The 144,179-nt window shown below is 33.7% G+C and overlaps 1 protein-coding gene and 2 long non-coding RNA genes across 4 annotated transcripts in view; 1 reads left to right on the top strand and 2 right to left on the bottom strand.

The window, feature by feature from the left end:
- Nucleotides 1-167, bottom strand: part of LOC123644815 — a 13,390-nt gene extending 13,223 nt beyond the window's left edge. Inside the window, exon 1 of the long non-coding RNA XR_006737290.1 lies at nt 56-167. This is a non-coding gene — a long non-coding RNA (uncharacterized LOC123644815). The remainder of the gene's footprint in view (nt 1-55) is intronic.
- Nucleotides 168-24,550: 24,383 nt separating this feature from the next.
- On the bottom strand, nt 24,551-121,110 carry TRIQK (triple QxxK/R motif containing). Of its 2 annotated transcripts, none has more exons than XM_045560679.1 (5): nt 120,774-121,110; nt 109,612-109,771; nt 72,119-72,200; nt 32,946-33,031; nt 24,551-27,652 (listed from the first exon to the last, which is right to left on the bottom strand). In XM_045560679.1, the coding sequence occupies exons 3-5, from the start codon at nt 72,177-72,179 to the stop codon at nt 27,539-27,541; spliced, it is 261 nt and encodes an 86-aa protein (XP_045416635.1). In that variant the 5' UTR covers nt 72,180-72,200; nt 109,612-109,771; nt 120,774-121,110; the 3' UTR covers nt 24,551-27,538. The 2 variants fall into 2 exon arrangements, with proteins under 2 accessions (XP_045416635.1, XP_045416634.1); XM_045560678.1 differs by having other exon boundaries at nt 120,978-121,110.
- A 94-nt stretch (nt 121,111-121,204) lies between these two features.
- On the top strand, nt 121,205-142,269 carry LOC123645186. Its single transcript, XR_006737430.1, has 3 exons — nt 121,205-121,270; nt 141,592-141,694; nt 142,205-142,269. It is a non-coding gene; the product is annotated as an uncharacterized LOC123645186 (long non-coding RNA).
- Nucleotides 142,270-144,179: the final 1,910 nt, after the last annotated feature.

Below are 144,179 nucleotides of genomic sequence, written 5' to 3'. Positions count from 1 at the left end.
AACAGTGGCATTTCAGCTGATTTAGGTATGATGGATGGGGACTGCCAGGTCTTACCTGTCAGTTCATTGTATCAATAAGATTGAGCTTTCCTTTGGGCTGTCGGAGACAGTGGATGCAGCACAGATCTCCCACCTTTGTCCATGAGGAAGGCACATCACATTCAACATTCCAGATCTCCCTTATTTCATTATCTCGTGGTCCTCAGAGAACTGGGAATTCAAATTTAAGTTTGTTCTGCACATTGAAAGTGAAAAGCCAACATAATATATAAACAGATACTTTCCTAAAAAGCAAAACAAACAACAAAAAACACCCTATACTTTTCAACAAGACAGCGAAAATAAAAATTTTAACAACAGAAAAGTAAATCTATGTATAGGCTAATAATACAGATATAAATCAAAGTCTAAGTTTAATAGAATCTATTTTAAAATAAGCAAAGTGACTAATCGGGAGGCGGTAAACATTTAAAACATCCTAAAGAAGTCAAACTATAACTCCGGCCAGAAGACACACTAGTTTGTCACGCCACTAGAGCTCCACCTCCTTTGTTCAAATAATGCATCCAGCTCCTTCTGCACCCCTGAACCCTGATGGCTGTTTACTGAAAACACCTGCATTTCTTTGCCAAAGGGCTTTCTCTGATCACAAGAGCATTCTTACCTGATGGGCAAGGAGGGCTGGAAGTGCTGGAGAAGAAAACAGGTGAGGAAGAAAATAGGATTAATACTTCAACTTTCTCAACCGTCTTACTCATGGTGAGATCACCCTGAGTACTTATTTATGCAGTTTTCCAGAAGTTCCCCAGTAGGATTGAGTCCTAGTCACTCATGATGGGAACCTGCTCATTAACACCCTATGTGGGCATCAGTCCCTTTCTTATCTCATTTCTCTATTCCCTACCAGTGCTACCAGTGGTTACCTCCCAAATAACCTGCTTGTGCTCAGATCCTTATTTTAGACTCTGCTGCTGGGAAAGCCAAACAATGAGAAATAATATTTTACACTGCTAATTACAAAAATAACCCTTGCTCATTCAAGGTCATTTGGAAAATATAGAGGTACAAGAAGGAAATTAAAACTGCTACAATATAAATGTAGTAGATGTAACTATTATTAAACATTTTATGCATTTCCATCTATATGAATAAATATCAAGTATTTGAAGTGTATTTATCCAGGTTTGTATTCCTATAGTACCACTGAGATGTATAATTGATCAAAAGACATTTTACTTCTCTTGGTCTCAATTTTCTTACTGGTAAAACATACATACACACACACACACACACACACACACACATATCCCCAACAGGATTATTATAAAGATTAAATGCTATAAAATAGGTGAAAAATGTCCAATGCAAAGTAGGTACCTGATATACATCATTATTGTTGTTCTTCATTTCAGGAGTTTCAATGAAATAGATGATTTATCCATGATTCTCCCAGCCTACTTGGTAATCTCTGCTCAGATCCAAATTTTCACACAAAGGATTAATAAATGCTTAGAAATATATAGATCAATATTTCTCAAAGTATCGATGAGAAACCGCTAACATCCAAATCACCTGTGGGACTTACTAAAAGGGAAATTTGTAGGCTCTACTAAATCAGAGTCTTTGAGGAAGAGCCCAGGAATATGCATTCCATGAGAAACAATTATTTAGGTAAAGCTGGTGAAAACAGCCTTGCATGTCTGAGATAGAGGTGTGGGCTTTCACCATGTGTAGAAGTCAAAAACACTGCACAAGAGCCTAAGGATCTGGACTGAGACTTTGCCTATTGTGAAAAATCATAGCTGTTAAGAGTCTGGGCTTTGAAGACAGGAAGACTGAGTTCAAACACTAGCTCTGCCACTTGCTGTTGGATCTTGAGCACGTTATTTAATCATCATGAGCCTAGTTTCCTCATATGTAAAATATAGGTAATAATGGTAATCACCTTGCAGGATCTGAGGATGATTAAAGGAGAAAATAATACAGGTAAAGTATGAAGCACAGGATTTGGCACAGAGCTAATGACCATTAATGTCACCATTAACACAACCATCATCTGCTCTCAAGAAAGCACTGGAAGTATATAACTAATAAAGTATTTCTCGAAAAATTCCAAAAGTTAAACTGTGGAAAGGTTGGTTCCTTAGTGGGGAAATATAGATAGAAGATAAATCTTTGATTTAAAATTGGGGTCCCATAAAATTTACTATCCAACTGGGCCATTTATATTCAGAATAAGTGCAGAAACCAATGGAATGCTTGGACAACAGCTGAAATCTAGGATTTGCCCACGCAAAACAGAATATGTGGTCACCATGTTCACAATCCAACCTCCATACTGCAAAGAGCCTGTCTCTGAATGGAAAATACTAGCATTGCACAGCTAGCATCTAAAAATGTCAGCCTTATATTCTCCCAACCATAGGAACGATCAGGGCGAAAACTATGCTTTCTGAATTTGTATTAAATAAATTATTTTATTATTTATCAGGCTGTATTTGCCAGGAGTTACTATTTAGGTTTGTAGGTTTATCTGTTATGCATAGCAACATAATGGGTAAAATTACAAAAATAGTGTGTTAGCAGGTCATTACTTAATTTCTATGGTTGGAGGGTGAGGTATGATGCAGTGGAGAACCATACATAAAGATTTAGGATAGTTAGATTATTTGGATTCTATACTGGTGCCATCACCAGCTGGCTGTGTGATCACAGGGAAATTACTAACCTCTGCTGTGTCACACACTCCATCATCTGCAAAATGAGAAAAATGCCACCTGCCCTAAGTCCCTCAGAGACTGGCAATAAGATCAAATGAGATGTCAGAGTAAGTGCTTTGAAAAAGTATGACAAAAGAACACTTATTTTTAGTAAAGGAGGGAGCCTCCCTCCTTAAACAGAGAGCACCCATATCTCCTTTTAAGCCACCAAATAGAATTGAAAGAGGCAATGTATAATTATAATAAAGCTCAAAAGATCTGGTCTCCCGGGCCTCATCTTCCTCACCCTCCCATTGTTGTGGCAGATGATTAATCATCAGGCTTCTTGACTTCCCCCTTTGCTAGCTGGCCACCCTAGGGTCATAGCCACTTTTCAAATTCATCTTTGGGCTTTATAGCTATCCAGGGCAGAAAGCATTCCCTGGTGTTAGGGCATGCCAAAGCTGAACCTAGAACCCCCATTAGCCTAATTGACAGCATGACTTTCCCCTGGAGAGAAGAGTGATAATCTAGCTATTTATCTTGTCTGTAGGTTTATCACCACTGTGCTCAGGCAGAGATGTTTAAATATAAAAATGAGGTAAGGCCCATTCTTCCCAGACTATGTGCCATTAAAGCCAGGTTGGGGGTCAGAAGAATGAAAGGGGAGCATCTGGGATTGTGGTCCTCTCTGTTGCTGCTTAATGTCTCAAGTGGCCTTGGAGTAAGGGGCTTCTCACGAGGGCACTAAAGGACATCTCTTTGTAATTGGGAGCAGGCTGGAACTGCATGGCCACTGCTACCCACGGAGTGGCTGCCTACAAGCGGCTAGACTGCTGCTTTTCTGCAAGGCAGGAGAGGCCCATTAGAAACATGAAGGGGCGGTTTAATTCTGCAACAAGATGTGTACAAATGTATGCCTCCTATCGAAACCTATGCAACAGCTTCCAAAGTTAATTAAAAGCTAATTTTCTAATGAGGTGGCAACACTGGCAACAACATGCTATCAGTATGAGAGCTACAGCCAGCAGCCGGTGAGGGAACAGGCAACCTCCCTCTTACAGGATGGAACATCCTACCTGCATCCGTTAATTAGCCTCCAGCTGCATTGTTTTAATGCTAGACACTAGTATAGACTGTCATAAAAATCATGAATTGCTTCGGTATTGCCAAGATATTGTTGATACTTACTTTACAGCAGGAGTATTTCTAGCTGTAACACCACAGGCAATGAAATCCATTCCTGGAAACATTAAATCTAGGGGCAATGCCACGGGCACTCTGTTAGATCAAGTGTCATGGGCATTTGAATCCTTCGGACAATTGTTAATTATAAGCCAGGCTTGCAATTAGCTTTAATAAATAGAGGGAAAGTACCTTAAATTAACTGTACTTATGTTGGTTTTGCCTCTTGTTTTGATTTCAAACACACAGCCAAGCAGAATGACTCTTGGTCATTGTTTAATGATTCGGGTCTCCTGGCCATAGTCTGAACATGCCAGACACCTGTGCCCATTCGTTGGCATTCCTCACAGGGAAAGTATAATGTTGTCATGCAAACAGATGCTGAACATCACTAAACAACAACAACAGCAATGACAACAACAAACATTACTATAGAAACTTCAGGATTCTGGATACTTATGACACAGCTTGTTTGTTAAATCCTATCAATAAATAATTCAAAGACATATTTTGGGTCTCTAAGATAATCTAAGAAATTGAATAAAAGTTTGTTATGTAGTCATTTAATGGTAAGCAGCAGGTAGCAAAGTCCACTTTGAATGTATTGCTTCTGCAGGAAGTTCTTGCTGGCAGCTCAACAGGGGAGTAATTTTTTATTATTTGTTCACTCTCTTGGAAAATCATACAGAGTTGGGTCTTTTCAGTTAACTGATCTTTATGTACACTCTTCTCTTATTCTTCATCCCTTATTTTCTCTTTTTTATAGTCTCTCTTTTAGATTCTGCCTCTCTCATTCTTTCATTTTTATTTTCTCAGTCTCATGTGTGTTCACTGTTCCTTTTTCTCTTACTCTTGCTCTCTTTTACTCTTATATTCTAGTACTCTCTAGAGCTCTGAAGCTTACACTATGGTGGCATGTCTATGTGGTTACCAATTCATGGAAACCTCAGGAAATCCTTTATACATCTCACTGGCCAACACTGAGTCGTGAGCACACACTCAAACCAATTACCAGAAAGGGGAATGAGACCATATGATTGGCTTAGAGGATTCAGGCCCCATCCCCTGGGGCTGGATTTGGCCTGCCCTCTCCTGAAGCAATGGCTGTGGCTGAGGGGTGGGGGCCGTGGACACCTTAATAAAACTTGGGCTCTGTTTGGAAGGATCCAGGGGGAAATGGATGCTGAGTCAGATTACAAGCAGTGTTTGGAGCACAGCAAACAGAGATGGCAGAATAGGATCTGAAGAATGGATGTCAGGGTTGTCCCCAGAAAATGAAATGACTAAAGTCAGACTCTCTAGAATGGAAGGAAGTAGAGCTTCAGGTCCTGTGACACGAACACATACATGTTAGCAGGTGTGGAGAAAACTGTATTCCTAGGAAGAGGAAGTGTTATACAACATTCACTCTTTAACAAATTTTTGTTGAATGCCTACTATGTGCCTGGCCCTACAGATAGAACATTGAGCAAGACAAAGTTTTACTCTTGAAAAACTTACTCTCTAGTGGGAGAAAGAGATGAAGAACAAATTAAACACATGAAGTAATTTCAGATTATGAAGAAACTCAGACTGTGTAATATGGTAGAGCGCTCCTGGCTGAGGACAGGAGCAGGTAACATTAGCTAGGTTTGCCAAGGAAGGCATCTCTGAGGAAGTGATGACAAAAATAAAGTAGTAATGGGAATTTTCCATGAGCTAAATACCTGCAAGTGACATTCAGATAAAAGGCATGTTCCAGATAATTCTTGACTTGCCTCGTGATGAATTCAATCCTGAAGCATTATTGTAATAATTGTGATTAACAATCATTACTGAGGCCATACTATCTGCTAACAATTTTGTGCACATTATTGCTTCATTCAATAAATATTCATTAAGCACTGACTATGTGCCAAGCACTACTCGAGCCAAGTTTTAAGGAACAACATTAAAAAAATCAAGGATATTCCTGCTCCTTGGGAGCTGACATTCCCATCTAATTCCCCCCCCCATTAAAAAACAAACAATGAGGTAGATCCTGATCACATTTAGCAGAGAAAAATACTAGCTTAGAGATATTGAGTACCCTGGTTAACATTATTTTTCAAAGCCCTGGTATTTTTTTTATTATATACACAGCCTTAAATGAACCAACAATACAAAACAACTATGGTAGAAAATGCAGGTGGTAACCAAATCTAATGAAGTCAGTTTTCAAAATATTTAGAGTAAAGACAGGTATGAACCCATGATGTAAAATCCTAAATTATCAAAGTTAAATTATTTATATTAAGAATTAGGCCAGGCGCAGTGGCTCACACCTGTAATCCTAGCACTCTGGGAGGCTGACGTGGGAGGATCGCTTGAGCTCAGGAGTTTGAGACAGCCTGAGCTACAGCAAGACCCCATCTCTACTAAAAATAGGAAAATTAGCTGGGCATGGTGGCACAAACCTGCAGTCCTGCAGTCCCAGCTACTCGGGAGGCTGAGGCAGGAGGATCATTTGAGCCCAGTTTGAGGTTGCAGTGAGCTATGATGATGCCTCTGCACTCTACACTCTAGCCTGGGTGACAAAGTGAGACTCTGTCTCAAAAAGAAAAAAAAAACTATATTGCCTTAATAAATTTTGATAATCCTAATGAAGATGAAAATGGGAAAATCTCTAATAATGGGGATTTTAATCAAGATTTGATCCATAAGGATCCATGGATGAAATTCGTTGGTTTATAAATTTGCTCAACTTATATGAAATTTGAATGTGCAGGTGCATTACTCTGGGGAGAAATGTGCAGAGTTCTCATCAGATTTTCAAAGGGGATTCATTAATTCAAAATGATCCAGAAGCATCAATTTAGAAGTTACATAGATGCCCAAAGGGAGCTTTCTAATAGATTTCAATGTGAAAGAGTATATTAAAGAAGAGCACATACTAAGAAAGTAGCAGCAATTTCTAAAGAATACTATTGGGGAGTCTAAGCCCCCAAATGAATTGAGGTGAATGAAAATTGCTGTAGACAAATATTTCAAAAGCTTCAATTATTTATATTACAAATAAGAGAAAGGGCAGGAGAAGTGCAGTTTTGCTTGTTGCTCGGGTCCAGTTGCATAATCTTGCCAGACACAAGGAGTGAACAGATCTGATAAGGTCTGATGATTTTTCTGCCCTTGTCAAGGTGAATGGTCTTCAGAGAGGAAAGGTAGCACAAATGCTGGTGAGAGGAAACAGAAGCCCCAAATCCATAAGGCTGTAAGAATTTCTATCTGTTTCAACTGCCTCTTAGCTTTCAAATATTACTTATTTGGAACTTTAAGGAAACAATATCAGTTCATCAGTCTACCCTGACATCCTTAAGGAATCACAAAGTATTGTAGTTTTGAAAGAGTCGAGGTGGGCAAATTTATTCCTAATATATTATACAAAAGCAGGTCAGAGAACTTGACTCCAGGCAAGAGTCTAGAATGGATTGTTTAAAATGTATTTTGTGAGCACTTAAAATGGAGCCAACTTTGTACAATAAAAACCTATCTCATTTTCTTTTAAGCTAATGTTTCTCAAATAAAACATTATGGAAATACAGTAAACATACTGTATACTGCAGTGTTTAATGAATTCTCTATTTGGGAACATTTAGGATTTTTTTCTATAGTATAATACAGTATGACCTTAGATGTTAAATATGAAAACTGGCAAACTAAATGGAAATGGTATGATCTACTCAAATATATCCTTGACTGAAAGAGTGATTTAGAAGCTAAATAAGCATAGTTGAAAGACTGACTCTGGAGTCAGACATTTTCATTTTGGAAACCTAGATCCATTACTTCTAGATTATGACCTTGAAAAAATTACTTATCTAAGCCTCAGATTCCTCAGTGTAAAATGGGAATAATAACATTATTTACTTTCCACAGTTGTGTGAGGACCAAAGCAAATGAAACACATAAAGTGCTTACCAGTGGGCCTAGGGTAACACAGTGCTCAATAAATGATAGCTTTTGTCGCTATTAGTCTTCCTAGCTAATTAAACATAGTGGTTTTGGAAGTTGTAAACCCAAGCAATGCTCAAGGAAAAGGGGCCAATATAATGGCATAATAAATTTTAAAACTGTTAAAGAAATTATCATATGAGGAATATTAGTAATAAGCCCTAATCTTCTCACATTTTAATATAATGCTCCATTAAAATGTTATTAATAATCATTAATGTTAATTTTATTTCAGAGTGAGCCCTGCCAAAGGAGTCAGAGAACTGTGAAGTCATGCATAATGAATGTCTAAAATATTATAAAATCATATGAAAAACCAGTACCAATATACACATAAATGGTACATTGAAAGTAATGAAGAAAACACAACCACTACAATTTGAATATTTGTAAATGTGTTTCTATATTTTAGTGACCAGTTATTCAGAACTGTGGAAAAGATATCTGCTTCTCAGTGAATCTGTGCCACACTCATCACTCCCTGAGATGCCTTGTCAAGCACTGTAGACTGAACAGGACAAGAATTAGTGGTCTCGGTCCTTAATTTTGGAGTGTGTTGGGTAATTCTGGATGTTGCTAACTAAATGACTGTTACTGTGCCATCATAATATTAGACATTCCTATTTACTTATTCTTTATTCAGTCCATGTATTGAGTTCCAACTATATACAATGCCATAGTAGGAGAGGATAAATTAGGCATGGAGTCAGCCCATAGGGAGATAACAGGCTACATAAATAATTCTAAAGCTTGATGGGCTGTAGAAAGTCACTTATGAAAGGTACAGTCGAAGTGCTCCAGGGAGGAAGAGAAAATGTCGTTTCAGTTGAAGCACCAGTACCAGAGATCTGTGACAGCTGGTGATGACAAAGGAGAAAGAACTAGGAAGTAAGGACTGAATGATCAGAGCAGAGAGGGAAAGAATAGGTGAGTATTGGGGAAGAGAAGAGGTTAATTAGGTTAGAACAAGAGGTTCATCTAGACTAAAGCCTTTGAGGAGTGAGAATAGGTACTCAGACTAAATGAACCCTAAGGATCATTGACATTTAGAGCCAAAGAGAGAAAAGGGAGGCCACAGAGGAGGCTGTAAAGAATTTGGAAGGTAAGTGAAATAGTGGGAAAACGTGGTATGACAGAAGCCACGAGAAGAAAAGGTATCAAGCCAAAGACAGCTTCCACCAGTATCAAATGCCACAAACAGGCAAAGTAGGAATGGAAAAGCATCCACTGAATTGGATGTTTAGGAGATTAGTAATCTCACCTACAGCAGATGTGGTAGAGATGTGACAATATAAATCAAAGTGCAATAGATGAAGAATGAAAAGGAGGTAAAAAGGAGTTAGTGAATGGAGATGCGCCTTAACAGAGATGGAACACTTAGTTATGAAGAGAAGACAGAAATGGTAGTATTAAAGGGCCAAAATAAGATGCTTATAGTAAGGAAGAGGGCAGGATTCAAAGGGGAGCACAGATGTGAAGTGGACAGGATGTGAGGCCAACGTGGCTTGGCACCTAGCTGGAAGGGAGGGAGCAGACTCATGCAGGACAGCTAGGTTTTTATAGAAAGATGTGCCATTGATAGAAGTAGACAACATTCGCAGAGGACGAGAACAGAGAAAGAAGGTAATGTATTCTTTGTATGATCTCAATCTAAGGTCCTTTTAAATCTTCTAGGTCAATGGTTTGTAAAGTAGAGGTTATGCATCTTAAGGCATTCAAGATATTTTCTGTTCATTTACTGGATTGCATTGCAGTTTATGTGCTACAGTATTGTATTTGGCTAATTTTATAAAAAATTAGAATCTTTATAATACTTTGTAATGAGATTAGAGTTACCATAAAAATTTTGTTTTACAACTCAGAATTACAGAGATTATTTTGTAGTATAGTGCTTAGAAGAGTAGTCAAATTAAGAAATGTTGCATATTTATCTTCTGCAAAAAGAAAAATATTCCACATTTGCTAACCTGTTCTTTATTGAAACACTTGCTTTGCTTGGATTATAAGATCACACTCAGTTGGTTTATTTTACTGCTAGCATTTCTCAGCCTTCTTTCCTGGAGCTTCCCCATCTTGCTGATTTTTTTAACATTAATATGCCGAAAGGCTTTTTCCTAGGACATCTTCTCTTTTCTATTTTACTCATTCCTTAGGGTATCTCTTCTAATTTTGTGGCTCAAAATGTCACCTTATATGACTCCAAAATTTGTATGTCCAGCCTAGACTTCCCCAAAACTAGAGTCTTAGATATTCAACCACTGATTCCACATCTCTAATCATCTAACAAATACTTTCTGAACACGTGAACTGCGCCAGGCACTCATTTTAGCACTTGGCACACATTAGTGACCAGGCAAAAATCTCTGCCCTTATGGATCTTCCATTCTAGTGGAGGGAGACTGAAAATAGAAAATATGCACAATAACTAAAGTAAAATATGTGGAATGTTCCAAAGTGATAAGCACTGAGAAGAACTAATACTACGAAAAGTAGCTTAGGAGTGCTGGGGCAGGACAGGCGGCATCAAGGTTGAAATTTTAAATAGGGTAGTTAGGGTGGTGCCTCACTGAGAATGTGACATTGGGCAAAGATTAAAGAGGTGTGCACTGTCTGGGGATGGGCACGCTTGTAGCTCTGACTCGGTTGGGGCAAAGGCAATATATGTAACCTAAACATTTGTACCCCCATAATATTCTGAAATAAAAAAATAAAAAATATATAAGAAAGAAGTGAAAGTATGTATAATAGAAAAAATAGTGTAAAGGCTTTGAGGTCAAAGCATGTCTGGTGAAATCAAGAAAAGTCTTCATCGTGGCTGTGGCAGAGTAAGTGGGTTAATACAGACCCTCATTGTCCCCTTTCCCTATCTTCTTTTTCTCAATAGCACTTCTCACAACCTGAAATATTCTGTTTGGATATTTGTATGTATTTTTTCATTTGTTTATTTTATATCTCTGTCTACCGACTCCCCCAGAATGTGAACTCTGTATGGACAGACTTCATTAGTTTTAGTTCACTGCCGCATTCCCAGTTGCTAAAAAGTGCCTTGCATACAGCAGAAACACAATAAATATTTGTTGAGTGAATGAATAAATAAGAAAGAATATGGCAATATATTAGGCTGTGTCTGTCTATGTTTATGAACCTTTTGATTTAAGATAGCAAAAATTTGAGTATTATTGTCATCATAGGCAGAGGATGGGGAATAAGTTGTATATTTTTATATGAATATGAATGTTTCATAAAGTCTGGAAGGCTAAATGGCAAAACAAAAAATATATAAATATTACTAGAGGGTATATTTGGGTAATATAATGTGGGTTTACTTTTTTCTTATTAGTTTTTGTATTTTTTTCAATAATGAACATGTAATTGTATATTAAAGAATGATAAAACTTTTATACATACTAGGGCTGTCCAGAAAGTATCCAACCACAGTCCAGCCATTGTATCCACGTATCCATGTGTGTGTGTGTGTGTGTGTGTGTGTGTGTGTGTGTGTGTATAAACATATATATGCCCTAAACCTGTGATATTTGCTGAATTGATTTGAACTTTTGAAATAGAGACAGGAGTGTCAGTGTATATTAGAGCCTCGCTTTGGGATTTTATTATAATTTTTGGTTCAGTAGACTATAATTGTGGTATGCCTCCACAAGCCACAATTTAATGAACCTGAAGCCTCATTTCTAGGACCAAAGAGGATTGGGAACCTGGAGCTCAATAATGCTGTTTTGTTTCATTAAATGTTCTTACTGTCTGTGTGGAAATAAATGTGACTTGTCCCTGACAGATGATAAAAGGCAGCAGACATCATTAGTGTCCATCACATGACTCCTGACACCTACCGGAGAAAGGGCCTCTGCTTGCTCATGATCAGAAGTAAAATCTTTCTACAGATTGATTTGAAATTGCTTCTTAACTTCAATGTTCAGATCTAGCCATGAAGCCAAGAGTGGCTTCCTATTCCAACCTTAAAAACCTTCTGAGGTTTTAAATCATTTCAGCTCTGTATTTCAGGATGTTTCAAGGGACAGCCATGTTCACAAAGAAAGAAGGCTCCGTGGAATGCTTTATTAGAATTTCAAAAAAGTGCCATCTCTCGAACTGCTCATTACTAGGAACAACCTGATGCCAGGCAATTTATGATTATTAAAACATATAATTTGCATTTAAATTAAATGAATTAATAAATAGCAGAGATTAAAATAACGTGTTATATTTTCTTATTGTTTGCTGCTTTAATTTTTACACATGCTAAAATAAAGTGTAAAATTTATGGGTTTTCATTTGTTTTTCTTTTTGTACAGAGAAGGTATTGAGAAAAATATAAATTGGAGAAATTAGTCTCCATTATTTCCAGTTTTCTATGAGCATGTGTTCTTAGATGTGTGTTTTTCTCAAAATATGGCTTTTTAAAAAGAAATTGGGCTATATTTTATTTGTTTTAGAAGATATTTCTCAATATTTATCTATCTAAGAAACTTTTAAAAGACATATAAACATTCCAAATGTTTGGCTTGTAATTTCTTAAATAAAATGGTTTTCTTATATCCATACATAATAGCCTTGATTACTAAGGAATTAATATTTATTGAGAAACTATTATGCATAAGTTATCATACCAGGTACTGTGATGAAAATCAAAACAATAAGATCCCTTCACTGAAAATATTGAGTTCAATTATGGATATACAACTTAAAGCCACAAAATATTTTTAAATGCAAAATATAACAAACCTATAGAAAACAATTCCAATGTGATCTTATTGCATATATTCAACTTAGAAAATGATCAATTCAAAACTCCATTCCCAAATAGATTCTGGGACTGGGGATAATGGTACCCTCTTGAACCTGAATCTCTCTTCAATTCCTCCCCCAAAATGATAATATCAAAAAAGAGTGCAGATAAAATTATAAATGACTTATGACTTTTGCCTTGCTAAGAAATAGAAAATGCCAGAAACATTTTTATCCATAAATAAAGATACAAACAACACATTTCAACAGATGTCCTGACACAACTGGTAGCTTGCAGGTATAGAAAATAGGAAAAGAGAGGCTTAAGAAACACCAGGAAAAAGTAGAGCACAAAGACAAGGCACAGACCCCAGAAAAAGAAAGTACAACCCTAAGTTGTAATCTCTGATCTGGTATTTAGCAGTTTACAACATCGGCTGTAGGGAAGAGGTTTAAAAGTGAGTAGTATTGAAGAAATCAGCAGCGTCAAAAAGCATTGCTTCTTAGAAAGAATCATAAAAGTAGAGAGAATTATGCCATGATGATGTAGCAGAAATGAGAAAAAAGAAGGTAAGAGGAGAAAATTGAGGATCTTTCAGAAATTAAAGAGAAACAAGACATGCCAGTTTTTGTATCTCCCCTGCCACTAATAGCATTCATTAAATAAATTGGCCTCACTATACTGACAGAAGGGAGGGATTTCTGGATTTGGGACTCTACCCAAAAAATGCCTAGGGACAGGGAAAATACAATCAAACCAACTCCATACAAAGCTAATGGAAAAAGGAAACAGAAAATACTAATACTTCAGCAGATGAAATGTTCCTTAACAAAAAGGAAGAATCTCCCCCAGACCCCTGCCCCCAAAGAAGAATAGTCTAACACAATTTTTAGTTTAGCTTAACTTCAAGTTTAATTTAAAAATCCTCAAACAACCATTTGGAGATTAGATATAGATGTACAGAGACATATAGATGTAGATATAGTTAAAAATATTAACTAGAATCAGACTTTTAAAATAAAGAACATTAGTGAGAAAAAAGACAGTAATGCAATAACAGTTGACTGATTTCTGTAAAGAAAGTGAAGAAAAAGACAAGTCCATCTCAGAAACAAAGAATAAATGAAAAGATACCAAAGGCATAATAGATCCTAGTGAAAATTTAATAAGGGACTTTGAAGAAAAGCAGGAAAACAACTAAGAGAATAAAAATGAGATAAAGTCACAAGTAAAAGGGTCAAAGAGAAAATGCCTGAAATGGAAGGCAAGTAAAGAAAGTTCAACACACATTGAAGTCTTTGAAGAAGAAAAATAAAACAATGTAATATAACTGATATGTAAAAATATAATCTTAGAAAACTTTTCAGAAGAAAAAACTTATTCTTACATATTCAATGGCCCCATTGTATGTGTTGAAAACTCAAAAATAATAAATTCTGAGATGCATCCTAGAAAAAAATTAGAATTTAAAGACAAAGAAAAACATTCAAGGTATATAGGCAATAAGATTGAATTACTTACAAGTGTGAAAAAATTAAACTGCAGAGAAAGCAGAGTAAGATCAATGATAGTTTTATAGCTAATAGATGAGAGTAAAAGAATGTCATGTAAGGTTTATAGTCTACATAGTAAAAGATAATTTATAGAAAAGTAATCAGGGGCACTAAAAATGTATACATGGAGGGGTAAGCATTACATTAAAAATACCCACTTTCAAAAATACAAAATAATTTTATAAATAGCAAGGAAGCACCAAATAAAGAAACAGTATACTGAGAATACTCTATAATGCTCAAAGCCACAACTCACAACAAAGATGTAACAGTTATGAATATCAATACAACAAATAACAGAGCCACCATCCACAAAAAGCAGAAACTACAGAAGATGTAAGAAGAAATAAAAACATAATAATAGAAGGATTTAACATATCACTCTGAGTACAAACAGATCAGATCAAAAGGATAGAAAATAAGTAAGCATACAGATCTATACAGCATAATTAATAAGGTAGATTTTGTACATCAATATTTGACATTATTCCTTATAATAGAATATATTCCCTACTTAAGTGTGCATGAATCACTCAATCACAAAAACCGATCCTGTATTAGGTCAAACAGAAAACATCAGCAAGCTAAATAAAATAGAAATATTACAAAAAACTGATTATAATTCAGTAAAACTTCAACTTAAAAATTAAATTTTAAATAAAAGACCCTTCTACCTATAAATAAATAAATATATATATTTTTAAACTTTCCATTAAATAACATTTGAATAAAAGGGAAAATCCAAACAGAAATTACAGAATTTCTCAACAATGAATCTGTGAAATAAACTTAAAGTAGAGATATAAGAGGATATTTATGATTTTAAACATCTATATCAGTAAAAGTGAAATAATAAAATAATTAAATTAAATTTACAACTTAAGAAAATGAAAATTTAGTAACAAAATAAATGAAAATAAAATATAAGCTGTAGGTAAGAAAACATAAAAATAATATATCAAATTAATATATAAAGGGGGGAAATTCCAAAATACAACATAAAATTCACAAGGTGAAATAACCATTGATACATATCCAATTTTTAAAATAATGAGAGTATTCTTCTCTATGTTTATAAGAGACTACTTTTCTATGTGAATAATTTTGAAGACCCAGGTGAAATAAATAATTTCTTAGGAAAATGCAACTTACCAAAATTAACCTCAGTATAAACAGAAATTTAAATAATCCAATTACCATAGACAAAAGATAAAAATATCAAAGATGCTCTTCACAAAACAACAGATTTAGATGGCTTCTCACAGGAGTTCTACCAGACTCTAGGGACTAGGTAGAAATAATGTATCATAAATTGATTCAGAGTGTATAAAGTGAAGAAAAACTCCCAAATTCTTTTATAAACCAAGTGCGGCCAGGTGCAGTGGTGCTAGTTCCAGCTACTTGGGAGCCTGAAGTGGGAGGATCGTGAGTTTGAGCCCAGACCAGGCAAAATAGCTAGGCTTTGTATCAAAAAAAAAAAAAAAAATATATATATATATATATATATATAGCACAAAAAAGAAAATTAAAGACCAATATCACTTATAAATTTGATGCAAAAATAAAAAATAGTTACCAGGCCACAACACCTTATTAAAAAAATAACACATCATGACCAGGTGAGATTTATACCAGTAGTGCAAGGATAGTTCAATATTAAGAAATTTATCACTATAGTGGAATTTTTCCAGAGAAAAATCATATAATTATCTCCATAGATGATGAAAAAATTTAACAACCATTCTAATAAATCTTGAGAGAATAGAAATGGGTGGATACTTACTTAACATGAATATACCCTGATTTTTATATATATTCATATATATATTCATATATACTCATGTATATGTATATGAGTATATATTCATATATATTAATATCTTCATTTTAATATACTCATAAATTACATAAAATAAATTAAATATTTTATGTTATATATTTATATAAAATATATAAATATAAACCTATATATGTAAAATATATACCTAATAAATGATATACTAATATAATTAATTAATCATTATACACACAATTCTATTTATTTATATATTATATAATTCATTGTGCACAATTTTGTAAATTATACACAAATTACATGTCATTTGATAATTTCATAACATTATATAATCCATTATATATTTTATATGTGATTGATAATTAGATACCATTGATTAGTTATGTGTATATATGTAAACATACACACAGACATAATCAGTCCTAAAGTAAAGCCAGACTTTTATTTAATGATGAAACAGAGTAATTTCTACTAAGATCAAGAGTAAGAATGACCACCATCTCTACTATTACTTAATATTATACTCATGATATTACCTAATGTTGTTAGACAAGCACGAACAATTAGCAACATAAGAACTGGAAAACAAGAACTTAAATTGTTTGTATTTACAGATGACAGGATAGTAGTACACTTGGAAATCTTTAGAGAATGAATGGTAAAACTAAGAGAAACAGTAAATAATTTGGCAGCATAGGATATAAATATCTATACTTTTATTCATCCAATCACTTACTCAAAATAACCTGTGTAGAAACCCAGTCCATGCTTCATGGTGGCAGTAAATATTATAGATTAAAAAAAAGCACATAAATAAAATATGACTATTTCATGTGGTAATAACTGCTATGGAGAATAATAAAACTGATAAGAGGGGTAGGAAGTCCCAGAATAGATGGATATTTGCAATTTTAAATAAGGTAGGGCTCACTAAGAAGATGATACTCCTATAAAAGTTTTGCAGGATATGCCAGGATCAATTATAAAAGCACAGTTCTTAAGACAATGTAGTAATATTGCACAGGGATAGACAATGTGATATATGGATCATGAAAAAGAAAAGTTTAAGGAATCAGAATACAGAGTCCAGGTCAGAGCATCTGTACTTAATATTTGACTGAGGTGGCAAAGGAGGTCAGTATGGAAAAGAGGGGGTAATTTCATAAGTGATACTGGGACAACAAATCTAGAACTAACATATGAATATGTTATAAGGAGTGCTTGAGAGAAAGCTGAAGCAGGGTAAGGGGGGATGTCCCAAGGGTGTGTGGGGGAATTATAATTTTATTTTGGGGTAATGAGGGTAGTCCTTACTGAGAAGACGGTATTTGAGCCAATGGGGCAAAAAAAAAAAAAAAAAAAAAGAAAATCCACACCATGTACAAAAATCAATTCCAGATGCGATTAAAGACTTAAATGTAAGAGAAAAAAACTATAAAACATTTGGGAGAAAATATGAGTGTGTGTGTGTGTGTGTGTGTGTGTGTGTGTGTATACATACATATATATACATATAAACACTTCATGACCCAGGGGCAAGAAGGCTTTCTTTAAATCTCAATAATTGTAAAAAAAAAAAAAAAAGATGTGTTTGATCACATTAAAATCAAGAACTTCTGTTTAGCAACAGATACCTAAAAAAGTGAAAATATAAGACACAAACTTTAACAATATATTTGCAACACAAAAACTCACATATAATTGACAAAGATTAGTGTCAGAATATATAAAGACACAGAGAATTCACATTCATTTTTAAAACATATCAAACATTTAAAATGGACAACAAATATGAACAGATCTTTCACAGAAAATATAAATGGATAGTAAAGTATATGTAAAGATGTTCAACTTCAATAATAATCAGGAAAATGAAACTTTTAAAATGAAATATCTTTATATACACTTAAATTGGCAAAAATTAAAATAGGTAATACCAAATGTTGGCAAGCCAGGCACTGAGTACATGCGTATTCTTTCACCAATGTACAGGTATATATATGATATATACATCTTTTATATATGAATCATTTCAGATTAAAAAATAAAGAGAAAATGGAAATCAGATGTAATCAGTACATCCACGAAAAAGAGTTACATGGTAAAGTTTCAGAAAGCCCTTTAAGAATTACATATCTCTTTATAAGATATTATTTAGCTACCTATGTATAAAATTTCTCCAGCTGCATTGAATAATGCTTTGTTAATAAGACATGTAAAATGTAGGAAGGCCATATGACTTTTTAAAAATCCTTTTCTGCTTTGTGAGTTTTGTCTTAGAGTGTGTCTAAAATTTCTTGCAAAAAATACTAGCTTATTTATTTGATAAAAGCAACATCTTAGTCTTTCTTCCCTTCTTTTGAGAACAATACAAAACAAAAGTTGCAGTTGCAGTACCACTAGGGACTCAGCAGCCAGGTGGGTCAAGTGCAGACATCTCTCTTCTTTACATGTGATGCCTCCCAACTCTCATAAACACTACTGTTAGTATAGGATTAGGAGCTCTTGGACTTAAAATGCAATTTCTCCAATGAAAGACTGGAAGTAACTGAAAAGAAAGTCCCATTCTACCCTTCCCAATTTCCACACCATACTCCATAGAATTATTCATGATTTTCATAGAATTTCATAGTTTTAAGGCAGTGATTCTCAACGGTAGAAATGGGAGCAAATCCGATCCCAGGGACGTTTGGAAATGTCTGGAGGCATTTTTGGCTGTCATGTGGATCAGGGGAGGTGCTATTGGCATCTAGCAGCATACTAGCATAGTGGGATGTGGCTAAACTTTCTACAATGTACAGGACAGACACCCACAATAAGTAATTATCTGACCCCAAATATCAATAATGCCAACATTGAGAAACCATTTTTAGGGAAAGAGGTGTAGTACTTAGTTATTCAAAAATATTTGCTGTGTACACACTACAGGTCTGGAACAGTGCTTGGCACTGGAGATCAACCACTGATCATTGGAGATCAATGAAACCCAGCGCTCCTTCGTTAAGGAACTTGGAGTCCAATAGGAGAATCAGACACATAAATGGTTAATTATTGTGGCATAAATTCTATGAAAGACATAGAGAAGAGTCACCTAATTTAGCTTTGCATAGGAGGGATTGGGTGCTTGAGTGGCAAAGTCAGGGGAAATCTGGGAACAGATGAGTCTTATTATAAAAGATAGAGAATTTTCCAGATCAAGCAAGAGAAAATGGTTTTAGACAGAGAAAGGAAAGAAGGTATCAGTGAGCACAAAAGGACATTAACAACCTTCCCCTTCCACTACACCACACACTCTGTATTCTCTATACCAGCTGGAATAGGTTGTGCACTAGTATGTCTCTTTTATTAGCTTTCCCTCACTTGGAATACCTTCTCACCCTTTTATGGTTTTTATTTTTTTCTGTTTGATGAAACAGAAAATCTCTCAAGATCACATGTCATAAGAACAGGAGTGGTTTTTTTTTTAATGTTTACTGATTTATTGCAAGCACAAAGAACAGTGACTGGCATTTAGCAAATGCTCAATAAATATTTTTTTGAATGAACAACGAATAAACTCAAATATCAGTTCCTTGCTGAAGTGTTCTTCAAATTCTCACTGTAAAAAAAAAAATACAGAACGGTCTTTTTCCATAGTGCTTTTGTTGTGGAGTTGTGAAAGATGACATATTAGCACCTAATAAGCCCTTAATGGTAATTGAATGAATATAACATAGAAGAACAAAATGCAAAAAACAGACAGATCTACTAGATGTATGGACTCATGGTGCAGCTTAGCAAAATATTTCCCTTTTAGTCCTCCTTGAAGTAGAAACTGAAGGATTCACTCAACATAAAAAAGCAAAAATCACTTATAATTCAATACTCAGAGAAAAATAATCTTTACTTCTTGCTAAATATTCTCCCAACATTTCAAACAGACACACACACATACACATACAGAGACATGTATATTTAAACAAAATAACATTGTATCACATTTAATCTTTTATAACTACTTTTTCACCTTTCTTCATGTCATTAAGCATAAGTATATATCATTTTAATGAACCCTTCACATTTATTTTATGGATGTAACACAATTAATTTAAACAGACTCCTATGTTGGACATTCACACTGCCTTCATTTTTTTGATGTTATAAACAATGCTGTAGTTAACACATTTTTGCACACTACTATCTTTGCCATCTATAGATAAATAGCTAAAGTATATATGAAATTTAAGACTTTTGAAGCATACTTCAAAAGTACCTTCCAGAAAGTGCGTGAGATCATCATTATCCCAAGCAGTATATAAAAGACATTGTTTCCTCACATCCTTAATTAACACGGAGTACCAGGCTGCATGTTAGATTTTAATTTAATGTGTTATAATCCAACAATATTTCTTTATGATTTCTGACTCATGAACCAATGCCTAGAAATAATTTCCCTACCAAAAGATTCTAAAAATGTCTACCTATAATTTCTTCTAATACTTTTTATGATTTCATTTTTTATATAGGAATCACAAATTCTGTCAGAAATTAATCTTGTTTTAAGTCATAGTATAGGCATCTTTTAATTTCCAAAAGGATACTCAATTGTTCCAACACATTTAATAAATATATCTTTCCATCTGCATGACATATATGATACACTAAATAAATATTTATATTTAGATCTATTTCTGGAAACTGCATATTTTCCTATTCTACTTTTCCTTGAGTATGACATTATTCTAATTAGAACTTTGTAATATACTTTAATATATTGCAGATTAAGCTTCTCTTTTCTATTTCCAAATTAGAGGAAAATTTATATTTATACAATATTGAATCTTCCCATCCGGGGAGACAGTTGGTCTCTTTTTCATTAAAGTTTCATTATGTTATCTTGTAGAGCTTTTTTCAATGAATACTCATTACATTTCCTGCTATTTTTTTCTACACAGTCCATAATTTTAACTGCAATTGTGAAAGATATTTTCCTATTATGATATTCAAGTAAATATGGTATTATTTTATGTATATAGAGAGATATAAATCTATTGATTGCCACAGTTATTTTCTAAATGAGCATGTTATATAAATCTTACTCAATATTTGGTTAGTTTTTCTAATCAATTATATAATCTGCAAATGTTAGTTTTTCCTCTTTTTTTTTTTTTTACCATATTTACTACTTATTCCTGTCATTTGTAAAATCTGATTGCACTGGCTATTACTTTCTGAAAAATGTAGAATAATGTAAAAGCATTAAACTTTCATGATTTTAATGAGAATACTTCTAATATTAAGCATAATAATAAAATTCTCATTTCAGTACTGAAAAGAAAGATGATGGGCAATGGGCTGAAACACATCAAATATATAAAATCTGTTATTTTATAATGATAATTAAAGCAGCAACAGCAATAGCAGTGACAAATCTTCATTGGTTACCATTACAGAGTGCTAACCCATTGCTCTGAAATTTGATAAAGGGAAAGATCCAAGTCTTTATCTTTCCTTTCCTGTATGAGTTGTGTTTTAGGGCAACCAAATAGTTGATAAAGAAAATTCTTTTTAGAATACTAATTCCACTTAATAAATGCTGAAAGAATGACAGAAAACCACCACTTTGCAATGCCTAATGAGATGACAGAACTAGGAAACAATTATGAGTAGATGCTAAAAGCTATATATAAAATGTTGATGGAAAACCTTGTTTTGCAGGTAATCATGTTACTAGCACATGAACTCACCTCACCGATAAATCTCAGCAAGTGAAATGACCAGATATTATGTGCCTCATTAAGTACTATGAAATACTCTTGGCTTAAAAACAAACAATAAAGAATTGTCTGGATCTAACCTAGCCTAAGATCTAACCACCAATTTACAGAAAATAGGAAAAAAATAGAGGAATAAAATGAATAGCATAATGTAAAAGACCAAATCTAGAATACTGGACATCTGAAAGGACAAATAACCTGGTTTCTTCAGCAAATCAATGGCATGAGAGATAAAGAGGCTTATTACAGAACAGAAGAAACTTAAGAGACATGCAACCAAATGCACTATGGACCTTGATTTTAAATCTGTTGTAAATAGACATCTTGGAAACAATTAGGGACATTTGAATATTGATTTTAGATGATATAAAGAAATAAGTATTTAATTCTATTAGCTATAATAATGGCTTCCTAAACCAACATTCTTGTCAGAGATGCATACTGAGATATTTACAGATAAAATGACACCATATCTGGGGTTTACTTTAAGATACTCAGGTTATTAAAAATGAGGAAAATACATAAAAGAGAGGAGATATATTTATAATTATTGAAACTAGATGATGGGTAGATTGGGTTTATTATATTATTCTCTCTACTTTTGTGTAATATATGTGGTTAGTGATAAAAAAGAAAGCAGGTAAGAAGAAAGAGACAGGAAAAAATAGGTGAGGAACAATGATGAGGTTAAGTAAAAGAATAGAGGCAGGCAATATAGTAAGTACATATTTAAGTATGATTGCGTGCTAACCCATTAAAGTAGAGTGAGGTTCAAAAAAACCAAGAGGGAATGTTAAAGATTGCCTGGAATTTAGAATTCAGGCAGATAGGGTAGAAAGTGAAGAGTTGGAGAAGGGAACAAAAGCACTCAAATAAGATGCCTAGAAAATAAAACGCCTAGCAGGGCACTTGCTATCTAAATCACAAAAGTTTGAGAACTAACATAATAAATAATTTTTCATGTATGAGTTATTTCTCTTTAGTCTATCAACTTCTCCCACACTGTTGTTTCACATAAAACATCCTGATAGGGCCTAAGATTATGAACTCCACGTCCTGGCTGCTACAGCAAGAGTTATATCCACCACTGTTTATTTATAAAACCCTCCTTTAAAAAACAAAATGCTGCAATTTAAGAGACCTTTAAAATGTCTTTAGTCTCACTTTATAAATATGAAAAAAAAATAAAAATAAAACCTCCGAATTTTGCGTTATGCTAGGACATACACAGAAGGCAATCCAATGAAGACCTGCCTTGTCACATTCAATAGAGCAACTACAGAAGCAATTTGTTACAAGCAGATGGATAGTTGAACACTAAAAAGGATGATAAACTAGAAAGAAATTAGATATTGAAATCAATTTCTTTTAGGCTTACCATGAAACTTCAGTTTCACACAAACAATTGTATTTGAAGAAGTCTGAAAAAAATGCCATACTAAGATGGGTGCCCGTGAAAACAGAACTTTACACATGCTATAGCCTTTATAGTCACCATTTACTTGATTGGTCCAAATATTTATAGTTCATTGTTATGACTGCCAAAACTGGCAACCACAAGGATTGTTGTCTCAATTAGGACAGTAAACAGATTGTCTCTTTTTTTAATGAAAAAATCTAAAATGTAATACTTCACAGTTTAACATGTTTATTCATCTAAACGAGCTAAAAAATAATGGTGCGACATCTGTTCGAGAGGCATTGGTACCTCAAATTTTGGCTGCCTCCCCACCAATTTGGTTGTTGTTTTAAAAAATGAAGAATAGGAGGGAGTACTGTCATCAAAAATCTTCTGGCATGTAAAGTATCTTATTTTTCTTGAAATAAGGATCTCATATCTGTTGCTAGGGATAAAAAAAAATTGTATAACGAGGTACTATGCTGAATATGGCTGCAGTTTAATTGTTTTAAATGAGTTACTGACCCACTATTCATATTTCCTTACTGGTATAGCTCTTCACACGACTCTCCCAGTTCCCTCTATGCTTACCTGTATAGATAAAACCTGAACAAAATTGCTAAGAATGTTTCTGTACATATTGAATTCATCTGCTGGGTTTTTTTTTCCTTTTTCTTTCTTTTTGTTTTTTCTTTTCTTTTCTTTTCTTTTTTTTTTTTTTTTACTGTGGGTTGCATTGATTCTAGATATGGTGCCAGGGGAACAAAATCTAGCAAACATCATTCTATTCAGGCTGCATTGGAGCAATTCTAATAAAAGAAGGCAGTGCTGCTAAGGGAGAAGTGATAGGAATCTCCCCAGAGAAACCCCAGGTAAGTGTAAAGAAGTCTAATTGTTGGTAAGGAGAGAATATAAAATTATCTTAGGTAGCCTCTGGCTCAATGACATTATGTGATGGATGAAATACATTAAAATTGAATAAGTTTAATTTCTAGAAGTTTGTTTCTGAAGCTCATGTATAGCACAATTCACTCTACTGAATTATCATTGATTATATAATTTAGAGCTTGGAAAATATACTGCTTTAGTATTCACATAAACATAATGAAAATTTAGTTCTATTTTCATTTGGAGTGAAGTCTCATGCTAAGTTCAATTCAAGCATTGAGTATGGTTTTTAATAAATACTAAGATTATAAGATAGCGTATTGTATTTTCTAGAAAATAGCAATGTTTCTATTCTACAGCAACCCTGAAGTTATTTTTCGTGACCTTAAAGAGAATCAAGATGAACATATATATCCCAATATGACTCAAATGCTAAATGCTAAGAGGTGATCAATATTGTGATTTTTAAGTTTTATTTACAAAATTCAAACAATTTTTGGTCATCTACTCTACACAAAGAATTGTTCCAGACTCTGACAGTGCTAAAGACATTAACTTAAGCTTTAACATGCATTTATTAGATTTGTGTGCTGTTACTACAATGTTGGAATTACAGAAATGAACAAGAACATACTCTCAGGATTTTGTAATCATTAGTTAGAGTGAGAATATTTCTTTTGTCTTTATGAAAAATTAAGATAGAAAATCTTGAAATATTTTGCCACCTTAAAACAACGACCCACCCTATAGTTCTACTAAAACAGTCTTGTTTGTTTTAAAAGAAATTCTAGACGAGGTTATATTTTTGTAATACTGTATCTCATCTCAAATGAATTTATATATTCTTTACCCTGTAGAAACTTGCATGCAAAATAAGAACCAGCAACTCTTCAAACTTCAATCACAGTATGCCACAGGCTATATTTTAAGTCTGCTGCATTAGTGAAAATTTATTTTGCAGGGTAGGTTAACAAACAGAATCTAACATTTTGAAAAGTCATTATAATTTTTTTCTGTTTTTGTCTTCTGAATTACTGAGTGGTGAATTATTGGAGGGAAAATACCCATGCCTAAAATTTGTGTCTGATGCCAGTCTCAGATTTATGCCAAACACCACTCACTATTCAAAAGTGTGGTCCCTTGAAACAGCAGGCTGGATATCACCTTTCTGTCTTCAAAGATTCAAACCAGACTTTCAATCTGGGATTTCTCTACAGAGGATTGGCTGCTTCCCAGTTAATGTGAGTTTGCAAAATTTGAATTTCACGAAAACAGTGTTGTGTAAATATATATTGTGTCACTTTACCTGCTATTTCCTGAAATCAAAGAGTTTAGCCTTTGGGATTTATGGCTCTCTGGGGCCAGCATAAAACAATCAGTCATACAAATAGACCAGCTGGCTGTAGACTCAGGATATCCATAAGACCAGGCCATGAAATTTGCCTATAATTATACTATATTGAAGTTAATATTTATTACTATCGGAAACATATTTTCCACCAAAATAACACCTCAAGACTAGAACAGAATAGGAAAGTTTTATTCAGGATGATGTATTTTCAAACATTTCCAAGAACATAATCATATATTTTAAATGCTGTAAACTCTTTTATATGTCACTTGGATAGGTATCTAATAAGCAATTATTACATATCCTATCATTTAAATTACCATAGCAAACTAGAAATAATCTTTATTTAATATGACTGTTTTTGACACCATATGGGAGGGGAAATAACTAACTGAAAATTGTTCACGTAAATGTGATGGGAATGGGGGGAGAAGCAGTATTTCTTGACATGTGGCATGTCACTCAGGAAAGCAAAAGGCCCATCATATCCAAAATGCCAGCTTGGATATTCCCTTGCCTCCTACTTCACGAACAGACATACCACATGGCATTAAATGCTGCAACCTTTCCTAAAAATGCCACTTGGATTGGTCCACTGTGGTGAGTATATAAGAACTTTTAGTCTTTCTCTTGAATTTGTGAGTTCGAGGGGAAGAATCTAGTAAATAACACTGGCTAAATTTTGCCCTCAGATGTTTGGCATAAATGATCTGTGAGGATATTGGAACCTTTGGCTGTTTTCACACTGATGAAATAAATTATGCTACTTGAAAAAAATTCTACAGAACATAATGCTAACCAGTCATATTCAACTTTTTGCAAAAGTACCAAAGAATATCTGTCTTTTTAGAAACTGTGCTTATAAAACCCTATATACTCCTATGATATTTACCAAAGATTTTTTCTCTTGGCCAGTATGAAAACAATCTTAATATTTTCTTCATTCTTCATAAATATAATGTATATAAAACATTTTGTGTACATGTTTCAAACTATTCATTTTCTATGTATCTTTATATAAGGTAGTAGCTAACAACTCTTCTATGGACAGATATTTTCCAATTTTCTAAGCTTTATGTGTTTATGTGTTTGTAAAATATATTTAAAAATCTGATTATCAGTAAAAATATTGAATATACTGGTCATTATGCTCCAACAAATGCAAAATGCGTTGAAAAATTATATAAACAATTACATATGAAAGTAATATGAAGCATATATTTTCTTCTGTTATTTATTTTTCACTAAAGAATTCTAACTGATTAGCTCTCAAAAGACAAAATATAATTTTGTAAAACAGCTTTGTATTGTTCAGATTTACGAGACAACCCAAGAAAATGATTCTGAGTAAGTAGGACGTTTGTTATTACCATTATGTGAAAAAGACTGCACAATTAAATAACAGTTTTTTACATGCCTCCCTAACAAGAGGGGCAAACTGATACTGCAAGCAGCCAGAACAAAATAATTAAAATAGAATTCCAAGTTTATATTAATAGAGTAATAAGTTAATTAAAATCAAGATCAACTGAACTTTCTATTTACACCAGCTCAGACAGCCCAAGAGGAAAGGAACTCTATTTTAGAGACATATGTGACTCTTTGAGCTTCTGTCATCCAGGTGCCATTTCTGATGGAGCACATGTGCACTGAACAGTTGGCAAAGAAGGAAAAAGATTACTGTAGATGTATGTGCAGATAGTCTAATGATATAAAATATGTCTGGAAAGAGAGAAGGGCTTTTCTGTAAAATATAAAATTTCCCATGACTTTTTGTGCCTTCTTAGCCTCCAAATGTGATTTGAGTGTTTCCATAAATGAGAATATATACTTTTACTAATGATGTACATAGAACAAAAATAGATTTAGTAATTCATAAGTGATGGAATTATATACATAAATCGGCTAAGACATCTGAAAAATTTAGAATCTGTTTTCCATTTTATCTAAATGCATCATGTATAGGGTGCCTTTCAAAGCAGAAAGGTTTATAAAAGTATCTGGTAGCATACATTATACTACATTGCTAGGTAAGATTCTTTTCTTGATAGCCTATGCAACTATTTAAAAAGATATTTCTGCAAACAAAAAATACCAGCAGAAAGAATTCAAGATGTTACAGTTTCAGTATTGGAAGTAATGTTCCCAAAAGGTGCTTTTGTAAAATCATTTCTCTTTAATACAATAATTGCTGCTTAGCTAATCTTCATCTGGGTCCAGATCAGGGTCAATATCCGTGGACAGTCTGAGATAAAAGAAAGCATAGAAAGCCAGTAGTAGTGCCAATATAGCTGCAAGTACAAGGCCAACTTCCTGGGGAAGAAAAAAAAAGTAGACTTGAAATTGATGAAAAGAGATTGGTTAATGTTATCAGTTTCATCAGATAAAATAAACATATTATTACACAGCCTAGAATGAATAATTTAAAACTAATAATCACATTATTTTTGTTTAATACTTCTTGCAATTAAGTAAAGAACTTATGTTGTACTTGACAATTCCCAATGCAATGACAAGTACATCAGTAGGTGAGTCATTGGTATTATTTCCAGTTCATTTAGTGTTTTCCTAAGAGTAAAATAAAAATTTACCATTTTAATATATTGAAATGTTGAATACAAGCAATGTAGTTTTTATCTACACAGTTTTTCTATTCTCTATTTGATTATGTTTAACTTTATTTGTTGCTTAAATACATTTATTACTAGTAATAGTATTTGGATACAGAGTTTTTAAAAATTTATAATTCCTTTTTATTGGGAAGAAACAGTTATTATAACTGGTTTCCAGATTATGTCTCTGTATACATCCTCATTAAATATTGCTTTGTTGAAACTCTAATTCTTAAATTCTAAATTCTGTAGTTTATATTGTGGGGAAACAAAACTGAATACTCTCAGCTCATGAAGCATGATATAGTACAATTTATCACAACTGTGAATGATGGTCCTGAATATTTCATTTGGTGATTTGATATGGATTATATTAATCAACTATAATAAAATAATGGTCAAAAATTTATGATGTATATTATGATAAAAATCATGTTATCTCCCAAAAACCACATATACACACAAACACATATACACATGCACACACATATATTCACATATACACACATACACATATATATACACACACCGTCAAGAAACTTTCTCAAAATTAACATATCATTTGGCTAAATAGAAAAAAAAGCAAATAGAGTGCCAGTTCAGTATCCTAAGGGGCCTAATATTTCCTTCTAATTTCCACTGTGTATCACACTCCTTACCTGGCATTGTTTTATAGAGAAGCAATTCATTTGCATTTGCATGAATATATTTTACATTTCATAAGAATGTAAAATCAGTAATTCAACATATACATCTAATAAACTTTAAAAACATTAAAATGAAGCTGGTTTATAATCAATATGGAGTATTTACCTGAATGTTGAAATTCTAGATATTTTATACAGATTTTTAGTTTCATAATTACATTTATTTAGATTTTCAAAATATGAAAATAAATATCAATAAACACCAGGGGGTTGGAAAACTCAGTGTCAACCATTTTTGTGAGATTTCATTTTTTAAATCTAATATATCAATATAGTGTCAAATGAAAGTGAATTTTTCTTTGTTGCAGTTGGAACACTTTGGCATCTCAAAAGGGCATGGCAGCATCAGACAGGTTTCATTTATTTTCTTATATCCACAGCTGTGCTCCCAGACCCATCTGGTTACACAGCTACTAATTTTAAGAGGATGTAATAAACAAGTGACACACAACTGCAAACTCCATCTGTTCTGTATAGTGGACAACAAAACTGTTCAACAGCAGTCACCCAAGCTTAATGCAAGAATAAAGTTTTTACTCTTGATTGGAGACCATGATTCACATCTTATTAATAGTCAACTCTAATTGCTGCTTTTCAACTCCTTGTGCTTAGAACAACTCTGTGTCATTTTCACTGTATACTTGCAGAATATCCGGAGGCATGAGAAAGAGTTTTAAGGGTAGGAAGCAGAGTGTATTCCTAAAATACAACTTCAGAGGACACACTAATTCAATTATGTCTGTTTAATATGTGGTGTGGGAGTGGCTTATAAAGTATTGGTGGGGAGGTGTAGCAAATAATTTTCTTCAAAATGTCCCTATTTTGTTGAGGGAACAAGCATAGCAAAGGATGAATGTTCACAGGATTAAAACAATGGTAAAACTTGAAAATAATCCTTGCAGGATGTTGGTGACACTAACCATAATTTTAGAGACCTGTAGGCATTTATGACTTCCCTGCCCCTTGGCCATTTTTAGTTTTAAATCTGAAATAACAAAAAAGAACAAACAAAACGTTTCAAGCTGGCTCATCCCAAGGGGTTGTTGGCTTGCTCTGGTTGACATGTAAATATTTCATTTATGTAACAAAAGTAAATTTTTGGTCCTTATTCTTTTATTATAATTATGCCTATCAAATAAACCATTTAATTAAATAAATCAATTAATTAATAAACATAAATCCTTTTCCTTCTAAATACTAGGAAGCATGGGTATTTATATTCTAAAAAACTTTTTAGTAATGCTGTAATTCTTGAAAAATAATCTTGTAATTGGGCAGCAACCAAACAGCAAACTTAGTTGTGTAAATATTTTTTAGGTGGTACTCATTGAATTTTTAGGCTATAAATGATAAAATTTTATTTGCATTTTTAAGACACAAAAAAAGAAAAATAGCTTCTCAGTAGAAATTAATTCTAGATTTTAACATACTCTATTCATATCTTATGCTGAAATCATTAACTGCTCCCCCAAAACATTTTCTGTTACTAAACATACATTTACAAAAAGCTCTAGAAACCTTTAAGGGTAAAGGCCCTATTGCATAATTCTTCATATCTCAACCCATGATTTCACAATCAGTACTGCTGATTTGATATAGTAATTAAATCTGGAAGTGATTTCTTGTATAAGTTCTTTCAAGACAATCCTGTCTTATTCATCTTTCTTTCCACAGGTGCTACTATATTGTAATACTTGTAATTTCTAAGTAAATAATGAATGACTGAGTAATATTTATACGATCTTTATACAAGGTATATTAAAATTATGTAATGCTTTTAAAACTTTACAACACTAATGTACATAATACTATCTCCACAGCCAAACTGGGAACATTTTGTTATATATAATTACAGCCACACAGTGCAAACTTAGTTGAAGTAGGGCATCTTAAGGCCAATGACAAACATTCAAGGGAAGTCTTATTTATACTAGAAACGGTTAATTCAAACAAATATTTTCTCAATCAACTAATGATTCATAAATGACTTCTATGCACTATGTTCAATGTTTGCACTGTACTATTTAGCTCTCCTGACAACATTATGAGGTCACTAGCAAAATCTCCATTTTATAAATGTGCCAGCTTAGGTTGAACTAGATCATGGCAACAGTAAGGGGCAGAAGGATATGATCCTAGGCCTCCTTATCTTGTGTTCAGTGTTGTTGTCATTGCTGCTACTTTTCTATCCATGCACCTGTTCATATTTTCTGTAGATTTAAAGTATTTGAAGAGCATCATTATGATTCATTCAAAAGAATATGTAGTAAAGTGATAAAATATTACAATATTATGGTCATTCTGTATCAAGTAGATGAGTCAAACATGTTTGATGTTCATTAGTCCTTAGTTGCTTCTCTGACATTATCAATATGGATAAAATCACTCACTGGGGAAATTAAAAAGCATTAAATGGCAATTCCTGAAAGAAACTTCGTTATTTAAAATCCTATGCCAAAATGACAAGGCAATCAAAGTTTGACAGGGCAAACTAATTAGTATGCCAGATTTGAAATGTAAAACACCTCCATGGTTCTGATTCTAAAAAGTTTCATACCATCTTAATAGGCTCCTCACATAAATTTTCAAGCAAAATAAACAATATTTGAGGTTAAAGTCTTTGTTTGCCACAGGTTTACAAATCAAAATGATATGCTAGCTTATTAAAGAAGAGCTATGCTCTGATGTTAGTTTGAAACTCTTCTGTAGATACTTTAAATAAGAAATAAAATCTAAGAAAAAATTTTCTCATAAAAAGATTAAGCAAATTCTACATTGTTTTTAAAAAGACAATAATTCCACATTATAAGGTAGACTTTATCTCACACTGGGAACATAGTTATATCTTTAAATTAAAACATAAAAATTATGAACAAATATTAAAAAGTGTGTAGAAAGTGGTTTATAAATAAATGAATGGCTGCATTATTTCTCAAATTCTAATAAATAACTGCTCATTATATTGTGCCACAAGTGGATTTTTGTTACCGTAATATTTTTCTTAAAAAAAAAAAATCAAACAAAAAATAGAAAAAAAAACCCCACTGCATTATAAAAAAGTAAGTGCTATATTTCCTTGGGGGACAATGACAAACAATACTCTCACTTCAAGAGATAGTCACCAAGTGACCAAATGGAAAATAAAAAAACTATACATTGCTTTTAGAAAAGTCATGTCATCACAGTAGTTTTTAAAGATGAGTAACATTTCATACGAATTTAGAAAAATACTTCAAAAGATGAATCTTCTCTCTTTTAAACAGAAAGGCAATTTACTTTTTTTCATTAAAAACTGACACACAGCACTAACTGAGGAGATTGTGTTGTGAAAACATACTGCATCACACAGCAATGCTTGATCAAAATCAGCAATCAGGAGCAAAAAGAAGGCAGTGTTTCGTGATCATAATAGCAAATTCTGGAAGACAACCAAATATATCATCTGGCAGTTCAACAGCTGTTACAGCTTGGTAGTAATACCTTGGCATTTGTGCTATAAGCTATAACTTAGAAAAATTGATTTTTCATCTGCCAGATAAAAACCAAAATCTCCTTTTAACATCTTAATATTTAAATAAAATATATGTACTGGCCATTTTTATTTTACCCATTTTATAGTAGGGTTGCCAAATTAATTTTTCTATTAATAGTTTAATTCAACTCTAAATACCTGGCAAAAGATTGACATGGGAAATAACGTAAATGTAATTTTGTTCAGCTCAATTGTGCTGACACATTGAATTCACTGTCTACTAACATCATTATCAGTTGCATTTATCCTTCCTAAGCAGATATAACACTGGTATTTCAAAAGAACAAGTTTGGGAGCATCATTAGAGTTTCTTCATAGAGAGTACTGACAACAATAAGATATACAGAATAAAATTACATGTATTAACGATCTAAGTATATATAATTACAACTACAATTTAAGCAACTATAAAGGGAAATTTATTGAAAACAATAGAAATTTTTGACTAAGGCCACATATATCACTAAAATGTTTGAACAATATACACAGTAGCTAGAGAGAATATAAATTGCAACTTTAAGTATAACTGCTTCTCTTAAGTGACACTATGTTTTATTTTAAGACCCTTCAAAATCTCAAGATAGGAAGGATGTTTTCCATTAAGTAAATTCTTTACAAAAACCTTCGAGTCTGGCATTCTATTTAGATTTTGAAATGTCATAAAACATTTAGAATTCAACATTTATGCAATCCAGTTTTAGAAAATGAAATGGCATGCACATATCAAATTTTAAAGTTATCAAATAGAGGTCTACCTTTATGCCTATTGCTGTTTTCTTTGCTTCTGCTTTTAATTTGGTTGCTCGTAAAATAGGTTTGGTTTTTTTATAATCCTGTTTACCTAGAAAGAAATAGTTTCAGACAATGAGTAATGCTTATATATAATTCAAGTTTAACAGTCATCTGAAATGTCAAGGAATGTTTAAACAGAGTAAAACAGGGACACAGAGTTGCAAAGTACTTCCCAGTTGTAGTAACCATAAACTTTCACATAAATAGTCATCCAATGGTCAACTTTTCTTCCTCTCATACTTTTTCAAGAAGATAGTGACAGACATTTTTGATTTCATGTGCAGTGAATATCAAAATAGATAAAAACTTATTTTAGAGAATAAGAAGTTTAAAGTAAAGAAAATAAATCTTTTGGAAGCATTTGGAAACAAATGCATAAATAAATGAGTATATGTAAGATCTCTTTAATAGGTAAAGTTAACTTTGTCTTCATAAGTGAAGAGTAACAGCTCATTATAAATTTATTTTATTATGGATACATTAGTCAAAAAATCAATGAGAAATATCCCCTAGTTTTCTCTAAGTAAGAGACTAAAGAAGAAATATATAGACAATTAACTTTTAGTCACCTGAATTCATTAGAAAAATATGTATTTAACTTTTTTCCACTTAATAAAGGACAGAATAAATATGGCTAGGTAAAAGATATAGGATAGCTACATTTAGATATTAGTTTCAGTCATCACTACCACATTTCACAGCCAAAAATGAGCAAAACTGAGCTTAAAATTCCTTCTTTTGTGTACCATCTGGTGACCCCACCAATGAGTAACAAAAGAAGTATTACACAGCCTGGAGAGAAAATAGACTTAACAACAGCAACAAAAGCATTTACTACAATAATATACAATTTTGTTAACCAAACTCTTAACTAAGAACTGAGTCAAATGAGCCTCAAAAATAATAGTATACGTTATTCTGAGTAGGAGTTAATATATGACTGCATAATCTCTCTGGCTATTTTATATTCTTATTTTGCCTTGTTTTTTATCTTAACAATGGCCAGTTCCTTTCCCAAACTTACCCTACATTTCCATTATCTAAATCATACAAGTTCTAATTTTAATTTCCACATCTTCCTCACATTGAAATAAATTGGAAAGCAGTTCATCTAAAGTATACCATAAAAATTTAATGTGTAATGTATCTCTTAATGTGTTTACTAATGATTCAAAAGTGTCTTTAAAATTTAGATTTTTAGAATTAGAAATGGCAGAGAGAGGTGAGTCAAATGGATGGGAGTAATGAGAAAATGCTGTATTTGTGTTCATTAGATCCATAGAAGTATTTGTTTGGTTGAAGAGTTTTGTATTTTCTTTTTAAAGAAGTGTATGCTCTTTCCTTAACTGATATTGTATAGCAGTAATTCTAGATCTATGAGCATGCTGAAGCTTAATAAATATTATTTGATGATGGGGTTTAATGATCCAGAAATGAGCCAATTGTAAAAATGTATATCAAATGATCTAAATTTAAATCATTTAAATACAGAAAAATATTACTCTGACCCATTTTAAATTAGCAACATTTAATTTTGATGAAAAAATCTTGACAAGTGTTCACTCTGATTTCACATCTCAACAGTCAAACTATTCATGTCATTATTCCTGCTGGGATATAAACAGTTCAGAACAATGAAAATGGTGACACATCAAATGTCTTCACTCAGGGTTATAGATCAAGTTTTTGATGAGAATCTAAAAAAGAAATTTGAAGACTGTGGATTTAAAGCCAAGATGTAATTTCTTGTTTTTTACTGTATATGCCCTATAATAATCTCTGGGTGATATGGGGAAACAATAAACACATTAAAAAGGATTATCTTAACCCTATGTTTTTCATATAAGTATGCAATATTTTAGATAATGTGTCTGTCATTAAACAGACTCAGATATACCTCAAAGAGTCAAGGTTAAAGTGAGAATTTGTCACACTACTTCAAGTGCCATATAACCATGGGTTAAATGATGTATTCTATCTAAATTCAACTCATATTCTCATAGAGAATAATATTCTAGATTTATATTACAAGTTGATATGAACATTTGAAACTGTATTTATAATAAAAAGATAGTATTAAAAGTTATTGTACATCTGGTACTTCTCCAAACAGTACATCTGTCATTAATTTAGTATTCTCCTTGCTGACTATGATATCCAAAAGTATATATTGCAAAATGTGGTTTTAGTCTACTAAGTAAAAACATTTACAGGGGTATCTGCTAAGTTTTTTATAATTAAAACCAGATCTTTCCATTGCACCCAAAGAGGTTTTCAACATTTGAATTTTAATAGGTTCAAGAAAGATATCTATGCCCATAGGATTGTAAAAAATATAAAATACAGAAGTCCCTGACTTCTGAGTACTTACTGACACCTACAAAAAAAACACACTTAGATCAGCGGTCCCCAAACTTTTTGGCACCAGGGACTGGTTTCATGGAAGATAATTTTTTCACGGACCGGGGGTCAGTGCGTGGGGTGTTATGGGGGAGGCATTGTGTGGAACTCAGGTGGTGATGGACAGCCCATTTCCTATCAGGCCACGGACCGGTACTGGGCCACAGCCCGGGGTTGGGGACCACAGACTTAGATAACCTAGATTTTGTAGATGTTTTCTTGAAAACAACTGGGTATGATTTTGGTTATATCAATAATGTAATAACCAAGGTAGCCATTTGACAGTTACCCATTAAATTTTATGTGGAGAGAAAAACTTCATAATTGAAGCCCATGAAGCCAATCTAGGGCTGCAATCACCTAGTTTCTCTATTCACGGCACCATTCATCAAATAATTTCTGTACTTTCATTTTCTCTGATATATTACACCTTAGTAAGCAGCTTTTTCTCTTCATCTCCGTGTTCTTGATAGATAGATTTATGCTTTCTCCTTCCAATATAATTCTATAATATTGTATTATTTAAAAATTATTATACAGTAAATTTGGCTTTTCTTTGGTATATATTTCTATAAATTTTAATATGCATGTATAGATTCATGTAACTACCTTATATAATTAGAATATAGAATAGTTCCATCACCCCATTAAACTCCCATATGCTATACCTTTATAGTTATCCCTCCTTCCACTCATAATTCCTGGCAGCCACTGATCTATTCTCCATTCTTATAGCTTTCCCTTTCAAGAATGTGGCAATAAAGTAACAATGGCTTCTTTGATTCATTGTAAGACTTTTAAGATTTACCCAAATTGTATGTATCAACAGTTCATTAGTAGTATTCCATCATAGAAAACAGTACCAGAGTTTGTTTATTAATTCATCCACTGAAGTATACTTGAGTTATTTCCAGTGTCAGGCAAGTATAACCAGAGCTGTTATAAGCACAGCTGTAATGATTTTTGTGTGAACTTAAGTTTCCATTTATCTAGGGTGAGACTGCTGGGTCATATGACAAATATATGTTTAATTTTATAAAAAACTGCCAAATAATTTTCCAGAGTAGCTATATTATTTTACATTCCCACCAGAAATATATGAGAGTTCTGGTAACTTTACATCATCACTAGCACTTGGTACTGTTTTATCTAGCTTATCTAATTTTTCAGCATACAACTCTTTATCATATTCCCTTATATTTTATTTCTGTAAGGTCGATAGTGGTATACCCTCTTTAATTCCTAGTGTTAGTAATTTGAATGTTTTATTTGTTTTTCCATAGTTAGTCTAACTAAAGTTTTTTTCAATATTGTTGATCTTTCCAAATTAACAAACTTCTGGTTTTGTTGATTTTTTTTCTTCTGTTTTTCTAGTCTCTGTTTTGTTTATTTCCACTCCAATCTTTATTATTTCCTTTTTTTTTTACTTACTTGCTTTTGGTTTAGTTTGCTCTTCATTTTCTAGTTGGTTTAGGTGGAAAGTTAGGTTATTAATTTGAAATCTTTATTCTTTAATAATGGAGTCATTAACAGGTATGAATTTCCATCTAAGTATTGCTTTAGCTGCATCTCATAAGTTTTGAAATGTTATGTTTTGTTTTTACTCATCACAAAGTATTTACCTTGTGATTTCATCTCTGATCTATTGTTTATTTAGAAGTATACTATTAAATTTGTTTAATCACACAAATTTCCTTCTGTTAGCAATTTCTAATTTTATTTCATTGTGTTAGAGAACAAACTCGGACTAGATAATCTCAATTAACTTCTATTTATGTTCTCTTATTCTTTATTTTGCCAGTTGAAATTGGTTGTGGAGCCTCTCTCAAATGTTTATATCAGTTATTATACTTTTCAACTCCAGAATTTCTACTTTATACAGAAATATACACATATATCTATAGGTAGATATATGTGTATATATGTAAATATATGTATATAGACATATGTGTGTCTATACATATATATATATATAATTTGTAACTGTCCAATACTATTCTCTATTTAGTGAGATATAATTCTCATAAATTAATTCTTCACACTTAGTTTTCTTAAGTTTTTATCTATATTTTAAATGGCTGATTTAAAGTCTTTGTCCAGTAAGTCAAATGTCTGAGCTTAAGAACAGTTTCTATTGTTTTTGTATGTATATATGGACTATACTTTACTAATTGTTTGCACATTTCACAATTTCCCATTGAAAATTGAACATATTTAATGATGTAATGTGGCAACTTTGCAAATCAGATATCCCCTAGGTTCTGTTGCTCCTGTTTGTTCTTTGGTTATTGGAGTCTTTCTGTTTAGAGACTTTTCTGGACTAATTCTGTAAAGCCTGTATTCTTTATCATCTGTGGTCACTGAAGTTTCTGCTATGGTTTAAATGTGTCACCCAAAATTCATGTGGTGGAAATTTAATTCCCATGATAACAGTGTTGAGAAGTGGGACCTTTAAAAAGAGACTAAATGATGGATTGATTAATGGCATTATTGCAGGAGTGGGTTAGTTATCATAGGAATGAGCTCATGAGAAAAGGATGAATTTGACCCCCCTCCTTGCTCTCTCTTGTGCGTGCTCTTTTGCCCTTCCACTTTCCACCATGGGATGATGCATTAACAAGGCCCCTACCAGATGTAGGCCCCTCACCCTTAGACTTATCAGCCTTCAGAACTATAAGGAATAAATCTCTATTCTTTATAAATTACCCAGTCTCAGATATCCATTATAGCAGCACAAAATGGACTAAGACAAAAATTGGTGCCAACACGTGGGTCTGTTGCTAGAACAAATAACTGAAATGTAGAAACAGCTTTGGAAATGGGTAATGGCTAGAGGCTGGAAGAATTTGGAGAAGTGGGTTAGAAAAGCCTGAATGAAGCATTAAAGGCAATTCTAGTGAGGGCTTAAAAGAGGAGATATAGGAAAAGTCTGAATCTTCTTAGAGATTACTTAAGTGATTTTAATCAAAATATTGGTAAAAGTATGGGCAGTAAAGGCCATACTCATGAGGCTTCAATTGAAACTGGGGAATATCTTTTTGGGAATTGGAGTAAAGGCCATCCTTGTTATAAATTGGCAAAGAACTAGGCTGAATTGTATCCATGTTCAAGGACTTTATGGAAGACAGAATTTAAGATCAATGTGCTATGATTATCTACCAGAAAAAATTTCTAAGCAAAATACTGCAAGGAACTGCATGGCTACTTTTAACTGCATGTAGTAAGATGCAAGAAGAGAGAAATGACTTAAAGATGGAATGGAATTTATAATTAAAAGGGAAGCAGAATGGAAAGATTTAGAAAATCAGCTTGGCCATGTAAAGAATAAAAATGCATTTTTTCAGGAGAGAATACTGAAGGAGTGGCAAAGCGACCATTTGCTAAAGAGATCACCACAGAAAGAATGGAGCCAGGTGGATATTCATCAGGTCAACAAGAGAAATACCCCAAAGGCATGTCAGAGATCTTCAAGGATGTCCCTCCAATAACAGGCTCAGAAAAGGACTTCGATGGCAAGGTTTTCCGAGAGCTGTCCACAGGACCTCAGCATTCACTGTCCTGCATTGCCTTGGGACTTTGCTTCTCACATTCTAGCACAGCACCCCTAAGCTGCCCCAGCTGTGGCTTGAGCAGGCCCAGCTGCAGCTTGTGCCACAGCTCCAGAGGGTGCAAGGGGTAAATCTTAACAGGCTCCATGGAGGGCTGACTCAGAAGACCTGCTGACTTGCACAAGATGAGTTGGGGAATAATGGTGGCCTCCACTAATATTACAAAAGATGTATTAAACTGCCTGCAGGCCTAGGCAGAAACTTGTTGTAGGAGTGGAGGCACTGCAGAGAGCCTCCACTAGGGCAAGGCCACCTCAGAAACTCAAGAACTATAGAGCTACCAGTGTGAAACTGCAGCCTGGGAAAGCTACAGGCAAGAGATTCCAACCCATAGGAGCTTCTAGGTAGACTAAGCCCAGCAAAGCCACAGGGGTGGGGCTGCCTGAGGCTAGGAGACCCAACCCCTGCCCCAGTGTGCCAAGGTTCTGGAATATGAAGTAAAAGGACATTATTCTTCATCTTTAAGACTTAATATAATTTTCTCTTTTGGGTTTTGGACTTGCTCAGGTCTTACTACTTCTTTTTTGTTGCCTATTTCTCCCTTTCTGAATGGGAATATCTATCCTATGCTTGTCCCAATATTGTACTTTGGAAGTAGACAACTTGATTAATTTTGCAGGCTCACAGATGCACAAAAATTTGACTCAGGAGGAATTGTACCTTGAGTCTCACCCATATCTGATTTAGATGAGACTTTGGAATTTGAAATTTTGAGCTGATGCTGGGACAGGTTAAGATTTTGGGTTTTGGGAACTATTGGGGAAAAAATGTATTTTGCATTGTGCAAAGGACACGAATTTTGGAGGCCAGGAGTGGAATGCTATGGCTTGAATGTGTCACCTAAATTTCAAGTATTGGAAACTTAATTCCCAATTTAACAGTGTTGGAAGGTGGAACCTTTAAGAGGCGAGTAAGTCATAAGGGCTCAGCCCTTGTGAATAGATTAATGCCATTGTTGTGGGAGTGGGTTCATGATAATTGGATGAGTTAGGCCTCCTTCCTTGAGCTCTCCTGTGTGTGTTTGCCCTTCTGCCTTCAACCATGGGATGCTACATCAAGAAGGCCCTTGCCAGATGTGGGCCCCTTGATCTTGGACTCCTCAGCCTTTAGAAATTTAAGAAATAAATCTCTCTTCTTTATAAATTACCCCATTTAATTTATTCTGCTATAGGTTATAGCAGCACAAAATGAAGTAAGACATGTAGTGATTAGACAGATATTTCCTTCAATTCCTGAACTACTGAGTCTTCCAGTTTTGCTGAGGAGATACGTGAATGTGTGTATGTGTATGTTTGTGTTGGGGTACATCTCCATGATCTAACAGGAATTTAGAGTTATGTCTTAGTCCTCACTTATGCTTGTATAGAGGCTGGAGATTGGCAAGAGGTGAGAGATTTCAACCTTCTCACACCTCTACTGGGCATAGCAAGCTCTGCTCATGCTACAGGGTGTACCAAAAGTCACCATACATAGGAAAAATGGGAAATTGTAGCTAAATGTACCTTTATTTACAAAATATTCATTACAAAATTTTTCTTCAAAGGAAAAATTCAGCTGTTTTTCTTCAATAAACACCCCTTGGACTATTGTAAGGTTTTAGTTAATTTCTAGATTTCTGAAAAAAGTTGATTTTGATAATTTCTGCCAATCTCCTTGTTGGCTTTATATAGAAGCAGATTTTTCAGAGGTCCTTACTTCACATCCATGAAGTATTTCTCCTCCATCCCTTTACTTTTAATATCATTATATTTGAAGTGAATTTCTTATATACAGCCTATAGTTGGGTCATTTTATAAAATTTCACCTGAAAATCTGTCTTTTTATTAGTGTACTTAGATATTTATGGTCAATGAAATTATTGATGTGTTTTTATTAAAATCTGACATTATATAATTTCTTTTTGTTCCCTTTGATTTTGTTCCTATTTCACCTTTCCTGCCTTTTTTGGATTATTTGAACACTTTTTAGTATTCCATTTAAATTATGTATTGTGACTTTATATCTCTTAAAATAATATTTTAATGGTTGCCCTAGAAATTATAAAACACATACTTAACTTTTCAGAGTCTAATTCAAATCAATTTTATTCAATATTCTATTTTTAAACATGTTCTAAATTATGTTTAAAATTTTAACATATTTTTAAAATTTTAACAATTCAATGCATTTCACATTTTAATATAATAGAAATAGGCAATGCACTGCTTTGTAGTACAAATTGTGTTAATTTTTACTTATGCATTTTGACTTTGCTATGCTTATTTTTGAACATCTTGGACATGTATCATTGGTTAAGGAATTCTTATTTAGATGGTAGATTTTTAATAATTCAGGCCTTTAAATGTCTGCACACAAAGAATTATACAAGGGAATATACTGCTTTAGCACAGGTGTGTTTTGCCTAATTAAATGCCCGGCAAGACACTGGTGTGCCTCCTTGATGCATGTTCTTATTGTGTCCTAATAGTTTTGTAATAAAATGTGAAGGGTACATGCATAGTTAGGAGGATTATTATACTTTGGTTGTTGAAATTTTATTAATATATTCATAATAAAAACTGCAGGCTGTCCTTATAAATGCCTGTGATTCAGTTCTGGAATAAAATTTCCTACTACTCTTTTCTCACATTTTGTGATCAGTTTAATTAAAGAGTATCCTGAAATTGCTAGATCTGCACTATTAAAAAGGTAATTATCATTTTAACTATTTATTTGTATCAATACAATTTTCGTGATACTGTGCAACCAAAACCTAGTATAGAAATAAACACACATTCAGGTTGATAAATGACGTGTGAATGAAACAGAACAAGTGTCTGTTACCCTAAACCTCGTAAAAAAGACAGATCATAAACACACAAAAATTGTGAAATTTGTCAGGTAATTAAAAGCACTAAAAAGAAAAATACAGTTGGCAAGCGGCAAACAATAAAAGGGAAAGATGTATAGTTTTAGATAGGGTGGTTAGAGAATTTCTCCTTAATTATTCTTTCACTTTACCAGATTATTCAATGAAGTTAGGAAAAAAGCCATGTGGATATCTGGTGGAAGCAATTTCAAATACTGAAAATATCAAAGTGCAAAGATTCAAAAGACACTAACTCCAAGAAGGCAATAAAACTTAACAGGCCAGCTGATTAAAAAAATTAATTTCTAATAGCAGACTCAGTGGTCCAGAACAGATCGTATGTTCATTTCCCCATAGGCTGAGTCCATAGGCTCAGATGATAACCTTGGAAATAGATAGGATCTCCAGCTTGGTTCCCCAGTATATGATATAAGAGCTTTTGTCAGTAAGAATTAAGTACCAATATTATTCTGCTTCCTTACCAATGGTGAATTAAAGGCCATGAATAATCCTGGAGAAATTTCAGAGTTTGACTATGTCATAAAAAACTTTAAATATGCAGTCACACTGATTATTTTCATAGACCTGTTTATTTTCTCACTGTGTGTGACTAGTTGGCCGTGGTAATCAACTAAGTCCTACTGAAAATTTAAACTTACAGTAGAATTTTCTAACTGTAGCAGAATAATAAAGTCCTTAGCACACAGTCACAACTAGCTAATTGATCAAGTCTATGCATTTTTCTAAGTTCTGATCACAGATACTATAAGAGGCTATTTTTACTGGAAGAAACAGCAGTATACTTACAGTCCTACTGTAGAACTAGTGTCTCTGTTTTTGTGCCAGTACCATGCTGTTTTAGTTACTATAGCCTTGTAATATAGCTTAAAGTCTGGTAAACTAATGCCTCCCAATTTGTTCTTTTTGCTTAAGATTGTTTTTGCTATACAGGGTCTTCTCTGATTCCATACGAAGCATAGAATTATTTTTTCTAGATCTGTGAAAAATGATGTTGGTATTTTACTAGGGATTGCATTGAATCTGTAGATCACTTTGGATAGTATAAACATTTTAACAATGTTGATTCTGCTGACCGATGAGCATGGTATGGTTTTCCACCTATTTACATCCTCTATTTCTTTCCTCAGTGTTTCGTAGTTCTTGTTGTAGAGGTCTTTTACCTCCTTAGTTAAATATATTCCTAGATATTTTACTTTCTTTGTTGCTATTGTGAAGGGTATTGAGTCTTTGATTTGGTTCTCAGTTTGACTGCTGTTGGAGTATAGGAATGCTATTGATTTCTGTACATTGACTTTATAACCTCAGACTTTACTGAATTTGTTTATCAATTCCAGTAGTCTCATGGCAGAATCTTTGGGGTTTTCTAGATATAAGATCATATCGTCAGCAAAGAGCAATAGTTTGACCTCTTCTGCCCCCATTTGGATACCCTTGATTTCTTTCTCCTGTCTGATTGCTCTGGCTAGGACTTCCAGCACTATGTTGAATAGAAGCAGTGATAAAGGGCAACCTTGTCTGGTTCCAGTTCTAAGTGGGAGTGCTTTCAATTTTCCCCATTCAGTATGATGTTGGCTGTGGGTTTGTCATACATGGCTTGTATTATTTTTAGGTAAGTCCTGTCTATACCTATTTTGTTAGGCATTCTTATCATAAAAGAGTGTTGAATTTTGTCGAATGCTTTTTCTGCGTCTATTAAGAGGATCATATGATCTTTGTTTTTGCTTCTATTTATGTAGTGAATTACATTTATAGATTTGGGTATGCTGAACCTTCCCTGCATCTTTGGGATGAAGCCCACTTGGTTGTGATGGATTATTTTTTTGATAAGCACCTGAATTCGGTTTGGTAGAATTTTGTTGAGAATTTTTGCATCTATATTCATAAGGGATATTGGTCTGTAGTTTTCTTTTTTTGTTGCATCCTTTCCTGGTTTTAGCATCACGGTGATGTTGGCTTCATAAAATGTGTTGGGTAGGAAGATATAGACCAATGGAACAAAACTGAGAACCTGGATACAAAATCATCCTCATACATCCATCTGATCTTCGACAAAACTGACAAAAACATACACCAGAGAAAAGAATCCTTATTCAATAAATGGTGCTGGGAAAACTGGATAGCCACACGTAGAAGACTGAAACAGGATCCCCACGTTTCACAAAAATCACAAAATCAACTCTCAAAAAAGTCAACTCATGGTGGATAACAGACTTAAACCTAAGGTGTGAAACTGTAAGAATTCTAGAAGAAAATGTTGGAAAAACTCTTATAGACATTGGCCTAGGCAAAGAATTTATGAAGAAGACCACAAAGGAAATCACAGCAACAAGAAAAATAAATAAATGGGACATGATCAAATTAAAAAGTTTCTATACAGCCAAGGAAACTATCATGAGAGCAAACACACAACCTACTGAATGAGAGAAAATATTCACATGTTACACATCTGATAAAGGGCTGATAACTAGAATCTATTTAGAACTCAGGAAAACCAGCAAGAAAAAAATCAAACAACCCTATGAAAAAGTGGGCAAAGGACATGAACAGACACTTTTGAAAAGAAGATAGATTAAAAACTAATAAACATATGAAAAACTGCTCAATTATCTCTAATCATGGGAAATGCAAATCAAAACCACAATGAGAGTATCACTTATCCCCAGTGAGAATGGCTTTTATCAGAAAGTCCCAAAACAATAAATGCTGGCGTGGTTGTGGAGAGATAGGAACACTCATACACTACTAGTGGGACTGAAAACTAGCACAACCTCTGTGGAAAGCAATATGGAGATACCTCAAAGAGATACAAGTAGAACTACCATTTGATCCAGCAATTCTATTACTAGGCATCTACCCAAAAGAACAAAAGACATTCTATAAAAAAGACATCTGCTCTAGAATGTTTATAGCAGCACAATTCACAATTGCAAAGATGTGGAAACAACCAAAGTGCCCATCAATATATGAGTAGATTAAATTAAATGTGGTATATGTGTACCATGGAGTTCTACTCAGCCACAAAAAACAATGGTTAGATAGCACCTCTTGTATTATCCTGGACAGAGCTGGAACCCATTTTACTAAGTGAAATATCACAAGAATGGAAAAACAAGCACCACATGTACTCACCAGCAAATTGGTATTCACTGATCAACACTTAAGTGCATATATAGTAATAACATTCACTGGGTGTCAGGCAGATTGGAGGGGGAAGGAGGGGATGAGTACATACACATGTAATGGGTGCAGTGTGCACCATCTGGGGGGGAAGGACACGTTTGAAGCTCTGACTCAGGTGGGGCAAGGGCAATATATATAACCTAAATATTTGTACCCCTGTAATATGCTGAAATAAAAAAAGTTAAGAAAAAGAACTAGATCAATTCTGTATCTCAGTTTTACAATCTAACTGTCAGAAATTTTAACTGCTTCACCACCCCCAAATATATCACAATGACAATGACACAATATAAGGCTTGGAAAAGACACAGAAAGCTCCTGAGATGCCTCACCTAGATATATGCATAAAAGAGAGAAGAATGAACATTTCTATTGAAAGAGACTTGCTACCTGAATCTAATTCATAGAGATTCACTGATTTAGAGCATGTCAGGATTGTCTCCCAGAAATAAAGGTCAACTTGCCACATTCTCTTTACCATGAAGAAAGGGGCATAGGTTCAATCTCTTAAAAAATGAAAATGACACTGACATTACTTGATAATGCCATGCACACCCATCTATGATACAAAATTCTTTTACTAGGTATATATTGCAGAGAAACTCTTCTACGTATAACCTGATGAACAGACATATCTAAAAATATTCACAGAAGCATTGCTTATAATAGTATTCATAGAAAAAAAGAAACTGAGAATGTCCAAATCTGAATCTAATTGTCCTAAAAAAAAAAAGATAGAAAAATACCAGGATATAGAAATAATGGAAAGCTATAAAGCACAGAAAATGAATGAACTCTATCAACATTCATAAACAAGAATAAAACAAACAAGAATAAAACTCTAAAACATGATGTTCACTAGAAAAAAAGCAAATTTTATAACATATACACCATTATTTCATTTATATAAACTTCATTTATATAAAATGACAAAACTAAATAATATATTGTTTGACACAAATATAAAAGGGAAATACATAAAGATAATTAATACAAAATTAAGAACATGGTTATTTCTCAGAAGCATGGATGGTGTTGCAATCAGGAAGAGGTACACTATCTACTGGTATATGTTCAATTTTTAACCTGGATGATGGATACATGGTTGTTTATACCATTATTGTTTTTAAATCTATAATACATGTTTTATATATGTAGTGGACGTGAAAAATTGCAAGTGTTGAATAGGGCATGAGACAACAAAAGGTTCTCCAGTAGATTGCTGTGCAAACTACTTTACCTCTTGTAGCTTATGACATGGCAGAGCCAATGGAGCCTGAAGTGCTTTTAGCTAACTGAGACATAGAAACAAGCCTTTAGAGGTCCCAATAAAAAAGAAGTGGCAGTCTCTAAGGTTTTGGAACAGTGCCATACCTCCTTCAGCAAGTAACAGCTGCTAAGAAACAACTCCTGGATTGCTACCAAACTTTGATGGAGACTGACTACCTGACTACCTGGTCACGGGACTCAAAAAACCATCTGGCCTGAGGCACCAGTCAAGAACTGGAGGCCATCTATTAATAGTTCAACAAACCATAAAATTAGGTGTACCCTTTTAACATTTTTAAAAAGTCTATAAATTGTTCTTTATTATATTCTGACACCAGCTAGAAGTAGATTGTTATGTTATATTAATAGCTATCCTTGGCGATGAACCTAAAGGACAATGACAAAGGGAAATCTTCCAAGTGACCAAAGTTTGAGTAATATATTGTATTGTGCAGTTTACCTGGAAAGAGAGGCAACCTAAGAAAAGGCATAATACTAGTCCTCCCGAATCAGAAGCTGAACCAGCCATCTAGGCAGTTCAGATTCTTTATACCTATGGAGAAACTGGTAAAATGGGAAATCACAGTTTTGGCTGGGGTAATTTATGCTGGTTTTCAAGGTCTATTGAAATGGTTTGTTAAAACAGTGAATGCCAAAAGGAATATGGGAAGATGTAAGGGTTAACTCATGTACTACCATGAGCAGTCATAAAATTTAATAATATTGCCATATAACTTTATAACTAGGAGAATCACTAAGGGCTTAGAGTTTTCAGAAATGAAGATTTGGGTTACCCTCTAAAGGCAGAGACCCTCAGCAAACTAAGATGCTTTCTAGGGACAAGAATATCTAGAGCAAATATTGGAGGAGGGAGTTCATAAATTACAACTATTATGACCAACTAGAGAACTGATAAATGGTATCTGAACTTATATTTGTTTGCTTGCTCCTTGATTGTAATACTTATTCTTTCTATTCAACCAATTTCCCTATAAAATCACCATTATCAAAATTTTAAACATATTTCTTCCTCTTCCTTTAGGCTGGATCACAATAGAACAAAAGGAAGACTAAATGTGACTTAAGATCCTGGACTTAAAGAACAGCAGTCTCGCATGGTTGGGACGTATACCTGGGAAGCTGTTAAGGATGCTGGGTATTATCCTTAGATTCTGTTCAGAATTATTTTCATTATAAATGACAAATCCACCTTGAAATAACATGAAAATGGGGAGGAACAGAGAGAGATAGATAGATATTGATTGAGATGAATCAATTGATTTCAGGAGATTAAGGAAGAGCAAGAATTTTCCTGGGATTGACATGAACTGGAGTCTTGACTCTAAAGGAGTTTTTCTTTCTACCACCACTTTCTATTTCTTATTTTTTCTCTGGAACCATGGCTATTTACCGTCTATGGCTCATATCTTATAAAACTAAGACCAAAGTGGAATGAATACTTTTTCCTGGGATCATTTTAATCATCTTTATCATCCCCTAAAAGATTACCTTTGTAATTGATTTCTTCCAAGTACAGAAGACTAAGAATTGCCTAATAATGTGTATAGCTCCCAATTCAAGCCACTGTAACAAACTAAACTAGTTTATCACTGCTTGCTCCTGTTAAATATAGATTTAAAATACATACTTCCAAACTCATGGTACATAATCAACAGAATTTCCTGCTTCATATCTTAAATAGGAATTATGAGTATCAACTAAAAGCCAAATCATAATTAAAATGTAAACATTAATGCAAAAGAACATTCAAGTTATGCCTGGAATTTTTAATAGGAAAGATGGAAGCATACAAATTCACAATTTTTATTTGCATATACAATACAGACAATCTGTACTACCTACTTTTTAAATAAAATACTTTACAAAGCCATTTTAAGTTACAATTTCTAAACAGTAGATATCATCTGTATTAAAAGTTCCTTTTTTTATACATTCAGTATGATTAAAAGATTTTCGGCATGAGCACTGTCCCTATAAAGAACCATATATCTAAGCAGATACAAAATGTATCTACTAAAACATATAATAATGTTTATAGATACAAAAATACATTTATCATTCTTCATATCACATCATTTTAGGAAAGGATACAGTAATTTATATTCTCTATTTAATACAAAAAGTTATTTATATCAGTAATTGTTTCATATTTAAAGCAATAGTTTTAACTGTGACATGGGTTTATTTTTTAATTTTTTTGTTTTGTTTTTTTGAAGCAGTAACATTATTTTTATTAAATCTCTACCCTTGAGTACACACATTCTTTAGCAATTCTTTTTCTTTTTTTCAAAAATAATGGGGATACACATATTTTAGGTTACATGGATTGTTTTTGTAATGCTTGAGTCATGGCTACAGGTGTTCCCATCACTCAAATAGTGTTCATAATACCCATTAAGTTGGTTTATTCCCCTCCCATCTCCCCTCCCCCCCAGTGGCTTTCCGCTGAGTTTTACTTGCTTCTGTACACATCTGTGCTCATCAGTTAGTTCCAATTTAATAGTGAGTACATGTGGTGTTTGTTTTTCCATTGTTATGATACTTCACTTAAGAGAATGGTCTCCAGTTCCATCCAGATTGTCTCATCTTTTTGATGACTGAGCAGTACTCCATGGTATACATATACCACATTTTATTAATCCACTCATGAATTCATGGGCACTTGGGTTGATTCCACATCTTTGCAATTGGGAACTGTGTTGCAATAAACATTCCAGTGCAAGTGCCTTTTTCATAAAATGACGTCTTTTCCTTTGTGTAAATACCTAGTAGTGGGATTGCTGGATGGAATGGTAGTTCTATTTCTAGTTCTTTGAGGAATCTCCATACTGTTCTCCATAGAAATTGTGCTGATTTGCAGTCCCACCAACAGTATATAAGTGTTCCTTTCTCTCTGCATGAATGCCAGCATCTATTGTTTTTGTACTTTTTAGTAAATGCCATTCTAACTAGGGTAAGGTGATATCTCATTGTGGTTTTAATTTGCATTTCCCTGATGATTAGTGACGTTGAGCATTTTTTCATACGTTTATTGGCCCTTTGTCTATCTTGTTTTGAGAGGCTTCTGTTCTTGTCTTTTGCCCAGTTTTTAATAGGGCTGTTTGTTTTTTCCTTGCTGATTTGCTTGAGTTCTTTGTAAATTCTAGTTATTAGCCCTTTATCAGATGTCTAGCTTGTGAATATTTTCTCCTATTCTGTAGGTTGTCTATTTTCTCTGTTGATTGTTTCCTTAGCTGTCCAGAAGCTTTTTAGTTTAAACAAATCCCATTTATTAATTTTTGTTGTTACCATGATTGTCACTGGGGTCTTTTTCATAAATTCTTTGCCTATGCCAATATCTAGAAGAGTTTTTCCTACATTTTCATCTAGAATTCTTATGGTTTCATGTCTTAGATCTAAATCTTTTATCAATATTGAATTAATTTTTGTGAGTGGTGAGAGGTAGGGGTCCTTTTTCATTCTTCTGCATGTGGTTATCCAGTTTTCCCAGCACCATTTATTGAATGGGGCTTCTTTTCCTCAGTGTACATTGTTGTCTGCTTTGTATGACACGGTTTTATATGGGAGTTTTCTTAGTTTAATAAAAGAATAAATTACTTAACTGCTTTTGGCTCTTTACTGTTCAATTCCTTACCCTTGCACGGAAACAAGACTGCATATTGCCCTTTGTTGATATTGCTGCCCAAGCTCATTATCATGTGAATATCTGGTTATTGTTTTATAAATGTTCATTTTCCAGAAGCACACAGTTTTTTTCTTTCTCAACAGTCGACTTTACACTAGCCACACTCATTATCATCATGTGGCAGTACTGCTCTTCCTCTGCCTTTGCTGCTTTAAAAATTAATGCACTGTTATTTTCTGAATACTGCATAAGCTGCTTATGAGTACATTATGCTATCAAGCAAGCACATGCAGAAAAGCTTCCTAAACTGTTATTCTTTCAATGAAAATACAGCTGGTTCTGCTTCAAAGGCACATCTTTTCACCTGCAAATGGACTTGCTCCTACACTTACTCCTCAATTCATTGTCTTTTATTTGTGTCTGGAAATCTTTAATTGCCTTTAATTAGAAAAAAGTAAATTTAGTGCTTTAATCTTGCAAATACATTCAATCATAATTCTGTCTGGGATAAATACCAAGTTCTATTCACTGTCTGATCTCTATAACAAAGATATATAATTTATTGTCCATTTATATAGACCACACCAATTAAGATACAATAGAAAAGCAGAGAGATAAGAGTCAAAATATTTGAAAAGAAAAATTTGCAATCTAAATTTAATTACTCAAATGAATTATTGGAAGATGAGTTATTTACAGCATGCCAAAAATACCAACAAATAATATTTGCTAATCAACAATAAAGACTTTTATATTTCCTCCAACATTTTTTAGAATAATTTATCATCAACTGCTTCAAATCCCTCCTCCCTTCCTCAAATGGCAAAAACACTACTTGGAATTTTACTTTTCCTATATTACTAAAATTACATATAAAAGAGTAATACAATTTGTCATATAATTTCCCAACTGCCCTATCAACACAGTTTTTAGTTACTAAATAACAAATTATAAATAACTGTAGAAGTCTCATTATAAAACTAGGGGTCAATAGTGTTGCTTAGGGAATCTTATGGCAAATTAAGTAGCTATGCCTTTAAACAAATGGTCTATACTTTGATACCTTCAAGCTCAACAAAATTACAAATGTTTATAGGAAAATAACTAAGTAAAACATTACTCAATCAAATTGATAAAATGAAAATTATTATAGAACCAGAAACACAATAAAAAATGGATCCAGTGGATTACCACCAGCATAGAGTATGTTTATATTTTACCAATCATGCAAAATGGTACCATATATGTCCTTAAAGAAAAAAAAATTACTATCTATAAAAGTAAAATACACAAAAAGTACTTTTCTCAAAACTATATAGAGATATCTGAACTACAGAAAGCAAGCTGGTAAATTAATCCTTAAAAGTGAAAATCTCATGCAAACTTTTTAATTATGTCACAAAGAAAACTCAAACCAATAATTTTTCAATGCTTGGACAGAACAGCTTGACTCTAACCATATATTACAAAGGACACGTCACCATTTAACACTACAGTAAGAACTAACAAACAAGCACTAAGCTTTGGGTTGCTACAAAGATAAGCCAAAAAGTTATTCATTAGATATAAATTAATTTGCAAGAAAATCATATTAAAAATGCTAACCAAGCAATAAGTTATACATGGAGAGGAAATGTAGTTAAATAAAATATATCATCTAACAAATTAAAACAAATGTCAGTTTGCACCTAGCAAAAAAAAAAATCAACAAACATTTCAGAAATTGCTATGTACAAGGTACTCTTGGGGATGTAGAAAAGTAAAATAAAAGAAAAACAATAAAAAGGATAACAGGGAAGATAAATGACAAACTTAAGCAATACATTTCAGTAAGTTTTGAAGTTACTTAAAGATACTACTTATTATTTCAAGACAAATGATAGAATACTTAAGATTAATATAAACATATTAGGCTAAACAAATGGTATGTAAAATTTTATTTACCTGAGAATTAGGGAAGTTGTTTCATTGATTATTTAAGTAAATATTTATTAAGTACCTTCTATGAACATCATCAGAGATGCCAAAAAAAAAAAAAAATGAGAGCTTCAGTCTTCAAGAATATTTACATCTCAGCAGGTAAAATTTAAAGCAATTACACATGAAAGATAGAAAACAGTAATCACATATTAGAGTTAAAATCTTTTATATTGTTTAGGATAAATAAAGATATTGATAGACTTTACATTTCATTAAGTGAAATATGCCACAAAAAATTGAGAGAATCCTCCCTCCCCTCACCCTGAAAAAAAAGAAAGAAAGAAATGAATGGAAAACATTGATGATTATGTGAAGAATGAAAAAAACGACAGTCCAAATTTTTCAGGAAAAAAAGGTTAGAGTGGAGATTATCAAGGAAAAGTCAAATAAAAAAAAACAAATGAAATTGTAAAAGAAAAACCCATATTCTTCATGCACAGTAAATGAAAAATGATACAGGATTAAATTTGCTTGCTTTAAAACAAAGATCCTTAACTATATTGAAAATAAAATGTTTAATTATAGATGAAAATAGAGGAACAGGAAAAAATCAGAATACTAAACAAAAGACCAATATTTTATTAATATTAATATATTAATAAAACAAAAAATGCAAAGAAAAGATTTCATAAGAACTTTATAAATATAAAGGTCATTATATAATAGAAAAGGGGGAATTATCATAAATATATACCAATTTACAAATGGTAAGCAACAAAAACATAGCCTCAAAATATATAAAGCAAAAACTGATAGAACAGAATTACAAGAACTGAAAACTCCATAATCTTAGGAGATTTCTATTCTCCTGTCTCACAAAATGATAGCTAAAACATACAAAGCACAGAACAGATTTGAAAACTATAATTACCCTAAGTGGTACTGCATCCAAATATAAAAGAATAACTATTCCTTTCAAACACAGAGCAAATTATAACAAAATTGATAACGTACTAGGCCATAGAAGAAAGTTTCATATCAAAAACTGATATTATATAAAAAATATTCTCTGAACTAAAAACAAGGTTAAAAATCAATTTGAGGAGCAACAAAAGTGTAGAGATTTTGTATGTGATTAAAGTTAAGTTGTTACCAACTTAAACTGAACTGTGATGTTTTATGCAAGTCTCATGGTATAACCACAAAGAAAAAACTAATAGTAGATACAAAAAAAATAATCAAAATATATTACTACAAAAAATCATCAAATTGCAAAGAAAGATAGAAAGAGAGAAAGGAACAAAAGAACTACAAAACGGACAGAAAACAATTAACAAAATTACAATAATAAATCCTTACCTATGTAAATGAATATGTAAATATAAAGGAATTAAACACATCAACAAAGTATATACAGTCGCTACATGGATTTTTAAAAGGATTCAATTATATGCTGTCTATAAGACTTAATGTTAGACTTAATGACACACATAGGCTGAAAGTAAAGAGATGGAAAAAGATATTTATTCCATGCAAACAGCAACCTAAAACTAGCAGTTGTGACTTATATCTCACAAAATAGACTTTAAGCCAAAAAACTGTCACTAGAGAAAAAGAAGATCATTTCATAATACCTAATGATAAATGAATAAACTTAACAGGAAGATATAATAATTATAAATATATCTACATGAACTGAACATCAAAGCGCCCAAATATATAAAGAAAACATTCATGGAAGGGGGAAATAGAAAGCAGTATAATAATAGTAGGACACTTCAATAATGGATAAATCATCCAGACAGAAAGTCAACAAAACAGCAGACTTTAAGCAATACTATAGAACAAATGAACTTAACAAATGTATACAGAACATACCACCCGATAGCAACAGAATACACATTCTTCTCAAATGCAGACAATATTTTCAAATGCACACTAATACTCTAACACAGATCACATTCTAGGTCACAAAATAAGCTTTAACAGATTTAGGAAGACTGAAATCATTCCAAGTATCTTTTCTGACCACAATGAAATGGAACTAGAAATCAATAACAAAAGAAAAATTGGAAAATTCACAAATATATGGAACTCAGCTCATTCTTAAACAATAATTCAAAGAAGAAATAAAAATGGAAACTAGAAACATTTTGAGACAAATGAAAATGAAAACACAATATGTCAAAATTTATGGGATGTACCAAAAGTAGTACTGAGAGAAAAGTCTATAGCAATAAAAACCTACATTTAAAAAGAAATATTTCAAACAAAGTAACTTTACACCTCAAGGAATTAGAAAAAGAACAAACTAAGCACAAAATTAGCAGAAGGAAAGAAGTTATAAAGAGTCTACCAGACATAAATAAAACAGAGAATGGGGAAAATTCAGTAAAACTAAGAATGGGTTTTTTGAAAGATAAACAAAATTGGCAAGCCTAACTAATTGGCTAAGACTACGAAAAAAGAGAGAAGACTCCAATCAATAAAATCACAAATCAAAGAGCAGACATTACAAATCATGCCACAGAAATGAAAAAGATCACAATGAATAATTATGAACAATTATATACCAAAAAAATTGAATAACCTAAAAGAAATGGATAAATTCCTAGAAATATACAACCAAACAAGAATGAATCAAGAAGAAATAGAAAGCCTGAACAGACCAATAACAAATAAGGAGCCTGAATAACTAATGAGAAACTTCCCAACAAAGAAAAGCCTGGTACCAGATGGCTTCACAGGTGAATTCTACCAAACATTAAAAAAAGAATAATACCAATCCTTCTTAAACTTTTCCAAAAAATAGAAAAAGAGGGAATATTTCTAAACTAATTTTACAAGGTCAGCATCACCTTGATTCCAAAACCAGACAAAGACACCACAAGGAAAGAAAACTACTAGCCAATATATTTGATGAAAATGGATACAAAAATTCTCAATCAAAATATTAGCAAACAGAATTCATCAGCACATTATAAAAGTCATACACAATGACCAAGTGATATTTATCCCTGGGATGCAAGGATGGTTCAGCATATGAAAATCAATCAATGTTATACAATACATTAACAGAAAGAAGGATAAAAATTGCATGATAATCTCAAAAAATGCAGAGAAAGCATGGAACAAAAAAAAAATCAATACCCTTTCATGATAAAAACTTTTGGTAAATTAGGTATAGAATGAATAAAGGCCATATATGAAAAAGCCACAACTAACATCATACTCGATGATGAAAAAACTGGAAGATATTCGTCTAACATCTGGAACAATGCAAGGATTCCCACTCTCACCACTTATATTCAACATAGTGCTAGAAATCCTAGCCAGAAAAATGAGGCAAAAGAAAAGAAAAGAAAAGAAATAAAAGATATCCAAATTGGAAAGGGAGAAGTAAAATTGTCCCTGTTTGCAAATGATATGATCTGATCTTATATATAGAAAACTCTGGAAACTCCACCAGAAAAACTGTTAAAGTAAATTAATTTAGTAAAGTGGCAGTATAGAAAATCAACATAAAAAAATCAGTTGCAGTTGTGTTTCCATACACTAACAATGAACTATCTGAGAAAGAAATTAATAAAACAATCCCATTTACAAATGTAAAAGACTTGTACAGTGAAAACTACAAAACACTGATGAAACAAATTAGAGCAGACAAAATAAATGAAAAGATACTCCATGTTCATGGATTGGAAGACTTAGTATTGTTAAAATGTCCATACTACCCAAAGCACCCACAGATTCAGTGCAATCCCTATCAAATCCCAATGGCATTTTTTACAGAAATAGAAAAAAAAAATCCTAAAATTTATACAGAACCACAAAGACCCTGAATAGCCAAAGCAATTCTGAGCAGGAAGAACAAAGCTGGAGGCATCACATTTCCCAATTTCAAAACATATTACAAAGCTATAGTAATCAAAACAGTATGTCATTAGCATTAAATCAGAAATATAGACCAATGAAACAAAATAGAAAGCTCAGAAATAAACCCACACATATATGCTCAAGAGAGCTTCAACATGGTTGCCAAGACTACATGATGGAGAAAGGATAGTCTCCTCAAAATATGGTGCGGGGAAAACTGAATATCCATGTGCAAAAGAATGAAATTAGTCCCTTATCTCACACCACACACAAAATCAGCTAAAAATGGATTAAAGACTTAAATATAATGGGTGAAACAAAAAAACTACTAGAAGAAAACATAAGGAATAACCTTCTTGACATTGTTCTTAGCAATGATTTCTTGGATATGACACTAAAAGTACAGGCAACAAAAGCAAAATTAGACAAGTGGGACTCCATTAAACTAAAAACCTTCTACACAGCATAGGAGACAATGAACAAAATGAAAAGGCAACCTATATTATGGCAGTAAATATTTGCCAACCATATATTTCAGAGTCAGTCCAAAATATATAAGGAACTCTGACTTTACAATAGCAAAAATACAAATGTCCTGACAAAAATTGGTCAAAATACCTGAACAGACATTTCTCCGAAGAAAATGGAGAAAAATGGCCAAGAGGTACATGAAAAGGTGTTCAACATCCCTAATTATCAGGCAAATGCCAATCAAACCACAATGAGATATCCTCACACCTGTTAGGATGGCTATTTCTGAAAAAACAAAAGACAACAAATGTTGGTGAGGATGTGAAAAAGAGGGAATCCTTGTATACAGTTGGTAGGAATGTAAATAGGTGAGGCCACTATGGAAAACAGTATGGAGGTTCCTCAAAAAATTAAAACTAGAACTGCTATATGCAAAACCCCAGTAACACCTATTCTGGTTATATAACCAAAACAAATGAAATTAAGATTTCAAAGGGATATATGTACTTCCAAGTTCACTGCAGCACTATTCACAATAGCCAAGATTTGTGAGCAACTTAAATATCCATCAGTGGATAAATGGATAAAGAAAATGTGGATATCCCTACAATGAAATATTACTAAACCTTAAAAACAAAAAAGAAATCCTTCTATTTGCAAAAATTTGATAAATGTGGAGGACATTATAATAACTGAAATAAAGCAGACACAGAAGGACAAACAGTGGGTGATAGTACTTATATGAGGAATCTAAAATAGACAAGTTCACAGAAGCAGAGAGTGGAATGGTGGTTCTCAGGGGCTGGGAGAAGGGGGAAACCAGGAAGTAAAAATCAAAGGGTACAATATTTTCATTAGGTAAGATCAATATATCCCAGAGATCTGCATACTGCATAGTACCTATAGTTAAAAATAATGTATTATATATTTTATATTTTGCTAAGAGTATAGTATAATGTAGTTATGTTAGTGTTCTTATCTCATGCACACACACACGGAGAAATAAATAAAGAGGTTGGGAGGAAACTTTTGGAGGTGACTGATATGTCGATGATACAGACTGTGGTGAAAATTTCACAAGTGTATACTTATCTCCAAACTCATCAAGCTGTATATATAAAATATGTACAGTTTTTTGTATGTCAATCATACAATACAGTGTTTAAAAAATAAAATATCTCTCAATCTTGAAGAAAAACATTTCAAATACAAATATATAGAGATGTATATGAAAAGTCAAGAAATGCTAAATAATGATGTCAATAATGTAATGAAGTAAATTGATCTATTAAATGACTATATTAGAAAATAAAGTCTGAAAACTAGGAAAACATTAACCCCAAGTAATTACCAAACAAAAGAGAAAAGCCAAAGAATTACAATATAGGATACCATAAAGATAAGAACAAAATTACGGAATAGGAAAGAATAGAATTTACAGTAAGAGAAGCTAATTCTTTAAAACACCTAATAAATTAGATAAGGCTCAGTTAATATTGATCAAGTAAAATGAGAGATGGTAAAATTAAGTAATATTATCAATAAAAGAAAAATTACAGTAGTCATTTCAAAAATATTATGAGAATTTTGGCCGAACACAGTGGCTCACACCTGTAATCCTAGCTCTCTAGGAGGCCAAGGTGGGAGGATCACTTGAGCTCAGGAGTTCAAGACCAGCCTGAGTAAGAGCAAGACCCTACAAAAAATAGAAAAATTAACTGGGTGTGGTGGCACGTGCCTATAGTCTCAGCTACTCAGGAGTATGCCCAAGTGTTTGTGAATACATTTGAAATTTTTTCATTCAACTTTACCATATTCATATCATATTCAACTGAATATGCTACTCAAATTGGCTCAAGAAAATATGGATCTATTAACTGAGGGAAGAAGGAAAATATAGTATGTAAAAATCTCACACACGCAAAAAAGAAAGACAAAACAATTGAATGGGTAGCAGTAAATTCACAAAAGAGGGAGACCAAAAGATCAATAAATATATTACATGATTAACTTCAGTAGGCAAAGAAACTAAAACTAAAACAAGAATGAGTAAAATTTCACATGCATGAGTTTAGCAAAAACTTAAAATCTAAGAATAACAAAAAAGTATGGAGAAATAGAAACCTTTATCACTGATAGCAGGACTGTAAAATAGTACAGTTGAGCAATTTAGCAACATCTAGCAAAGCTGAAAATGCACATATCCTGTTACACAATATAATTTTTGGTATTTGTGCTAAAGAAGAGAAAAAAAATGAAACTAAGGTATTTTTTTTTTTTTTTTTTGAGGCAGAGCCTCACTCTGTTGCCCAGGCTAGAGTGCCGTGGCATCAGCCTAGCTCACAGCAACCTTAAACTCCTGGGCTTAAGCGATCCTCCTGCCTCAGCCTCCTGAGTAGCTGGGACTACAGACATGCGCCACCACGCCCAGCTAATTTTTTCTATATATATATATATATATATATGTTTTTTTTAGCTGTCCATATAATTTCTTTGCTATTTTTAGTAGAGACTAGGTCTCGCTCTTGCTCAGGCTGGTCTCGAACTCCTGAGCTCAAACAATCTGCCCGCCTCGGCCTCCCAGAGTGCTAGGATTACAGGTGTGAGCCACCGCGCCCAGCCGAAATTAAGATAATATTTTAAAGAAACAGTGGCCAAGAATTTTCTTAGATTATATTAAGGAAATGAATCCATAATAGGAAGGCTAGCAAATCCCAAGGAGGATAAATGAAGTCAAATCTATACCTAGCCTCACTATAGTGAAACTGCAGAAATCCAAAGATACAGAAAACCTTAAAAGAGGCAGAAAACAAAATATTGATTACCTTCAAGAAGCGACATTTAGATTGATTTACCAGCAGCAAAAATAATAGCTAAAATGTAGTGGAGTCATTATGTGTTGAAAGAACACAGGATGAAAACAAAACCTGCCAAATGAGAATCCTATAACCAGAGAAAGCATATTTCAATAATAAAGGTAAAGTAAATTCAAAGATGTAAAAGAAAAAAAGAAAACTAAGAATTTGCCAAAAGTGAGCCTGAATTCTAGGAAATTCTAAAAAATTCTCATCAGGCACACTCAAAAAAAATTCAGACAGAAAGTCGTCAGTGTAAAAGGGAATTAGGAGAAGAAGAGAAAGTGGTAAATATATGTACAATTGTAAATGAATTTTGACTGAATATAATAGTATCTTAGGGGGGTAAAAAATAGAATTAAGAAATATAAGAATCCTACTCTACCTTTTGTATTCCTAAATGTAAAGCAGAGGTATCTGAGATGCTCATGACAGCCACAGTGTTATTATACTGTCAACTCCATGAACTCAGATCTTAAGACTTTACCATTGCATCTGTCAATACCTAATATAATCTTGGGCCCCAAAGAAGCAGTATAGTTGGCATAGATGCGGAGAGACAGGAATACTCATACACTGCTGGTGGGACTGAAAACTAGTGCAACCTCTGTGGAAAGCAATATGGAGATACCTTAAACAGATGCAAGTAGACCTACCATTTGATCCAAATCTCATTATTGGGCATCTACCTAAAAGAACAAAAGACATTCTAAACAAAGATACCTGCACCCGAATGTTTATAGCAGCACAATTCACAATTGTGAAGATGTGGAAACAACCCAAGTGCCCATCAATACATGAGTGGATTAATAAAATGTGGTATATGTATACCATGGAGTACTACTCAGCTATAAGAAACAATGGTGATATAGCACCTCCTATATTTTCCTGGAAAGAGTTGGAACCCATTCTACTAAGGGAAGTATCCCAAGAATGGAAAAATAAGCACCACATGTACTCACCATCAAATTGGCTTCACTGATCATCACCTAAGAGCACATTTAGGAATAACATTGATCAGGTGTTGGGCAGATGTTGGGTGGTGAGGGGATGGGTGTATACATACATAATGAGTGTGATGTGCATTGTCTAGGGGATGGACACGTTTGAAGCTCTGACTCGGGCAGGTGGGGGGGCAAGGGTAATATACGTAACCTAAACTTTTGTACTCCCACAATATGCTGAAATAAGAATAAAAAAATAAAAATAAATAAAAAATAAAGCAGTATAGTGAAATGAATCCAGTCCTGGCTCTACCTCTTACCAATTGTAGAACCTTGGAAAAGTTCTTTAACCCATCTATGTTAAGGTTTCCTGATCTGTCATAATGAAAATACTAATAGTTCCTATACCATAGGACTACGGCGAGGATTAAATAATACGTGCCTGGCACAAGATGCTTAATAATTGTCACCTACTTCTATTGTATAAAAATAGAGATTTAGAAATTCAGAGGGGGCTGAAAGATGTCGGAGTGGTGGTGACCTCCTGGATTCGTGCTCCCGGAGAGGAAGGCATGGATCTCAGCCCGCCACAATGCTAGAGGATCGCTCCCCCACCAGAACAGTGGTGTGAATCCACGGAGAATCAGCATGGGACACAGAGAGCAAGAAAAGACTGAGGTGAACGAGAAATCAGATCATGAAAATCTGGAGAGTGTGGGATGGACAATAGAGAGGGGAGTGTGGGATGGCTGTACCCGCCTCACCAGCGAGTGAGGGGGGTTCAGCCCCACAGGAAAGCGGCCTGTTTCCCCACTGACCTCCACACCCACTCAATTAGGGATCTGCCTGAAGCTGGTGCGGAATCACCGCGGGAGACGTGGGGCTCTGTGGAGAGGAGACAATAGCAGGAGGCATTTTGGACCCCGGAGCTCTGTGGGCAGACTGCAACTGGCGGGAGAGGGTTCGTGCTGGGCTGCAGTGAAAGACACCTGGGGGACACTGAACTGTCTCCTTTACGTGGGTGGCTGGCCTCCCTCAATCCCCGGCTCCTCTGGCCCCTGCCGGACCCTGAACATTCGCCCCTAGTGCCAGCGACCAGAGGGCTGGCACCCACCATTGTCGGGGTCCCCAGCCTAGCTGCTGCAGAGCGATTGGGAACCGGGCAGCTACATCCCCTAGTCCGTGGTCCCCCACTAGGAGTTCCGCCTTTGTGTGAACACTGAGGGCTTCCCTGGTCGCGAGGAAGCGGAGTGTGGACCTTGCAGACACTGGGGTGGGCAGACCATCGCCCCCTGGGAGCTGCAGCAGCCCGGGCGCTGGGTGAACGCGGGCACCCCCCTCCCCCTAGCCGCTGTCTTTCACGCAGAGAGAGGAAGAAACCACCTCGGGAGAGGAAGAGGCAAGGAAAAAGTTGCTTTCTGCCTGCAATCAAATCAGCCCAGTGACGGGACTCTCAAACCGGTTTTGGGCCAAATTAATTCTCTGGGGCTGGACCCAACAGGAACAGCCCCCCAGCTGAGGTAGCAAAATCCTGAACAACACGCAAAGGGCTCCCCCTAGTGACAGAGGAGGCAGCTTACCGGGGCTACTGCACAGCCCAAGATCAGCGCGCACGGCGTGCCTCTGTCCAGCCTAAAGCTAGCTGAAAGAAAGGACCTAAGGATTGATCCAGATGGGAAGGCCTCAGCGAAAGAACTCTGGGAGTATAAAGAATCAAGCTGAAACCTTGCCTTCGAAGAGGATTACTAGTTCTCCACCAATTGACACAAACCAAACTCAAAATAGCAATATGTCACAGGAAGAATTTCAAACATGGATCATAAACAAGCTGAATATTATGCAAGAAAAAATGGATAACCAACACAAAGATACCACAAAAAAGATCCAGGACTTGGAAGAAAAATTCACTAAAGAAATAGAAATATTGAAGAAAAATCAAACTGAACTCCTAGAAATGAAGAATTTATTCAGGGAGCTACAAAACACAGTGGAAAGTCTCAAGAGCAGGGTAGATCAAACAGAAGAAAGAATCTCAGAGATCGAAGATAACACTTTCCAATTAAATAAGTCAGTCACAGAGATGGAGCAAAGAAATAAGAGAAAAGACCAGAGTCTACAAGAAATGTAGGATTACGTGAAGAAGCCTAACGTGAGAGTTATCGGCATTCCTGAGGGTGAAGAAGACAATAAGCAAGGATTGGATAAGCTATTTGAAGACATAATTGAGGAAAATTTCCCAGCCCTTGCCAAAACTCTAGATATACAGGTTCAAGAAGCTCAAAGAACCCCTGGAAGATTCATACCAAATAGGAAGACACCACGTCATGCAGTTATCAGACTGACCAAAATATCCACTAAAGAGGCCATTCTACAAGCTGTCAGGAGGAAGAAACACATTACATACAAAGGAAAATCCATCCGAATTACGCCAGATTTCTCAACTGAAACCTTACAAGCAAGAAGAGACTGGGACCCCATTCTCACTCTTCTGAAACAAAATAATGCCCAGCCTAGAATCTTATGCCCAGCTAAGCTCAGCTTTATATATGAAGGTGAAATTAAGACATTTTCAGATAAACAAAAACTCAGAGAATTCACCAAGACAAGACCAGCTCTCCAAGAAGTACTCAAAACAGGGTACACACGGACTAGCAAAAGAAAGACCCACGAATATAAAACTACTCAAGTTTTGTGATAACCCAGTTATCACAATGGCTCAAGTGAGAAAACAGAATAATGAAATTCAAGCCAACATGAGGAACAGAAATCAGTCTCACTTATCAATTCTCTCATTAAATGTGAATGGATTGAATTCCCCACTCAAGAGACATAGACTGGCCCAATGGTTAAAAAAATACAAGCCAAGTATCTGCTGTCTTCAGGAAACTCATCTAACCTGCAAGGATGCATTTAGACTGAAAATAAAAGGGTGGAAATTGATATTTCAAGCAAATGGAAGCCAAAAGAAAGCTGGCGTGGCAGTTTTAATCTCCAATAACTTAGTTTTTAAATCAATAAAAGTAATGAAAGACAAAGATGGTTACTATATACTGGTGAAGGGTACAATTCAACAAGAAGACAGTTAACTGTACTTAATATATATGCACCCAACTTAGGTGCACCCAGATTCATAAAGCAAACCCTACTTGATTTGAACAAAATGATAGATAACAGCACTTTGATACTCGGAGACTTTAACACGCCGCTGACAGTACAGGACAGATCCTCCAAACAAAAAATAAACAAAGAAACAAAGGACTTAAATGGAATGCTAGAACAAATGGGCCTGACTGACATCTACAGGACATTCTACCCAAAATCCACTGAATATACTTTCTTCTCATCAGCCCATGGGACATTCTCTAAGATTGACCATATCCTAGGACATAAAGCATGTCTTAAAAAATTTAAAAAAATAGAAATTATACCATGCATCTTCTCAGATCACAGCGGAATAAAAGTAATAATGAACCCTAACAGAAATTCTCATTCGTACTCAAAGTCATGGAAGCTAAATAACCTTCTCCTGAACGATTATTTTATAAATGAAGAAATCAAGATGGAAATCAAAAGATTCTTTGAATTAAACGACAATAGAGACACAACTTATCAAAATCTGTGGGACACAGCTAAAGTAGTCCTGAGAGGAAAATTTATTTCCATAAATGCCTATATCAAAAAGACAGAAAACTTACAGATAGACAATCTAATGAATAGAGTCAAAGAGCTGGAGAAGGAAGAACAGACCAACCCCAAACCAAGCAGAAGGAGAGAAATTATTAAGATCAAATCAGAACTGAATGAAAAGGAAAACAAACAAACCATAAGGGAGATTAATAAATCAAAAAGTTAGTTCTTTGAAAACATAAACAAGATTCACACACCTCTGGCTAGGCTAACCAAGAGCAGAAAAGAAAAAACTCTAATAACCTCCATCAGGAACATGAAAGGAGAAATCATGACTGATGCCACAGAGATACATGACATCATCTATGAATTTTACAAAAATCTTTATGCACACAAATTGGAAAATGAGGAGGAAATGGACAAAGTTTTAGAAACACACAGCCTTCCCAGGCTCAACCAGGAAGAAACAGAATTCCTGAATAGACCAATATCTAGATGTGAAATCGAAACAGCCATAAAAAACCTTCCCAAAAAGAAAAGCCCTGGACCAGATGGGTTCACACCTGAATTTTACCATACCTACAAAGAAGAACTGGTGCCCATCCTACATAAACTATTCTCCAATATCGAGAAGGATAGAATTCTCCCCAACACATTTTACCAAGCCAACAAAATTTTAATACCAAAACCAAGAAAGGATGCAACAAAAAAAGAAAACTACAGACCAATATCCCTTATGAATATAGATGCAAAAATTCTCAATAAAATCCTAGCAAATTGAATCCAAGTGCTTATCAAAAAAATAATCCATCACGACCAAGTGGGCTTCATCCCAGAGATGCAGGGATGGTTTAACATACACAAATCTATAAATGTAATTCACCACATAAATAGAAGCAAAAATAAAGATCATATGATGCTCTCAATAGATGCAGAAAAAGAATTTGACAAAATTCAACACCCTTTTATGATAAGAACACTTAACAAAATAGGCATAGACGGGGCCTATCTAAAAATGATACAAGCCATATATGACAAACCCACAGCCACCATCATACTGAATGGGGAAAAACTGAAAGCATTCCCACTTTGAACTGGAACCAGACAAGACTGCCCACTGCCCCCTTACTTTTCAACATAGTATTGGAAGTCCTTGCGAGAGCTATCAGGCAAGAGAGCAGAATCAAGGGAGTCCAAATAGGGAAAGAAGAGATCAAACTCTCACTCTTTGCTGATGATATGATGTTATATCTAGAAAACCCTAAGGATTCAACCAAGAGACTGCTGAAATTGATCAATGAATTCAGTAAAGTCTCGGGATACAAAATCAATACACACAAATCAGAGGCATTCATATATGCCAATAACAGTCAAACAGAGAACCAAATTAAGGACTCAATACCCTTCAAAATAGCAACAAAGAAAATAAAATACCTAGGAATATATTTAACTAAGGAGGTAAAGGACCTCTATAGGGAGAACTACGAAACACTGAGGAAGGAAATTGCAGAACATGTAAATAGGTGGAAAACCATACCATGCTTATGGATCAGAAGAATCAATATTGTTAAAATGACTATACTGCCCAAAGTTATCTACAGATTCAATGCAATCCCTATTAAATTACCAACATCATTTTTCACAGATATAGAAAGAATAAGTTTACGCTTTGTGTGGAACCAGAGAAGACCCCGTTTAGCAAAAGCAATTTTAAGCAACAAAAACAAAATGGGAGGTATTAATTTGCCAGACTTCAAACTATACTACAAAGCTGTGATTATTAAAACTGCTTGGTATTGGCACAAGTGCAGGGACACAGACCAGTGGAACAGAACAGAAAATCCAAATATAAAACCATCCTCATATAGCCATCTAATCTTTGACAAAGCAGACAAAAACATACTCTGGGGAAAAGATTCCTTATTTAATAAATGGTGCTGGGAAAACTGGATAGCCACATGTAGAAGACTAAAACAGGACCCACAGCTTTCACCTCTCACAAAAATCAAATCACGGTGGATAAAAGTCTTAAATCTTAGGTGGGAAACTATTAGAATTCTAGAATAAAATGTAGGAAAGACTCTTACAGACATTGGCCTAGGCAAAGAATTTATGAAGAAGACCCCTAAGGCAATCACAGCAACAACAAAAATAAATAAATGTGACCTGATCAAATTCAAAAGCTTCTGCACAGCCAGAGAAACAGTCACAAGAGTAAACTGACAACCTACAGAATGGGAAAAAATTTTTGCATACTAAACATCACATAAAGGACTGATAATAAGAATATATTTAGAACTCTGGAAAATCAATAAGAGAAAATCAAACAACCCTATCAAAAAGTGGGCAAAGGACATGAATAGAAATTTTTCAAAAGAAGATATAAAAATGGCTAACAAACATATGAAAAATGTTCAACATCTCTAATCATCAGAGAAATGCAAATCAAAACCACAATGAAATACCACTTAACTCCAGCGAGAATGGCCTTTATCAAAAAGTCCCAAAACAATACATGTTGGCATGGATGCGGAGAGACAAGAACACTCATACACTGCTGGTGGGACTGTAAACTAGTGCAACCCCTATGGAAAACAATATGGAGATACCTTACACAGATTCAAGTAGACCTACCATTCGATCCAGCAATCCATAATAAGCTGAAATAAAAAAAAAATAGAGATTTACAAAAAAATTAGTTGTATTTTTGAATGATTTACCTGGCACATGTAAATATTAGGCTTGACGTGCTTAATAATATCTATTTATAAAATATTTCAATTATGTTAAAAGTATTTTTTAATTCTTTTTGCTCCCCATTTTGAAAAAAATTATGTCTAGGATAAAATATGCAATATTAGTTAATCTCATACTATTTTTAAAATATTATTTCTGGAGAAAGGTGATGTCCAAACTAATTGATTTTCCTTTGTAGTCAGTAATATTTCAGAATCATCAGTTTTCCTTAGTTCACTGCCTTGAAGATGAAAAAGTATTTTATCTCTGTTTGCTACACATTTCAAGACTGTGCTACAATAATACAACAGTGTCAGTTTAATATGAAAATTCTGTATCACAAGGTGTTTCCAGTCACAGCATAAGCCCATTTGATTCTCACCTGGGCAAAGAATATTTATAAAGAAAGACTTTTGTGAAAGCTATTAATCACTGTCATTTATTGATAGCACACAGTTGAAAAGGTAAAACTTTTAGTGGAAGATAAATATTACAAGAAATGTTAAAATCATCATTCAAAGATGGCTTTGTTTTTGCCAAATATAGCTACTGACTGACCATACAAAATTTATATAAATGAGATTTAGTAGCAGGGGGACATTGTACACATATAATGCTACTATCCTTTTTGAAAGTTTGTTAGAAAACTAAATTAGCTTACTAATAACTTTAATATTAAAAAACACCATGATATTCAGTTAATTGGCTATTTATGGGTTTGTGTTTTTTTATTTATTTTATTTTATTTTTTTTATTTCAGCGCATCATGGGGGTACATAAGTTCAGGTTATATACAATGCCCATGTCCTGCCCATCCCCCTGAGTCAGAGCCTCAAGCGTGTCCATTGTCCAGACAGTGCGCCTGGCACTCACCATGTAGTCATACCTCCATCCCCTTCCCCCACCCCCCACCTTCCCAGTCAGCACCCTCAAGCATGACCATTCCTCAGACGGTGCGCAACACACTCATCATGTTGGCATACACCCATCCCCTCCCCCCCACCCCCATCTCAGTCTGATATCTAATTGGTACCCTTCCCCGATGTGCATTTAGGTGATGATCAGGGAAACCAATTTTCTGGTGAGTACATGTGATGCTTGTTTTTCCATTCTTTGGATACATCACTTAATATAATGGGTTCCAACTGTCTCCAGGAGAACCAAAGAGATGTCGTATCACCGTTATTTCTTATAGCTGAGTAATACTCCATGGTATACCTATACCACAGTTTACTAATCCATTCATGGATTGATGGGCATTTGGGTTGTTTCCACATCTTTGCGATTGTGAATTGTGCTGCTATAAACATTTGGGTACAGGTGTCTTTGTTATAGAATGACTCTTGTTCTTCTGGGTAGATGCCCAATAATGGGATTGCTGGATTGAATGGTAGGTCTACCTGAATCTGTTTAAGGTATCTCCATAATGCTTTCCACAGGGGTTGCACTAGTTTGCAGTCCCACCAGCAGTGTATGAGTGTTCCTGTCTCTCCACATCCATGCCAACATGTGTTGTTTTGGGACTTTTTGATAAAGGCCATTCTCACTGGAGTTAAGTGATATCTCATTGTGGTTCTGATTTGCATTTCCCTGATAATTAGGGACGTTGAGCATTTTTTCATATGTTTGTTGGCCATTCTTATATCTTCTTTTGAAAAATTTGGGGGTTCGTGTTTTTTTAACCACCAATATAGTAGTATCTCCACAAAATAATTCTCCACAAAATAATTCTCCACAAAATAATTCAAGGATATACATTTTCTGTCATATCCGGGAAACATCTGTATAAGACTCCACTTAAGTCAGAGTGTTAGCAATAAAAGATCTATTATCATCAGTCTGCGTTCAGGCTAGTGATACTTTTTAACTTTAACACAGAAAATCCTTCTTTGAAAAACAAAATCCTTAAATTAGATAATGTCTTATTTAAATATCTTTTCTATTTCATTTATTTCTCAACCTTTACAAAAAAACCTTATATATAACGTTCTATATCACATGCATGAGAATCTTAAGAAGGCAGTGCATTATGCTTAAAAAGAGTAAACAAAAGTATACCCTCACAAGTTTACACTTCATACATTTTGTTTGATTATAGTTACTATATTTGCAAAGTGCACACAGGATAACTCATATCCATGCAGCAATCTAGTTTATAAATGGCTCTAACACTTATGGAAATCACAAGAACCCTGTGAGACAGGTACATCTTGTGCCTGCTTATATTTTCAAGAGAAAGTCAAACAGAAAATAGAAATTTGAACATATGCACATCACAGCACTCTTAGAACTCATAGAACAATTTAAGATAAAAAGAGAGCTCAGGCTTCACAATTAATTATTTTTTCTGCCTTATTCTTCTTTGACTCTAATAAATATGAAAAGAACTAAATAAATGGAAAGATATAGAACAGAAGATTTATAGAACAGAAGATTTTGGATGTTTAATATCTATTCTCCAAAATTGACTATTAGATAAAATTAAATAAAAACTTTAACAGGTTTTTTTTGTAGAAACAAATTTAACTATGGTAAGAGAAATCAGAACAGTGGTTGCAAATGGGGGTTGGGCAGGAACTGACTAGAAGCAGATATGAGAAACTATCTAGGAAGATGGAAATATTCTATATTTTTGTTGGCATATATTGTTACATGGGTATACATGCACTTGTCAAATTTCTAAGAATTGTCTATTTAAGAGTTGGATGTGGAATGCTCCACAATATGACTATTCTTTATTTATCTGGTTAGCACCTCCCATTTGATCAGAGACTTCAATATATTAGTAGTAAGTCAGTCCTTCTGTTTAGACAAATACATAAGTAACCTAACTTAAATAACATAAACCCACACCACTCATAATTCATTCTATAATCATGGAAGGATATACAAAAGAAATAAATATCATAAACCCTGCTTTGAAAAAATGAATCCAGTTATAAATATTATTTTTTAATTTGTATTTATCTGACTATGAGTTAGATCTTTTCATAAAGTTTTTATTTCATTTTTTATTTTAGTAGTTGTTTTGTTTTTATTTATTTGGCTATTTATATTTCCTCTTTTTGAATTGTTTCCTCTTACTACTTGTCCATTTTGCTGTTGGGTTTCTAGACTATTTTATTTATTTATAATAGGACTTAATTTTTCTGCATATAAATTCTTAGTTGGTTTCAATAAGGGCACCAAGAAGACACATGGGGAAAAAATAGTCTCTTCAATAAATAGTGTTGGAAAAACTGGATATCCACAAACAAAAAAATCAAACTGGACCTCCTTTATCCATGGGGGATAAAGTTCTAAGACCCTCCGTTTGGATGCCTGAAATCATGGATAGTACCGAACCCTAGGTATAATTTGTTCTTTTATCTGATAACCAAGATAGCTATTAAGTGGCTAATGGTCAGGTAGTATATATGGCCTGGGTGGGACAGAGTGGTACTGTGCTAGATTTCATTGTGCTACTCAGGACAGCACAAAATTTAAAACCTATGAATTGCTTTTTTTCTGGAATTGCCCATTTAATATCTTCAGATCACAGTTAACCACAGGTAACTGAAACCACCAAAAGCCAAATTGTGGAAAAGAGAGGAGTATTGTATCTGATAAGGGTTAAGACACAAAATATATAAGAAAGTCACATAAATCAATAGCAAGAAAACAGCCTGCCTGAAAAAAAAAGGGTAAAGGACCTGAATAGACATTTCTCCAAAGCTGACATAAAAATAATCAACAATTATATGAAAAGGTGGTCAACATTGCTAATTATCAAGGAAATACAAATCAAAATGCAATGAGATACCATCTCAAACCTTTAGGATGGCTATTATCAAAAAGGCAGATAATAAATGTTGCTTACGGTGTGGAGGAGAGGAAACTCTCGTATACTGTTGGTAGGAATGAAAAGATGTGCATACATTATGGAAAACACTACGGAGGTTCCTCAAAAAATCACAGATAGAACTACTATATGACCAGCGATCTCTCTCTTCTGGGTATATACTCAAAGGAAATGAAATTAGCACTTTGTAGCAGTATCTCCACTTCCATGTTCAATGCAGCATTACTCACTATAGCCAAGATACTGGAACAACCTAAGTGTCCATTAATGGACCACGGAATCAAGAAATTGTGTGAATATTTTTCAGCCTTAAAAAAGAAGGAGATCCTGCCATTTCAGAGAACATGGATGAACCCTGAGGACATTATGCTAAGTGAAATAAGCCAGCCACAGAAAGAAAAATACTGCACGGTTTCTCTTATATTTGAATCTTAAAAAGCCAGTCAAATACATAGAAAAAGAAAGTAGAATGATAGTAACCAAAGGTGGAGAGGAGGAGGGAATGGGTAGATACAGGTCAAAGGGGACAAAGATAAATAAATCTATAGATCTAATGTACAACATGAGGACTATAGTTAATATTCCATTGAACAGTGGATGTTTACTGAGAGATTTTATGTGCCCTTACCACATACACAAAAAGGTGCTATGTGAGATGATGGATAGTTCAATTTGTTTGACTGCTGTTATCATTTCATTATGAGTATGTATATATTTATATATATATATCTCAAAACATCATCATTCCCTACACCTTAAATATATAGAATAAAAAGTCTTAATTGGCTATATGCATTCCAAATATTTTTTCACATTGTTTGAATGACTATTGTTTTGCAAAAATGTCTTTTTCTTCGTAGAATATACTCTTTGTGTCATATTTATAAACTAGATATACTCTTTTAATATCAATTGTTTCTAATTATTTTCTGACTTCTATTGTAACTTCTTTATCCATCAGTTATTTAGAAGTTATTTTTTATTAATTTATTATTTTTCATTTCCAAAGGAATGGTAGGGATGAGAGGGAGGACACAAAAGGAGAGGGTGGGGATAAGGAAGGAGAAGTTACCTTTTTGCTTCTAATTTCTGATTTACTACATTTTGATCAAAAATGTGGTTGTAGAATATTGATTTTGTATAATTTGAGGGAATTTCTTGGTGACCTAGTATATAGGTAATTTTTACATATACTCCATGTATGATTAAAAAGAAAACCCTGCACCTAGAGGATAAGCTAAAACAGATAAGCTTCCTATTATGTTTCTGCACTGATGAGTGTACTTTCCTCTAGCCCACCATTTTACTAAGGTAGTATTTCTTTAAGGGTCCAAGTACAATTGGGAGTCTCAATTTCATTTCCAAAGCCTTGTCTCCAGTCTCCCATAAACCTTCACTTATGACCCCTGGAGAGGTCTCTTACTATTTTCTGAGCTTAGTTTTCATTTAAAAGGACATTTGTTATATTTTATTCAGCATACTTACTTTAAAAGAGAATTTTAAGGTTATCAAATTATTGCCATCAAGAGTCAACAGAATTAAAAGTTTTTACATGGATAAAAAGAAATGATTTAATAGATGATAATATCCCAAAATACTGACTGTATAAAAGTACCTAGCCTTAAGAGTAATAATGAAGATTATTTTTGCTTTTAAAAATTAATAAAATTATAAAAGCATTGAAAAGTCACAAGTACATGCAGTATATCTCTTCATTGGTAAGCAGGGCTACATTTACTTTTGCTCCTATAAAACTCTATAAAGTGCTTCTTTACTCATATAGTTCTGTGTATCCTACGTATCAGAGAAAATTTGTTTTCTTAATATCATGCATAATTGCTTTCTCCTTTATCTTCAATTCATAGGAATATATCGAAGAGAATTCATTGCTTACCAATTTGCTTTCTATACTGATCAACAGGAAGTTTGACAGTGGCAGCATCTTTTCTACCCATCTTTGATCTCCAAAATGCCTGCTGAAAAGTGAGAAAACAAATATGATGAAATCCTTAATAAAAAAAGGACTATCTATAAACTTCAGGAATAATTTATTCCATAAAATTCATTTTTAAAGCAATGGGTAAAAATGTCTTTGACTTATTCTCATTAGATATCCATAAAGAAGACAAAATTTTTTCAACTAAATTATCAAGGATACAATTGCTGGTAATTAAATTTTCCAATCATTTGTTCTTGGTAACATTCATTTTATCAAGTACCATCAATGCTCAATTAAACCACACTATTAGAGAACATTATCTGTAAATTTGAAAATCAGGTACTATTCAGCTGGAGTGGGGCTGTAAGCATGCTATTGGCAGCACGTTTCTTTCCAATTACCTACTATGTTATACAAAAAGTTAAGCTAAAGTTTGAACCTCAAGTATTTTGCATTTTGTTTTAAAAAGCATGACATATGTAACCAATGTCAATGGATTTCAGAAGAAGATCATGTCTGCAAACAAAGATAATTTGACTTCCTTCTTTCCAGTTTGGATGCCTTTTGTTTCTTTCTCTTGCCAGATTCTCTGGCTAGAACTCCCAGTACTATATTGAATGGAAGTGGTAAAAGTGGACATCCTCGTTCCATATCTTAGTGGAAAAGCATTTTCGCTGTTGATATTAGCTGTAGATTTGTCATATATGGCCTTTATTGTGTTGAGCTATGTTCCTTCTATACCAAATTTGTTCAGAGCTTTTATCATGAAAGGTTATTGAATTTTGTCAAATGCTTTTTCTGTGTCTATTGAAGTGATCATACTGTTTTTTGTCCTTCATTCTGTTAATGTGATGTATCATGCTTATTGATTTGCATATGTTGCACTGTCCGTGTATCCCTGGCTGAATTCCTCTTGATCGTCATGAATGATCATTATAATGTGCTATTGAATTCAATTTGCTATTATTTTGTTGGGGACTTTTAACATCTATGTTCATTAGGCATATTGACAGGTAGTTTTCTTCTTGTGTCCTTGTCTGGTTTTGATATCAAGGTAATGCTGGCCTAGTAGAATTGGTCTTAGTTCTTTAAATATATGGTAGAATTCAGCAGTGAATCCATCAGGTCCTGGGCTTTCCTTTGATGAAAGACTTTTTATTACTGCTTTGATCTCATTACTCATTATTGGTCTGTCCAGGTTTTTTATTTCTTCATAGTTCAATCTTGGTAGGTTGTATATGCCCAAGAATTTATCCATTTCTTCTAGGTTTTCTAATTTATGGGTGTATAATTGTTCATAATAGTCTCTAAAGATTTTTTGTATTTCTGTGGTTTCAGCTGTAATGTTTCCTATTTGTCTCTGGTTCTATCTATTTGGGTTTTCTCTCTTTTTTCTTAGTCAACCTAAAGGTTTGTTAATTGTGTTTATCTTACCAAAAAATAAACTTTTTGTTTCATTGATTTTTTTGTATTTTTGTCTCAATTTATTTCTGCTCTGCAAATCCTATTACTTTGATTGAATGAATTCAAATTATATGGCAGAGACTACAACCTGCTCACCAAATCTATATTCTCCTTTTTTCCTGGTGAGTTAGACTCTATTTCCTAATGTTAATTCAAATATATAATTTATTGTCAATGGAATATGAATGAAAGTGATGTGCATCATTTCAAACATGAGCATAAATAACTCCCATGCATAATTTTATGTTCTCTTTCCCCCCTCCCAATTGGCTAGAATGGAAATGATTCCCAGAAGAACCTTGAAGGTACATTTGTAGGAACCTCAGTCAGCTTAGGGTGGAAAAGGCTACTCTAACTTATTTACCATCCTAGTACTCTGAGAAAGGAATGAAATTCTATTGTGGTTGAGCTGTTTTAAATTGGTGGGGTCTATTTATTAAAGATATTTGTGCCTGAAAATTATTCCTCGCTGCTTCTAGTAAGGTACTACAAGATGAAGATGAAGTCAGGCAAGAATTGGTCAGTTCACAAACAAAAATATAGAAAATAGGGAGTGCAGTGATTTGGGGATGAAAGAGGTTGGAAAAGCCGTCTTCTTCTAAAAACCAAATAGCAGGAAATAAAAGCGAAAAAGCCTTGAAGAACAAAGGCCCATTATGACTTCTCAGCTAGAGACAGTGAGAGAGAGAAAGAGAGAGAAATAAAAACCAGATGAAGGGTGCTACAGTGTCACCTAAGCCTACTACTTCAGGTTACTCCAATGTAGACATTATTGGGTAGAAATAGAAAGGAAAGGAGTTCTGAAGCATAGAAAGAAAGCAGACGTGAGAATTATGTCTACAAAAGAAATTGCGATGTTAACCACATGCACACGCAACTTAGTAGAAATGGTAAGAAGGTTACTAAAATTTGAAGGAACTATATTTACAAAGAAACCAGAAATTTTGTCTAAAAAAGTCTTTCAAGGAAAACCAACTCTTGGGCATCTACATTTAAACCAGTAGATTGCAGCTCTCAAGGAAGGCAAACTCTGTAGAGTTTGTAACATCCAATTCATATGTGACCAGGAAGAGAGAACCATCCACAGGGGAGAGCCATGGAGAACAATGCACAAAAAGACCACACTTAGGTTCTAAGCAAGAAACTTCTACGGTAGTACAGTGGACATTCTCAGTGGACTCAGGAGTAGTAGCTTTCATCATTGTGATGGACCAATGACTCTTGTGGGTGTTTCCTATTCTTCCCTTTACAAATGGGAATGATTATTGAAGATATGAAGCAGATATCTTCTGCTTCATCATTATTTCTTAGGGGTTTGGTGAGGCTGAGAGAGAATAGGTAAATTATATAGCTGTAAACTTCAAGGGACGACATCCCAGCTTGAGAGAGAGGATTGTACATTTGCTTGAGATTCTTGGCTTGGAGCTGGATGCTATAAATGGAAAACTTCAGGTTCTCTCTACTGGGGAGGCAGGAAAAATTACATGTATGGCTATTTCTGGACCAGAAGGGTTGATTATAACAAAAATTTCTGGCTGTTTACTAAAATACGTGTTCTCCTTTTTTTCCTGGGCATACTTGACTATACTTCCCATCCTCCTTTGATACTAGTTGTGGGCACATCACTGATTTTTAACCAACAGAATGTGAGTAAGTTAATGCTTGCTACTTCTAGAACTGACCTATAAGAACTTTCCACATGTACTCATTCATCTGGCTGAAATGGAGATGACCTCCAGGGTAACTTTGGAAATAATGTGATGAAGATATCAGGCCCTATGACAGCCTGGATCCTGAATGACTGCACAGAGGAGAGCTATCCAACCAACTTGTTTTTCTCTTTCATACTGCTGTGAGAACAAAAAATAAACTTGTAGCATTTGTGGTACTATGCATTTTTTTGCATCTATTTGTTACAGTAGTTTGTTATCACTGCAACTAAAACAAATATGTATAAATGCAATTATCAGACTGATTTTTCTAATGAGCCTTATTAAGGTTCTCAAATATCAAATGCATTTGAAATCTGTCCAGCTTAAATTGTATTGATTATCTCTATATGTCCTCACACAGATAGCTAACAATGATCCCACTCAATACAATAAAAGGCATCCCCAACTTAATTTTTACTTGTGTGTAATAAAATTACAAGTTCAGCTCAAAACCTATTTTTCTAATCATAATATTCTTCAAAGTTATAGTATTATGGCAATACATAGCAATGTACAACTTAAGACAGAAAGTCAAATAAATTAAGTATTTCTCTCTAATACACCACATAGTCATTACTACAGGGATAGTAATAAGTAGGATAACACATATTTAAAATTTTAGAAATAAAACTAAGGCATCACCTAATTCTATAGTCTTACTGTAATTCAAAACATTAAAAATAATTCTGTCAAGACAAGTACCATAAAAAGTCAATGATACATTATAATATATTTGTATAGAAATTCCATTCATATAGTGTTTTGCATTTATTAATTGTAAAGAGGAGTCAAGTTATTTTAATGTCACTTGTATGCAGCTAGGAAAGATATGACTTCATATTAGGAGAGAAGTTAGTTTAAATGGATAAACACATAAGATATTCCCTCTTCAATTTAGTTTTGTTCTTTGCCTTTATGGAATATACTTAAAGATGTAAAAAAGCAAATCCTAAGGCTATCTGCCAAAATGGTTACTATACTTCCCCCAATTCCTTCTTGGTCATTTAAACCAAAATCCCAACAGAGGTAACACTTTAGAGGCCAATATTTTATTCATTCACTATCTCTAGTAAATAAAAAAGTAAGGGATCCATGAAAAATATCTTTGTACCAAAGTAAAATGAATTTTAATTATTTGTAGATGTAGTTTACATACCAAAATTATACCAAGAAAAGCTAAACAATCTAAATTTTTATAAGGGCCTAACTCTATGAATAAACACATTTTATATGTATTAATATAATAATATCTGAATATAAAAACCTTAAAAGAATGTCAGCCACAGAAATATATTAAAGAGAAAATGGTTTTAAATTTTTTTTCTTAATTATTTTAGTGGTTTAGTAATAGTTAATCAAAATTTCAAATATTTAAACTTTATTCTTATCTTTGAAATTATTATATTCTATTCTTTAGGCAAAGTAACATTTTACCAAATGATGAAACAAAAAAATGCCTATAGGACGCACACTTGCACAAATTACTTACATTTTATTAATATTAGCTGCAACAAACACAAAAAGGTGAAAGATGTTTTACCTTACTGAACAACACATTGAACCTATTTCAAATAATCTAAAGAGATACACATTCATCTGTATAGTGCAAATTGTCAAGGCCTCAGACATCTAGAACCTTTAAAATGTTCTGACTTTTCTTTGTTCTTCAAAGCCTTGCACTAATCATCATTCATTTCTATTGCTTTGATGGTTAGATAGCAAACTCCCAAGAAATCCAGGGAGACATTAGCACATACAGCCGCAATTTCTAATAAGACAGCTATTTGCATACAAGATCAGCCACAATTTAAAATGTGTTGTGATAGATGCGGGAAGGGAATAACAGATTTATATTAGCATGTACAATACCAAGATTGTTTTCACAATTTAATTCCTTGGAGATTATGTCTCATCACCTTCTTTTATAAAGAACACTGCATTCCCTGAGGAACTAACTTGCTCTGAGACCCAGCTAAACTAAAATATGGATTAATAAGATAATATTTATTATTTATGAATTTTGCTGCAGGAATGATTTCCGATTAAATCATCAGAGAAGTTTTCAACATTCTGGAAACTTGATAACACATATTTAAGGAAGAAAAAATGCTAATTTTATTTAATACCTAAATTGCATATTAAAATAATTCATAGTTAATTTTTTATCTAATTAAAACTTTACACTCTTTAGGACTTTTAAGATTAAAGATAGGATTTTTTAATATGCATTCTTAACCTGAATTTTGCACAGTAATTTTGCAACCTGTATTTTTTTAAGCATAATATGTGACCTTTAAAAACAAACAAAGGTAGTATTATATTCTATTACATTCTGACCAAGTTATTTTATTGCTCATTTATACCTTTTTTATGAAATCCAGAAAGAACACGTAAAGAAATAAGAAACTTGAAGCCTTCACATATGTCTCTGCTTCCAGAAAAAGCATTAAATCCAGACTGTGACATTTAAATACATATCAAAACACAGGTTATTAAAAAATTCAACCCATGACCACAAAAAAAATTTATTTCAGTTTGAAGGCTAAAAGAAAGAGCTTTACCTAAGAAAAGTCTTAATTAAGCATGAAGTTATAATTAGGCAGAAAAGAGATTTATGTATGGCTGGATCAAAATTGAGAAACAATCATGAAAATACTATCTCATGCTAGATGCTGGGGATATAATAGTAAACACAGAAGATATTTGTTCCTGATCTTATGGCATATTCACTGTTTCCACAGTACTAAAGATTCAAAGTTGTTCATGAAATTAACATACTTAAATCATCCAGACGATGACACGTTTCCTAGATAAAGCCAAATCCTTAGTATAAAGAACCATTAATAATCTGAGTTTATCAAATTCAGCTTTTAGTTCCATGATTTTGACAAGCTCATTCACATTTTCGTGCATTTAGTCATGTTCTGCAATTCGCTTTAAATGTCCTTTCAATACACCCCCACTTGTCGAACCTATATTTTAATATTGCACACTGAGTAATCGTTCAGAGCATGCCTAACAGGCATCATTCATACTTCAGATCTCCAGAAATAATTCTCCACACTTAAGGAAATGAAAAACAAAATAGGTAATTTGAAAGACAATCAAAATGTGAAGTAGACAATGTACAAAAAATTAATATTATAAAAAATAATATGAATTACTTCAAATACTTATATTTATTGTTATTGATATTTATTAGTAATATTATAATAAATAAATATAATATTAAGACAAGCAATTTCAATGAGGAACAATTCTTACTGTATAAAACTGGAGAGCCAAACAGTGGTCCTAAAGTTTCAGAGCTCAGAGAGACCAGTTCACCTTAACTTTGCCAAATTAATTTCCTTCATAGCTGCATAGAAAGTATCTAAAAACTTAAATATGTGAAAAACTGATTTCTAAAATCTTGATCATTTTCCAACACTGATACAAAAATTTATGAGAAAATTAACTGCAAGACAGTTATCTGTGTACACCCAAGAAGTTATGCTCCAGGAAACAAACCTTAGTTGTTGGGACTCACCTTTCAGCCAAACTATGAAACTAAGACAAATACAGTATCAATAAATAATGCTAGACAAACTGTATATCCTCATGAAAGACAAAACATAACAAACAATCAAAAATACTTGACCTCATCTCACACCATATACAGAGATCAACTGAAGATAGATCACAGACCTAAACAAAAGAGCTAACACAATAAAGCTACTGGGGGAAAAAGAGATTATATTCATAACCTTGGAGAGACAAATATTTCTTGGAGAGAACACAGCACAGACCATAAAAGAAGAAAAATGATGAACTGGACTACATCAAAATTAAATTTTGCTCATCAAAAGACACCAGTAAGAAAATAAATAGGTAAATTATAGAAAGGAAGTATTCATAATACATGTATCTGACAAAAGAATTCACATCCAGAATGTATAAAGAACTACTCAATAATATAAGGCATATAACCCCATTTACAAAAGGGTATCACTTTAACAGAAACATGGAAACTTCAGCAAAGATCTACAAATTACAAATAAGTACATAAAAAGTTCTTTACACCATTAGTAATCACCATTAGTAATTAGTAAAATGCAAATTAAAATCATAACTGAGATACCATTACATATCCTCTAGAATGGTTCAAATAAAAATATTTCATACATGAATAACTGGACAGAATGTGGAACAACTAAAACTACCGGTAGGAGTGTAAAACCATACAACCACTTTGGAAAATTATTTGGCAGTTCCTTACAAAGTTAACTACTAGCAATTCTACTCCTAGATATTTATTTAAGAGATATAAATACATATGGCCACAAAAAATTGCTTTGTACAATGGTCATAGCAGCTTTATTCGTAATAGTCAAAAATCGAAAACAGCCTCAATGTTGATCAACAGAAGAACTGATAAACCGTGGCTTATTATACAGTGTAATACTACTCAGCAACAAAATCTACTGAGAATAGGTAACAGTGGAGATAAATCTCAAAAATACTTTGCTGAGTAAAAGAAGCAATGGCCTTTGGACTTAAATGGGCATTCATCAGTTTTATTTGTTCTTGTAGCATCATTTGACAATGGTGATCTCTGGTCCATTGAAAATATTTCAAATATTTTCTATGGGCTACAGAATAAGTAGGAGGTGAGAAAGCAGAGATAGAAAATATAGACCAAACTATTACCAAATAAAGGCAAGAGAAGAGAAAGAGGATAATAAATAGAGAGAAACTGAGGTTAAAGGAACTTTTTTATGCTTTGTTTTTACTCTTGAAAACTCATTTCTGAATAAACAAGGAAATTTGAATCAGTCTAAATAGTAACTGTAAGGAACGAGTAGAATGGGAGGGTGTGAAGATACAGGAAATAAGTAACAACTATTAAGGATTCCAAGTAGGGAGGAAGGGATAGAATCCAGTGTACATTTGAAGAAATAATCATAGCAGACTACCTCTTTCACTTTAACAGGAAAAATGGAAAATCAATGGGCAAAAATACACATAAGCTTTGAGGTTTAGTAATCAAAAAGTAGAGAGAGTTCTATCTGGTAGCTCTGCTTTCACTATGAAGTAGGAGGCGAGAATAAGGGTGAAAGGGAATGTGGAAAGTTTGAAGATTTGAGAATGCAGAGACTGGAATTAATGCTGTAGAGTAGAAAGAGTTGTCTAAAGAAAATGGGATTGATGGGCAACACTAAGAGACCAGATAAATTTGGCAACCATGAATCTTTCATAGCAAGGGGCTTCATGATGCAAATAATATATTTTTTTCTACTCAGTGCTGGCCTACAGAAGGGCAGTCAGCTAGATTAAGGAAAATTTAAGTGTTCCCAGACAGGCAACACAGAAAAGGAGTAAGGCAAAAAAGTTTAGGATACTAAAAAAGTTGGTGATGTGATGTACCATGGTGTCTAACGCTAGAAAAGGAAGTGAAAATAGTGGGGCTTTAGAGTTGAGCAGAAAGTAGATCAGCTTTTGGACTTAAAGGTTTGGATGTGGTCAAATAACCAAGTTTGGAAGTAAAAAATATCCAAATAATCAAATATTGGGAGAAAAAAAGTAGAGGTTCTTTTATTAGGGAAGAAAAGTTTTTTTAAAGGCTATTAATAAAGAGTGTGGGGTGAGAGATAATAAAGAGTGTGGGGTGAGAGATGTTATCATTGAGATGGAGCATGTTTTGGTCCAGGATAACTAAAGTGGTAGAAAAACATTATGGCAGTTATGTATTAAGGAACTGAGAGATCAGGAAAATGCATACATCAGATATGTGAATAACGAAGGCACCCGGCATGGTAGCAGGATTTAGGTGAGTGTGCAAAGAAAGACTCTGGGTTAGGAAGACTGAGGAGGGACCTACATGTTCACAGATAACCAGAAAAGAGAGAAGTGGAGGGCACTATGCTCAAATGAAATGAACCATAAAGGAGCTGGGCTTTTAGTTCGATTTGTCTTGTTTGTTTTTGTATGCATGAAAATGTAAATGATCTGGAAGTTGCAACGAAGAAATAAAAAAATAACAACCAACCTCTTGATCCACAGGTATGTGGTGAGTCGAAGAACAGTCTCCATTTAAGAAGGTTGCATAGAAGTAGTGTCTGTAAGAATCAGGTTTCGATAAATGTCAAGGGGTAAAATTAGTAATCGATGAAGTGTTTGAGGATGGATGGGATTCAAGGGGGATATAAAGAAAAACATAGGCAAGGAAGGAATAGCAAGACATTGGTCCATGAAAAAAACAACCAACTACAGAATAATATGGGCATAGGTATCAGTAGAGGACATATGACCAAATGGGTCATTTTGGACAGAGAGTAAAATTAACAGGAATGTGTATTATCTATTTTTTTTTAATTTATATGAATTTAAGGGGTACAAGTGCAGTTTTGTTATGTGTATATATTGTGTAGTGGTAAAGTCTGGGCTTTCAGTGTAAACGTCACCTCAACAATGTACTTTATACCCATTAAGGATTTTTCTCATCCCTCACCCTCCTCCCACTGTCCCAACCTCTAAGTCTCCAATGTCTGTTATTTCACATTCTATGTCCATGTGTAGGAATGCGTAGTATCTCGAACTAGCTTTATAACAATAGTGCGTTGAGTGGTCAGCAGCGGTCAGCAGGAGTCAGCACTGGCCTAGGTAAAAATAGGGAAATCCCAGTCCCTCCAGGAAGAATTAGCTGGTTAGAATTCAGCACCTCAGAAGAAATCTCAGCTCTCAAGACTATATTCAGCACACCTACTCCCTGGGAGCAACTTGCGGCTCTAGGTCAGTATTTGTCCAACGTGTTCCATTCATCCCCAGTATTAGAGTTATCTGAGATGTTCATTAAAATACAGATTCTTGGGCCCCATCAGAGTCCTACCAAATCAGAATCTCAGGGACTAAGGCCATGGATCTCCAGGTTTGTTTTGTTCTGTTTTGTTTTGTTTTTAGATTTCCCAGGTGATGGCTGTGACCATGAAAGTTTGAGAACCACTACTTGTCTTTTTAGCAAGCTCACAGGCAATTCTTCTCTCTATATTATTAATAGCATTTGAGGACATGAGGTTTGAGCCGAGACTGTGAGAACCTTCAGTCTCTTTGGTGGACAGCAAGGTCTGATTGGGGCAGCATGACTAAATTATGGAAGCTTTTAGTGATCAGCTAAAAATTTAAACTTTTTCTGAATTCAAGAGGAAGCCGTTAAAGAGTTTTGTGCAGTGAAGTAACCAAATCAGATATATTTTAAGAAAATTAGAAACACTGGGAAGTTTAAAGATAATTAATAGGCTAGAAAGAAAAATCTAGCTAAGTTTCGAAAGCATCCACTAAGAGAGAAATGCAATAATTAGAAAGGAAATGATATTTTGTGTTTGACTTTTTAGAATGTGGGAACAGCCTGGATAGGAGGCACAAGGCAGAGAAAAATTAAACATAACAGTGCTTTTCAACTTGAGAGACAGTTAATTAAAATACAAAGTCCCAGGCCTCACCCTTCATAAATACTCAATCATTAAGGTTGGGGAGGGGCCAAGGAAGCAGAATTTTTACCAAGCACCAACTCCCTGACAGAGTTTTCAAACTCAGGTGGTTCATGGACCACACTTGGCAAAATATTGAGTTGAACAGATGGTGATATCATTAACAAAAATAGGTAATATAGAAGTAAGTATGGGGTGGGTGATGAGGGTGGCAGAGTGTTAGAAATCTACATTATAAAATGTTTAAAAGTGCTATAAGAAAACAATGCACTTGTTTTTCCTAAAACCTAGTAGAATTAATTAATTCAAACATAATTGTATCACAGATACCCCGGCCCCCACTAAAAAATACCCACAAATATTTTATTTACTTTTATTTTAATGCCTTTTTAATGCACAGATTGTTGTGGCATCTGGACACATGACATACTTGAAAACAACACATTAAATTTATACTGCCCAGAATAGACAAAAAGCTGCCTTGCAAGTATCATCAACAACACTCATCATTGGTGGTGGTGGGGGGGGGTGTTGCATGGAATTAGCTGGGTCTCATGGAATTATTTTTTAAAATTCTTAACTTTGCACAAATATAAAAGGGATAGGCACTTCAAATCTGAAAGGCCACATAAGGGGGAGAATTTCTATTGCATACGTGACCATTTTCCCAAACAGGAAAATGATTGTTATGATTCACCAGGTTTTAACTTCACCAAAATGGGAAATACGCTGCAATTAATTTCCTGTATTATATTTGCAAAAGGAGTTAGGTTAGTAAAGCTAGAATTGTTTTATGATGTAACTTTTAGTAGTCAAATTCAAAAGTCATTAGTCACACATTTACATAAAGTTTTTTTTTAATGTAAACTCTTCCTTCTAAAAGTTTCTAAAGGTTACAATAATAAGGTTACCAAACAAATAGAACTACAGACCCTATTTTTACTATTACAAAATGTTGACACAAGAAGAGACACATATCCAAACATGTAAAAGGAGCAGATATCTACAATTCTGGCATAAAGCCAATAAGACAGGCAGCTGGCATCACTGTACACCAAGAGCTTAATCAGACAAGAGAAATGAGAAGAAGCAAGGGTACAACTGGCTTCAGGGACTCTGAGGTTTACAAAGGGCAGTTTCATATCCACTTGGACTCTGTTACCCAACACATCTTCAGACTGCTTTTCTTGATGGGACAAAGAGTAATTAGAAATAGGGTTATAGATATAAAGGTCATGAACCTTGAATTGCAAATGCTTATAATTCCTTTAAACTGGGTTATTTTAAGGGAATTATATGAAACCCAAGATTGTTTCAATTACCATATTGATAATAAAAAAATTTATTTCATCCATCTGGTACCAAAAACTGGTGGCTAAAAGATGAAGGAAAACAATAAGCTCTAGATGTAAATAACTGAGATGACATCTACTCTTATCTCTATAATTCCTGAGTAAACAGACATATATTCATTTTATCATAATTCCTCTAGATAAACTCCGTTTTCTTGATTCTAATGGAATATTAGCAAATTTTTGTCATTCAGAATTTTTAATAAATTTCTCTGAAATAAAGGTTTACTAGCAAAAAATACATTTTTTTAATGTTTAGTCCAAATGTTAAACGCATTTGACTGGGAATTTCTAAATAATATATCTGTGTTCAGTGTAGATGAAATATTCTGATATACTCTAAATCTATCAAAATCACTATTTATAACCAAATTTAGTTTTTCAAAGTTAAAATTTTTGTTTTTCTTTATTTACATACATTTTACATTGAAATAAACATGGACCCAGTTCCCAAGATGTGGTAGTTTTAAGAAAATATATTAATAAGTTTGGGAAGTCTACTCAAAAGCTTTTTTGAGTGTCTACATGTCAGTCTCTAGGAGGTCACCCTCACCCTGACAATGAAGCACACAAGGACAATTCACAACACACCATAGCTCAACTAGTTTTATCATTCATAAGGTATTGCAGTAAAAGGTAAGAATGACAATTCTTTTTTTGGAATACTTACATTTCAGGAGAACAGATTAGTATTTTAGATAATATCTGCACCAGATATGAGAATACCACAAGAGTAGGTTGTACTGTGAGACAAACTGTCCTTACTTACAAAATCACTTTGATATGTGGCGATACTGAGTACTCCACCATCAAACTTTAAGTCCTTGGTTTTCAAGGCAGCACTCTCCTGATTCTCCTATTACATCTCTATTTCTTCTTCATCTCCATCATAAGCACTCTTCTTCTATCTTCCTGTGAAACTCTTGTGTTTGGTGCTCTCCATAGTTGATCCACTGAATATATTATGCCCTCCTTTGGGTACCTCATTTCTTCAAACATATGCCAAGGGCCTATATCCCTAGCCCTGACATCTTCAATCATAGATCCAACATCATTCTAACCAAGCATGATCAATCTGATTTTCTCATTTCTCCTTTTCATTAGCTTGTTTTTCCTGTTTTCTACTTCATTTTTTTTAACTAAACTCACAGATATAGTGTTCTTCTCATTGCATATTGTCCTCATCTGATGGTATTAACTTTCATCACTGATTAAGGTGGTACCCGCTTAATATCTCCAGTGCGAATTTAGTCTTTTCTCTTTTGTAATTAATAAGTATTTGGTGTGGAGGTGAACTGTGAAAACTATGTAAATAATCTGTTTTTCATCAAATTTGCAACTACTAGTTTAGCATCTATTGATGTTTCTTGTTTGAATTAATTATACTCTGACAGTTGCCAAATGATGATTTTCTAATTTCACCATTTCTTCTACATTTATTAGTTGGTATTCTACTGTATGAAAAAGCATTTTCTTCTCCCCATTTATTCATTTGTGTTTATAGCAATATGTACACATAAATTACTGTTTTATTCAATGAGCTAGAATTCGCTTATATCATTTGTTTATTTTGATGTTCAAATTGTATTGAATTTGGCTGGTAGAAGTTCTTTCAAGGTGGTTTGTGTCCTTTTGACATATCACCATCCTTTTTTAAGCATCTCCTCATTTTCTGACACATATTCAAAGTTCATCATGTGCTTTCTCTGCTCCTTCTTTGGTGTCTGCCATTTCTCTAGGGACCCCAGCTCCCTTTTAGTGGGGAATGGTTTTTAAACAGCAAGATCTGGGAACAAGATATACTCATTGCTGCTGGAATGATATTGTTCTCAGGCCTTCTAAGTGGGCAGAGCTAGGGAATATATGTACTAGTGTGAACTAATCCTTCCAATTTCCAATCCAACATCACAGAGTTCATTCTAGTTTTACCTTTTCCACATTTATATTTGTAGCTTTCTTCTCTTACATTAGGAAACCTGTCAGACATTTTTATCAATGTAAAGTCTTCCTATTTAATTTTTATGTATAATATTTAGTAAAAAATAAAATACCTAAGATTTTTTTAACTTGTGGATCACCTATGGAACAAAGGATAAGATCCCATTTGAACTAAATCTACCAAACAACTAACCTGTGCTGATGGAGACCAACTTGGGGATAATGGTAATATCAAATATTAAATACACCATAGAGGTCTATCACATTATTTTACACTGTACAGATATATGCCCCTCTCTATGGCAAGGAAAATGAGATGGTCCTTAAACAAATTACACCTACTAATGAAGCTGACCATGGAGGAGAGGGGCTGTTTCCCCTAACTAAGTATATAGTCGTCTGCAGGAGGGGTAGATAACAGAATAAAATCAGGGTTCTTTGAAGATACAGTATAAAAGTCCTCAATAAGAAACTAAAAGTGTCATTGCAATGTGTAACTAGCCATATACTATGTATACATAAGTATCCATGCACTATAAAAATATTGCATATATCAGAATGCTAACATTCAAGATATATATTATAAAATTATGTGTATGTATGTTGATTCATCACATAATCTAAGGTTTAAACACAATGATTCTCACACTTCTTACTGTAAAATATATAGATTACACATCAGTCACCAAGCTTCCTTGATCTATTTTAATGGTATCACTTATGCTAATTGTTAGTCATATCATATGTATTATCTATTTCAAGTAATTAGGTTTCCAAGTTCAACAAAAATATGCTAGGAAAAGGCATATAAGTCCAAACAAAAAGAATTAAAAAATAACATAGATTTGTCTGTCGCTTGCTTGCTTTCTTTCTTTCTTTCTTTCTTTCTTTCTTTCTTTCTTTCTTTCTTTCTTTTTCTTTTTCTTTCTTTCACTATCTCTCTATGGCTAACTACTTCAAAAATAGTGAACAGAAAAAGAAACTTCTAGTTTGGTACATGAATAGTTTCCATAAGACAGTCAATGCTTGTCACCTAACAAAATAAAGAGTAGTAGAGAAACATACTAGACAAGAAGGCATAAAACCTTAGTTTTGCCATGTCTGTTCTTAATTAAAAGCTGAATGACCTTGACAAACTCATGCAGTTTCCCTTCTTACACAATTCCTAAATTCTGTTCAAATTTAAAAACATAGTACACATCAGCATATGTTTCAGACTAAGGATAATTATTCTCAATATTCCCTAGAAATATATCCTTGCATATTAGGATAGGCCTAACAATAAGTACAACATAGAAAGATATGTTCACTGAAGTAAACTTAGTCTAAGTTTTAATATATAAGGAGAAACAGAGCTCAAGGCAACCATCTGAATGCCCTTTATGGTTATTTTGCTTCTAGTAGTTTCATAATTCTGTATGACTTATTTAAAATAGCTTTATTAGTATTTAGATCTCAAAAGTATAAAAACAACTAGTATATATCCAATTTCATAGAAGCTGCATTAAATGGATTCATTATATTGATGTCTCATGTGATTATATTATTACCACTTTACTAATATAAGAATTCTGCAGACTGGTAGTTTTCAAACAGATTGCAGTATTAAAACTTATATTTACCAACTATGATGCAAATTACACATTTATAAAACCACAAAATTATTCTACCAGAGAAATATAATAAAGAGTATTGATTTTAAAAAATTAAGAAAACAATGTGGAAAAGGTTAATGGGGGGAAGCACTGGGTTATTAACTAATATAACTCTATAATGTAGAAATAAATAAACAAAATAGAGGGGGAAAGTACAATGCTAAAAAGCATAATTAAATATTTCCATTACAATGGACTGATAGAGAAAAGAAATTCCCAGATATAAACCAAAATGTAAATGAGAAAGAAATTCTACTTTGTACCAGGTTTTATATAATATATTTCATCTCCTGTTCCTTAATTCCTACTCTATCAAATGTATAATGCCTTTCATAAGGCAATTCATTTAAAAAGATGTCAAAGTGCTGCGATAGCTTATTGCTGACCTTTTTAAGAGTATTCACTTTTATAAAAAAAAAAATTAAATAAAGAAAGAAAAGCCAAACAAATGAAAATAATGAAAAATACAGATTTGAAATAAACTGTCCAAAAGGAGTAAAAGGCCACAACTTCATCAATGTTGTGGACTACACATATTAAAACATTTCAACTGCAAATGTCTATAAATTATGGATAAAATAAAATTATTAGGGTTTCCGTTAAATGAGTGCGCATTTTGTGAAAATTTAGCAACTACACTATTGTATTATGTGCATATTGCTGTATGTATAGTATTATGCATCAATGAAAAGTTAAAAAAATTGTATGCAGCTAATGTGGGGTTTAGGGTAAACAGATTAGAAAAGACAAAACATTGAAAAATAATGAATTAAAAAGAAAACACTAGAAAAAGAAGAGTAAAATCCCTCAAATTATAGGAGTGATACAATAAACTAAAAGCAATAAATAATGAAATAGAAAACAAAGATTCAAAAGGGATGATCACCATAGACAAAAGCTGATCCTCTGAAAAATAATAACATGGAACAAACTCTTGTCAACATAGGACAAGAAAAAATATACAAACATTATTAGAAATGAAAAGGGGAATATGGATAAATATTCAGCAAAGAGCAATATTATATCTGTAACGAGAATTTCATTAAAAACTTTGTCAATAAATTTGAAAATTAAGATAAAATATACATTTTTTTAGAAAATGGACTTACCAACAGCAGTTCAAGAAGGTAAAAGTCTAATAAAATTTCAAAGAGCTATATTCATTTAAAAAGTCAATCAATGTTTAAAAATCTACCCTAAAAAAATAAAAGACACAAACACATCAAACAAAATAGGCCAGATTAGATGTTTTTTCAGTTCTATTAACCATTTGAAGAACAGATAATCTCTGTAACAAGCTATATCAGATATATAAAATAATAAGCTATTTTGAAGCCTATACATAGGCACAACCTTTCTCAATGCTTTAATGAGGCTAACACAATCTTGAAATGAAAACAAAGGAAGGACATTATGACAGTGGTCCCCAACCTTTTTGGCACCAGGACAGTTTCAAGGAAGACACTTTTTCCATGGACTTGGGGTGCAGAACATGGTTTTGGGATTATTCAAGCACATTACATTTATTGTGTACTTTATTTCTATTAGTATTACATTGTAATATATAGTGAAATAATTATACAACTTACCATAATGCAGAATCAGTGGCAGCCCTGAGCTTATTTTCCCACAACTAGACAGTCCCATCTGGGGGTGATGGGAGACAGTGACTGATCTGACAGGAGGTGGAGCTCAGGCAGTGATGCGACCAACGGGGAGCAGCTGTAAATACAGATGAAGCTTTGCTTGCTCACCTGCCATTCGCGCCCTGCTGTGCAGTCTGGTTCCTAACGGACCAGTACCGGTCTGCAGCCCAGGGACTGGGGACTGCATCATATGAGAAGGAAAAATCATAAGCCAATCTTACTTACGAACAAAGATATAAAAATCCTAAATATAATATTAGAAAACCAAATCCAGTATGTATAATATTAACAATAAAATTTTTCATGATGGTGCTGAACTAATCACAAAAATGTAAGGGTATAAGGATGATTTAACATTAGATAATATATTAATAATATTCTCCATGTTAATTGATTAAAGCAGGCAAAAAATCGAAAGACTTCAAAAAATACAGAAAAAATAAGTTATGTTCAATACTCATTCATTATTAAAGGAAGAAAGAAAGAAGAGAGAAAGGGAAGAAGAGAGGGAAGGAGGAGGAAGAGAAGAAAGTTAATAAATAGAAATAGAAAAGATCATTCTTATTCTGTTGATAGGCAAACAAATAAATAAAAGATTATTCTAAATAGAGAAAAATCAAAGCCCTTATTTTAAAATCATAAACAAGACAAAGACATTGTAGTGAGAAATTCAAGTGGCATAGTGAAACAAAAGGGGAAAGAACATAGGGATTAGAAAGGAAAAAACAAAACATTATTATTCACAAATAATATGTCTAGGGTTGGGGTGGAAAGAAACTACAGGAAAGTTATTTGAATTGGTATGAAATTATTTATAAGAGTTCAGTAAGTTTACTATATATACAGCCCATCTACAAAAGTCCTGATTTACTATAGCAACAAAATCTATAAAGACTAACTATAAATACTATGAATACTTCTAAAAAATATATGTGTAACCACTTATGGACCTTTTTAAGGAGCTTAGGTTATTGCAGTAAGGTAAGAAAAGTAATTAACAAAGTATTGAGGGAACAATGTATCAATATCTAGTAAAATTGAAGATTATGCATATACCAGAACCATCAATTCAGCTGCTTGTTACGTGAATTATAGGAACAATGCCGTATCGGCAAAAAAGCACTGGCAAGAATGTTCACTGCAAGTGTTTTTAAAAACAACCAAAAAGTTCACTCAATGACCTCACTCAAGCAAGGTGACTCCTATTTCTGTGTATTTTGAAGAAATGTAGAGGCTAGTCATGCTTGATCCAGGCTGTCAAACAGCCCTCAACTCAGCCAAATATCCACCCTAGGCCTGGACACAGAAAGGCAATCCTCAACTGTGCATTTCTCAGGAGGATAGCCTCAGGTCCTGCCAATATAGAGAAGCAACTCCATCTAACATTGAAGTCCAACCTACAGCCCTGGGGAATTGCAAATACCAAATAGTAGAGCTGCCAACTAGGAAATACATCTTATATCAGCCTGACCAGAAGCCATCACAGTACCCAGCCAGCAGCTCTGCCTGACAGCAGACTCCAGCCAGTGGTCTTATTGGTCAGCAGAGCCCAGCTAGTAGCCCCATCTGACATCAGAACAAAAGCAGCAGCCCAGCCAACTAGAGGACACACAAGTTCTGCCTCCTCAAGGCCGGACACAAGGACTACAAAGAATCAGGGAATCATGACACCTCCAGAAGAAACTAATGAAATTAAAAGATACAGAATTGCCAAATGAATTAAAAACAAACAAACAAGACCAACTATATGCTATGTGCAATAAAATCTCTTCATTGGTAAGGAAACACACAGACTGAGAGCGAAGGGATGAAAAAAGATATTCCATGAAAATGGGAATGAAAAGAGAGAGGAGTAGGTACATTTATATCAGGTAAAATAGACTTTAAATTAAAAACCATGAAAAAGATAAAGAAGGTCATTACATCATGATAAAGAGATAAATCCCACAAGAAGATACAACAAACATAATTACATATACACTCAACATTGGAGCACCTAATATATAAAGTAAACATTAATAGATATAAAGGGAGAAATTGACTGCAATACAATAATAGAGGATTTCAACACACCACTTACACCAATGGAAAGATCATCCAGATGGAAAAAAGAAATATTGGATTTAAGCTGCCCTCTAGACCAAAAGACTCTAACAGGTGTTTACAGAACACCTAACAGACAAGTACAGAATATTCCATTGAACAACAAAAGAATATACATTCTTTTCAATTACACATGGGGCATTCTTCAGGATAGATCACATGTTAGGCTACAAAGCAAATCTTAACAAACTTAAGAAGAATGAAATCATATTAACTATTCTTCTGGTCATATGGTATAAAACTATAATTTAATCAGAAGAGGAACTTCAGAAACTTTACAAACACATGGAAATTAAACAACATGCTCCTGAACAACTAATGGGTCAATGAAGAAATTAAAAGAGAAATTTAGAAATTTCTTGAGACAAATAAAAATGGAAATATACCAAAACCTATGGGACCCAGGATCAGTTCTAAGAGAGAAGTTTATAGCAATACATGCCTACATCAAAAATGAAGATATAAAATAAGCAACCTAAAATTGCACCTCAAGAAACTAGAAAAGCCTGGGCATGGTGGCTCACTCCTATAATCCTAACACTCTGGGAGGCTGAGGCAGGAGGATCCCTGGAGCTCAGGAGTTCCCGACCAGCCTGAGAAATAGTGAGACCCTGTCTCTACTAAAAATACAAAAACTTAGCCAGTGTGATGACCTGTGCCTGTAGTCCCAGCTAATCAGGAGGCTGTAGCAGGAGGATTGTTTGAGTCTAGGAGTTTGATGTTGCTGTGAACTTGGCTAATGCCACGGCACTCTAGCCTGGGCAACAGAGACTCTGTCTCAAAAAAAAGAAAGAAAGAAAGAAATAAAAAGAAACTAGAAAAACAAGAACAAACTAAACCCATTAATTAATGGAAGGAAATAATAAAGATCAGAGCAGAAATAAATGAAATAGACACTAAAAACTAAATACAAAAGATCAAGAAAATAAAGAGCTATTATTAGAGAAGATAAGTAAAATTGACAAACTCTTAGCCAGACTAAGATAAAAAGAGAAAATACTTAAATAAAATTAGTGATGAAAAAGGAGACATTACAACTGAAAACAGAGAAATACAAAGTATCATAAGAGACCATTATGAACAATTATACAACAACAAATTGGATAACCAAGAAGAAATGGATAAATTCCTGGAAAGATACAATTTATCAAGATTAAATCTTGAAGAAATAGAAAGTTTGAGAAGACCAATAATAAGTAACCAGATTAAATTAGTAATAAAAAGTCATCAAAGAAGAGCTCAGGATTTTACGGCTTCACTGCTAAATTCTATCAAGCATTTAAAGAAGAACCAATACCAATTCTACTCAAAGTATTCCAAGAAATTCAAAAGGAGGGAATACTTCCAAACTCATTCTACAAAGCCAGTAGTACCCTGACACCGAAACCAGACAAGGACACAACAAAAAAAAGAAAACTACAGGCCAATAAGCCTAACAAACATTGATGTTAAAAATCCTCAACAAAATAACAGCAAACTGAATTCAACAGAACATTATAAACAGTCATTCACAATGATCAAGTGGAATTCACCCAGGGATGCAAGGAAGGTTCAACATATACAAATCAATAAACATGATACATCACATTAACAGAATGAAGGACTAAAACAATACAATCACTTCAACAGACACAGAAAAAGCATTTGACAAAATTCAACATCCTTCATGATAACAACTTTCAACAAATTAGGTATAAAAAGTATATACCTCAACACAATAAAAGTCATATATGACAAACTCACAGCTAACGTCATACTGAATGGGGAAAAATCGAAAGCTTTCCCTCTAAGATATGGAAAAAGACAAGGATGCCCACTTTCACCACTTCTATTCAACATAGACTAGAATTCCTAGCCAAATTAATTACGCAAAAGAAAAATTAAAAGGCTTCCAAATTGGAAAGGAAGAAGTTAAATTGTCCCTATTTGCAAATGATATGATCTTATATATAGAAACCACTAAAGATGTCCCAAAATACTTTAGACCTAATAAACAAATTCAGTAAGTTGCAGGATATAAAATCAACACACAAAAATCAGTAGTGTTTCTATATACTAATAGCAAATTATCTAAAACAGTAATCAAGAAAACAATCCTATTTATAATAGCTTGGCAATAAAATTAAGCATGGAGGCAAAAAATCTCCATATAAAAAACTATAAAACACTAATGAAAGATATTGAAGAAGATACAAATAAATGGAAAGATAGTCCGTGTTTACGGATTGGAATATTTATTATTAAAATATCTATATAACCCACAATGATCTCTAGATTCAATGAAATCTCTATCAAAATACCAATGACATTCTTCATAGAAATAAAAAAAATCCTGAAATTTCTATGGAACCAGAAAAGACCCTAATAGCCAAAGCAATTCTTAAGCAAAAAGAAAAAAGTCAAGGCATTATATTACCTGACTTCAAAATACACTACAAAGCTATAGTAACCAAAACAACATACTACTGGCATTAAAAAAAAGATATATGGACCAATGGAACAGAAAAAGAACACAGAAATAAATCTACACACTTAGAGCCAACTGATTTTCAACAAAGGTGCCAGGATCACAAAATGGAAAAAGGACAATCTCTTCAATAAATCGTACTGGGAAACTTGACATTCACATGCAGAAGAATAAAGCTACTAGATTCTATCTCTCACCGTACATAAAAATCAATTCAAAATGGATTAAAGACTTAAATGTAAAACCTAAAATGATAAAATAATAGAAGAAAACACTACATGACATTGGATAGAGCAAGAATTTTTCATGTAAGATTCTAAAAGCCCAGGCAACAAAAGCAAAAAATAGACAAATGGAATTACATCAAAATAAAATGCTTCCTCATAGCAAAGGAAACAATCAATAGAATGAAGAGACAACCTATAGAATGGGATAAAATATTTGCAAACTATGCATTTGACAAGGCATTAATATTCAGAATATATAAGGAAGTCGTACAACTCAATAGCAAGTAAATATATAAATAATAAACTGATTTAAAATGGGCAAAAGACCTGACTAGACATTTCTCAAAGGAAGCCATATACATACATGGCCAATAGGTATGTAAAAAATGTTCAACATCACTAATCATTAGGGAAATACAAATCAAAACCACAATATCACCTCACATCTGTTAAAATGGCTATTATCAAAGAGATAATTAAACAAATGCTGGAATAGATGTGGAGAAAGGGGTACTATTATACACTGTTTGTGGAAATGTGAATTAGTACAGCCATTATGGAAAACAGCATGGAGGTTTTTCAAAAAATTAAAAATAGAACTACTATATGATGCAGCAATCCCACTACTGGGTATGTGTATCCAAAGGAAATGAAATCAATATGTCAAAGGGATATCTGCATTCCCATGTTAATTGTAGCACTGCTTAAAAAAGCCAAGAGATGGAATCAATGTAGGAGCCCATAAACAGATGAATGGATAAAGAATATGTGGCATATGTACACAAGAGAATACTATTCAGTCATAAAAAATGAATTCCTGTCATTCATGGCAACACAGAACAGATGAAGGACATTCTGGAGGACATTGTGTTAAGTGAAATAAGCCAAGAACACAAAGACAAACACAACATGATCTCACTCGTGTGGAATCCAAGGAAGTTAGTTTCATAGAAGTAGAGTGTAGAACAGTGGTCATCAGAGGCTGGAGAAGGTTAATGTTAAGGTTAGGGTTAGGGTTACAAGTTAGGGCATAGGGAGTGTTTTGCCAGTGGTAAAAAGTTACACTTAAATAGAAGGAATAAGTTCTGGTGTTCTATTGAACAGGAGGATGACTAAGGTTAACAATATTGTATTATAAATTTCAAAATAGCTAGAAGAGAAGATTTTGAATGCTGTCACCACAAAGAAATTATAAATGTATGAGGTGATGAATATGCTAAATAACCTGATTTGATTTTTATACAATGTATACATGTATTGAAACACTGCTGTGTACCCCCATAAATATGTACAATTACTATATGTCAATGAAAACAAACTTAAAACTGGAGATGCCCCACATGACTAAGCAAGAGTCTTTTCTCGTGCAACTGTGGCCAGCTTAGTAACCAACTTACATTTGTTTTTCCTCCTTATCTACTATTTTCCTTTCTTCTATTTCTCCTTCATTCTTGTCTCCCTAGGTATTGCACCCAAGCTTAAGCTGTGCTTCAGACTCTGTTGTCTTGGGAATATATGATAAGATAATCCATTACTCTATTTCTGTTCCATCAATTCCAAAATATATCACTGTTTTTTGTTTTTGTTTTTGCAATTAACTGAAATACTTTGTGCTTTCTCAAATCAGTTTTGAATGTCCAATGTGGACCCAAATAACTCTCCCAGGAATTCATAAACCACTATTAAGAAGAGAAACCTCAACATGTGGGCTCCCAATGTCTATCCTGTTCTAAACCCACATGAAAATAAAAGTATGATAACAGCAGTAGAAATAAAGGGAGTGGAATGTCAATGCAAATACAAAAATGTTGAGTGAGTAAAGCAAGAAAGACCTGGAATTAACTACAAAAATAACAAAGTGATCCTGTAGCACATATTCAATTAAAAGTTATCCATACATTCATATTGATAGGTATTCACTCTATCAAATATGGTAGGCAGAATTCTAAGATGACCCCCAGTGACTCTCACCCTTGTATAACCTCCCCTCCTGGAGCATGGGTGGAACTTGTGAATATGATGAGATATCATTTTTGTGATTATTACATTAAATGGCAAAAGGGACTTCACACATATAATTAAGGTTCAGTATCAGTTGACTTTAAAATAGTTATATTATTCAAGTGGGAATGAGCCAAAGACATGAGTACTTCAAATCCTAGTCTAGAGGTCAAAGTCAGAGAAGTCAGAGAGATTCAAAGCAAAAGAGATTTGACCCTTGAAAAATTCTCCATTGCTAGATAGGAACAGTATTGATCAAATCCTCCTGCAGATAAGCTAACATTTTGCCTCTGAACTGGACACTAGAGAAGAATATTTCCAAAGACAGTGATTATCAGCAGTTTGCTATTTACCACAATGAACTAACAGAATAATGATCACTGATGTTTATAATGAAAAGCTGCAAGTGCAGGAAATACATAAATGCTTTCTGAGCCAAAAATCCAATTATTTTAATATAGTTTATAAATATATTTTATTTCAGTCTTTTAACACACTGTTACTTCTATATTTATATGACTAAATATAGCATCTTCTTCAGCCATATCATATAATAAAAGAATAAATTTTATTTCTGTTCTAGCTTTCTATCTGAACTCATATGCCATCCAGATATACAAGATATTGATTGAAAGAACACCCTTTCATCTTTATTATTTTCTTTTTTTTTTTTTTATTTCAGTTCATCATGGGCGTACATAAGTTTAGGTCATATACATTGTCCATGTCCCGCCCATCCCCCCAAGTCAGAGTCCCAAGCGCGTCCGTTATCATTCTCCAGACAGTGCGCCTGGCACTCATCATGTAGTCATACCTCCATCCCCTCCCCCCCCCACCTCCCCGGGTCTGCACCTTCAAGCATGACCATTCCCCAGAGGGTGTGCAACGCACTCGTCATGTAGGCATACACCCATCCCCGCGCCCCACCCCCCATCCCAGTCTGATATCCAATTGGTATCCTTCCCCGATGTACATTTAGGTGATGATCAGGGAAACCAGTTTTCTGGTGAGTACATGTGATGCTTGTTTTCCCATTCTTTGGATACTTCACTTAGCATAATGGGTTCTAGCTCTCTCCAGGAGAACCAAAGAGATGTCGTATCATCGTTATTTCTTATAGCTGAGTAGTACTCCATGGTATACATATACCACAGTTTACTAATCCATTCGTGGATTGATGGACACTTGGGTTGTTTCCACATCTTTGCGATTGTGAATTGTGCTGCTATAAACATTCGGGTACAGGTGTCTTTGTTAAAGAATGACTTTTGTTCTTCTGGGTATATGCCCAATAATGGGATTGCTGGATCAAATGGTAGGTCTACTTGAATCTGTTTAAGGTATCTCCATATTGCTTTCCATAGGGGTTGCACTAGTTTGCATTCCCACCAGCAGTGTATGAGTGTTCCTGTCTCTCCGCATCCACGCCAGCATGTGTTGTTTTGGGATTTTTTGATAAAGGCCATTCTCACCGGAGTTAAGTGGTATCTCATTGTGGTTTTGATTTGCATTTCCCTGATGATTAGGGATGTTGAGCATTTTTTCATATGTTTTTTGGCCATTCTTATGTCTTCTTTTGAAAAATTTCTATTCATGTCCTTTGCCCATTTTTTGATAGGGTTGTTTGATTTTTTCTTGCTGATTTTCCTGAGTTCTAAATAGATTCTTGTTATCAGTCTTTTATCTGATGTGTAGTATGCGAAAATTTTTTCCCATTCTGTAGGCTGTCTGTTTATTTTCATGACTGTTTCTTTGGCTGTGCAGAAGCTTTTTAATTTAATCAATTTGAGAAATATAATATATACTTTGGATCCCCTAGATAAAGAAGTAGAAAAATGAATATAAACCACCCCAGGTCACATGGTCTTTTAATGCTCACTCATATATCCATTACAAAAAATAAACATGCAGCAATAACAAAATCAGGAATGGGGATGTGAGACATTTTTATTTGCATGGTTTCATACGTTATTGCAGAATCACCTGCTTTGTTATATGGTGAGTGTACAGAGTAATAGAATGCTAGACGCTTTCGCTAATTGTTTCATGTCAATTTGTTTCTGAATTTTGAGAATCCCATTTAGATTTTTTTAAACTCACAGAGGTAAACACTCATGCAAGGCAAGAATGGCATTTGTGTAATGAAGTATTATACTAGAGTGAAAAGCATTATTTATAAAAAGAAAGAGAGAGGTGATACACCAACAAAGAGTTCCCATACTCTTCAATTAACGCATCTAACTGTGAATATAATTTTAAAGAATAAAGAAAGGAAAAAAGATGTAGAATAGACTGAACTAATAAAATGCACTAAAAGTATTCATGTTCTGTGTAATTAAAGAAAAAAAGAAAGATCCTTTATTTTGTGAGCTGAAGATTGACGTTTAAGGTTTATTCAGAAAACAGCAAGAAATTTCTCTGGAGATAATTAAATTGTTTGCTACTAATAATGGTTGTTTTCATAGATTTAAGCAATATGCTGGTCTTCATGATGTCATAGTAAATGGTGAAACTGTGAATATTGATAGAAAGGTATAGAAAGGCAACAGAAACTTTTAAATAAATGTTTTGGCTTCAATATTAAAAAAAATATACAAGTATGACATAATCACAATTTGCATAATGTTTTATATTCAAGAAAATAATCCCTACATAAATAGTGGGCATTGCTTTAATTTGACAAGTATATTTAATAAATTACCTCCACAATAATCAATACATTTATTCACAATAAATCAATAAATTTATTACAAAAACATTCTTCTTTATGGAATATTATATATGTATGGGGCCATATACAGATACACATTTGTTCAAAGATTACATACATGTACAGGCATGGATATTCACTCTAGTATTAATATGTACCCAAAGAGATAGCTCTATATTAAGTTGAGGATATAAAATAGTTAATTCTTAAATAAATTACAAAAGAAAGTGTATAAAATATGTTCAGAAAAAAAGCAGCATTTACAATTAAAAATAGAAGCAAAGAATAGAAAATAAAAGGAATAAATATATCTTATAATAAATAATACAAGAATTAAAAAAAAGTTAATTTCCCAATGATAAAAATGCTTTGGGAAGAAAGAAAACAAACTAAAATATCAAAATGGAAAATTGGAAAGCAGCTTACTTAATAACATAGGCTAACTCTTAATGCAAATCTACTACATTTCCTAGAATACTTTGATGAGATATAGAAAATGATAAGTAAATTATTTTTCAAGTGTGATGTGTCTAGGAAATAGATCAGTGAAACAAAAAGAGTAATATCACAGCATACAAACAGAAAATTCACATATAGACGAAAAAAATCACAGTTTACATTGCATTCATGTATAAAATCAAATATCACTTTTTCACATTTTGAAGATTTCCCCCCCTAAATATGGAAAGAAAAACAAGCCAGAGCTTTAATATAATATTTTTTTCCAACCTGGAACAGCTGCAAAAAACAAATCTTGCTGGAGATAAGCTTGGTTATAAATATCAACATTCCCTTTAAATAAGGGAGTCCAGTTTTCATACCATCTGCCTCTTTCTAAAAGGGAAAAAATATGAAAATCATAAACCAGGACATTCCCTTTCAAATAAGGCATTTAAAAATGAATGTAGTAAAAAGGCTATGAACTATTCTGAGCCCCTATCTTTGAACTTGCCTGTTTAGTTCAGATCAGAAAATGGGATTTTGTGAAAGTAAACAAATTTTATTCCATGCCTAAAGCAATTAATTTTAAAAAATTATCATTTTCCAACTTTTTCACATTATTGGCCATAATAATCTCTGATTGGACCATGCTTCTCCTTAATGAGCCAGACTCCCTACTGTTTACTTTTTAACTATGTGTGTCACTTTTGTTACCTCTACTTTTCCTAAAATATTTTTAGAGCCTGTTCTAAAGACCTCCATGTTATCTATTCCAGTACAAAAATCTAGTTACCAACAGTACTAGACTTTTCCTTTAATACAGATCCTATCCTCTGCAAAAATCCTTCCTATGCCTCTGTCAATACAGTGCTCTTTTTATACTTGAGTTGAGTTTGGATTTTATCTTAAAGCCTTCTTTCTTCTTTGCCCTTAATTATTTTTCACTCTTTGTTAATGACCTTGTGATTGAACATTTTAATTTTTCACTGTAGCACATCATTACTACTTCAATAATGAAGTCCATAAACCATATCCATTATTTAACTCTTTAAAGAATTCACAAGAAAGAATTAATGCAAGACAGCCTACCAAATAGAGCGGTTCACAGTGATATACTGGATATACCTACATAAAGGAATATTCAGTAGAGTAATACTGAGATTGCTCGAGGGACAGTAGAAGAAACACAAGACAGAGAAAAATGGTATCTTCTATTTTAACAATATATGTAAACATGTAGTCAGTTCCCTGAATTACACTGGTAGGATTCTGAAAAGCTACTGAAACAAAGGCACACAGGGAACCCTGACATAATTCATTCTCATTTTCATATTCACTCTGTCTCTTCTTCTTTTTCTCATGTACACATAAAAATATACCTATATATTGCAAACAAAAAAAATTGAATCTTTAATCATGAGCATTTTTAATTAAGGTACAAAGACTGCTTAAATGTGTCCTTCACAGGAAAAATATATCCTAAAAACTTTTTTTTTAATTCACTTTCATTCTATTTTAGCTACAGACCACCTTGGCCCATGATTATAGAAAACAAAATTCCTTTACAACTGGTAAATAACATTTAATTGCTTCTTTGGAATGCTGTATCTTCAGTATGTAAGGAGAGAGGAGGAGAGATTCTCCACAGTAATGGTCAACAATATTTAATCTCAAATTAATTATTTAAAATAAATAACCATTTTACAGCAATCAATATTTCATCATTTTCATGATTTGATGTAGACACTACCAAATGATATGAACAATTAGAATATTGGTGTTGCAACCGAAAAGTTATTTTACCTTGTAACTATCAATTATTAGTTTAAAAATATTAGAAAGCTTTTTTCATATTAAATTTAGCCTACTGTTTATTTTGTGACTTCCCTCGACTAGAATACAGCACCACCAAAATGGGAATCTTTGTTTTGTAAACTGAAGAATCTCAAACAATAAGGGCAATGTCTGACACATAGTATAATACATACTTAATATAGATATTTGAGTAAATATTCTCAGACAATTATGTTAACTTAAAACATTCACATTTGATGTTCAATTATTGTAAACTTAATTAAAAATGATTTGAGCTTTAAAATATTATTATAAGCTATCTCTCTTTTATGAGACTATTAGCCTGAAAAAGTAGAGATTAAATCTTCCCTACTTAGTTTCCTTTCTGTTTGTCCCTTTTTAGCTGTTAACCAAGGTGAGCTCATTTTCTATTCTTATAATGGGCACAGTAAGAATACCTATCTCATATAGCTGTGTTGCAATGGTTAAATTAAATAAATAATTCATAACAGTGCTTCTCACATAGTAGGTACTCAATAAATGTTATTAATATCATCACATCATGCTGGTTTAATCAGTCACTGTTGAGGCACCGCACAACCCAAAGAGTGTTTTAGACCAAAATACAACCTGAACTTGATGATCTCACATTCATTAAAAATCAATGAGTTCCATTATATTTAAGGTTCTTAGAATGTAGTAATGGTTTCAGAATGTACTAAACCTGTAGCAACTTAATTATATATAAATTGTACAGTTTCTGTTATTATTTGATCTCCTAACTACCTTCTATCATCAGCTAAGTATTAATAACTTCCATAAAAGTATATATGGATAACTTTAAAGATGTTACATTATGCATGTTGTCTTATTGCTAATAAGTGTTGGAAATTCTGCATTAATAGAATGTCACTTACATACTTACAGTATATGTACATGATGAGTACTCAAAAATATTTATTGTCTAAAATGGAAAGCTTCTGAACAAAAAAAGGTTTACACATTAGTCCTCATTTTTAAAGCTGTCAACGTAATCTCTAATTGTTGTGTAAAGTCCCAAATCCTCCTCCGATTTGAGAAAAGAAATTTCTCAGGTAAACACTTCCACCAATTCTTCCTTATTCTCTCTTTAGGAGAAGTAAACTCCTAATGTTATTTCTACTAAGTCTGTAAGTCACAATTTCTCATAATTTACCACATGAATTGTGCAGGTCAATAGTGTTCCTATTAGAGCAGTAGCCTGACTTTAGATAAAACTGGTCCTGAGGACTCAAACCTTTAACTTCCAATGATAAATTTAGCATCTCAAATGTTTAAAATAACCCTGGGTCTAATACATACTGACAAGAAAAACAATTTTAGAAACCCCTTAAATTATAATACATTCCAAACAGCATCTTTGAAAACACTTTAAGAAAAATATCATAAATATTCCAAATACTTTTTTATTTTCTTTTTGAAAATTAAACTTTATTGTAACATTATTCAGTCCTCCCTTGGTATCCATGGGGGACTGATTACATTACCTCCTTGGATACCACAATCCACAGATGCTCAAGTCCCTTAAATAAAATGGCATAGTATTTGTATATAACCTATGCACATTCTCCTGTATATTTTATATCATCTCCAGATTAGTTATAATATTAATATCTAATACAATGTAAAAGCTATGTAAATAATTGTATTGGTATTTTTTATTGTTGTATTCTTATTTTTATTGTTTTTTTCCCAAATATTTTCGATCTGCAGTGGTTTGAATTCAGTGATGCAGAACCCTTCGATATGGAGGACCAACTGCATTACTTCACTGAAAAGTCTATCATAGACTTCTGGTTTCCATTTCTGTATGCGAAGAGCTTGGAAGTCACCACTCCATCCTTACAGCAAGTAAAAAGTTGAACAGACTGAAAAATCAACACCTCTTCTTAGATTAAGAAAGGTGAGGACATAGGGCAAAATGCTGTCCCCAAGACTGGAGAGACAGAGTGGCAAATACAGGAAGTCACAGCTTACCAGAGTATGAGTAGAAAGCACTGCAGGAACCAGTTCTGGGGTAGGAAAACCCAAACTGTAATTGGCAAATTGCTGGAGGCTCAGTATGGGAAAGTATAACAATTAAAAACTCCAAGGGAACCCAGTCAGAGAGGTACCCCCGACACTTTTGTTTATCCTCCAGGAGCTCAACCAGGTTCTCAGAGTAGTTACCTGAGAAAAAATCCCCTCTTGCTTCCACCAGAGGGAGGGAAAAGGAAAACATTTTGAAATACACTAGAGCACTCTTAACAAGGCCTGCCCTAAGAGAAACTAGTTAATCAGAGCCTAATCTGCTGGGTACTATCAGAGCATACCCAATCTGGGGGAAGAGAAATATCCAACTGCAGTCAGCTCTAGCCTTCCACATAAAAGAAGGAAATGCCCAACTCCAGCCCACCGTTGCCATCCTGTCCCACTTAAGGGCAAAAGGAAAAAAAAAACTGAGAAACACTTGTGAAACTCATACTCCAAAACGAAATGCTCAATAAAAAACCTAATAATAGGACTGTGGAACATTCTACCCTCCGCTCCACACCTTATGATCATTACTAAAGGCCCATTGACAGCAGTTCATTTACCTAGTACATCATATCTGGCTAACAAGAAAAAATTACAAGGCATACTAAAAGGCAAAAAACAGAAAAACACAATTTGAAGAGACAAGCAAGCATCAGAACCAGATATAGCAGGGATGCTGGAATTATCAGACTTGGAAATTAAAACAAGTATGATTAAGAGGCTAAGGACTCTAATGCATAAAGTAGACAGCATGCAAGAACAGATAGATGATATATAAGCAGAGAGATAAAAATCCAGAAAGAGACTCAAAAAGAAATGTTAGAGATCAAAAACATGGTTATCAGCAATGTAGATGCCTTGGATGAACTTGTTAGTAAATTGAACACTGGCCAAGCAAAGAATCTCTGAGCTTCAGGATAAATCAATAGAAGCTTCCAAAACTAAAAAACAAAGAGAAAAAAGACTTGAAAAAAAAAAAACAGAATATCCAAGGATTGGGGGACAATTACAAAAAGTGTAACAAAAGTGTAATATGAATATCAGAAGAATCAGAGAGAAAGGAACAGAAATATTTATTAAGAAAACAATAATGACTAAGAATTTCCCTATATTAATGGCAGACACCAAACCAGAGATCCAAGAAGCTCAGAGAACACCAAACAGGATAAATGCCAAAAAAAAAACTATACCTGGCATATCATTTTCATACTACAGAAAATCAAAGATAAAGTCCTGAAATAGAGGAACCAATAGAGGAACATAGATAAGAATTACATCTGACTTCTCCTCAGAAACCATGTAAGCAAGAAGAGAGTGAAGTGAAATATTCAAAGTATTGAGAGAAAAAAACCTACCAACCTAGAATTCTGTACCTTGCAAAATTATCCTTCAAAAGTGAATAAAAAATACTTTCTCAGAAAAACAAAAATTGAAAGAATTTGTTACCAATAGTCATAACTTGCAAGAAATATTAAAAGAAGTTCTTTAGAGAAAAGGAAAATACTGTAAGTCAGAAACTTGGATATACATAAAGAAAGGAGGAACATCAAAGAAAAAATAAGTGAAGATAAAATAAAAACGTTTATTTTTCTTATTTGTAATTGATCTAACAGATTCACGGTTTGTTCAAAATAATGGTAGCAACAATGTGTTTAATTCTATAAGCTTATTTATGGATATTATGTTAGTATATAAGCTTATATATAATTATGTAGACGTGAAATAAGTGACAGCAATGATACAAGGGACAAAAGGGAGGAATGAGGGTTATTGTGTTACTCTAAGAGACCTCACACTACCAGTGTTATCAAATAGTGTTATTTGAATGTGGACTTGGATTAGTTGCAAACGTACAATGCAAATTCTAGGGCAATCACTAAAAAAGTAAAAAAAGAAGTACAATTGATATTCTAAGAAAGGTGAGAAAATGAAATCGTATAAATGACTGATTAAAATTTTAAAAGGCAGAAAAAGAATGGAAGACAAAAATAGGAACAAAGACAAGGGTGACAAATAGAAAGCATGGTAGATATTAAGACATACCTATGGAAAATAGCATATGAAAAAATGCCACATATCATACATCATCAGAGAAATGAAATTACCACTGAGATAGCACTACACCTATTATTAATAGAATGGCCAAAATCCAGAACGCTGACAACATCAAATGCTGGTGAGGATGTGGAACAACAGGAGCTCTCATTCACTGCTGGTGGGAATGCAAAATTATACAGCCACTATGAAAGACAGTTTGGCAGTTTCTTACAAAATGAACCATATTTTTACCATATGACCCAGTAATTGCACTATTTGGTAGTTACCCAAAGGTGCTAAAAACTTATGTGTACAAAAAAACCTGCACATGGGTGTTTATGGAAGCTTTATTCATAATTTTCAAAAAACAGAAGTAACCAAAATATCCATCAGTAGCTGAATGGATAAACTGTGGTACCTCCAAATAACAGAATATAATTCAGTGCTAAAAAGAAATGAGCTATCAAGCTGTGAAAAGATATGGTAGAAACTTAAATGCACATTACTAAGTGAAAAAAACCAGTCTGAAAAGGCTGTGTACTATATGATTTCAACTATATGACACTTTGAAAAAGGCAAAACTGTGGAGACAATAAAAAGATCAGTGGTTGCCGGGATTTGAGAGGCAGAGGAACAATGAATAGATAGAACACAAAAGATTTTTAGGGCAGTGAAAATACTCTATATGAAACTATAATGGTGGATACATGTCATTATACATTTGCCCAAACCCATAGAATGCACAACACCAAGAGTGAATTCTAATGTAATGTAAACTATGGGCTTTGGGTGTTAATGATGGCAATGTAGCTTCATCAATTGTAATAAAAGTACTACTCTGGCAGGGCATGTTAATAGTGGGGGAGGCTATGCACGTGTCAGAGTAGGAAGTATATGGGAAATATCTGTACCTTCCTCTAAATTTTACTGTGAACCTAAAACTGTTCTTAAAAAAGTCTTTTTAAAAAGTCTATTATAAAAAATGATTTTATAAAAGTACTAGATAATTACTAGTTTTAGAAAATTTTCCTCTGTAATGATATGATAGGGATTTTATTATCACATTAACCAAGATTCTTGGCCAGGGGCTAGATTGTATCTCATGAGCCCTTCTAATGGAAACGGCATATAAAAATTCTTATAAGGTATGTATTTCCAGATTACTACTGAATTCTAAACAATTTAAGAAAAAAGCAACTGAGTTTCCCAAAGCAATTTTTGCAGTATTATGTATAATCTGGTTTTTTATAAGCATATACCACTCCCCAATAATCCCTCTCTCCCAAATCTGCTATATCTCCCATTTGACTTAGTAGATATTCCAATTTACAAAGTGCCCCTCAAGTTCTGCATCCACTTTTATTTTAGTCTGTGCTCAGGAGCTTATTTTCCAAATCACAAAGAAAATACAGGCCATCAGGTAAGAATCACTCCCTTTACAAGCTTGCTCTAACTCACTCTGTTACACATACCAACATACACACCATACACACAAATCCACGCACACATCCACAGACATGAACACTGTCTGCATCAGTACCTCTACTTTGATCTCAGTATAATAAGTGGCCTGTCTCCTGCAAAGGATTTCTCTGTACTCAGAAGACTAGACCCATGTGCAATTTCCCTGTCTTTTTACGTGTTGCTCCCCTCCTTTCCATTTCCTCTGGCATTGCCTCCATCTGGGGCCTCACCTGCATTACTGCATTAGTATCAAAATAGAGCTCGTTATTTCCAGTCTTTCTCCGCTCAAATCCATTCCCATAATGCTTCCAGAATAATCTCTCACAATTTAAATTTAATCAATAAATAATCAAGAAATTCCCCTGAATTATATTATATCATTCAATGTTTCCCTATTTCCTTTAGGATCTGGTTCTAACCCCATAGCTTGGTATAATCTAACCCCTGTTTTCTCTCCAATCTTTTTACCTGTCTTTATCCCACATGCACACACTGTGCTCCAACTATTTTCTTTTTAGCTCTCTATATTTTTTTTTTATTTCAGCATATTACGGGGGTACAAATGTTTAGGTTAAGTATATTGCCTTTGCCCTACCTGAGTCAGAGCTTCAAGTATGTCCATCCCCCAGACAGTGCACACCACACCCATTAGGTGTGTTTACACCCATCCCCTCTTCCCCCTTCCCATCTGACTGACACCCGATGAATGCTATTACTATATATGCACTTAAGTGTTGATCAGTTAATACAAAGTTGATGGTGAGTACATATGGTACTTGTTTTTCCATTCTTGTGATACTTCACTAGTACAAACTCTGTGGAAAGTAATATGGAGATACCTCAAAGAGCTACAAGTAGAATTACCATTTGATCCAGAAATCCCATTACTGGGCATCTACCCAAAAGAATAAAAGACATCTGCACTCAAATGTTTATTCACAATTGCAAAGATGTGGAAACAAGCCAAGTACCCATCAATACGTGAGTGGATTTATAAAACGTGTTATATGTATCCCATGGAGTTCTATTCAGCCACAAAAACAATGGTGATATAGCACCTCTTGTATTATTCCTGGATAGAGCTGGAACCCAACTATTTTGAATTACACACAATTCCCTGAAAGTATCATACTATATAACAGATATAACAGCTTATTGTCTTTGCCCATGCTCTTCCTTTCTCTGAAAATGCTTTTAAATACTTCTTTACCTGAATACCTTATACTCCACCTTTAAATCAGTAGAGACATATGGAAGTCATTAATTCAACTCATTAGTCTTATAATTCCTCTTTCTCTCTGGGTAGAAGGCAGTATTGCACTTCATAGTCCCCCATTTGAAATTAAGCAATTTGCTTTGACCAATGAAGCTCTCAATCCCAGTAGATCATGGAAATACATCCAGTAAAAGTCTTCTATGTCTTGGCTGCATAAGCTTTCCTACCAACCCATTTTGGGCATGCAGTTTGTGTGACAAATAAACACTGGTTAACATCAAGATTTGGGCTTGTTTGTTTCTAGAACATAACCGAGGCTAGTCTGACTGATACAGAGGGTTACTTTTTCAGGAAACATTTCATGAGATCAGTATAGTCTGATTAAATGCTGCTTCTCCCAGTGATGACAACATTCTATTCATGATCTTATTATAACACAACACTGTAGTAAAATGGCTGCTGTAATTATCCATTTCCCTTATTAAATTGGTCTCCTGAAAGCAGGAACTGTGTACTTTCACCCTATATTTTCACCGCCTAGCAAACTGCCCAGCTCATAGTAAGTGCTTAAAAAATGTTTACTGAATTAACCATTCATTCATATATTCATTCATCAAGGGCCAGGGGCTACTCTAGTTTTAGAGATAGGGTAAAAACAGAGCAAATAAAAATCCCTGACCCCATATGCCTTACATTCTTGTGAGAGAAAATGACAAAAAGCCAGACAAATAAGTAGAAAATATATAGCTTATCAGATGGTGATAAATGCTATCTAGTAGGGAAAGAATGTAAAGTGTGGGATAATGGTCAGGTAAGACCCCATTTAGAAGGTGACCTTTTAATAAAGACCCAAAGCAATGTAAGGAAATTGGCAGGGCAGATACTGGAGGAAAGAGCAATTCAGTAGAAAGAATAGCAAGTACAAAAATCCTGAGATGGGAAAATGTCTGGCATGTTCAAAGAACAAGGGAGCCAGTATACCTAGAGCAAACGAATGAGGATGAGAGGAGTTGAAGATAAAATTAGAGAGATAACAAAGGGCTAAATCTTGTAGAGACGTTTAGGCCAATTTAAGAGCTTTATTCAGCTTTTATCTTGAGTAAAATGAAGAGCTATTGAAGGGCTCTGAGTAGAATAAGGAGCGGGAAGGGACAGTAAAAGATGAGGTCAGAGATAATGAGGGTCCATATTCTCTCATTTTATGCCTTATTTCCTCTCTCCAAAATACATGAGAAACATGGATATATCAATTAACCAAAATTATTAAAAATAATGTTGAAAAACTGATATTTTAAGATGATCTTAATCTGTTCATTACTTACTAGGCAGAGAGAATGATTAAAAGCAATATATAATTACCAAAATATTGCAAAGTGCCAAAGTAATGTACCAAACATGAAGAGACACTAAGCATTTTATATAACTACAAATATTAGTAGACAATTAATACTAAACAATTTAACAAATAAATCAGATATATATGTATAACTCTATAAATCTTGCTTCATTTACTTGGATTTGCCTAAATACCACAAAATAGATACAAGTAAAAACATTTCCTCCTTCCATATGAAAAAACTGTGTTCAGAACCCAGGTTCATTGTCAGAAGCAAACAACCCAAAACAAGAAAAACAAAGCAAAAGAAAACAAACCACAAATCAAAACACCTTTTGCCAAATGTTAAATCAAATAAACACACCTTGCGCTGTGTCCTTGATGCTGCCAAGTCTGAACTCTGGAGAGCTGCCAAGGGGCAGAATGGTTCCAAAGGTAGAGTCTTTACTGAGGAAACTGTGCTTGCATTCCTGGTAAATTCAATTCCAGATACCAAAAATAATATTCTTGGTTGATTTTTCTTACTAGAATTCAAAATAGAGTATAAAGACATAGTAAATGAATGATCTCAAGTTCCCTAATTGTCCACAAAATAAAATCACGGTGAAACCATTGCCAAAAAGCTGTTTCTCAGTTTGCTAACTCTATTAACTATCTAGTGCAAGTAAGTTTCTATGGCCAAATATATTTGGGAAATACTGAACATGATGCCCCATTTTAACAAGGCACATTTTTATAATATTGGCTCTGAGAAGTCCTATCACAGAAAAGCCTATTTAAATTTACTTGACCCAATATGTCCCAAACAATTACCTGAAACGTAACAGGCCATGCATGTTTCCACTGTTTTGTAAAGTCAAGTATGAGTGTAAAGAGATGGATTTGAAATTATTTTCTATTATTTTAATTTATATACAGTTGACTTATAAAAACAATTATATTTATTCAATAATAAATTTTAAGCATATGTTACCTTCTAAATGCTCGTTAAAAAAGCAACAAGGAACAATAATCAAGTATTGCATGATTTATTCATTTTTGTTCAATGAATATTTATTGAATACCTATTATATGCCAGGCACTGAATTTATCTGTAGTTTTCCATTGCAATTGCTCTCATATGGATAAGATTATCAAATTTAAGTGGTTCCAAACCAACATCTAGTCATAATACTAATTCAAAAATTAACCCCAAATATTTGAGAACACAAACTTTACTAATTCTAATAAGATCATCAAAAATAACTTGCTATTTTAGTCCATTTTTAAATAGTGATAATAATCCAAGTCAAGAGTCATAATGTGAAAGAAGTCTTTTTTTTTTAACAAATGGTGTACAAAAGAATAAAGTTGTGCCCTTACCTCATTCCATAGACAAAAAATTAACTCAAAATGAATCACATAACTAAATGCAAAGGCTAAAACCATAAAACACTTAGAGGAAAACATAAGAGTAAAACTTTGTGACTTTGAGTTAGACAATAGTTTCTCAGATACAACACCAAAAGCAAAAGCAACAAAATAAAAATATATAAACTAGACTTCATCAAAATAAAAACTTCTGTGCTTTAAAGAACATGATCAAAAAACTGAAAAGACAATCCACAGAATGGGAAAAAATATTTGCAAAATATATATATGATAATTGTCATGTACCCAGAATATATGAAGAACTCTCACAGTTCAACAATAAAAAGTTATATAATCCAAATGGGCAAAGTATTTGAACAGACATTTTACCTAAGAAAATATACAAATTGCCAACAAGCACATGAAAAGCACTCAACATCATCAATGATTAGGGAAAATCAAATCAAACCACAATGAGATACCACACTTCCTTCTACCAGGACGGCTACACCAAAGGACAGACAATACCAAGTAAAGAGGAAAATGTGGAGAAACTGTAACCTTCACACATTGCTGGTGAGAACGTAAAATGGTGCAGCCACACTTTGGAAAACAGCTTGGTATTCCTTGTAAACATCCAAACACAGCATTACCATATAACCAGCAATTCCATTCTTAGGTATACCCAAGAGAAATGAAAACTGATCTCCACACAAAACTTGTATATGGACATTCATAGCAGTATTATTCTAATAGCCAAAAAGTGGGAAGAACTCATGATGAATAGATAAACAAAATGTGGTATATCCATATAATGGATATGTAAAATATTAATAAGAATGACATGAGATCATTTTTATGAGACTAATGTGTCAAATATAAATGTTTATATAAATATGAGGCAATGCTATCTGAAAAACTATTTTCATTATATATAGAAATCAAGGTTCAAAATGGGATATAGTTTCAGACAGATTCTATACAAATTCAAAACAAACGTGAATTTTTAAAAGAAATGCTAAGCATTAATTTAAAAATTGTCTTATAAATATCTAAGAAAAGAAAATCCAAATATGTTCAAGTAAGCCATAACTAAACTTGTCTCATCTTGAACTTTATCATAAAGTTTTTATAAACCATATATAAAAGTGGTGCAGTGTGTAAACATATACTTTGTTTTCTCTTTAAGCAGTTCTATTTACCCAGGAGAAGCCAGAACAGATTACCTTTCTTACCTTACAAGTAACTTCTTAATATTCTCAAAATGTAAAATGATTTCAGCTTATTTAACAGCCTACTCACATAAATTTGCATACTACATAAGTTCCTAGGGCAACTAGGAGATTATTTGTATAACCTCCTTCAAGGAAAAGTTTGTTATAAATAAGACATATGCAGGTATACCCCCAAATAACTTTTATTCCATTAAAGTACAGTCATAGAATTAAAGACTTTGAGGATGTGTTGTACAGTTTTTGAAAACGTTTGAGAACCACTACTCTAAAATACAAATTTGATCATGTTGCTTTACCATCCATATATCTAAAATGGATTCTCAATTGTCTACAAAATCAAAATAGTTTTGCATGACATATAAGAGCCTTCTCTAACTGGGCCAGCAAATTCATATTGCCTCAACTCTAGCCACTCTTCTCCAAATTACATTTCAACCACTGAACTTCCCATTTCCCAACCATGAGATCCCATTGATAGCTTAATAGGTTTACAAATCTTGTTCTCCTTACTTCAACATTATCTCAGCCCACGCCATATCTACCTTGAATTCACAGGCATCCTTCAAGACCCTGTTTCAATTATGTACTTTCTCCATATAATTCACCTATACCTAAAAAGCAAATCTGTGGTTATCTGATTGACATATAACTCATTTATTAAATATTACACATACTTATCTCCATAATCACTTAGAATTTTGACATACAATAGTATTTATTATATTGAGATATTAATGAAATGATTTGTCTTCAGAAATAAATTTCTAAAATCTTTACATGAATTGTGTTTCATTTAAGGCATAGACATATAAATAGGTGGATTATTAAATGCAAATAATAGACTCTTGATGGTAACCCCAACTCACATATCCAAAGAGATGGTAGGGTAAGTAGAACATTCAAGGGCAATAATTGAGAAAATTTGGGTCACTTGAATTGAAAAGGGAAGTTTCACCTTATACACTAAAGTTTATAGTTCAGGTCAGGAATTGGAAAACTTTTTCTATCTTCCATGTACAAATATTTTAGGCTTTGAGTGTCCAGAGACAAAATCAAATTATAATAGTATCATTATGATTTGTAGTGTGATGAGAAGCAGTGCAAAGCAATGAAAGCACCACACATGCATCTCTGTGGCAATTAGTCAACTCTGCTGTTATAATGCAGAAGCCATAAATAATGTGTAAACAAATGAGCATGGTTGTGTTCCAATAAAACTTCATTTATAAACAATAAAATTTGAATTTCAGACAATTTTCACATGTCACAAAACACTATTATACTTTTAATTTTTTCAACCATTTAAAAATGTAAACACCATTCTAAGCTCACAGATCATATGATATACACAATGAGCCAGATTTGGCCCATTGGTCATAGTTTGCTGATCAACAGTTTCGATATATTTTAACACCTATTCATACTCTTGGATTACCAAATTTCATCTCTGGAATAAATAAATAATAAAATCACAAAATTTTATTTAAATCTAGGTTGTTATTGATTAAATTTTATAATATATATCTTCTCATGCAAAAATATTTTACATTAACAGTAAATCGTTAACTAGATTTAACATAACTATTTAGAGCTACTTCTATATTCTAGCAACCTAGGGTATACCATCAATTTTATATACACATATATGCCCACACATACATCATGGTTTTTGTGTTCATATTGCATTATCTTATAGTAAGCTCGTATCCTAGGGTTTTTTCCCCAAAAGCAAACATAAAGTAGTTGAGAGTCCCTTATCCTGATGCTCCTTAACTTTCAATAGGGCTGTGTGCCAATACACCCATCATAAGTCAAAAATATAGTAAGAAAAAAATATCATAAGTCAAAAATGCATTTAATACACTGATAAGCCCAGAGTAAAGTTGAAAGATCATAAATCAAACCATCATAAGTCCAGATGCTCCTCAACTAATGATGGGGTTCTATACCAATAAACTCATCATAAAGTTGAAAAATCATAAGTCAAACCATCATAAATTGGGGACTGTGTATCCATGAGTGGCTTTCTATTGCTGTCAAATCAGAAATACAAATTGCATGGGAATTTTTTTCTTTTTAACTCTAAAACATTGCTCTGTTGGCTTCTGGCATTTAATACTACAAAAAAGTAGTACAAGAAGTAGAAATACTACAGAAAAGAAGTCTCAGGCCAGCCACATTTTCATTTCCTGATAGTAACATGCTTTTTTTCTTTTCTTCCTAGATATGTGAGACACTTTTTCTTTATCATTATAATTAGAAAATTTTTTAATATTGTCTCTTTCAGTTATCATGTCTTATATTAAGAAAAGTCCCCTTCCCTCTTCATATGTCTATTTCAGCTCAGGAAATTTTTATTTCCTGTTACACATTTTTATTACTGTTCTTGGAAATGCTCATTTCTCTTCTTTAGGAACAATTATCTATATATTCTTGTCTCTTTTCCAGAAACTCCAAATATCCATACAGTGGACTTCATTCTTTATCTTCTTTTTATGATTTTCAACTTTTTAGCTTGGAGAAATTTTCAAGTCTATTCTCCATACTGACTATACTTTCTATAACAGTATCAATTCTGCTTATTACTGCCTCAAATATGGATTTTTAATATGATTTTTTGGTAGACCAGAATAATACTCCCTCAACCCATAGATGACCAAGTGCTAATTCCCAGAACGTACAAGAAAGTTATCTTACATGGCAGAAGAGACTTTGCAGACATGATTAAATGACAAACCTTAAAAGGGAGAGATTATCCTGGATTATCTGAATGGATCTTTAAAAGTGAATAACTTCTCCAAGGTGTTGTCAGAAGGAGATGTGACTACAGAAAAACAGAGAGATGCAATATTCCTGGCTTTGAATACAGAAGATGGAGGCTATAAACCCAGAAACATGGGCAGCCTCAAGAAACCGGAAAAGACAAGGAAATTAAGATTCTCTCCTAGAGCCTCCAGAAAGGAATGTAGCCCTGTTCCTACCTTGATTTTAGCCCAATGTGACCTATATTGAACTTCTAAACTACAGATAATAAAGATAATAAATTTGTGTAAGTGTAAGATAATAAATTTGTGTTGTTTTAAGCCACTAAATTTGAAGTAATGTGTTACAACAGTAATAGAAAATCAATGTATGACATAATCAAGTATGAAATGTCTGGTTTCCTTAAGTACTAAGTTTGACAGTTGATATTTCTGACATTTCATTTTGGCACATCTTGTTTTATTTTTATTGTGAAGGTACATCCTCAGTTTTTCAAATGCACATTTCGGCTTATGATTATCTGTCAAATTTTTCGGGGGGGGGACAATTGTTGTGAAACCATGGATATATCAAAAATTGATGTTATTTTCAAATAAGTTCTGTCGTGGAACCAATGCAACATAGACAGCTCAAAATATCAATGAAGTATTGGGGAAGGATGTGGCTAATGAATGCACAGTACATCAACAGTTTTAGAAGATCCATTCTGGTGATTTTAATCTTGAAAATGAGTCACGTGAGCTACCTGAGACCAAGGTGGATGATGATAAACTGAAAGCTGTAGAGAAAGCGAATCCATCTCAACCTACGTGTGAATTAGCAGCAAGATTTGATGTTACTATTCCAACAATACTGGACAATTTGAAACAAATCGGCAAGGTAAAGAAGCTGGTTAGATGGGTACTGCATGACTTAGAGTGTCAGAAGAGAAAGCCTCTCAAAGCTTGCCTTTCTTTGCTGTCACGACATAAAGTTGAACCATTTCTACACTGTATTGTTACATGTGATGAATGGATACTTTTTGACAATCACAAGTGTTCAGCACAATGGCTGGATAAAGATGAAGTGCCCAAACATAGTCCAAAACCAAATATTCATCAAAAAAAGCTAATGGTGTCTGTTTGGTCATCCGGCGGGGGTATGCTGCACTGCAGCTTCATGAACCCTGGTCAATCCATTACAGCAGATGTCTACTACAACCAATTGGATGAAATCATGAGGATGCTTGAGATTAAGCAGCCAAGATTGGTCAATAGAGACAGGCCAATCCTCTTGCAAGACAACACTAAACCACGTCACACAAACAACACCGCTCAAACTACAGAGGCTAGACCTGGAAACTCTGTCAACCACCATATTCACCAGACCTTGTACCAACTGACTACCACTTCTTCCAGGATTTGGATCACTTCTTACAAGGAAAAATATTCAATTATCAACACGCTGTGGAAAATGCCTTTAGTGATTGCATCGACCCTAGCTCTCCAGGGTCTTCACTGCTGGCATAAACAAGCTACCATTAAGACAGCAAAACTGTGTCAACAGTTTAGGTGCATACTTTGATTAATTGTACTGCTTCTTGTTTGAGATATAATAAACCAAACTTTGGATTTGAAACTGGACATTTCATATTTAATGACCTTAATAGATCTTATACGTTTAGTTTCTTTGTCATCTTTTTGTTTCCCTTTACTATCTTCCTTTTGTCACTTTACCATTGTTCTTTTTATATGGAGTTCTCCTATCCATAGAGGCCATGCATTCTTGAATGTTTTAGATATCAAAGAATTCCCTGAAGTGTTCTTCCTTAGCTTAAAATTCTTTTTAGAGTTTTATACGTATGCCTCTTAGTCTTCTGCTTGCTTTCTTTGCCTTGATTTTGTGGCGTGTTTTGTTCCACTTGATTTATTTTCAAATGCTAAATTAATCCAGAATATTTTGGCACTGAGAGAAACTGTATAAACCATTTCTACACAGTCCAGTGTTTTCCAAATATGAGCAGGGGGGACAGGTGTTGAGGGTAGGAGAGGAGACAGAGAATGGACTCCCTAGAAACACAGATAAAGCAGAATCAGAAACTAGGAGTTTCTTTTTAAAATTACACCTTCTCATCCTGAAAAAAAAATTTGATATGCCTCTGCCTAGAGAGAGTCAGTGCTATACTGAGTCACTGTGAATAATGGCAATGTATTATAATATTCAAGCATATTCCTCATGAAACTGGTAGAGAATCACAAATCTTCAACCATTTCTATATAGATAATGAACTTGATAACTGGAAATGTTATAAAACTCAACAAAGGATATGTCTACTGCTGATGCCAAGTCTAAAGCTTTCAGTGCAGTACACCTTCCACCTGTATAGGTTATAAACTATTATCTACAATTAGGACTTTATCACAGGTACCCATATAATTTATTCTGTGCCCTGCAATATTTGAATATTTTTAACATTCTAAGTATGTAAAACTTGTGTTCTTTGGATTAAACTCTTTCTTTTGTCTTTGTGAAATTTTAACTTGTTCAGTATGATCGGTCTTCTATTTTTGCAACTATGTCACTATGTAATACATGTCTAGAAGAGCTAAGCTGCTTTATCCTGCTATCAGTCTCCATGTTCAGTGGCTTAAAAGCCAAACAATTGACAAGAGTTGCTCATTTATGAAACTATCTTCACCTTCTGATTCAATTAAACAGTTTGTTAAACCACTGAATATACATTTTTTATCTTTTTAGCACTTATAATTTTATTGTTGTTGTTTAATATTTCAAAAGTATGAGGTAAGTAAGAAATCATTTCTTTTTCACGGAAATATATACCTATCTCACTTGATTGTTGCATGGATACTTAACATTCTGCCATACAAGAAAGGAATAAATGTATGCAATAGATATAAAAAAGAATTAGCTCTAGGACTGTATCATCTTTATCTGTTCAATAAGATACTTAAGGATATCAAATATGATGAAATATATATCACTACTTTCCATTAGTATCATTCTAGATGTTCTGGAAGAATACCAAAAAGAACTCTATATTTTAAGCAGTACTTTTTAAGACCTTCACACTTAAAGCCAAATCTACTGATATCAAAAACACAGATATACATGAACACAGACTATGGGGAAATCTGGCCTAAAGCTTCTTGTTTCTACACAGAGGAAATTGTAATGGAGCAGCTTTTGGCACGGGAGGGAACAAAATTATTTGTTGAGCTGGTGGACCTCTACATTACACAATATGTATTATCCCCGAACTTCAGGGTCCCAAAAGCCAGTAGTACCTTCTTAAAAGACATTGTACCTCCACATATTCCCAATGGCCCAGGGGTGTAACTTAGAATGGAAAACCAGAGCACTAGACTTACAGTCTTGGCCTCAGATCCCACTCCTTTTTCACAGCTTCCCAATAGAATTATTTAATTGGTGGCTAAAATCCACAAGTCCACATTACTCTATGGTTAGAGCTAACCTAATATAAGCCAGTATACACTAGAGATTTGCCCTCTTTTACTTCTCTTTCTGCCCTGGACCATGCAAAGGAGTAATTCTGGGTAAGTGTGTCTATTCTGGAAACTGAAATTTTTCTCTCAGCTGAACTAAAGTCTAAGTTCTGGGAAAGAGTTGGGGTAAAAGGGATAAGAAGTACTAGTACTCATTTTTTGGTCTCACATCTGAAACACTACCCTCAATCAACTCATTAGTAAAGAAGCTAATATTGCAAACCCCACAGGTCTGTTTACAAACTCAAAAGAGTAAGGAAAGGGCTATTATTGAGCCCTGAAAATCTCTAAGTCCATTTTGATGGCCTCTCTAATCCATTTTTCTTTATCCCTGTTTCTCTACCAGAAATGAAGAAAGTGGAGTAAGTAAAGGAATAGTCAAATACCAAACAGTTTGAATAAAATCATAAGTGCTAAAGAAATAACAGGTACTCCTATTTACTGTTTATTACAAAAACAATAGATCTTTCCCTCTCCAATTTTTTCCTTATGCAATGATAAATTTTTGTATCTACTATGGATACCCACTTTTATTGGGGAAGCTAAATAAGGAATTTGAACAAAGAAAATATTCTATTTACAGCCTTCTATCTGAATATGGAAATCAGGAAAAGAGCTACCATGAAACCAACCACAATATTTTCTAGCCACAGGAAATTAAAATGCCATAAAAGATCATTAATTAACTTAGTTTGAAAAAAGAGTTCTAGCAATCAGATAATGATATTCCAGTGGCAGGTAATCAGCTTTTCTTTGTCCAAAACAGACTTTGACAGAAAATTTATATATTTAATGTTTATCTCAAAATTACAATTTAACATTTTCCCAAAATATTTGACAACAAATTCTCTTTTCACTTGTTTAAATATCTGAATATGCTTTAAGAGATAATGATCAAAGGGCATTTTGGGAAAAATACTGCTTGCATGGTTTTGTAAGACAGTAACAATTTATTAAACATTGTTAGTTCCTGTTTTTTAAATGCTCAAAAAAAATCAAGGGCCAGTGGCAGTGGATGGATTGAAGACCCTGAACTAAGGTAAGCTATAGTAGCAGGCATTGTGAAAGAATGGAAAAAGACCTAGCTCTGCTCGCAGCTATGTAGCTTTGGGTAAAATTTACTTAGTCTCTCATTTGGGATGAGGCAAGGGGGAGAGAATAATTTTCTTATCCCTAAAGAAGTACAATGAAAACAGATGTTCTTAATCCAGGGTCCACCTATGGTTCAAATTATGCCTCTTTCTGAGGGAGGAAGTCAATAGCTTTCTTTGGCTTCTCAAAGTGGCCCCAAAAAGGTTAGTTACCATTGAATTGAAAGGTAATGTTTCCCAATCCTTTCAGGCTACAAGTGAAAAAAAATCTAGTGTTATTAAGGGGGAAAAAGTGTCATGCAAGATATTTCAGGCGCTACCTAACCAGAACCAACACAGAATCAATAATGAATAGATGAGTGGGTTTCTTCCCCGTGTCTACATAACCCAAAGAAATCAAAAGGGAAATTCTAAAATACTTTAAGCTGAATGATAATGCTTATATAAGTTTACAAATTCAGATCACATAAAGATTAAAAATGAAATCAATTAACACTTTGCATTTGCGTAGATCATTATTTTAATAATATTTTCACAGTTATTCTTCCTTTATAGGAAGAAAGGGCATATACTAGTATACCTGATCTTACAGATAAGAAAACACTTATGAAGGGTATTGCCTAAGGACAAACATTTCCTAACCCTGCCAGTTTCCTGACTTGTAGGCCAATGATCTTCCTAATGTTAACAAGCAGTACAAGCTTCCTTACTGGGGATTTACACTGTAAACCTGGCAGAGGGAAGTAAAAGCAGATTTTTAGCTCCTCTGTGTTTTTTCTTTGGAATGTTTGTTCTGCTGAATCATTTGGGCCCAGATTACATGAGCAAACAAGAGGAGATTTGAAATGGTTATCTATGGTTACCATCTCCTAGTTGATCATTAAATACGGGCCCAACAAAGCAAAAAAGAGCTTTACAGTTTAGCACACTTCACAGCAGGGACTGAAAGGAGGATCCTTTATTGGGGCCCCTCCAGTAACAGACTGCTTCAACATCCTGAGGAAGCTCATTAAGCCCAAACAGGCAGCAGTAAGAAAGAGAATTCCAGGGAGAAGAAACAGGATCTTCAACCTCCCATTTCCTAGTCATCCATGTGGACACCAATACCTGGTGGGTTTAGGGATTCACCAAGCTCCAGAAAAAGTAGCCCTGCCCTCCCCACCACCACCAATAAAGCCACCCGGTGCTGTCTGAAGCTCTTGGATACAAATGTTTTGCACTGCAGATACCTATTCATTAATAAGGGCAGGCAAGAGAAAGGGTGAAGAGCAATACGGGAAAGGGAGGCCGGAACTGGGAGTGCAAAATCCACATCGCTGCTCAGTGAAGTAAAGGGCCGCGAATTATCTGACTACACAAAGGAGCCAATCGCCAGCCGAGCGGAAGGCCTCAGGCGGTGGGCGGGACCAACGCTTCCAGGGCCCAGCGGCCCGCGCCAGACACGCTGGCAGGGCGGGAACCGCGCGTTCCTTAGCAACCGCGGCGGCCACGCCCACCCTCCACGCGAGCCCCTGCCCGCCATCGCCCGCCCCCACCGCGAGCGCCCTGCTTCCCCGAGATGGGGTCCTTAAGTGATAATCGTACCTCCTGGGTCTCCCAGGCTCCGGGTTCCTCTTGCAGAGCCTCCTTCCGCCCAGCCCGCCCAAGTGCCGCTCCCAGGGACTGAACCATCGTCTCCTAAACGCTTTAGGGGCTCGCTAAGGAGGTGCGCCCGTTTTTAGTCCCGGACCCCGACCTTCCTTGGCAGGATTTCCCCAAACCCCTCGCACTCGCCGGACACACACACACCTCAGCTCTGCCAAGGCAAGGGCCCACAAACTTCGTGTCCGGCTGAAAATGTTGCTGTCCACGGTCCTGTCACTCACAGGCAGGGGCGGGACGAGCCAGCTGCACACCAGCTTCAACGGGGGACGGAGCAGAGGCGGGGCTCGGCGGGCGGGGGCGGGACCAGTCCCCAGCCCGCTCTCCGATTGGTCGGTCTCTCTCCCGCCTTTGCGACGATCCTGGAAGCGAATGCGCTGGCCCTGCGGCCTTTCCTTTCCTTTGACGGGAGTCCCAGGCTCTAATTCCTGTCTCACTAGGTAACTGTAGAAATTAAAAATAAGGACTGTAACTTGTAACTATAAAACGCAAATATTAATATATGTTATTTTGATTATTTAACCATTCCCACCTAACACACACACAGGTACACACTTCAATCCACACTCTCAGGGGAGAACCACTAGGAGAAAGAATGGGCTGTGTAAACAATGTACTCGTTGCCTATTCAAGCACCAAAAAAGGAAAAAAGAAAAAACCTTTTTATCTTAATTTTAACTTTTAACAGGAGATTAACCAATTTAGGAAAGTTAATTATTGAAACATGACCAAGAACTAAGGTTTAGGGTCTATGTTCAGATACTCAAGTTTTCACAGCTACAAAGTAGAGAAGGAAACATTAAGATGTTAGTTATTTGGAAAGCATTTGACTACTGAATGTCTTATACATTATACTCATGTAATCCTTAAAAAAACCCACTGAGAGTTGTTATTATCCACAGCTTATGAACAATGAAACACAGGTTATGAGAGCTTCAGTTTCTTCAATCATTAAACAAATCTAAGTACGTACATACGGTTAAATCCTTCAAAAAATTATGCCACTTCCATATTAACTTTTCCTTTGCTCAAGAATAAGTCACCTTCCTCTAAACCAGTCCATCATATCTTTTTTAAAAAAGCCCTCGAGAAAGAAAGTAGCATACAAAAAAACTGAGACAAGTATAAATAGACTAACCAGAAGGTTCTCTAAAGTCTCCCAGGATATCATGGCCAGGAATTGAATCCAAAATGTAATTTTATTTTCTGTCCTCCTAAATCATTTTCTGGTCTCCAGTTCCTTTCCCAGAAATAAAGGTAGAGTTAAATGAGATTATATTAATACTCTTAACCAGATTTTGTGTGTGTGTGGCTTTAAAATAGTGAAACTCTTTTTCCTTCTATATTAAACCAAAACCCAGAAGTGTTTATCTTGTCAGATTCGGTAGTAGTAAGGAAAAAAAATACCTCAAGACAAGTGCTTTGAGATTCAATTAAAATGTCCACCATACTGTGATACAATTGTTGGAATAAAATAAACACATTCCAATTGCAAATGATTTTATTTTCTTGATCGCTGAATTTTCAAATTCTTCTGAAAGCTTGCTAACTGTAACTCTCTACAAAACTTTCTTGATTTGTATGACTCACAGTCCCCATTTTCTTTAATCTTTTAAAAATATTTTGTTTTAGACTAAAAAGAGTTATGATCGTATATTAATAAGTACATTATATAAAAAATAGCATGAGATTTAAATAAAAGTGGCAAATGTATTTATTTGAATCTTTTTTCAATTCCATATTCAAATAAGTACAGCAAAGGTATGTGTTTGAATATTCTCACATATATAAGATATTATACATTTAAATAAATGTATTGTATGCATGTAAATGTGTAATCATTGAAATAAACACAGCTGTATATGCCCCATATGTATAGCTCCAGATGTTTGAAGCATACATTCAAATTCCTGGAACTCTACACCTTGATATCTAGTTAAACAACCAGTAAAAAATGCTGTGCTGCATATGCGTAGGAATACATTTTAAAATTGTATCTGCTGTGAGGAAATAAGGTTAGAACAGCAAATAATGAATCTCTACCACTATATTTCTTATCATGAGCATATCCTTATGAGATAAGCTTGTCTTAGATAAGTGTTCTACAAGAAGTTTACTGATCTATAAAATGGGCACTAGACAATTTACCCTGTATGAATATAACTATTGCAAAGTAGTCTTATAAGTGTTTTTCAAAATAATTAACTCCAAAAAATAATGTTTTAAATTAACTTTAATCTCCCAAATAGGATATAATTTCAAATGTGTAGCTGCCAGCTATTTCTTCAAAAAATGACATGTATATAAAAGGCATATCTTGTAACTTTTAGAGTAGGAGAGTCCCATGCTATTCACACCTCAATTATTAATTTTTCACCTCATGTTCTGCTCCAAAACTTGGAACATGTATAATTTCAAATTATTTGTGCCTATGTTATCATAGGCACAAATGTATATTAGAAAAAATTATGAAGAACAAACAAACCTTTCCAAATAAATATATCTTGGACAAGAAGTAAATGGCTTAATGTGAAATTAAAACTTCCAGATATATGTTATGAGTATGCTTATTTCTTTAGCATATCATGACATATTTACTTTTATTTTTGGCCAGTTGAAATATAAACTAGAATCTAATAATTACATGGCTAACACATTTGGCCTAGAATGAATATGCATTGCTTAAAATTTGAAGGAATGAATTTGAATCCTTTGCAGAAATTTGTTTTAGTAATCATGAAGCTCAACTATCTTAACAAAATTATGACTCTGTCAAAAATCTTTGAAGTATATTGAAAATTTTAAAATGACAAATATAATATCAAATTATTAATACTTAATCTTGTTCAGTAATCCTCTGCCTTAAATTTTAAGACAAGGAATTATCCAACCTACCTAAGTAGCTGGAATTGATTGGTTAACAGGTCAAACAGATGTATTGCAATTTCTGTGCAATCATCCTAGGACATTAGGAAGGCATTTAGGGTGAATTTTGTTTAAAACATTTAAAGAAATGTTTGTCATGTTTCATTTTGTTTAAAACATTTAAAGAAATGTTTCTCATGTGAATTCATTTAAGAAATCCCTAGAATCACCAAGTCTATGCTTGACAGTCTCAGTTTTAACTATAGTACTGTACTTGAACCACTTAAAAACTGGAAAATAGGTTTGTTTTTCTTAAAAAACTTCCTTTTCAAAACTCAGAAAACTAATAAACCATAAAAAAATATTTTCTTTGACTTGCACAATATTTGAAATTTGAATTTATGGTTATATAGCACATGCATAGAATGAACTTCATGGAAAGAATGAACCTACATTATTAAATGCATATTTCAATGCCTATTTGCTTTTTGAGTAATTGAATTCAAAACTGTCTCTGAAAAAAACTTATCTCAAAATATTCTTCATATGATGTAAGAACATATATAATTATTTCATATAAGCAAAAGAAAGATGGAGTCATATACTGCAAATATTTTGAGGATATAATTTCAAATGTGTAGCTGCCAGCCATTCTTTTAACAAATGACATGTAAATAAAAGGCCTGTCCTGCAATCAGTTAAAAACGTTCACATTTACTTTTTTCAGTTTATTGAACATTTAATATATGTCAGTGACTCTAAAACAGTTCTGAAATCATGATACAGTTTACAAATAATTCACAGATGGCATTTTCCTCCTTCATAGTGTGCACATAGTAATAATGGGTTTTACAGTTGATAGCCTCCTAATGTCCAGGTGGTGACTCAGTAATCTGAGCTGCTTGGATCTTGTGCTTCATCATTCCTCACATCAGGGAAAAAGAGCAACTGCAGAATCTCTTAAGGTCTTTTCACTGCCACAGGCAGTGCCACATCATCAGAGATGTACTTTTGTCACTCAATATTATTGCTAAGATTCGCCAACATTATATCCATTTTATATGACATTGCTAAGAGCAGTCTCCCTATGTTCCCCTTAATATTACACCCCAGTTTCTCCCCAACTCCAGTATCCCAGAGACCAATTACCATACTTCACTTGTTCTTTTGTTCATAATAATTCATCACATTATAGTGTGCTTTATACATAATTTATTGTGTGCATCGCTTATTATATATCTCCACTTCAAGAATCTAAGTTGCTTAAGGGTAGAGATCCTTGTCAATTTTATTAACTGATGTATTCCAAGTGCCAAGAACAGTGCCTAGCACCTAGTAGACACTCAAGAAAGGGTTTTTGGTTGAATTAATTGTGCATAGTTATAACTGATTTGTTTTAATTCCTTATAATATTCTAGTGCTTGAATATACTACTATTCATATGTCTCTTCTGCTGTAGCGCTTTTGGACTACAATTCATATATCTATTCTTTTGGAGGGCTTTTGGGCTATTACTAGGTTTCCTCTAAAACAAACAAGGTGGTTATAAACATATGAATTTCCTGGCATAGATTTGCAAGACTTCCTCTGGTTCATCATTAGGGCTTAGAGTCACAAATTTGTAGAGCATGTTGATATTTTACATAAAAATATAGTACCAAATTGTTTTGCCAAGGTGTTGTATCATTTTACCCCTCTAACAGAAGTGTTTATGAGATACATATGTATTAATCTTTTCAGAAAACCAAACCTTGGCTTTGTTAACTTTGTTGCTTTTTATTTCATTGATTTCTGCTTTTATTATTCCTTTTTTTCTACTAACTTTTTTATTTTGCTATGTCCTTAAGGTGGAAACCAAGATATTTGATTTAAACTTTTATTCATTTCTAATATAGGAATTTAAAGCTAGAAAATTTCTTCTAAGAATTGCTTCGGAGTTATCTCATAAATTTTAATGTTATTTTAATTAGCATTCATTGGGAAATACGTTTTAATTTCCCTTTCATTTTTTATCATTTGGTTATATATTTAGAATTCTGTTTTTTAGTTTCCAAGTACTTGAGGTTTTTCTAATATTGTTATTGACTTTGAATTTAATTCCATTGTGGTTAGAAAACATACTCTGTAAGATTTCAAACTTCTGAAAATTATTGAGACTTATTTTATAGCCCAGCATATGGTTTATATTGATGACTGTTACCAATGTACTTGAAAAAAAAGTGTGTTGTACAATTGTTGGATGCAGTGTTCTATAAATGTGTTGATTATATCCTATATCCTTACTGATGTTTTTAACATATTCTATCACCTACTGAAAAACAAGTGTTGAATTTCCAACTATGCTTCTTCATGTGTTTATTTTTTCCTTTAATTATGTTAATTCTTGCTTCATGTATTTTGAAGCTCTGTTGTTAGGCTCATACACATTTAGGATTATTGTGGCTTACTGATGAAACAACCCTTTCATTAATATCATTATGAAATCTTGCTTTTTTAACCTCTGGTAACACTCTTTGTCTTGAAGTCAACTTTGCCTGATATTAATAAAGTGATACTGGGTTTCTTATGCTTATTGTTTCTACCAGATCCATTTCCATACCTTTACTTTTAAACTGTGTCTTTATATTTTCAGTCTATCTTTTATAGACAACATATTGTTGAGTTTGCTTTTTTAATCCAGTCTAACAATCTTTGATTTGTTATCAAATGTTTATTCCATTTGTATTTAATGTAATTATTAATATTGAGGGTTTAAATCTACCATCTTTCTATGTAATTTCTATTTTTCAGTTCTAATTTTTCTCCTCTGTTTTTCCTTTCCTGCTTTCATTTTGTTGAGTCAAATATGTTTAGCCTCCCAGTTTTTTTATTCTACTGGATTTTTAGCTATGTTTGTTTTATTATTTTATTAGTGGTTATTCTAGGATTAACAATATGTATTCATAAATCATTCCTGAGATTTATCACTGTTTTATCCATTTAATATTACATTGCTAGGAGTAATCTCTCTATACTGCTCTTTCATACCACAATTTTCGCCCCAACTCCAACATCCAAAGCTGGAATTCACAGAGTTTCACATTTTGCACACATCACTTTGAACTTCCCTTTCATATGTCACACTTCACAAATGTAAGAATCTTATATGTATAATTCCATTTATTTGCTCCTTTGTCTTGTGTTATTTGTCATGTATGTTTGTTTTAAATTATAAAATTTCAACTTAAATACAATTAGTTTTGACTTCAATGGTCAGGTTTTTTATAGGAAATTAAGAAAATTATCTTTTATATTTACTTATATATTTACCATTTCTGATGCATTTTGTTCTTGCCTGCATTTTCCATGGTGTCGCTTTCCTTCATATTGCCAAATTAGCATTTTCTTATAGTCCAGGTGTGTTGGTGATATTTTCTCTTAACTTCTATTTGTTTGCAAATGTCTTTATCCTCTTTGAAAGTTACTTAGAATTCTTGGTTAAAAGTTATATTTTTTTTGAGCACTTTAAATATGTCATGCAATTGTCTTCCTGCCTCCACATTTCTGATGTGAAGTTAGCCATCATTTATCTTGCTGTTCCTGTTTGTACTCTATCTTTTCTTTCTACATCTGAGTGTCTGCAGATTTTATCTTTAATTTTCAGCAGTTTAACTATCACGAGCCTATGTGTGTAAGTGTTTTTCTCTTTGTATTTATCTTATTTTGATTTTGCTGAATTACTTAAGTTTATGAATCAATGCTTTATATCATTTGGGAAGTTTTATTCATGATTGCTTTTTAAAGAATTTTTCTGGCTCATCATAGTTTTCATCTTATTCTGGAATTCCTATTATGTGAATGATAATGTGTCACCCAGGTCACTGAGGCTGTTTATTTTTCAAGGTTTTGCTCTTTTTTCTTGAGATTGGATGCCCATTTCAGCTCTCTTTAATCTGCTCTTAGCCTTATTCGGTAAATGTTTCAATTCAATTACTATAGAATTTCTAGAATTTCCATTTAAGCATTTATTTCTCATTCTCCACTGAGATTCCGAAACTCTTCACTTCTCAAGGCCATATTTATCTTTAGCTCTTTAAATATGTTTATAATAGCCATTTTAAACATTTCACTTGATAATTAAGACATCTACTACAGAATGGGAGAAAATATGTGCATGCTACACATCCGATAAAGGGCTGATAACTAAAATCTATTTAGAACTCAGGAAAATCAACAAGAAAAAAATCAAACAACCCTATCAAAAAGTGGGCAAAGGACATGAACAGAAACTTTTCAAGAGAAGACAGAATAATGGCCAAGAAGCGTATGAAAAAATGCTCAACATCTCTAATCATCAGGGAAATGCAAATCAAAACCACAATGAGATATCACTTATCTCCAGTGAGAATGAAGTTATCAAAAAGTCCCAAAACAATAAATGTTGGTGTGGATACAGAAGAATAGGAACAATCATACACTGCTGGTGGAACTGCAAACTAGTGTAACCTCTGTGGAAAGCAATATGGAGATACCTCAAGTAGATCTACCATTTGATCCAGCAATCCCATTACTGGGCATCTACCCAAAAGAACAAAAGACATTCTATGAAAAAGACATCTGCACTCGAATGTTTATAGCAGCACAATTCACAATTGCAAAGATGTGGAAACAACCCAACTGCCCGTCAATACATAAGTGGATTAATAAAATGTGGTACATGTATACCATGGGGTACTATTCAGCTATAAGAAACAATGGTGATATAGCACCTCTTGTATTTTCCTGGATAGAGCTGGAACCCATTCTACTAAGTGAAACATCCAAAGAATGGAAAAATAACCACCACAGGTACTCACCATCAAATTGGTTTTAACTGATCAACACCTAAGTACACATGTAGGAATAACATTCATCAGGCGTCAGGCAGGTGGGAGGAGGGAAGAGGGGATGGGCATATACATATATAATGAGTACAATGCACACTGTCTGGGGGATGGAGATGCTTGAAGCTCTGACTCGGGTGGGGGGCAAGGGGGAGTAAGGGCAATATATGTAACCTAAATATTTATACCCCCATAATACGCTGAAATAAAAAAGTGATCAATTACAAAAAAAAATTAAAAATAATAAAAAGAAAGTATAATAATGAAAATAATACAAATAAAAACAATACAGTATGACAAAAAAAATCTAGGCTTTCTTGAAGTCAGTTTCCAATGACTGCTATTTTCTCTGGCTGTTGATCAGAGTTTTCTGTTTTTTTACGCATCTGATAATCTTTTATTGTATATTGGACATTATGAATGATACATTGAAGGAACTCAATTACATTACATTCTTCCAAAAAATGATGGTGGCCTTTTTTTTTCCTAGTTACAAGTTCAGTTATGTCAATCACCTTGCATTTCTGTAAGCTTGATTTTATGCTCTGTTAAGGTGGATTTGTGAAAATTCCAAAGTGTTTCCCAAGACCCCTTACATGGGCTGTCCTCAAAATCCAAACTCTCCCCTTCTGTTCTTGATGTTAAACTTTGTTAGTATAAGTAGTCTAGAATAGCTCTTACGTTAGGGTGTGGCCCTTGCACCGAAGATATATCATTTCTGCTGTCTCATTTTTATGCATGAAGTATTTCTATGGTTTCTTTGCTCTGCTTGGGCTGGAATTTGATCTCTCAACCCTACTTAATCCCTAATATCTTTATTCTTCTTCCAATCTTATCACAACCAGTCTTTGGTGGTAAGCTTTGCAAAGTCTTTTGTTGTAAGTGCACAGCCTAATCCTAGGCCAAGGATTTGTAGGGCACCCCTAAACAGAATTTTGGACTCCCTGTTATATCCGTTTTTCTTCTCTTCAATATCCTGCCGTGCAGATTCTAGCTGTTTTAATAGCCCAAGATTCTGAAATCTGCCTCCACAGATCAGTGGGATTGATGTACTTTGCTTGTTCTCCAGCTCTTTATGTGACCAGGAAATGGTCCCAGACAGAGAGCTGCAGTGAACATGGGGTTTATGTCAAGTGTTTCCCTTCTCTCAGGGATCACAGGTATGTTCTGACTCGTTCAATATCTGAAAAATGTTCCCTCTTTTATCTTGTGCAGTAGTTTAGGTAGAAGGGCTAGTCTTGTGCCAACTACTCTGTCATGGCATGAAAGCAGAAGTCCATATTGATATTTGAAATTTTTGTGTCTTGCAATTCTGCTAAACTTTTTAAAATATTATTTTATTTTCTACACAATCATGTCATCTATAAATAATGACAATTTTGTTTTTCCTTTTCAATTTTTATTTTATTTTTATGCTACAACCTTCAGTAAAATGATGAATAGAAGTGAGGATGGCAGGCATTCTTACCTTTTATTCTCAAAGGGAAAGCTTTAAACATTTACCATTAATTATTTCTTGACTGTGAAGTTTTTGATGATGTTCTTTACTAGGTTAAGAATGTCTAGTATCTAGTAGATAGTCTTTCTATCTAGTAGCTATTCTTTGTATTTAGTTTTCAAATATTTTTTTAAATCTTAATGGATGTTAGCTTTATCAAATCTTTTTCTGCATATTTTGAAATGATCATTTTTTACTTTATTCTATCAGTATGATAAATTATATTAATAATTTTCCAATGTTTAAGTCCACCCCAGGTGGTTTTCCACTATCTCACCAGGTGCAGTTGAAGCCCTGGCTGGTGGCTCAGATGAACAGCTGCCAAGTACACCGGGCTTCAGTGGGTCATTGGAAACTAGAAACTTTTCTATATTCTGGGCATTTAGCCACATGGCATAATACCAACCAGGAGGGTGACAACATCATCCTCTATATTTGAGTCAAGGAAACATGGAAGTGAAGTATGAGAGCAGATAAGGCCAATCCCACCAAGTAGAATGCTAAACAATGCTGACCCCTTAACAAAACACAAAACTTCCACGTGATCTTTACTGGGCCCCAGGACCTGCCCCTCAGGATATGAGAATTGTACACGCTCACAGGACTCTATGCTCAGAAGGTCCCCATGTTTGGTTAATACTCTACTGTTGGCACCTTAAGATTTTTAATAATTTTGTCTTTGAACTTATCTTTTTTAAATGAAATCCAATGGGATGATGGAGCATGTGCATTAGGGGAAAAGAGATGCACAATATGCATGTTCACTACCATTCCTTGTTATGCCACTTGCATGCAGAGTTCATCATGCCCCATGAGAACAGTATTCTGGTGGATTCATGATGTGTGGGAGTTTAATGATACTCGAAGCAAATGTGAGGTAAATGTGTTATGGAGTCACTAGCTTCCATAGAGTATTGGCAGAATGTGTGCATATCAATTAGTGAAATAGGAACAGTTGAATTAATTCTTAGAAATGTTTCTACTGTTTCAGTAAGAATTATATACATATGTACATATGAGCTATGAAATATGAATTGTGTAATTTCAGTGATTCTGCATATCAGTAAATGGTTTTATATTTTCATTTAAAATTGGCATCACACAATATGAAGGTGAACAATAGTTAACATTCTGCTAATCCCAGTATTTTTTTCTTTACTTAGAATGATATTAAATAGCAAATATAAAACACCATAGCAAGTTGAAAGACAGACTGCAGAAGAAAACAAAAAGTTTTATATTTTAGTACCTTCAATAGTACTTTTTTCTGTTGTTTTTTTTTTTTTTTCTTTTTTACACTGGGCCACACATTCTCATTTTGCTTTGTCATTATGTACATATGTTACATTCTCTAAGATTAACTGGCTCCTTTATCATTATGAAATGACATGCTTTATCCTTGATGATATTCTTTGTTCTGAAATCTACTTTGTCTGATATTAATATAATCATGTCAGCTTTCTTTTGATCAATATTAACATGGTTTTATTTTCCAATCTTTTAATGACTTTTTATCTTTATGTTTTAAAGTGTTCTTTTTTGTAGACAACATATAGTTGAGTCTTGCTTTTTAAAATCTAATTTGACAGTATCTGCCTTATGACTGGAATGTTAGACCATTTACTTAATGTGATTATTCATATGATTAGGTTTACATGTGCCATACGGTTAGGTTGACTTGCTATTTGTTTTCTATAGGTGCAGTCTCTTCTTTGTTCTCTATCTTTATGTTATGCTTATTTTGGAATTATAGAATAGTTTTATGAATCTATTTTATTTCCTTTTTGGCTTAGTGGTTATAATTTTTTAATGGTTGCTTTGTGGTTTACAGTATATATGTTTAACTTAACCACCATCTTTCTTTTTTTTTTATTTCAGAGTATTACAGGGATACAAACACCTTGGTTACATATATTGCCTTTGCCCCACCTGGGTCCGAGCTCCAAGCGTGCCCATACACCAGACAGTGTGCACCGCACCCATTAGGTGTGAAATGACCCATCCCCACCTCCCCTCTCCAACCTGTCCAACACCCAATGAATGTTACTTCCATATGTGCACATAAGTGTTGATGAGTTAGTACCAATTTAATGATGAGTACATGTGGTGCTTGTTTTTTCATTCTTGTGATACTTCACTTTGGCTAATGGGCTCCAGCTCCATCCAGGATAATACAAGAGGTGCTAGTTCTCCATTGTTTTTTGTGGCTGAGTAGCACTCCATGGTATATGTATACTACATTTTATTAATCCACTTATATATTGATGGGTACTTGGGTTGTTTCTACATCTTTTCAATTGTAAATTGTGATGCTATAACCGTTCGAGTGCAGATGTCTTTATTATAGAATGTCTTTCTTTCCTTTGGGTAGATACCTAGTAATGGGATTGCTGGATCAAATGGTAGCTCTACTTTTAGTTCTTTAAGGTATCTTCATATTACTTTCCATAGAGGTTGTACTCGTTTTCAGTCCCACCAGCAGTGTATGAGTGTTCCTATCTCTCCATGTCCATGCCAACATTTGTCATTTTGGGACTTTTTGATAAAAGCCAATCTCACTGGAGTTAAGTTATAACTCATTGTGGTTTTGATTTGCATTCCCTGATAATTAGAGATGTTGAGCAATTTTTCATATGTTTCTTGGCCATCAGTCTTTTCTTAAAAAGTTTCCATTCATGCCCTCTGCCCACTTTTTAATGGTGTTGTTTAATTTTTTTCTTGCTGATTTCCATGAGTTCTATATAGATTTTAGTTATAAGCTCTTTAGTGGATGTGTAACATGCAAATACTTTCACCCATTCTATAGGTTGTCTATTTGCTCTAATGAGAGTTTCACTGGTTGTGCAGAAGCTTTTTAATTTGATCAGGTCCCATTTATTTATTTTTGTTGTTGCTGTAATTGCTTTTGGGGTCTTCCTCTTAAATTCTTTGCCTAGGCTGATGTCTATAAGATTTTTTCCAACATTTTCTTTTAGAATTGTTATGGTTTCAGATCTTAGGTTTAAGTCTGTTATACATCGTGAGTTGATTTTTTTGAGAGAAGAGAGGTGCAGATCCTTTTTCAGTCTTCTACATGTGCTTATCCAATTTTCCCAGCACTGTTTATTGAATAGGGATTCTTTTCCACAGTGTATGTTTTTGTCTGCTTTGTCAAAGATCACATGACAATATGAGGATGGTTTTATATCTGGATTCTCAGTTCTGTTCCATTGGCCTATGTCTTTGTTCTTGTGACAGTACCATGCTGTTTTGGTTACTATAGCTTTGTAGTATAGCTTGAAGTCTGGTTGATTAATGCCTCCCAATTTGTATTCTTTTTGCTTAAGGTTGCTTTAGCTATAAGAGTCCTCTCTGGTTTCATATGAAGTATAGAATTATTTTATCTAGATCTGTGAAAAATATTGTTCATATTTTCATAGGGATTGCATTGAATCTGTAGATCACTTTGGGTAATAAAGAGATTTTAACAATATTGATTCTGCCCATCCATGAGCATGGTGTGGTTTTCCATCTGTTTATGTCCTCTGCAATTTCTTTTCTTAGTGTTTTGTAATTCTCCCTATATAGGTCTCTCACCTCCTTAATTAAATATATTCCTAAATATTTTATTTTCTTTGATGCTATTGTGAAAAGCATTGCATATTTGATTTGATTCTCGGCTTGACTGTTACTGGCTTATATGAAAGCTACTGATTTGTGTGCATTGATTTTGTATCCTGAGACTTTGCTGACATCATTTATCAATTCCAGGAGTCTCTTGGTTAAATATTTGGGGTTTTCTAGTTATAATATCATATCATCAGCAAAGAGTGATAGTTTGACCTCTTCTGCCCCCATTTAGATACCCTTGATTTTCTTCTCTTGTCTGATTGCTCTAGCAAGAACTTTCAGCACTGCATTGAATAGAAATGGAGGTAGTGGGTAACCTTGTCTGATTCCAGTTCTAAGTGGAATGCTTTTAGTTGTTCCCCGTTCAGTATGATGATATCAGCTATGGGTTTGTCATATATGGCATTAATAATTTTGAGGTATTTACCAACTATGCCTATTTTGTTAAGAGTTCTTATCATAAAAGGGTGCTGAATTTTGTAAAATGCCTTTTCTGCATCTATTGAGAGGATCATGTGGTCTTTGTTCTTGCTTTTATTTAGATAGTGAATTACATTTATAGATTTGCATATGTTGAACCGTCTTTGCATCTCTGGGATGAAACCCACCTGGTCATGATGAATTATTTTTTTGATGTGCTATTGAATTCGATTTACCACTATCTGTCTTTAAGTAATATTATATTATTTCATAGTATAATATACATTTCATAATTTGACATAGCATTCTTCCATTTCTCTAGCATTTGTGCTATTGTCATGGATTTTATTTCTACATGTCATAAACCCAACAATATATGTGGTTACTTTTGCCTTAACAATTCAATTTTCTTTTAAAGAGATTTTAAAAATATGAAAAAATAACTTTAATATTCACACATATATTTACCATTTCTGTTGTTTTTTATTCCTTTGTGTAGATACATATTGTCATCTAGTATTATTTTTCTTCTGTTTAAAAGACTTCCTTGAACATTTCCTGTAGTGTATATCTACTGGTGATGAATTCTTTCACCTTTTGCATAGCTAAATAAGTCATTATTTTGCCTTTGTTTTTGAAATATATTTTTGCTGGGTATATAATTCTAGATTGACAGTTTTCACTGGAGTTCTTTAAAGGTACTCCACCTCCTTCTGCCTTGCATTTTTTCCATTAATATGTCTACTTTGTATTTTTTTTCTCTGTAAGTAATTAATCTTTATTCTTTGGCTGCTTTAAAGAGTTTCCCTTATCAGTCACTGTAAGCAATTTGATTATTGTATGGCATAGCGTAAATTTCTTCATGTTTCTTCTGTTTGGGGTTTGTTGAGCTTCTTGAATCTGTGGGTTTATAATTTTCATCAAATTAGGAAGATTTTTAGTCATTATTGCTTCAAGTATTTTTTCTACCCTCCCCCTTTCTTGTCTTTCAGGAACTGTAATTACTTATACAGTAGGCTACTTGGCATACTCATATTTTTATCTTTTTTTCTCTTGGTATATAATTTTGCATAGTTTTTGTTGCTTCATTGCTATACATTCAAGTTCACTTGTATTTTCTGCTATTAACCTACCCATTGTATTTTCCATGTGAAGCATTTTTCCTATATTTAGAAGTTTAAATTGATACTTTTTACATCATCCATGTCTTTCCTTAACATGTCTATCCTTTTTTCTACCTTTTTGAACTTCTGGAAGATAGTTATATCTGTTTATCATCCTTATCTACTAATTCTATCATCTTTGTCACTTCTGGATCCGGTACTACTTACTGAAATTTGTTTTCATCATGTAGGGCATATTTTCCTATTTCTTTTCATGCCTGGGAATTTTTTATTGAATGCCAGACATTTTGAATTTTTACCTTGTTGGGTACTAGATATTTCTGTGTTCTCACAAGTGTTCCTGAGTTTTGTTCTAGAATGCAGTTGTTACTTATTAATAGAAACAATTTAATCCTTTTGAGGCTTAAAAGGTTTGTTAGGGAGATGCAGAGCAGCCTTTAGTCCTCCCTACTGACCTAATACATGTATGGTTATTCTAATCAATTCCCTTAGAATTATGATGTAGTTTCATTTTTGCTGGTATGAACACAAACTTATTCCTGACTCTTTGTTAGTCCCATGGATTTTTCTGTCTGCTCCTCCAAGATGGTCCATTTCTTGAACTCAGATTGTTTCCTCACATTCATTCACTCATCAGGGCTCAGTTGAAATTTCAAGCAGGATGCTCTGTAGCTATCCAGAGCTCTTACTCTGAAGTTCTCTCCTGTCTGATACCTTCTGCAAACTGTAGCTGCCTTGACCTTGCTGGACTCCCAACTATAACTCCTTAACTCTGGCACATCATCAGGCTCTGCCTAGGTCTCCTCTCCATGTACTGTGGCCAAGAAACTTTGTCCAGGCTCTAAGTTTAGGCATTCATAGTCCTCACCTCATTTGTTTCCCCTTGCCGCCCTCAGTGATCACTCTGCTGTATTGCCTGATGTCCAATGTCTAAAAAACATTGTTTCATAAATGTTGTCTAATTTTTTAGTGATTTCAGGTAAAGGTTAGAGCTGATCTCTAATCTCTGTTATTTCATTGTGGCTGAGAGCAGAAGTTTTGTGCTTCTCAATATTACTTTAAAGTTTTTATCCAAATTTGGGGGGTCTAGGAGAAAGGTTCATGTATATCCAGAGGATTTGTATTGCCACTATAAGCACATGACAGTAGTAAGAATATAGAATCACTTGGAAATCAGTTGAAGTGTAAGGACTTCAAATTTTGACTGCAAACATTTGCAAACTCTAGCTTGCAAGTACAACTTCTGAGGCATTTTTTTCCCTTTCTCTATTCAGAGTCAGAGCAACCATAGTTTTTTGATAATAGAGGCATGAGTATATTTATTTTTGAATTTTTACTTTCTCCTTACATTGGAGTTCCCAACTCAATGCTTGAGAGTTTCTTACTAAATTTCCCAACTTGAGGGGGCTCTGTCCCCTAAAGGTTGTATAAACCACTGAAATTTCCAACTTTGACATACACCCTCAGCAAAAGCTGTTTCAGTATTCCTGCTACTTGTTGAAATACAGCTGTTCCAATTAACATTTACTGCATAACACACAACCACAAATCTAGTTGTATAAAAGAACAGTTATTTTATTATGATCAAAAATCCTGTGGATTAGGAATTTGGACAGGACTCAACAGAAAGTCCTTGTCTGTTCCACAATGTCTGCAGTTTCAACTGGGAAGTCTGAACTGCTGGGGAATGACTCAAATGGCTGAGAATTGGAACCATCTTCAAGCTCTTGTACACAAATGTCTGGTACCTTGGTTATAAGTTGAAAACTTAGTTGTGCTTAGCTGGGACTGTTTACAGGAGGATCTATACATAACCTCTCAGTATGACTTGAAATTCTCACAGCATTATAAGGTCACATTATAGAAGAACTACAGAGTAGATGGCATTGCCAAGGCAATCTTTGCAAGATTCCATTTCCGATACCCTCTCATATTTTTTTCATATATTCAGCACTTTTAGTTGTTTTCACCATGAAGAATTCAGTGTGCGGAATGCCAAAGATCAATCTGGATATTTAGGCTGAATAATATCTCCATATGTGAAACTCCTACTTTTATATATATATTTTAGATTCAATTTGTCAATTTCCATTAAAATCTTATTGGTATTTTGGTGGGTATTTCACTGGTATTTGTTATTGATTTTTAAATGTTTTTGCAATATTGAGTGTTCTTATTCTTGAATGCACATATTACTAGTCTTTTTATATCTCATTAACTAAAGTTTATAATTTTTCCATTTAGGTCATGTATATTTCTTTTTAATTTTCTTTTTTTAATAGTACAGTTTTTATAGTTCATGAATGACATCTACTACATTCTACTATATTTTCTAATTGGTTACTACTAGTTTATGGGAAATCTATTTATTTTTGGATATTCCTCTTGTGTTCACCCATTCAACTTGCTTTAATTTCTCAGCTGTTTGAAAAGTTTGTTTGCCGATTATCTTAAAACTAGAAATAACAATGGCTGTCTTGGAATTATATGTGAATGATAGAGTTGCTTTTTGCTTCTCATTTTATCTCCTTATTTCATTAGCTAGTACTTCTAGTATAATGTTGAAGAATAACAATAATAGAGAGTATTTTCATCTTGATATCAACTCTAATTTGAAAATTTTCTAATGTCTCAGCATTAGATCTGATGTTCACTTAAATCTCTGGTACTTTGTTAAGTTAAGGAAGTTCTATTCTAGACCTATTTTGCTAAATATCTTTATTATTAGTGAATATTTATATCTATTAAATGTTTATCATTGCTCATTGAAATCAACAAATAGTGTTTTATTGTTATTATTACATAAATTAATATTCTGATGTATGATGTACTTTTTCCTGGAGAAATAATACTTTTGTTAATATGCTACTCAATTTGACTTGTTAATATTTTATGTTTCTGCATGTATTTTTTAAGTGTAATGGGCATATTAGTGTGTGTGTGTGTGTGTGTGTGTGTGTGTGTGTGTGTGTGAGTGTTTGCTTACATTGCCCAGTTTGGATACCTGTTGAATATACTAGCTTCATAAAATCAGTTAGGTAGCTTCATCTAATTTTCTTTGTTCTGGAAATCTTTGCACAAGAAATTGCTTATTTTTCAAAAAGTTGGCAGAACTCATTATCTGAATAAAAAGTATATGGGCCTGATACTGCTTCAATTTTTTCCAGGGTTAAAGGTTAAATTCAGTTGTTTTACTATCATTAGAGCACACTTGGCAATTCACATTTTCCTAGAAGCATATACATTTTGTGTAATTTTCTTGCAATACTTTCTGTGAATATGGCCAGTATGAAATCAGTCTTTGGTACCTTTTTTGAGATTTCTTTGTGATTTAGTATTTTTATTTTCTTTTGATATCTCATTTGTGCTAAATCTTCTGTTGAATATAAACTTCTATAAAATTGATAGCATAAAACTGCACATTTAAAATATTCTTATAATATTTTAAACTTTAATCAGTATCATGATCAACTTTTGGGTTGCTAATTTGTTTCATTCTTTTTTTCATGACCATATTTTCTTGATTTTTTTTAATTAATCTCTCTAAAAAGTTAGATTTTGGTTTCTGTTGAATAACTTCAGAAATCTTTTTTGTTGTTTTATTTTTTGTTTCATTAATATCTGTATTCACTTTTATTTCTTCTTTCTGTTTTTTTCTAAGTTTACATTATTTTTGTTGTACGTTTTAATTTATTTTTAGTCTTTATTATTTTCTAATAATGTCTTCAGGTTCATAAACCCCTCTTTAAGTTCTATTATGGACACAGACTATACATTTTGATAAATAGTGCTTTTTATACATTTATTTTTTGAGACAGAGTCTTACTCTGGTGCCCTGGGTAGAGTGCAGTGGCGTCATCACAGCTCATTGCAACCTCACACTCCTAGGTTCAAGGAATTCTCCTGCCTCAGCCTCCCAAGTAGCTGGGGCTATAGGCATGCACCACCATGCCCAGCTAATTTTTTTTATTTTTGGTAGAGATGGGATCTTGCTCTTGCTCAGGCTGGTCTCAAACTCCTTAGTTCAAGTGATCCTCCCTCTTTGGCAACCCAGAGTGCTAGGATTACAGGTGTGAGCCACCACCTCCAGCCTCATTTTATACTTTTAATATAGTTTATAATTAATGTATCTCTTCCCTTTTAATAAATTATTATTTAGAATAATTTTCTTTAATTGATAGATTTGTAAATTTGAAGGGAACCTAGAGCAGCACTTATTTTATGGTTAATTTTTTATTTTCTTGCAACACCCTCAGTGAATATGGCCTGTATGAGGTCAGTTTGTGATAGCTTTTTTAAGTTTCTTTGTGGTTTAGTACACAATCAATTGTTTTTTTCTTTTCTTCCAGTGTCCCATTTGTGCTAAATTCTCAGTTAAACATAAACTTCTGTAAAAGTCTATGTATATTTATTAGATCAAGCTTGTTTTATGCAAATATTTTACATCATTATTTGTTTTATATCTCAAATTCAACAAATCAACTGTTTCTAAAAGTAGATATTAAAGTTTTTCATTGTGATTGTGAATTTTTCAATTTTTTGTGTATTTTTCAGTTTCACTTTATATGCATTGTAACTATGTTGATTTTTACATAAAGAACCATTACTGCTATATACTGCTAAAATTCCTATATGATATTAAATTAATATTAAATATCAGTTTCTTTTTAATGCAGCTTACTATAAATTCTTTTGGTCTAATATAAACATTACTATACTTTTTGAAACAATCTTCTGGCTTATGTTTTCATTTCTTTTTCTACTCTAATATCTCTATGTCATTTTGTTTCAGGTAAGCTTTTCTACTGCCATTGAATTCAGTTTTATTTGGGTCTTTAAAGGTTCTCATAGTTTCTAGAACAAAAAGAGATACGCTCCTTGTTTTCCAGTGCAATCATGGATATTTAAAAGATTTTTTTTTAAATTTCAGCTTATTATGGGGATACAAAAGTTCAGGTTATATATATTGCCCATACCCCCCCCACTCCCCCCGCCCCGAGTCTGACCTTCAAGCGTGTCCATTCCCTAGACAGTGCTCATCGCACTCCTCACGTAGGTATGCACCCATCCCCTCCCCCCATCCTCCCCCCCCAGTCAGAACGTCAAGCGTGTCCACTGAAACAGAAGGGAGAGGACTCAGCATGTCTAGTGTATGTACCACATTGATCCTAGTGCATTGTGGCATTTTTAGGCTCTGCAGCTTATTGTGACATCTTAAGGGTATTATATTTCCATATGAAAATGATAACTTTTATTGTCTATTATGGACAATTTAATGAAGTCCCATTTTCAAGATAACCAGAAATAATAAGCTTCTCCATTTTTCCTCAGAAAAGGAAATAGATGGAAACAAAATGGAAAAACTTAAAATTAGCAGCAGATATTAAAAGACATTATTACTTTTGTAAATTAATCTATTTGGTGATGTTTTATTTGAAATCTGCTAAATTATTGATTGAGTAATTTTTAATATGATCTCACCTACATATTTTCCTATGGAAAATATAATTGTGAGGCTCAGCTAGAGTTAAAGAAGGAAAGCAGTTGGCCCATTATTAATTTTAGTAATGCATATTACTTGAATTTCAATGGAAATAAAGATTTTATGTATTGTGTATTGTTACAGAATATTAGAATATAGCCATACTCTAAAAACTCAATAAAATATTTTGTCAGACAAATGCATGTATATCAGACAAGAAAAAATTTCTTTCAGTAACCTGGCAGTCACTGAATTAACTATATGTTGTTCAGTGGTAGAGAATGTTCAGGATGAAGGAGAGGTCATGACTGATTGCTTTCCAGAAAATTTTCTTATATTAGAACATCAGCCAAAAGTGATGAAAAAATTAGAGAGAAATAAATCTGCTATTGCTAAGTAGTTGATTAGATTAAGGATACACTGGTCTCTTAAGTGTTCCTGTAGAATCAGATGCTCCAAATATTAATATCAATGGGAGCTATTATGTCCTTTGTTCAATATCTAACTGTCTTCTATTATGCTTCCTTAAGAGGGTCACATTATAACCCCAAATGTAGGATGAAGTTATGATGTGATACTGAGGCTCTTCCTCCTCCTAGGAAGGGGATGGTGATGCCTAAAGAAAGCTGGAATCCACTGCAATCCATTTTGAAGAGCATTGGGGCCTTACTGAATTGACTTTAATACTGCATCTATCCAATCTATATTTGACACATTGAACAGGTTATTTAATGTCTCATGAAACATTTATGAAATGAAGATAATAATATCCAGTTCACAATGCTGCTGTAAAAAACAAATAAGATAATTTTTGAAAAGTTATAAATACAATGAGGCCCATTATGTGAATAGTTTATTTTTTTAATTAAAACTGATTCTAAATTACTTTTATTTATTCTAGAAGTGCTGGACTAAGAAGAGGAGCAGGGTTGCTGTCTATGTGCTAGGACACTGCTAATCTCATCAAACTGCTGTATTAGAAATAATGCCACAGAAGACACAAGGTAAAGGCAGAGAGGAGATGGGAGAACTTAATCTTAGGGCAAGTCAAGACAAAAGATTTTGCAGCTGTTCTTGTTCACAGAGTAGATTAGCTATTATAAGAAACAACTGCCAAATTTAAATGATTTAATATAGTAAAGGTGTATTTCCTGCTGACTTCACAGTTGAATGTGAGTAGGCAGTAAAAAAGCTTCTGCTCCAAGCAGTCATTCAGGGGATCAGTCTTCTTTCATCTAGACATTCCACTATTCCAGGGTCCTGAAGATCTCAGGTGAATCTATTACATATCGCAAGCAAGAGAAATAAAAGAAAGTAAGAATAGAGGTTGGCACGGGTATAATTTTGGGATCATATATGGAAGCAGTAAATATCATTTCCAAATTTCTCATATTGCATTGGCCAGAACTCAGTCACATGGTCTTGCCTACTGGAAGAGAGGAGGCTTGTAGATGAAATCTGAGTGCTCAAGGTGAATAGAGTTTGGTAAACACATAGCATTGTTTTTGCCACAGATGCAATTTGATCAGACACCAGGAAAAGGGCTGGGAGTCTGCTGGAATTTTCAGTTTCCTGATGTAAGTTTTATTATTCTCCTCTCTTATGGTCTTTAAAACAAATATACAGTTTTTGCTAAAACTGAAGAATAAACATGAGAATAGATTACAATTTTCTATCAGTTCACCTCAGCAGATCTCAGTTCAGTGCTAGATTCCTATGCCTAACTCTTTGTATAGTTGGTCTAATCACTCGACCTCTCCAAGTTTCAGTTACCTGGAAAATGTCTATTCATCTAAATCAGAAAAATGAAAAGTTAAATTGAGATAATACATGAAAATGTGTTTATAAATTAGGAAGCATGAAGCATTATTTTTACTAATGAAAGATTGGCTGGAAAAGTGCTATAATACTGACTTGACATCCCATTACCACTCTGTCTTGTCTTCATCGAGCCCATTAGCATCTCTGTGCAAATAATGCTGTTTAAATGTCAGATGTATATTTGAATTTCACATGTGTTATACCGCTGGAATCTATGTTCAGTTAACACTTTCTTATCTGGACAATGTCCAAGTAGGTTATGATATAAAAAAGAAGTTATCACAGTAGACAAGATCCTATTAATACATATGAGCCAAGGATTTAGAAGACAAAGATTCATATTATGTGAAGGTGAAAAGGAGTTTTTAGAGGTCAAGTTGGTCAGAAATCTGAAAAGTGGAGAGTCCAATTGGTCATAAACATTATTCAGAGATGAGAATGGAAAAGAAACCTAAGTGTAGGATCTTAAGCTAATTCTTCATCAAAGAACTGTAAAGAGAAACTTAATTATTTAGTTTGCCTTTCATTTTGTTACAGACATTTGTCTACCTTTCAAAACATATTTCCTTGGCAATAAATCATCACTTAACATTCATAACCCTGTTCTTAATTATCTAAATGGAAATTTAAGATCAAATAGTTTTTCATGTAAAACAGAGGATGTGCCAGTTCTATGAAAGTCCAAGTTATAATTTTCAGGTAGGCTGAAAATAATTATGTTATTTCTTTCCTCTCATTTTCCATTTTGCTTTTTCCTCTCTTTTTACTCTGTGTTCTTCATTATTTTTCTACAAGTTTTCTTGGCTATGTACACATTTTGTATAATTTTATATTCCATAAAATCTGGAAACCACAAAAAAGAATATTCAACTCTTATGTATAATGCAGCACTTGTTACCTCTAACTGAGCTAAATTCTATCTAAGAATAAATTTGTTATTCTAGCAATTATCATGACAAATTTCTTTCAGCCTGTCATGTGTTCAAAGGCTAATAAATTCATTTTCTTAATTTTTTCCTATACTCAAGTCAGATACTACTATACATTTGTTTCATTTTACTTTTCTTTGTTTCAAAGGCAACTGACATTGTAATTTGATTTTGAATGACCATTGCTGTTCTTCAAGCTTGTGTGAGACCATTTCTTGAACACATCGCTTTTTCGGATTAATAGTGAGATTTGCTCTGTGTGTGTGTGTAAGGGGGAGGAATTTAGCTGGTAGCCGTGAAAACTTCTCCATTCCTCATGACCTCCATTCCTCATAGCTTCAAGATTCTACCCACTGTTTCTTCTTCCACTTTTCTTTTTGATTTCCTAGCAACTACCATCATACACTAAGTTGTAGGTGACATTAATGAACATAATTATTTCTGGTACAAAAAAACTAGGGGATAGCTTAATTTAGAGACATTAGAGGGAATTTAGCTTCACTATATTTTCTGTTGCCATCTGCTATAGGAAGCTAACAGCTAACATTTAATCTCTTGTACTTACTGTTTGTACATATCTGACATGTCCTAAAGTACTTCAAATATTTACCAGGCCTTGTTGTCACAAAAACCCTAGCAAGCTTGACCAAAAACATGCTGTGCCCAGGCTCTGGCTATTAAGAGACCACATAAGGTAGCCAGGTTATAACCCTTCATATTTACAGGCTAAGAAACTTGA

This window comes from Lemur catta, chromosome 9, assembly GCF_020740605.2.
Source record: "Lemur catta isolate mLemCat1 chromosome 9, mLemCat1.pri, whole genome shotgun sequence".
Lineage (NCBI taxonomy): Eukaryota > Metazoa > Chordata > Mammalia > Primates > Lemuridae > Lemur > Lemur catta.
Note: the sequence above shows the minus strand (reverse complement) of the source record. Positions and strands in the feature narration are given on the sequence as shown.

Bases quoted from the DNA above. Each gene is read 5' to 3' on its own strand.
- TRIQK (XM_045560679.1), bottom strand. From the start codon at position 72,179: ATGGGTAGAAAAGATGCTGCCACTGTCAAACTTCCTGTTGATCAGTAT. The intron at 33,032-72,118 runs GTAAGCAATGAA...ATTTCTTTCTAG, and splicing joins TCAGTATAGAAAGCAAATTG to GTAAACAGGATTATAAAAAA. The intron at 27,653-32,945 runs GTAGACCTCTAT...TTTCTTCCCCAG, and splicing joins AAACAGCAATAGGCATAAAG to GAAGTTGGCCTTGTACTTGC.